The sequence below is a fragment of the Thunnus albacares genome, chromosome 1, assembly GCF_914725855.1.
Source record: "Thunnus albacares chromosome 1, fThuAlb1.1, whole genome shotgun sequence".
Classification (NCBI taxonomy): Eukaryota; Metazoa; Chordata; class Actinopteri; order Scombriformes; family Scombridae; genus Thunnus; species Thunnus albacares.
In genome coordinates, this window is record NC_058106.1 from 7492958 (window position 1) to 7637136 (window position 144179).

Sequence of the window (144179 nt, forward strand, 5' to 3'; positions counted from 1 at the left end):
TTTGTGACCAGAGGGAAACTAGAGTAGTTTCAATCTTTTGACCACCTGGGAATCCAAGGGGGAGGAAGTGAATGAACATTGGTCCTAATGTTCCAGCTTTACTTTATAGCTGCTTTTTTTAACAATGAAAATGTAACTACGATCATCCCCTAACCTTAACCCTGTGGTTATTATTGTAGCAATGACAATGAAGGTTGTCTAACTTTAAGGACATAGTGACTTTAACACACACCACATGTTTCTCTAACCTTAACAAAGTGATCATTTTAACTCAAACCATGATCTTTCCCTAAAACTAACCAAACCTTAACCACAGCCTTGTCACATCATAAAACATTATAATTTTTTTTAACAGGGATTTGTAACAGCTTTGGAAAGCCACATGATGTTCTGCCAATTACTGGATGTATTTGGTCGTTTAATTTGAAGGACTTGTTGGACAAAATATGTCTCGTTTGTGAATGCTTTCCAAAGTGACAGATAACTGTTACAAAAATAGCGAATATGAGGGATTACCATCTGACACCTCTGTGATTTAAAGTTTGGTTGGTAAAATTCTGCCAACTAAAACTACTTGGTTGCTGTTAGAGAAATATTATGGACATGGTTAAAAGAAAGCAGCATTGACTGTTGGGAGATGGGATGCAAACTATGGTCTCTGGTGTTGATATGATTATAGGAGTAGTTTGACAGTTTGGGAAATACCCTTATTCTCACTTTCCTGCTGATAGTTAAATGAGAACACTGATACCACTTTCATATTATTACTGAGAGACTGGAAACAGTGGAAACATCTAGTCTGGCTGTGTCCAACGGTAACAGAATCAGTTTATCTCTGAAGCTCATTAATTAACATGTTATGTCTTTTTAGTTTAATCTGTAAAAATGGCTCATTTTACAGTGGTTATGTGGGACTATTTCCTATTTTCCTGCCATAATTTCTTGAAGTCTTATCATCACTGTGACAACAACCAGCCGCCAATTGGATGTTTGGACAGAGCCAGGCTGTTGCCCCCTGTTTCCAATCTTTGTGCTTAGCTAAGCTAATTGGCTGCTAGTTCGAGCTTCATATTTACTGTGGTGGTATTAGTGTCATTAACACTTAAGAGTTAATAGAAAGTGAATAAATGTATAAGTGTGTTTTATCAAAATGTCAAACTATTCTTGAGGTATTGTGGGATTATAGGAATGTCATGCTACTTCTTTGCTTCTGAGAGATAAGTAACTTAATTAAACTTTGTTTATATAGCACTTTCAAAACCAGGGATACAATGTACTTCATGGTTACAAAGTGAAAATAATATTTTGAATAAATTTGAATAAACATTTAAATCAAAGACAAGTAATAGCTGAAATGAAAAAGACCAAACAGGGAAAGAAAGCGTCAGTAAAATGTCTTTGAGAATGAACGGGTTTTGGGATGAGATTTAAAACACTCAACAGGGTTTTCTGATGTGAATTAGAAGGATTTTGAATTAAATCAAAATTTGACAGGAAGCCAGTTACATACGATATGGTTACACTGTGGAGTCTTACTTAGTAATCGTGCAGCAGAATTGGGAACTCATTGTAACAGTGCCACAGTGTCGTGGCTTTAACAAGAATACAGGGCATTACAACAGTCAATACGTGAGGAGACAAAACAGTGGATGATTTTGATTTTGAGCTGCTGAAAAGATAAGAGGAGGCGTAGCTTAGCAATATTTCTTAACTGAATAACTAAGACTAAAATTGACTCCATGGTTTCTGAGAGCAGTCATTATTTGCAGATTGCTTGTCAGTAAAATGTAATCATACTGTCTTTCCTTTTGTTAAAGGCATATTTTCAGAGAGGTAAATATTTTGCAGAGGAATAATGTACCATATGCCATGGATGAGCTTGGCCAGTTGTGAGCTGATTGTAGCTGTCAAGATGAGGCTAGTGGTCACACAGTGGGTGGGGGAGGGGGTGGGAGGTGAGGGTTGCTTGCCAGCAATAACAGCAATAAAGTAGAAGTATCAACATCAAGCTTTACGCTTGCTGATTATCTCAACCTCAGGCTGGCTGCTGTTTCAAGGGAGACTGCTCATCAAGATGAGTGATAGGTGTTGAGTCAGTAACTTGGCCAAATTATGGTGCGGAGGTGGTAGGGTTGTTGCAAAAATCTATCTTTGAGGAGAACATACACCTGCTGTAACAGGCTTATACACTTGCTACAGATAATACCCCAGTGTGAATAACCAGGGTGGGCAAGCTTATGCTTAAACTGATTGGCCAGAGGACAAAAAAAACATACAAGATAATCTAAATCAAGTGAAAAATTCTCAGAGAATAACAGGCCAGTGGTGGCTACTTGTTGTGCGGAGTTTCAGATGTGGAAGTGTGTGGCGCACACTGCAACAGCTCTGTGATTAATACCTCTGACAAAGCAGTAACTAATGATCGATTGAGGATGCTCAGGTTCTAAAGACCATTTCCCCTTCACTTACTTTGCCTTTTTCAAAGCCATCTGATATTTTGATCACTGGCAGGGGCCATGTCACTGGAATTAATCACTAATTTAAAGCTGGAACCTTCTCATTTGCACAAAACTGCACTCAAGGAAGGAGATTTTGAATGATTAGTTCGACTCAGATTCACCTGATGTCAATGGAGCTTTTACCGTACCTTTAAAAGAACGTGCCGTGAATAACATTAATGTTTTTATGTATATTCTTGTATTAAGCATGAATTAACTGTGTTGTGTTAGGCAGTGCATTTGTGTGTGACACACACACACACACACACACACAGAGAGAGAGAGAGAGAGAGAAGGGAAGATTAGACTGCATGTGAAAAATAATTACAGCATGCCAACAGGTTCAGTTACTGTCATATGCTTATGTCTTATGCTCATATGGCTGTTGATTTACTTCAGCACTTAAAGTGATTTTAAATGAACAGCAGTCCTTTTTATACATTTAACTCTATCCACACGTATCAAATAGACTCTGAGTGTCCGTCAATGAAATCTTCATTCAGACTGAGCAAGAGGAACATGGCTCAACATTTACAGCCTAATGTATTATGCAGCAGAAGCTTTTAAAAAAGATGATTGGAGAATTCCCATCTGAAATGCAGCTGCAACATCAAAGCGTGAGTGGGAGGGAAATTAAATGGTACAGAAATAAATAATGGTGGACTTGATGTCTTTGCTAATTGGAAACTCTGGCACTCGGGTCAAAAGGCCTCCTCCAGACAAAGAATAAGACAAACAGCACTATTGTGTCGAGGTGCTATGACACAATAATGTGCTCACAGACGAACTCTCTAACTCATTGACACTTTAACACTTATTATGATTGAACATGCATGCGCTGCTTATGCACTTCAGGGCTGGGTTGAGATGTTGGATTGTGACTTTATCATTGGAACAAAGGGATGTCAAGGTAGTGTTTGATACTCTGTGGACTGAGATGAGTTTAATAAAGGAATTCTCACAGATGAAAAAAAAAAAAAAAAAAAGTCATGTGTGTCAGACAGTATACTGACCATCCTCTCCTGCTGTACTAATAAAGGCTGCTTCCCCAAGGCCTGCCTGGCTGCTGCCAAGTAGCTGCACAAACACTAGAGGGCTCTCTCCATGGACAGCAGCATGGGCCCGCTCTGCTGTCACTCATGCACTCTATTGCACAGGCAGGTCTACATACACACACAAGCACACACACACACACAGACATATTTATCTTGGTCAATTTTGGGAAATTTACATAGTCTTGCATTCATTTTCTGGAGACTTACCCTAACCTTAACCACTGACCCATGAAGCTTTTTTTTTTTTTACCAATTGGGGACACAGCTTTTGTCCCCAATTGCACAAGCCGTCAACTGATCTTAAGTCTAGTGTGTGTCCCTGAAAGTAAGCTTAACGCCCCCACTCACACATACACTCACATTCCGCTATGCAATGATGGGCATGACCTTTTCCACTAACTGTCTTAATAAGACCCGTGTAACACTTTCCCTGCTCCTTGTCTTTTAATAGTCTGGGCTTTAGTTTTTTTTTTTTTTTTTTATGCACATGATTTCCTCACAGAATACAAATATACTGAACCCAGAGAAGTGTCAGTGTAATGACTGGGAAATGCAGTAAGCCTGAGTGACTAGTTTTACTTCCCATTGTGCCAAAAGGGCTACAGTGTGTGTGTCCATCTGTTCATTCTTTAACCCTATCAAATGACAGTGTAAATGAGCAGCCTCGGCTTCGTTTCACTGATCGCCTGGCCTACTTCTTTTCACTAATAACCCAGAGAAGTGTGGGCCAAATCATGCGTCGCTACATCAACGAAGATGAGAGTTAGAATAAAGAGAAAAAAAAAACAAAAAACTAATGAGTGAATTTTACCTCCACATCCCTGTGTAATATCTACAACTGCAGTTATCGCAAATTTGAGACGATAACCTTTGCGCGTCTGTGCCGCTGCAGAGCGGCATGCATTCATTTGTGCGCCTGTTGACCCGGCTCCTCATCAACCCAATGAGCGCCGTGAAGGGGAGGCTCTCTTCGCCACCGTGCATCTCTCCTCCATCTCCTCCTCACTTTTCTAGTCGGCCAGCAAGCCTGTCGGAGCTCTTAACTACAACCTCAACACTGTCACTCCGCCTTGACAAACTGCAGGAAGGATTTCTAGCCTCTCGACTCTCCGCGTTTCGTTCATTTTCCCACCGCCTCGAATGAAACGCATTCGACTTTTTTTGCGTATTTTGAAGGAGAAAAAAAAACGGTAAAATGATGCAGCAGTGGAAAAGGATGCAAGTCTCACTAGTAAGTATAGCTCGCCACCATGATATATATAATTCTAACAGGTATTACTGTTACATTGGTGTCTTGTGGATGACTTCTCATAGCTCTTTCTCCATCGCCGGGCTACAGTACATTTTCCCGGCACATTCTCAGGAGCGACATGGCACGGAGCGACAGAGCAAGTCTACAGAAAGGTCTGCAACTTAGGCTGTCTTCCTTATTCACATTTTACTTGCCGCTATCGCGGTTTAAGTCGCACATATACTCACTGTAAAGAGGTTATTTTCCCGTAAATTGGAAATGCGCTCCGGTGTCACATTTGATGCACCGATATGGACTGATTGGAAACATTGTCTCCTGAAAGGGTAAAACTTCAGAGAGAGGGTGAATTTGGGTAATCGGGGTGGGCTATGTGCTGCAGACTACTGTTATAGAGACAGAAAGGGCAAATAGCAGCTTCAAACTTCGTGGTTTTATTTCTTAATCGGGTTACTAGAAATTGAAAAATGAATTGCTCCTTTCTGGGGACTACCTTGGACAGCTCCTCCGCTGCCGGCGCACGGTTTTCGGCTGAGCTGTGTGGACCGGCTGCTTTCTGGCGGGGAGCTGTCCTACCCCGTGGTGCTGAAACCTCCTGCTTAGTCACGCACCACAGTCACTTAAAATGCACAAAAAATAGGAAAAATAACAAATGCATTTCAGTTATTTATATAAACATTTTATATGGGCTATAATTTTGGGAGAAGAAGCTTTAAAATTTCCTCTTCTCCTTTTTTTTCCTATATTTTTTTTTCCATTAACCTGGTCCCGCATCCTTCAGTCTCCAGGTCGGAGCCTTTAGTTGCAGAATGTCACTCTAACTCGGATCACTCCACACTTTATGATATTGCAGTTGGCTGGAGGTGGAATACGTTACAGCTTATTGTCCTTGGAATTGCCTTGCTGGACCCGTGTGTTACTCCACACAGCATATGACCACAGTGACACAATGTGTGTAGTAAAAGTTACCAGAACTAACACTGACACCGTGCTGAAAGCAAGCCATTCGGTGCTGTGATAGCATGTCCACCTGCATCAGTTTAAGCTGAGCTTGGTGTGTGTGCTTTTTTCCCCCTCTGGTTTTGGCATTGCGCTGAACAATGCACACCAGTGTGTTGTACAGTGAAGTAACTGAGCTGGTGAAATGGATGTTGAGTTAAAAGTGTTTTTGATTAAAGGGGAAAAAATTCATTAGTTTGCCTCATTTCTGTTTTATGGTACAGTACTGTCACTTTGTAATATAAAATTTAGTTTTTGTGTGATTATAGTGTGTGTGTGTGTGTGTGTGTGTGTTAAAAAAAGTTTATATCCATGCTTATCATAAAACAGCAGTTCCGATGTAACATTACAAATTTGATTCAATGATTAAATGTGCATCTACATGTCTTTACATTTATCTCATCTGGATTACTATGATATCAGTGAGCTACAGCGCTGTTGACATTGGACAGCTCACCTGCGGCCAGCCTCTCTATCTAAAGCTGACACTATTCCACGCATGCATGCATGCACGGGTGTCTAAGGAATATGATTGTAGCCTATAACAATATTTTACCAGGAATGTATTGTCAAAACATTAATCATAAAGAACATGTAATTGCTCAAAATCTTTCCAGGATAATCCCCAGAACAACAGATTAAAGCAGGGCAATCTGATGTTGTGGGCTGAATAGCCTCAGAGTACAGACATATCCATTTGTTGTTCAACTGTAGCAGCATAATATGAAAACAAGATTGGAATAAAGGGGCTGTTACAGATAAATCATTTGTAATGATGAAGTGACATCTTGACGTCTTATCCCTAAAATGAGATTTTTCTTCCTGTTTTTAAATCCCTTTTAAAAAGAAAAAAAAAATAATAGAAGCAGATTTATCTTCTCTGTCTCATCTGATTTGTCCAAATGTTTATTTGACTCTACTTTCTTGTTCCTGCCTGCCTCTTTCTTCCCCACCTCCTGACAACTCCTCACAAGATTAAAAGACAACTAACAAACTGTGATTGCTCCCTTATAGGTCTCCCCCTCGGAATAACGCCAAATGGATGCTGTGCTGAGCGCCTCACCCCCTCACCAACTGCTATGGAGGCATGCCAAGCCATGCAAGTGACCTTTATCGCACCATGAATGCAAGCTCTGCTGTTCAAAGAGGACACAAGTAACCTTTTCTTGTTATCTAAGAAGGAGCTGTTGATCTGAAGAGAGAGAGAGAGAGAGAGGGGGGAGAGGACCGAGAGACACAGAGAGAAGATTCTCGTAAAACAAACAAACAAACAAACAAACAAAACAAAACACAGAACGACAGGATGCCAAAGCGGTCTGAGGAGATGCTCATGGATCTGTGGATGTCCTTGCTGCTGGTGTGGATTACTTGTGTTCCCTGCGTGTCCATGACTCCTATCATAGGCCAGTCCAAAAGTACACAAACTGGTGGGTCCGCAGCAGTGGCGAGCGGTCTTGGCGAAGGACAAAGATTATTGAGCCGCGCCAAAAGAGGATGGGTTTGGAATCAAATGTTTGTGCTGGAGGAATTTTCTGGACCTGATCCAATTCTAGTTGGCAGGGTGAGTGCTGTGATTGTCAGCATTATATTAAGCTCGCTTATCATGTGGAAACATTAATTCGGCCATTTGAATGCTCCGTCCATTTTTTTTTTCTTCCCATGGGCAGTGGGAGGGTTTTGGTTGTCAGGGGGAAGCAGAGATATGGGGACAAGAGAGAGGGAGGTGAGGGGGTGGGGTGGGTGTGGGGGGAGTAATGGAATGCTTTTGGAAATAATTAAACTCCCATCAAATAATGGTGGCAACATATTTTTGCTTTGTTGGATGTCCTTGAAATCCAAGATATTGTGTAACTCAGTCGCAGCAAGACATAGATTGTTATGTTACTTTTCACCACAGTTACACTCTTCACCACAAATTACAGATGAACGAGAGAGGATGTCTCCCTTTCCCTTTTTTTTAAAAAATTTAATCCTGTATGTTTTTGAACCAATTCACCCATACTCATTTCTCCTTGCAATGGCATACTTTACGATTTGCGCATGAATAAAATAAGCTATTTTAGTCATGGTTAGTTTTTCCATTGCGACTCCGTAATGAATAGAACTGCGGGCTAATCCTGCGGCTAAGGGCCACCTGCTCCCTGGCCTGTGTGGAAGTGTCAGGCAGGTTTCAGAGGAGGGGAAGGCTGCTGGCCAGCCCGGCCAAAGCAGCTTGTTCACAGCTCATTGCTGGGACTCACCTGGGGAGAGTCAGCCTGGCAGCCACGCTGGCCTCCCTCCCCCGGAATATCACCCAGCCACTCTGGCATGGGCAGGAATGTTGGCCATCAAGCATAATATTTGATCTTGTTCAGTAATAGCTTTTGCAAACGGTGTATGAGTGCCTAATATTTGATAATTGGTGGGAATGCTTTTCATGTTCATGACATATTACCATTGTAGTGCACTGAAATTTTTTTTTCAACCCCTCAGACATAGTACCTGACAGCCCTGAAGCAAAAAACTGGGTATATTTTTGTTGCACAAGAAAATAAGCCACTTGTGGTCCAAGTAAATACTTTGAATTTCACCCCCTCCTCCTTGTTTTTTTTTTTTCTTCTATCCCGAGCATTGTCATATGGCTGCATCAATTAAACATTTGCCACCATGCGGGATTTGCACCTGTGTTTTCTAAATACCATACGAACACAAAAATGCTGTTAAGTGATGCATTAATTTTTCAGGCGAGTCAATTAGGCAGTCTCTACTAGATTCGACAATGGCTGTTTATCAGAATGCTGAAACAAACAGACAATGACCATACGTAAGCTTGGAACGTAAACGTTAGATCGCAGCTGTTAGTTACTGAATATCAAAGATTTGGATGGCAAACTGTTATGTACTTTATATATTTGTGATTTTTCTAAAGAACAAGTTCAGCTTAAGGCAAAAAAAGGAACAAGAACATGTGGATAACAGAGTTTCAATTCATAATTCCAAGCTCACACACGCTCTTGCTTTGAATACTGTGCTGTGTGCCTCTGGCTCGAGTGTGAAATACTCTGCAGATTGTCAACAGAGGATTGGTGGCACAAAATCAAGTTGCATTCCCTGCCATGAAGGATGCTTTCTCTCAAGGCCTCGGTTAATGCTTTGCAACAAACTTGAGTGGAGGATAGGTTAGTCTTAGGTATAAGCGTCTTCCTGTTGAAAGACAGTGCAAGGAATGGGCGCCGGGTAAGGGAGGGGATGCAGCTCTGGGCGAAAAAGAACGCGGCTCGCCTTTTGCAAGGCGATGATGATGGGTTGCGTTCACTGCAAGGTTAAGTGCTCATGAGTATGCCTGGCAGAGCTAAGATAAGTCCTATGTTAAAACTAAGATGGCACTGTATTGGTTTAAGACCATAAATCTCTCTACCTCTCAGTCCCCCTGTCTCCTTTTCTTCCCCTTTCTCTGTGTTTCTCACGCTTAATTAAAAAATTAATCAAATGGGTGGGAGGTGTGATTCAAATGGTTCATACAGTTCAGTTCAGTGTGTATTTTTCATAATTTCCCTGAATGTGTGTGAGGCCGTCTGTGTTTGTGGGCCTATTATCAAGGAACTCCTGGCCAAGATTGGACTCTTTCCATCCCGTAGTTTTTTTTTATTACTGGTGCACTCCGAGGTTTAATTATATGTGCATCCCCAATCTTTGCCTGCGACCGGTCTCCCCTAAACTACACCAACCTGGGGAACGAGAGTGATAGTGTTTTGTGAGAGGGACAGAGTGAGATTATGCCATCGATTTTTAACGGTGTGTCATTCTCGGTGTTCTCTCTCAGCAGAGACTATTAGCATAAATGCAGGGAAGCGGAGGGTGGTGGGGGGAGGCGGAGGTGTAGAAGAGTGAGAAGGATGGCCATGAGGCGTGACAGCACCCTTCCCTTTTGCTGTTCTTCTTCAGCGCATCGTTTCTTGACATTGTGATTCACTGAGCGGCGTGTTCGTCAGCCCCCGTCAGTCCCGTTGGTGTCGGGGAGGCAGACATGCAGTACCTGTTAAAGTGAAGCAGGGGAGACAGCTGTGAAAGCTTGTTGCTCGGCTGTAGCTTAAAAACGAACATGGTGTTGGAAGGGATTTTAGGATTACTCATCATGAGCCAGGGACGGTTCAGAAATAACCTATCATTAAGAACAAAAATAGGCAAATGGAGTATGAAGGTAGATAGGCTTGAACGTATCACACACGCAGACTGAGCCAGGGGATGCTAGTTTGCTCATTGTTGACAACGAGTGGGAGATACCACTCCAGCGGGTAAAGACTCTCATGTAGACCACTGGAATGCAAGCAGAGCATAATTTTAGGCAAAGCAGCTCTTGATTTGCCATTGCACAGCCATGATGGAAAAATGTGCATGAAACAAGAGTTCTGAAGTGTTTAAGTTTGTTGTAATCTTGGTGAAGACTTGCTTCACTTTGGCGTGAGGCCTATTCAAAGCCTCTGCAATGTCAGCCATCTTTTCCCACCATTTCCCCTATTCAATCAAAGCTATTTCAATAATTCAAACATACAACTCATTTACATCAGGCCATTAAAGACAAAACATTCCTTAGAAAATAAGACAAACAGTGAGCAAATTGCTGTGTTTGCACCAAAGAGAAATCCAAATGTGTTTTCTTTGTAGCATGAGGCAGATTGATGGCAGTTAGCGCTGGAACATCTCGCAGCTCCAGACCTAACTTTTCTATACTCTTTTACTTCCCAGCAATCAATTAGCATATGGTGTGCGAGGATTGATAATGATGGATCCCAGTCTGCTGAAGTGTATGGTGCAGATGTGGTAAATTGACTGATCCCTCATCTGATTGTCCAACACTTTTATCTGCCACAGCATTGTATGTGTTTTTGCACAAAGAGAATTGATAATCAACCATTAATATTCATCAATTCAGGCTGAACTGCAAGATTGCAGGGACTGACAGCAATACAGAAAGAAAAAAGGCTTTGATTATTGATTCAGCAAAGAAAATAGATATGTCGGTAAGAAGAAGAAGAAAAAAAAGCTTTTTCTTTGTACGTGTATGTGCTGGGGGAGGGAAACACAAGCCTCATTCTTCCAAACAAGCTGTTTGACAGGATTCCCAACAAGTAAGGGCCACAGTAGTATCAGATTGGCAGTGTAATGTAAGTCTACCGGCTGTTTTGCTAGAATCAGAGGTGATATACTGTAGTATAAGTGATATTTGCTGTGTTCCCCCCAAAATTGAGGACCCTTTTCTAGTACTGACTTGTCTGAAATGGTTCAGTCCTTCTTTCTTGTTTTCTCCTTTGGAGGTACATTCAGGTGAGACTGATAAGCGATCACAGCTTTTGCTCAGATTCATTGCTTCAGTGTGTTCCACTGAAAAGTTAGATGCTGGATAGTCTAACAGATTTTTCTCTTTATAATAAAATTTGATTTTAACGGCTTGCCATGATAGAAGTTAACATTTGAGTTTTTGTTTTTTTTTTATCTGTTTGCTACCACAATCTGGACCTCAGTACACTATCTATATCTGTGATAGTTTCAGGATTCAATTCAGACCTTTTTGTTGCTTTTGTTGCTTTCTGCACTTTGGATTGCTAGTACAAGATGTGGGACATCAGTCTATAAATACTGATGCAAGCTACTTCTGCTCGACTGGATTGCCTCTTTCTGTCTCTGTCCCCCACCTCTACCTCTGCCTCTCTCTCTCTCTCTCTGTGATAGAGTGATTATGGAGAGAGTGACTCTTGAGCCCAAGTAAGCTTGCCTCCAGGGCCGATGGGGTGTGGTACAATGACATTGTTAAAATTTCTCCAAGTGTTTGGCATTGGTGATGCGAGGCAGCGAGGCACAGCTAAAGCGAGATTGAGTCCTGAAAGCAGCTGCCAGAGCAGCCTGAGACTCCCTGGTCCTGCCAGAGGCCTTGCTGTTGCTAGTTTACAGCAGATCAAAGGTTGATCCCCGTTCGTGACAGAGTCGTGCCGACGTGGGCGTTGATTAGTGAGGATCCCCCACCTTAATCTGCATTTACTCCGATCATCAACGATTTTAGCGGATATCTGGCTCTGCCTTTGATTGATGGATGAGGAGTGGGAGTTAACGAGAATATTAGCCGAATTATTGCCAGTGATTGATAGCCATTATGACACATAAATTATAAGCATTGGCTCAGATATAATAAATTCTGAAATATAGCCCAAATTAGACACAGGTTCTAGCGCTATAGTGAGAGGGTTGAATCAGAAGCTGTTATTGAATTCAGGAAAGGGAAGCCCATCAATGTTTGTTGGACTTCATTTCATTCCATTTGGTTTCTCACACCCACAACATCTCCTGGCATACAGCTCTGTAATCTCTCTTCAGGCAGCACCACAAAGATCTGTATTGAGCTGCAGTCTAGCAGCAGCTTCTCTGTCTCTCAGCCTTTAGATCTCCATTCCCTCCTCTTGTGTAATTTAGAAAAAAGAAAACATGCTAACATCCCTCTATCCTCCACTCTTTTTCCCCTGCTCCCCTGCTCTGTTACTGCGCTCCTCTCTTTCCCTGAGGCTCCCCTGTACAGTATATCACTAATGCCTGCAGGGTCATTATATCAATGGGCCATGGTCACAGTCTCCCTCTTCCTTTCCAATCTCTCCCTCTGTCTGTCCCTGCCGGTCTGTAATAAAACACTGGGCCCAGCGGTGGCTCTGATAGAGCTGTGGGATCACATTAGTGCTGCATATCGAAGAGCTTGACAGGTTGTCTATGGCTTTGTGTTGTTGTGCCTGGTTCCCATTAACAAGCTGCGTATGTGCATTTGCGTGTGTGTGTGTGCGTTGTCCATTCGGTAAGGGTTATGGACTGAAATGAGATGAGGGGACTCAGGCTCGGATGGATTATATTTAGACATGAGGGTTATGCGTGCAACAGTAAATACAGTGTGTCCACTAAGTTTTATAGCTGGTGTATCTTTGCAAACATTTGGTTGGATGTCGGTGCAGTCACATTTATGAAAGATTTCTCTCTAAACTGCTTTATATCTGTTTGGAACAGAAAATGCTGCGTGAAATCTGTGGTATTTCAAATTTACAGGTGACCTCATCCTCACTGGCATTATTACTTCTCCGGCAAATGCACTGATATTGCTTGTAACTTAAATGTTATTGCCGAGCGATTTTGTTTTTACTAGCCTGTCAGTGATCATTTAACACAAGCGCTGTAGTGTACACTCACATTTTACCATTGCCAGATGTGTAATTTTTGAAATATCACTCATTCTGTTTCCCTTTTTATGTCTCTCTAAACACACCCACACGTATAAGCACGGGGTATGCACAGCTCACAATGTCCTGTCTTTTCCCTCACATGTACCTAGCAACCGCCGTGCATTAAATTACATACTGTATTTTCTCCCTGTTTATTTTCACCAGGGAACTGAAATCATGTTTCACTGTAGTGTATCGCGAGGAGGCACATGACGCGTCTCGACCGCGATCCGTGGAAGCTCCCTTGTGTGCATGCATCAGCTGCAATAATAATTTAACAGGAAAGCACATCCATTCACACGGCTTCAGAGTCCCTGAACAAAATAACAAGCTTGCTGCTATCACTCACATCTGTGGCTCAGCGTGATTAAATCCATGTTGTACAGTGAGTAGCACACGCGGGGGCCACTTTCCAGAGCTTCTACATCAGTGCTAATTCCTAGCAAATGGCCCTTTATGATTTCACCTTGGACTGCATCTCCATGATTAGCCCTCTCCCATGTCAGTGTTTGCCAGTCAACGATGTCAAACTCTTCCAGTGTAAATCCAGAAAAGCCCCCTCCTCTCATTAAGTCTACCTCTATCAGCCCCCTCTTTTTTTTTTAACTGTGCTCCCTCCCCTTCTTTCTCCTCTCCACTCATCTCCTCCTGCCTCCCTCACACTCCCTGGCTCATCGGGCTTGGCCTGGGCTGGCTGTGCGGAGGTGGAGTGCTTAGCAGGCTAAATCATCTGGCGCTCTGCCTTGAACTTTGCTCTAACTAATTTATAGGAATTAAAGTGGTTCACCTCAAATGCTCAGCTCGTGCATCGCTTTGCCTAAATTAGTCTTGTTTCTTTCGAAATAGGGGATTTTGCTTTGTTTGGATTATATCTTCTTTTTTTTTTCAAAGCATCAAGAGAAGCATTTGCATTTTAACTGGCTTAAGCCTCTTGGCCTTTGTCTCGCGCTGACATTTAAACGATTGTTGATTTCTTAGACAAAACACTAGGCCCTGTGTATAATCATATTTTAAACAGGCAGCAATAGACGACTAAATTGAGGGAACATTAAAGAGCCTGATGTTGGACATTCTGCTTACTTATGAATCTGGACCGTGTTTTGCAGTCAAAACACTGGCCAAGCATCAGCAGCAGTAAATGAGGTTACAATTATTCAAATCTGATTATTCAAATCAAAAGATTATGATTATCTGAAACCTGCTAATTGGCCCTTGCCTCTGACATAGTGGTTGTGGGCATAAGCAGCGGCGGCAGTAGCAGCTAAACATTCCTGCTCCCTGTGCCAGTGTGCTCTTGCGGGCTCGATGTTTAGCTCAACTCCCCGGGCAGCTTCTCTCCTATGGATAGCACCCAGCGTATGTGAAATGCTGCAGGCGGCTGCAGGCGGCTTATCCCTGCGCCTCTGCTCCCATACACGTCCCATCAGCCAAACTGGGACTGCCGGAGTAATCTTGTTAAGAATGGATGTTGTTATTGTGCGACTGGATGTGCATTTGGCTTCACGGTTAGCTGGGAGCACACGTGGGCTGCAGCGGGAGAGACAATGGGGAGGGAGTTTTATTTGGCGGGGAGTGAGTGCCTATTTCTGGCACTTAAAAGATGACAGTCCTCAACCCTCTTCCTCCGCCTCTTTACTTTCCCCCCTCATTCCTTCGCCTAGCTCCTCCCAACCTCAAGCGACAGGCGTAATAACAACAAAGCGGCCTCAGTAAACAGTGTTTGTGACATTTACTTGAAGATCTCTGTCTTCACCTATAACAGGTATTAAAGATGATGATTATCATTACTGCGGAAAGGAAGGCAGAGGGTTGCTCACCTCAACCACTGACTTGACAATAAACGAAAAAAAAAAAAACACACACACACACACACACACACACCGTCTGCTCCGTCCTTTGCTCTCTTCTCTCTTTCAGTGCAACCACTCCTAACTATGGTATCTGGGTGCCAACAGACTGTGGCTTTGACCTTTCTCACAAATGAATTATTTCGGTTTAATGATCCCTTCTGCAGAAAGAACAGAAAGATAGCTGAAATAATAGCCAACGGAGGGGGGCGGGGGTACGTAAAAGGGCAGCACACACCCCATACTTTATTCTCTCACCTTCCTACACTCTACCTGTGAAGACACCTGTATCCCTCTAATAATGCTTCTCCCTTGTGTTTGTGTCTCCAAGGTGCATGTGATACATCTAGCCTGAGCTTTACAAATGAACTGACTTCAAGAAAATACCCTGGATGTAAAAAGCAGGTGGTGATGATGGAAACACACGCTTCTTTTTGTGTGTGAAAGTGACACTTGTCCTCCTCCATTGTTTGATTAATTCTTCTTTTTTTCTGTTGGATCAGAAAGGGAGGGGGGGGTGATGTGGAAGGGAAGGGGGGGTAGGTGCATGAAAAATTCAAAACGTTATAATATAAAATCCAGATGAATCATGAATGCTTAATGGGAATCAGGGCCGAGCGTACAGGATGTTGAAATTGTTCTCAAAGAATCCTGGCGTATGTGCGTATGTCTGCCAGCGCCGCGTGCACAACGAGGGACATGGCATGTTACGTTGCCTCTCTCAGCTGCTCTCTCCTCTCACGATGGCAATGAAATGAAGTGTTGAGGGACACTGAATAGAGGATGCCAGAAACATGTGAAAAGCTTTTAGGGGGTAGAGGCCGTCTGTTATCGAAGTCTGGCTAATTGCCTTTATCCTATCCACAACTGCTTGTTGTTCTGCTTGTGGATTGGACATGCACCGATGGTGTATCTGATGAAATATTAACAAATCTATGCTAACACCCGGTCTTCTCTATTGTGTTTTAATGAAATGCAGAGTTCCAAGAAAAACTTCTGCTATTATGAATAATAGAACATCCAATTAGTGTAACATCGTAGCAGATGAGTTTGATGAAAGACTGGACTGGTGTAATATTGGAGGAATGTGAACATTTAGTTAAGTTATCAAAGTGTTTGAATGTAGTGGGGCTGTGTAGGATGATTACTTATGACTTGATGATGACATCATACACGATTAAACCCTGTGGATTTAATTGCAAACAAGGATCTGATCTTTAACAGGGCTTAAAGCTGCACTGAAATTTGGATTTTCCTCATTTTTTGTGTTGTAAAATATAAACTATTACTGATAAAGTAGCTAATTTTCAAAAGAACAGAGGAAGATAAAACAATTTTTGTATACATAGCCTTGATTATGTTCCTTCACATCATTTAAAATTTGGGGGGACCCATTGTACGGTATGTTTCCACTCGGAAAGGGGAAGCTAGCAAGCTAGGCTAACTAGCCTCCACTTGGAAAGTCGAAGCCCAGCTTGCTAACGTTTACACTAGTCACAACTGGACAGTAGTATTAGGTCCTGTTTTTGGACCTGCTGAGACACTGGCAGCTCATTATACAAAGGAACGAAGGGGGGCTTGCTAGTGTTAACTGTCATCCCTCATGGGTCCAGTTGTGGTGATGCAGAAATGACCAGACTGTCAGAACTCACAGCAGTGGGTAGTCCTGTAAACTTGAAACATGACACAGAATAATGTAGGTGGTGCTGAAGTCATAGATGAGACTATGGCTAACAACCTCCTCCAGCTGGTTAACTGCCTGTGTGGCCGTTGAAACTGAGTTGACAATTTTTAGGGCCACAGATATTATACCACACTACAAGATATTATACCACAACTACAACAACCAAAAAGAAAAAAAAGAACACTGTAAAAACACAGAGGATGTAGCCTATGTGCTGATTTCTTAACAAAAAACATATTTATATCTCAGTTTGATATTCAGTATTCTGAATAATTTCAATAATTATGTTTAAATGCATAAGTGACGTTGTCAAACCCTCGTAATTGTCAGCTAACCATTTTCTAAGCGTATCCTGATCAGGGTCATGGGGAGCTTGGAGCCTGTCCCAGCATGCAATGGGCATGAGGCGGGGTACACCCTCAAAGGCTGCCAATCTATCACATGGCTCACACACAATACAGACAGACAAACACATTCACACTTACATTCACACCTACAGGCAATTTAGGGTTTCCAGTTCACCTAACCGGCATGTCTGTGGGTGGAAACCAGCAGCAGGGAGATCATGCAAAGTCCATACATAACCACTGTGTGTCTGTCAATATGCTAAAAATAAAAAAGCTGCTTGAAGGAAAGTTAAAATCAATATAAAACCTCAATTTGTTGTTCAGTTTCGCAATTGGGAATGGCATTTGAGAAATGCGTTGAACTGAAAATCCAAAATTACAACATTGTCAACAATATTATCCTTTTAGGAAATTCTCTTTAAATACTCAGCAGTGAAAACAAGAAGATACTTTAAATTTCACAAAAACTGCTGTGTCTTGGAGGGAAACCCCCTCCGAGTCTCATGAGATGACTCTCCTCGCCTCTAAGAAGAGGAACACTCTGCCAAATGGCACAGTGCCCTTTTATGTTACTTTCTGTGCTTTATCTGCATCATGAAGCTGCGTTGCTGCTGTTAGCTGATGAAGACGAGGAGCAGCTGTGGTGAGGCAGCAATATTTTAATGGCTCCACAGATCTCTGAATGGTTTGTCATCGGGGGGAAACGACCTGGGCCAACCCCAAGGCCATTGTAGCCTCCATCTGGATGGAAGCAGTCATACAGGTCCTCGTTTCCCTCCATCTCAATCTGTGCAGCACTCCCAGTGTTTACAGAAGCCGGCGCCCGCTTGAATCACCACTTGCCAAGATGTGGCATGTTTATCAGTGTCTCTCTCTGCACACAACACGCCGGCACATAAACACAGATGCACATGCAAACACAAACACACATTGTCTATGTGTCTCATTGAGTGGCCAGATAAGAAAACATGACATTATCTTTTTGGTGTGTCTGTGCACAGTACCTATGCGTGCACACACACAAGTGTGTATTCTGTCAGTGTATGTGTGTGTGTGTGTGTGTGTGTTCACCCGTGTGTCCGCACGTTGTGCATGCAGTCAAAATGCTAATTTCATATCTGTCTTGATGACCTTTTCTTCTTTGTTGATGCCCGGTGTTTTTATAAATACCGTGCTGATATCCTGGGATATGTAATTACCGCACCGCAGCTACACGCTGCCTCTTTATTAGTTTTCTGACAATGGCCTTCCTCGTCACCACTGAGTGCTTTGTGTGTGTGTGTGTGTGTGTATGTGTGTGTGTTTTAGCGTGTGTGAGGCTCTTCTGTTGTCCACTTTACACAGCTGAATCCTCCAGCACACTTACAGTCCTCATACTGTCCTCATGCTCACATACATCTGATACAGACAATGGATTGAGTGTGTGATGTTGCTTCTATTTATGTCAGTTTAAATCAACAATAGTCATATTATCCATAATATCCCATTTCTTATACAGTTATTCATCTACAGAAGCTTCTTAGAAATGATCTCAAGGGATTCATAAATGGATCACATCCAGTTCAACATGTAGATGAAAATAGGATGGAGGGATTTAACTGAGCAGATACCTGAGTGCACTGTATTACTTCAACAAATACCGCATCAGATCAAAGTAGAACTCAGATCAGGTGCCTCGAGTAGGATTTCTGCACACAATATATGTGTTAACATTTACAAAAAAATAGGAACGGGATTCCTGCCTTTGTTGCATCACTGGTGCGGAGGGAAAAATGCATGTCAAAAAGGTCTCTGTGCATACGTAATGGGATCCTGCTCTGCACCGGCTCCGCGTTTGTCGATAAGGATCACACTCCCCAGGTTCGACTCCGGGGATTAGGGCAGAGGCCGTTTGATCTCAGAGGTTTTGCATAAAATCACAAGTCTCCTGAATCCTGCAGCAAAGGAGCTGAGTTAGCTAATTGGGAGGTATTGCCGCATGCTGGGATGGACTTACACCGGGGCCTCATGTAGTGTCCTCAAGATGCCTTTGACAACACTGCAATTACAGTAAAGTCAGAGTGCTGTGTTAATGATGCTTTCAGAGTGGAAGAGAATAGCGGACTGTTCTGAGTCATACAGCAAGTGATGCACTATAACCACGCTTTCAAATACAGCAAACACACACACACACTCAATACTCTGTACATGTGAGCTCAAATAGCAACACATCCCAATCACAACAGGCAATCAGACAGGAAACTAAACTTATCCATTATCAAATAAGAGCCGTGGTCAGCCTTGATGAATGAACGTGTATCCTGAAACGCTCTGGAGCGGCGATCAGGGTCCCCTGCGTCCACATCGGATCCACATGCAGCCAACGCAGCAAAAGCAGAGAGGGGTGTGCCAGTTACGGAGCATAATTGCTACTAATGACCATTAGGAGTTTGGTTTTCATCCTCCAGGGGCCATACAAAAAGGCCTTTCGTCTTATCAGTTGATTAGAGGCAAATAGACGGGGCCGGATCCTGCATATTAAGTAAACAGGGGGCTAAAATGGTGTTACTCTATCAGGGGAAAGCCTAATGGAGTGGCGGGTAGCTCATCCTCTGCTAATGCCTGAGCTGCAACAAATGGACAACTGTTCACAAACCCCAGCTCCACTTGTCAAATATTGGTAACATTTTTTCTCCTGCCAGTTGAAATTGTATCTGAAAAAAAAAAAAAACTAAACAAAAAACAACCAAAAATCGCTCCATCAGCTTGGGGCTTGTACTCAGTTTACTTTCTGCTCCTAACAGCAAAATGCTGAAGACCTTTGTGCTGCTCTGTAGTAAAGGCACTTATGCTTTTCCAGCAGCAGCGCTGGTATCCAACTGTCAGTGATGGCAGCAAAGTTGTTTTTTTCCTCTCTGTGGATTCATTTGCATTATGCAAATGAACAATTGATATGGATCTTCTCCCCTCCGATGAACATTTTGCACAGCAATTTGCCAAGCAAGTAATTACTTATTGACAGAATGATATTACACAGGAAATTGTTGTATAAAATGGCAAACCCATCTCATTGAAATGCTCGCAAAAATAATAAGAATAACAATAGCAAAATTAAAGCTGCAAGCACCTTCGTGCACATCGGGGCGCGCTGCAGTCAAAATGCTGTTATTGCGAGGCAACATGATTTTGAACCTTCGTAATTGCCCGTAGGCAATACTACATAAGTGAAATATTAACGCAGCTATACATTTACCAGAGAGCAATTGACATGGATATACATTTTCATGAACATTAGACATTGCATGTAGAAGATAACTGTCACTTCCTGTGTCCACTGTGTGGTGCTAGAAAGCATGTACTAAATGTGCATTATGTTGCTGCATATCAAATGTAGACCACACAGTTTAAATTTCATGTAAATCAAAGGAGCTTTGTCACATAAGGCTGACTTCCTGTTGTCAGGCAGTGGCACTATGACTATGACTCAAAATTGGCTTGTAGATGTCTTCAGGCCTGGACTCATATCAAACGTGAAATTTAAGAAAAATCTGACAATAAAGAGTCAAGTTACAACAGCCTCCTCTTTCATAATGTACATGCAAATTCGCCACATTGCCATAACAACTCTGTTTGATGAAAATTCAAAAGCTTCACTATTTAGCATTATCAAGGTCTTTCAAGTTAGCTTACAAAATTTTAGGTGGATCTAGTTAACCTGCTATGAGTAGTTTGTAAAAGTATAGAAACTCTAACTTCCTGTTGCCAGTAGGTGGTACTATGGTTATGATTCAACACTAGCCTGTACATGTCTTCAGACCAGGATGTGAAATTGTGAAATTAGGGAAAGATCTGTTGATGTGTAGTCGAGTTACAACAGTTTCTTTTTTCGTGTTGAAACATAGAAATTTGCTGCGTTGCCACGGCGATGCTGTTCAGTTAAAACTCACACGCTTCACAATATAACATCATCAAGGTCTTAAGGCTTTTCTGATCAAATTTGAGGTGGATCTTGTCAACCTGCTGGGCAGAGGTCGTAAAAGTACAGTGCCTGTAACTTGCTCTTGCCAGTAAGTGGCACTATGACTATGACTCGTAGATGTGTTCAGAGACTCTTCTCAAGCATCAGAAATTTGGGGCAGATTGGACAACAACTTCCTGTTTCATGGTGAAACATGCAAATTGACCAGCGCACCACATCAAGGATGATCCATGAAAACTCAAAAGCTTTGCAATTTAGCATCACAAAGGTCTTTAAATGCTACTGTGGTCTCTCTGGTTAATTCTGTAAGAGGAGTTTGTTAAAATACAATATCTGTAAAAAAAAAAAAAAAAAAAAAAAAAAAAACTGCGCAAAGAATGCACAGTAAATTCAGAATGGCTGACTTCCTGTTGGGCTTAGGATATGGCTTCAAGAGGCTTTTTTTTAAGTCTGGGAATGATACATGTGCCTACCAAATTTGGTAGATCTAGGTGAAACCTAAATGTGGGGGCTTCAACTTTGAAATTTTGTAGGGGTGCTATCGAGCCACAACCAAGCCCAAGACCCATAAAACTAATTTTCACCACTTTTGATATATGTGCAAAGTTTTGTGAGTTTTCAAGTACTTTTAGCCCCTCAAAAATGTGATTCATTTGGACAAAAAATAATAATAATTTCTTGTATTACAGTAGGGCCTTGGCACCACTCTGGGCTCAGGCCCTAATTAGAAATCATCAGTGAAATGGACATGAGTTATGGAGGCTTGCACTCATCATGGCTGCTCTCACTGCTCGCTGCTCTCTTCACCGCCACCTGTGGTTGCACTCAGGGCTCGTGGCTTTGCATTTTAATTAATTCCAAACATTATTAAGGATACAAATTCACTGTCTCACTTCACTGCACTGCGCAGTGTAGTTGAGCTGGAGGAATATCAGCAATTATCCATATTGTGATGGAATATTTATGCTGTGTTTGTGTAACCTGCATGTCACATCGTGTCGTGACGAGTGATAAAGCTTTTTCTCAGCTTTTAACATGATGAAACTCAAGAGTTTTTGAAAATAGGTTTTTCAAATAGCTTCTTCAAAATTTACAGTAGATGATAAATCACATCAAAACAACATCAATGGCTGGATTTGCAGAATATGTAGAAGTGACTACTCAAGATTTATTTCGATGGACATCGCGTTTCAAGTTACGCCTCTGTTCAGTTTGTTCTAGCACGAGATTCCCTCTGTTGAATTATAAATCAAAGGCTGGATTCAAACAGTGTAAATTGATTTAATTTTTTTTACAAATATTTTGAAGGCCAGTTTTCAGCACAGTGCTTTCTCAACTCTGAGGCAACATCAAAGTAACCAAAAAACATGCAGCATTTCAACAATGTGACCTCCAGTAACCTTGAGAGAAAAAAATACGAATAAGCCAAGTCAATAAAACAATTCATATCACTTCAGCAGCTTCTGTTGTCAGATTAGATTAGATACATTACATAATGATCTATCTCACAGTTATATTTCTTTTTGTCTGTTTTCACCTTAATTGCAAAAAACAAATTATTTCCCAATGCGTTGACGCTGGTGTGTTTGCGTCAGCGCCCTTCCAGCTCTAATATCGAGCATCCCGAGAGATTGGCACCTGGAGGAAAACAGCAAAGGAAAAAGAAAAAAGGGCCAGTGTGCAGCTGCATTTTCTTCCTCAGTAATCGAATCCCTCAAAAGGGGTCCATTTTTCTTCATCTCCCCAGGTCCACAGGACCTTTAAACAGAGTAAGGCACCAAAAGAAGGCGCCATAGAACACAATTATAATTCCAATATAGTCTTGTAAAGAAAATGTAAACAGATAGCCAGACTGCAAAGCTGCCCCCATTTTCCCAGAAGACTGGTAATAAAGTAGAAAAGATGTAATACTGGAAGAGGCTTTTTACACCCTGTCCTTTTCTCACTCCAGAAATTGAAAAGTGTGGCTCTCTGTGATGATGCTGCTGGAAGAAGGGATGCTCTGAGATTTATGAGAGATTTAAAGGGGAGACAGAGGAGGGTAGATTTTTACCAGAGGCGTTAATGCGGTTTTGCAAATGAACTCTAATGCATGAGTATTGATAAGAATAAATGGTGCTCTGTGGTGCTGGCAGGCCCCTCTTTCCAGTACAGTAGCTGTGCATGTTTGGTCACAGGCTTAATTTCAGAACCCTCCAGACTCTGACAGGGGACACAAACAAGCCACTGTCCCCTCCAGAAATCTGAACAAGAGCAAATTGGTGGCAAATTTTGATTTGTAAGAGCGTGCTGCTTTCATATTGGCAAATCTTGAATCCTCCGCGGGCGAGACATTTTTATCCCTTTCCATAGTTTTCTTTTCCTCTCTTGAATATTCTGTTTGTTGTGCGCTGTCTTGGGGGTAGCATTTGTTTTAAGCCCGATTTTGTTTTTTCTCCAGTTCGTTCTCCAATCACTCGAAAGCAGAGAAAACAGCAGTAGGCTGCTTATGATAATTTTCTGGCAGTAGTTGCAACTGTCCTAATAATAATTACTGGTAGTGAGGGCTGCACGGGCATGCAGCTCAAGGGTGTGTGTGCAAACAGGACTGGATGTCTTTTTGTCTTTAGTCAGTCATGTATCATTTAGTCATGTGAGGTCCAGAGTGTGAATGTTTTATAAAACGTTAGTTACGTCTGTCCTCCTCCACTCCAAAGTGTATTTTGCGTATTGTTACTTGGGTGTTTGAGCCTCACTTTTCACACAGAGTTTGAAACTAGAAGGTTGTTTTCACATCAATCTACTGAAGGAGGAGTTTCTCTGTGAGCTCCTTAAATCTGAATTTATGATTTATAATTATGACCGTGATTTGTGACATCACAACTACTTTGGAGTCAGTCACAGCTGTGAAGTGGAAACTTGAAGCCTCCGATGCACAAACACTGAGAATGGACTTCACAGTGAAGTAGGAGACATCTTGTGTCCAGCAGTTAAACTGTTAAAAATGAATATTGAATGAATGAATGAATATTTACATATTCTGGAATTTTCACTGAAGGAGAAGGAACATAATTTCTAATGAGGTAATTTTGTTAAAACTGTTTTGTGGAAGAAAAAAACAACAACAAAAAAAAACATATCAGACACAAAGAGAGTATTTTTATATCCCTTTAAACAGGGATGTTTAATCCAAAAAGTTTACAATACGATGATGACAACCAAAGTCTGCTGTTATTTTTGATCCATATGCACTGTGTGGTAAGATCTAGTAGCGTGACCTTTAGTATTACAGTGTGAATCCAATCTGCTTGACTTACTCACATAGCCTGGAAGAAGAGGCTCCTGGAGTCGGTTAGTGGGATGACAGTGACTGGCTGCGCAGTTTCCCACTGAGTGTAAATCACAGAAAAGAAAGAGAGATGTTTGTACTTGTGTGAGCGTGCATTTGTATGACTATGTGTGTGCCCTCCTTGTTGCCTGTGTGTGTGAATCTCAGTCCGGGCCAAGAAGCAGTAAGGCCCGGCAGGCCGGGAAGGCGTGGAGGAGGGGGGTGTGACAGTTTAGTGTGAGAAGGGGAAATGGCATGGTGCTGCTGAAGCTAGTCATCCGTCTGCTGTGACACCCAGCGTGCATGGAAGATGTCCCCGGGACTCGGCAAGGCAGAGAGGAAGTGTGGTTGTGCAGAGGAGTGGGAGGCAGAGTGGAAGTGTCATCCTCTCTGTAAGTGTCACTCTTTCTCTGGTACCCTGTCTGTTTGTCGCACATGGACGGTGCATCACACTTGCTGATGCTTTCCAAACATTTGACCACACAAATGCGCAAACATTTTTTTAACCCTGTGAACCCTGGGCTTCTTTTCACTCTCGTTATTTACAGGCCTGTGGCATTGACCACATGCTACTCATGCGTTATATTGCGATTTTCAGGATAAGTTAGGCTAATCAGAAATATTGTTTTTTGGGGGTTTTTTTGCCTTCATGTCCACACAACAACTATCTTTACGTGAATGGATACAGAGTGCCATTGTACCAGGGATATAAGAACAATGTTGAAAAAGCATTCTGAACCTTAGTACTCTCAAAACAAAAGCAAACAAACAAATCATTATGTCACTCCTAAGGTTTTGCCTTTTCTCATTTCCATTTGTAAAAAATCTATTTTTGAAGATTTTGCAACCAGGAATCAGTGAGTTAGCTGTGGTGTCCCCACAACTGATAAAATTCACGCCACATTAGTTACTTGCAGCCCCTGTTTGCACTGTGGACGCACAGACAACAAACACCTGGGTTGCTTTTGATACTGGAGGAAACACCTGATTCAGGTAATTATGAGACAAGCTATGAAATACTAAAAATAAAAGTCCTGCATTCAAAATAACTTTAGATACAAAAAAAGGTAAAAGTACAGAAGTGCTAGCAGTAAAATGTACTTAGAATTATTCCAAACACAAAAGTAAAAGTAGTCTATGTGCAGAATGAGTGTTATGTTACTATATTGGAAAATTAATATAGATGCATTAATGTGTTAGTAGCATTTTAATGTTGTAGCAGGTTGAGGTGGAGCTTATTTGATACTATTTAAGCTCTAAAAATGCACCACATTTAAACGGATCCGCGTTTTAGATGAAAATGATTAATTTGTAAAATAAATAGCTGCTGTCGAATATATGTGGTTGAGTGAAAAATACAATATTTTCATCTGAACTGTAGAGAAGAGGAGCAGAGGTATAAAATGGCCTTAATTATAAATATTCAAGTAAGTAAATAAAGTCAGCTGATTCCCTCAGAATGTGTCATGACTGATCAGTCAAATATAGATTATCGTTTCTTTCTGCAGAACTCTACTTATTCCGTTACATTTCTTGCTCTCCCCTCAACTCCCCACCCCCCCACCCCCACCCCCCTACATTACAAGCATTAATTATTAGTGCTGTTACCTTCACTATCAAATCTCTTGCAGTTGGTGACCCAGTTGGGAGAAGGAGAAAGACAAAGAGAGACTGAGGGGGGAGCCAGAGTTGCTGGGATTTTAATGGCTCCTGCTTGCTAAGTGTGGTCATGAGCCTCCAGTGCACAGACGGGGCCTAATCAAAAGCCCCACACCGTGTGAGTGACAGCATCAAAGTGCATCTGCATACTGAGATGAATTCTCCCAACTTTCTGATTTCTTCACAATTAAAGTGGGTGCGGGAATGGAAACACACGCTGTGATGATTTTTTCCTCTCTCTTTTTTTTTTTTCTTTCTCTCTCTCTCTCCTTTTCCTCCCGTAAACAACATGAGCGCTTCTCCCGTTCGCCTGTTATGTTTGTGTACATTATTTCCCAACCCTCAGGAGGCCCGGAGGAGGAGAGGGAGAATTAAAAAGGGAGAGAAAGAGCTGAGGGGCGAAGATGTAGACGAGACGCTAAGAGAAATGCTGCTGAGAGGAAGACAGAGAGAGGCAGACAGAGCAGGGAGCGTGTGAGAGAGAGATGTATTTTCACACCATTACTGTTTGTAAAGCATTTTAGCACCCTGAGTAACTACGCTATGTCAAAAAAAAAAAAAAAAAAAAAAAAAAAAAGATGAAAACATCTTTCTGGAATATGGCAGTATGACCTACAGCAACAGTAGCTGACCAGCAAACTATAAACACAACTTGAATGATTCTTCATGCTCAAAGACATTACACATCAGCCTCTTTGCTCAGCGGCATCAAGGTTCTCACTTTCCTCTTTCTGTCTTCCCACTATTTCTTATTTCAAATACCACAAAAAAAAAAAAGAAGGGGTGGGAGTAGGATGCAAAAACTCTACCAGGATAAAAATTTATTTGTCAGGTTTATATCTCCATATCCCTCCCGCCCATTAGTGGATTGGCTACTCAAGTACTGCTTCCTGTCAAGGGAACTACAAAACTCTGCACAAGCCAGAATGATGGAAATTACTTTTCTTGCTGTGTGGCACTAGTGTGAGGCCAGGAGTGTGTTTCAAATGTAATTAAGTTTGGTGCATTCAAAATGGCAAAAGTGATGTGTTTGTGAACAAAATGATGCATGTTTTTTTTTTTTTTTCCTTTATTACATGCAGCCAAACTTTTAGTGCAGCTCCATTCACCTTGCTCCAAAATTCTGGAAGTGCTCAGCATGTGTCATGTGATTGCTTATGTTTTATACGCGTGTCCTTTTAGACCTTGCGTTTCCAGTTTCCCACTCTACTCCCAAAGTGACTCCTCCATTCGGCTTGATGTTATTAAATGAAAGACCCCAGGTTGCAGAGAGTGTACTGGCACTTGCTCACAGCATCATACTCGACAGCAGCCTTTTGGGCAGCAACCAAATTCAATTTCTTTTACTGCCAGACTAATGATGGTGACGACCTTGCAGAGCAAATGCAAAGTTGAACTTTTTATTTGTCACAAGCTTTTAGAGATTATTCTTGATCCTGTGACGTCCTTTGTTTTGTCATCCACCCATGCAGACAGCGCAGGTCAATAGGTTTGGCCTCCCCGTTTCTGTGTATGTAAGCGTTTTTGCCAGCATCTGGAGCGACTAAATGGATATTGGAAGCTGTTGCCGGAGCCGAAAGAATGTTGGACAATGGTTGAGATTGATGAGTGTTTGGGCGCTTTCCCCGTGACCCCTCCGCATCTGGCAGGAACAAAGTCAGGCAGGTGTGACAGCCAGCATCCATCTACTAGTCAGCTGTAATAGGGAGGGGGCATTTGTACAGGGACGCACACACACACACACACACACACACACACACACACACACAGGCACACACACACACACACACACAAGCCTGTTTTCCACACATGTTAGCAAGCAAGGATGCACACACATATCTGTGACACACAAGCGAGGCAAGTATGCACACATTCATTCAGGCACACACAAACACACACACACACACACACACACTGACTGAGGGAAAAAAAAGCCTTCCTGGCAAGCTTCAGCGTGTGTCTTTCCAGGAAGGAGTCGTTTTGCGATGCTGACTTCTTTCAAATGTCTGCAAGCTCTCATGTCTTATTATGGGAGACAAATGGCATGTCGTACCAACGCCATGTCCCGACTCGTTAGCTCCGGACATGACAACCATCACAACACGTTTCACTTAACTGTGCCCTCTTCTGTTGCTTGAACGTGTGAAACACTCATACAGCATACATCTTAGGATTGAATATTTAATCATAGTAATATCAGGCTGATTTGGGGCTTCAGTTTAAAGATAAATATTAGCCTGCCAGCGTCATTTGTGGCATGACATCAGAAAAAAAATCCACATTTTTATCATTCATTTATTATTTGAATAATGTTTTTTGGAAATTAACAATAATAGACCATATTTATCCTAAAGTTCTTAGTGGTTTTGGATATTTTTGGATTGATGTGCCCAGGCTTTGAGGTAATTGTCCCTGAGAATTCACAAAAAAAAAAGAAAAAGAATTCCACTTGTGAATCTTGTGCACAAATTTCAAAGCAACATCTTTATGCAACTCCTGCTATTGTGGATAATCCACAGAAGAGGCTGTCAACAGTTTTCAGAGAATCTACTTTCTAGCAAACTGTAGACAGCGTGTTCTGTGGATTATTCAAAGTCACAGGGAGATTGTTTCTGGAAAGAGGCGTTAATGTTGAATTTTGGAAACGTAATTTTTAAATAAAATTATTATCACAAACAAAATTCTGTTCACTTCCATCGTATCGGCACAGAGGCAGTAATCTTAGAGATGGATTTCTAAAATCCAAAAGCAAATAAAACCAGAACTATCTGCACAGCTAGATATGATAACAGGAAGAAAATATGCTTCTTTTTCCGCATCTCTTTACTGGGATTTGGATATTTAACAACCAAAATGTGTCCATTCAGTCCAAAATACAGAACATTTTCACCAATACACAAAAAAACACAGCAGGTATGTTAACAAACTTAGAACCAGTTCAGAAGCTGCCATATCTTGATGAATGCCTTGACATTTTCATGTAGGGTATAGATCAATTTCTCCAAAGGCATTCTCAACACATCCTCATACCAACCATCCACTCATGCTGCATCTTTAGAAATCCAAAATTTAAGGATAAAATATTGTTTTCTCACTGTGTATTCCATTAGTTTTGCATTATGGTTATTTTTTACAGTGTCCACTTTACTGCTAATAAGAGATGGTCACTCTTCATCACTTCCATTTCATCACTTCTTTTGAAAATGTCTGCATGCTTGTACAATTGCAGTATAAAGTATCTATCAGTTTAATACAATGAGGAAAGCCCAGCTTGCCTCTCAATAACGATGTATAATGCAGCCTATTTAATATTTTAAATTGTGTCTCTCTGTCAGTATTACAGCTAAGAAAAGTGAACATGTTCCCTATATTTGATTTCATGTATACGATCTATGTTTTTGTTTTTTTGTTTTTTTCGATAATCAGGATTTTTTTTTCTTTTTAAATCTGTGTGAACAAATGTTAAGGAGCCACAAAAAAGCCCTAATTTTTGATGTTACACAATGGTCTAAATGCCTAATTCAGAGCTGTTTTTTACCAAATCAAAAAAAATATTAAAGAGACTGGTATGTCTTCCTTTATGTCTGGCTACTAAATTAAAGCCTTGAAAAACACTAGATACAGTTAAAAGTTAAATGCATGTTATACACACATGCAAAAATGTAGGCTTCCGTGCACAAATACATGTACTTCTATGATACAGAATAACTCAGTCAGACCTGTCTGCTGTGCAAGGAGGATGGTGACATTTAAGGAGCAGGGCCTGAACGCAGTCATGCAGGTTCTCTTTGCAGTAAAAGCATCTCTCAGTCGGGTGGTCTACGCCACCATTGTTAGAGTGCCTTACTGCGTCAAGCCCCAGGGTACTGGCTCCATCCTACACCCCCCCACCCCCGCCTACCACCTCCACCACCACTGTCATCACCCCCCCCTCCCCTCGCCCCTTTCCCTTGGCATGGAAAATCCCCCATGAGCCTCTTCTCTGATGTAAATCACAGGTAGGGGAAATGTGAGCCCGGCTGATACACCGGCACTGTGCCGTGAAATCTCTGTTGACATTACCGACGGGCGATTCCAGAAAAAGACACAGAGCGAGAGCAGGAGAGGAGGAACAGAGTGATAAAGAGGGAAAGGGAGCAAAATAGAGAGGAATGGAAGGGGGAGTGAGCATTACAGGCAGTCACTTTTGACTTTGTGTACTTTTTTGACACACTGTCTTGTCTTCGTGTGCTGTATGACGGACTGAACTCATTGGGCTGCATGCTTTCCCCACAACTCTCATTGATATAAGGCATGTTTAAGGTTTTTTTTTTCATTCTCTTTTATGAGCTGACACAGAAAAACTACCTGTTTTTACTGATCTTAAAAAAAGCACGTTTAATTCAGCTGCTGGATCTTACAGCCATAATACCCTCTGGGCCTAACCTGTTTTCTTACTCTTCTTTAGGTAACCTTTTAACTGACAAAGATTGTTTTTTTTTTTTTTCTCCAGCTCTGGTAGCTTTGTTATGTGTCTACTTATGTGATAATAAAAAGTGAAAAGATGAAAATAACTTGGAAATGAAGTAAAGGTAACAAGGGAATCAGGAAAATGGATTATGAGAGGCCATTTCCATGCCCACTCCCCCTTTCCAAGCACCGAAGGGAAATGACTTTTACTTTAGTGTATGAAAATATTTAGTTGTACTTCAACTCAAGTGCAGCATTCCAGGAGGGCTTTGGTATCATTTCTCTTGCTGCTTCTCAGTTTTGTGCTTTTGGAGTGGTGCAACAGGATGTACAAGTTGGCCCATTGAGCCAAGGGATGTGATTATGTAAGTGAGAGAGGCCTTAGATATTTGTGTAGTGTGGCGGAGGAAGGCTGAGGGATTTTGTCTCAGAGCGAAGTGGTAATGCACTCAATGGTTGCCCGCGTGGGGTGAGGGAAGGGATAAAAGGAACATGTCATCGCTGTCCGCAGCATACGACAACACAGATGACTCTGTCTCCTCTCTCTTGTCTACTTTTTCTTTGCTCCTTGTTCCTTTGTTCTCCCTCCCTATCCCTTCGTCTGCGGGTCTGTGCTCCAGACAGAGTGTGAAACACGTATAGTGGCATCATGACACACAGAGGGAGTGCTTGTTCTTGTAGCTGCCGTCCACTCCAAGGTGATCTGACATCTTAAAGCGATGCTCTGCGCAATTGCACATTCACTCAGACAAGCGTGTTGACGATGCTGCCTAGCCAAAGGACCCCTCCTGTCCCCCTTACCAGTCTGAAGCTTGCTGCCAAGTGCTTCCGCGAAGAGGATGGCTTAATTGTTTCTGCCACAGCCATGCCTCTTCTTCATTTTTCTCTCTTTCCTTCCTAATCCCAGGGACGGGAAAATGGAGCTGTTATTTGCATGTCTAATGATACTCGATATCACAGGCCTCTCAAAGGAGAAGGCACAGATGATTATTAATATAGCCAATGAAGCCCTCATTTATACTGCCTTTTGTTCTTAGGCCTGAGCAAATACTGCTTTCCAGTACCTGCCTATTAAAAGCTGTATTCCACGGAGAGATATGTTGGCTTTGAATGTGGAAAAACTGCAGCGGATACATGCAAAGCCTTTGTATTTCTTTGGACACTGGCATAAGCTACTGATGTACATAAAAGATACTTAGTCAAAATAATGTAGCCTGGATAGTGATCACACTGGAGATGAGATCAGTACGCCTATTCTTAGATGTTTTACACATACAGGTCATGATCCTTTTTTTTTTTCTTTTTTTGGGCAGCAGTTGGTCTCAGTCCATAACTTACTCATAAATCTGAAATCTGTCCCTACATGATGGAGCGATACTAGCATTCAAAGTTACAAAGATGAGACCGATCACCTGCATTTATTGCACATTAACTATTGATATCATAACGCTATAGCCTGCAGCGCTGTACCAGGAAAGGGCCTACAGTGGAGACTTGCGATAAGACAAACAAAAGTACTTAGTCAAAGCTGTCGGAGCCCATTATTCAAGTCCCCATACTGAAAACGTAGTGTATACCTGCAGGAATTTCAACTCCGCAGCAATGCATGCTGTATCCAGCAGTGGCAGTTGGCACTGAAACTGGCTAATTTGCAAGGCTTCTCAGGTTGAGAACAATGACTCTGACAGCCCGAACAGACACAGTGGAGCACATCTGCATTTTTCCGCAGGAATAAGCCCCACTGCATGTCTTGCTATTATGGAAATCTGCGCACATATATATATATATATATATATATATATATATATATATATATATATATATATATATATATATATATATATATACACACACACTCACCAGCCACTTTATTAGGAACACCTGTGTAATGTAATGCAAACCAAAACAACAGCTCTGCTATAAATTCTATATTTGTGTTCCTCATGTATGTTAATGGGGTAGACAAAATATTACGATTCAACACCATTCAATATAATGTACTCCAGTACACCACCAGCATCCACTATGACCTCAATAATAAACATAAAGTAGAATTATCACCTTTCTGACAATGTCAACAAAAACTGAAAATGTATAAGCTTTGTAAAAGTAGAATTTATGGCAGAGCTGCACAGGTGTTCCTAACAAAGTGGCTGTGTATTTTAAGTGAGTGTGTATTTTAATATATATATATATATATACACACTGTAAAAATGTATTCTGAAATACATATGAAACACCTGATTGAAATGCAAAGGCAATCAGGATCATGACTCTTGTCCCCTGCAGGTTTGTTTGCTATTTTTAAAATGTTTTTTCAATCCTTAGTCTCACATGTGGTACATGTGTTGTGTTCTCACACTTTGGCAAGGCCAGTTTTCAGTGGTGAAAAGTAACTAAGTGCATTTACTCAGATACTGTATGTAGGTACAGTTTTGAGGTACTTGTACATTAGTTGAGTATTATCATTTTATGCCACTCTGTACTTTCTACTCAACTTCAATTAATATTGTACATTTTACTCTACCACATTCATTTGTATTGCAGTGAAATTTTGTTACTACTTTGCAGTTTACATGATCAGCTTAATATGATGTATTACTATAAATTAAACCACCCAACAGTATATAAAATAGTTAAAATTGGTTCTACATATGTGTATCAGTGTTAATGACCATTAATATAAAAGTATATTTAGTAATGTAACATTCTAAAAGGAGTAACCTTTTACTTTGGATACTTGAAGTACATCTTAGTGATAATACTTCTGTATTTTTACTTGAAATACGGGACTTTTACTTGTAAGTGAGTATTTTTATAGTGTGGGACATGAATACTTCTCCCATTAATGCCAATTTTAAATATTGTACACTATCAGTCTATACCAGCTACTGTTCTGCTTTACTTTCCTGAACATGAGTTACAACAGCTCAACTATGAAACTCACAAGTCAGCATGTGTTGTGTGTGACATATAACAAGATCACAGGATCCCATGTTTGACAGATGAGTTTGTGATAGTCATCCACATCAACACTCATTTACTCAGCGGTTAAACTATGAGCAAAAAGAAAAAAGAAAAAAAAAAAAAAAGGCCTGTGAACGAGCCTGTGAGAGTGAAAGAAAGAAGGCGGGAGAGAAAGGTGGGAGAGGGGGGAGTAAAATGTTGAAATATGAATTACAAACCCGAGCAGCACCATCTGGACCGAGAAAACACACATCATACTGGAGAGCCGGCACATTGAATTAGACTTGCTACGGGATCCATCTGCACCTCGTGAAATCAATCTCATTCCTTGATTTGATTAGGTCAGCCGCACAGAAGAAAGAGAAAACTGTTGTGCTCCTTGATTAAGCTTGTTTTGGTTTACACCCCTCCGCACACACCCACCTTCAGCATGCTGTGTATACCAATGAGTTCTGGGCCCACAGGTAGGGTAATGACAGTAGTCGAGGTTAATACTAAAAAATCTCCCTCTATTTAACACGCAGCATGTGCGCCACAGCCCCCGTAGCCAAGCTCATTTACACTTTTTCATGGCTCTGTCTCTTTATTGTTTAGAACACTTCTTTCTTTTTTTTTTATTTGTTTGTTTTGCTCAAATCACAGGCTTTTCTTGCAAAGGCTTAATTCTGGTTGCAGAGCTCTTCATAGAACACATGTGGAGCTGCCATGAAATGGACAAAGCTGTTACCAGAAGTCATGTTTTCTTTTACCTTTGTTTTCTGGCATTGACAGTTGCATCGGGCACACACCCATGAAGAGACTGATTGTCTAATGCTCTCTTGTTCTAACAACAGGATGTAATGAGCAAGCGGCAAAAATCCATACTGAAGATTGGTTGCATACAATAGGTCATTCTCGAAGTGAGAGCTGATGTAGCCGACAGCAGGGACGCATTATGCAGAATTGTTTTATTTTCCTATTTCCCATTCTCTCCCAGTGGTGACACTGTACCCTACTATGATTAAAATGCATCCTCCCATGCATCCACACTCACAAACAAAAGGCTTTTCATGGGTGGCTAAATCTAATTGTGTTGCCCTCTTGTACTAAAGGTAGTCGCTTTGACGTTGACTTATTCTACAGAAGCAATAATGCGCCAGTGGCACTGAATGCAACACATGTGCCATTGCTCAAAGTGCAGGGATGGACACAGAACACATTAGCCCTGATTGACCTTGGTACAAACTGCACACAAATCTAGAACAAATTGCCTCATTTTTTTTTCTTTGTCTCATTAATTCACAATTGTCCAAGAGGAAAATAAAACAGAATGGAAGTGGAAAAGCTTGCTGATGAATCAACTCAGTTCTCCATCCAATAAAAGAAAAAACAGAAAAAAAGTGTGTGGAGCAGGTATAACATTGGAAGTCTCTGTGCTGATTGTAAATACTACACTCTGAGTATAGCTGGCTCCAATTACAAACCGTCACCTCTGCTTGTATGTGGGTCATGACACCATCTCTTTCCCATTGTCTCAATAAAGGAAGCGTGGCTGCAGTGATAATAAATGAACAGGAAAACATGCAAAGCATTCTTTCCCCTCTTTGGCCTCTATGAATAGTGTGTTTAACCTCTCAGAGGAGCAATATTGATTATTGTACTATTCAACAGATGCCCACAAATCCTCATGGATTTAATTCCTTTGTGGCAGGTGCAAGACAGATGAGAATGGTCTTTCTCGCAAAGTAATTGCTCACCACAAAAGTAAAAGTTAATGAAGCTGATTGCCATTTCACTGTGATTACTTACCACTTTTATATTTAGCCTCGTTTGTGTTTTGAAAAATGGAAGAACCTGCAACACCTCAGGCTAGAATGTGCAGCATGTTTCTGAATTAAACTCTTCATGTCCAATGTGGCTTCCCAGCACCACCAATGTTCACTATATGGTTTCATCCGATGAAGTCTGTTGTGGTTCACACCAGAAGGGAACTTTCCTGTCCAATTTGATAAAACGCTACGTGCCACGAGACAGACTGGAGGGAAAATGTTCCCAAGAATAGCTAAGTGTATCATATATCATGCATCGCGCCATCTGTTCCGTACATTCAAAATGTTATTGCAATATTTAGAATTACAGATTATTCATGTAGGTGTAATTAACAGAGTCAAAATCCAACAAATGGGAGGAAGCTACAATTAATTTCCAGACATGTTTGAGCAGAATCTATCTGGAGTAACTATTTAGGCTACAGTTGCCTAAGGGTGTACAGATGGAAAAAAATGATAGCTCTAATTTTACCAGTTTTGGCAATGAATTACCCCCTGTTGATCCCTCACTGCAGTATGAAGCCCTCTTGATTGAATTCTTTGGATTTGTTCTGTGAGACTGGGTCACATTGAATTGATGAGGAAAACTGGGCCATAATAACTGACTGAACTGAATAGAAAAAGGTCAACATCTGGCTGTTACAAAAGGTGCTATGTAAACTAGTCCGTACAGTGCATGGCCTTGGGGTTCCCATTCATTTTACATAACAACATGCAATCTACTGAATATTTAATGGTTAACATGACATTTCCCCCCTGGTATCATCGCTGGGTCTGGTCATGCAACCTTAGTAAAACAAGCGCATCATCTTCACCACATCAGGATCGCACCAAACATGACATTTAGAGTCAACACAGCAATACATTATACAGAACATCTTCATGCTGCTCTTTGGCTTTGCCAGTTTGCATTATTTGCTACATTAAATGTCATCAAATCTAAGACAACCTACCTCCCTTTCCCAACACCTGTGACTGGAAAAAGAACACTTTATCTGACAAGTCCTTTCCCTGAAATACTATTCATCCCAAGAGAAGGTTAGAGTTTTTCCAGGTATGTTTTCGAGTGCTGTTGACTCTTTATCTTCATACTCTCACTTGTGGAAGCAGCTGGAATAATTTATTCTGACTGTTTTCTGATTTTTTGTTTAATTATTTCTCTTTTTAACTCTTCGTCATGACACAATGGTGTTGTGATATCAGTATCTGTAGTAAAGAGGTTCGGGAGATGCTTATGACGCCTTTTCATTAAAACACGTCACGAGTCATCAGACACTCCCAGAAACTTGACAAACCAAACACGTTTAGGGGAAGCTTTAAAAGACTCACTTTAAATGGAAGTGAAGAAACTCACTAGCCTAGCAACAGTAAGGCTAAACATAACCCATAATGCAACACTCTCTTTGTATAAAGTAACCAAGGGACCAGTAATTGCTTCAGTCAAACAGAGCAATTGCTGCTGTGAATACTTAAATGTCTAGTCCTCGAAAATAATACGACTCCCACTTTTCAAACATATTTGAAGAAAACATTCTCTTGCATTTAGGCAAAAATTATACAAATAATGTACAAATATGTGTGTAACTGCATTTTCTCAGTTTAAATCCAGCAAAAGAAGAAGTATCTGACCCGTACCAAGGACTAACTGAGGTAGGATTTGGAGAAGGCAGTCCAATGTTCTGTGTGCCGTCTGTTCTAGCAGACAGTAGCTGACAACTCACATCACAGTGACAGCATCTCCTCCCTCTTGCTCCTCACTTCAGTCTCCCTCTCCTTCTCCAGTCTTACTGGTACATACATAGGAGGAGCACATGTCCTATCTACCATTTGCCTTGACAAGGAGCAGAATCATTAGTTCCCTCTGTAGGGCTACACTTAAGTACGTGGAACTCGGGCTCGAGGCGGGGGCGGGAGGGCAGGTGGGTGGTGGTGGGGTAGAATCTGTAGAATCTTCCTCATTAGGACACAGTGATTGTTCAAGTGATTGCCGTGAAAGCTCATCTTCAGCAGGGACTGACATATTTCCTCCTCCGCTGACAGGATAAGCAGTCCCGTGCAGCCCTGAGTAGGAGTTGTGGTTGGCAAATGGAGGTGTGTGCATGTGTGTGTGTGTGTGTGTACACGTACAACAGTACTGGTAGGAAGCAGAGAGCACTATAAAGTACTGCCACGGTATAATTCCTTCAGTCAACCGAGGCTTCCTTCATTGTTCTGAATCACAGCTTCAAAATACATATGGATGGCTGTCTTTTCAGCAGCTAAGGCAAGACTTGTAATAACTTCTCAAGCCTATATACACACACTGCACTCATTGACGGTCTTATTTCCTCTTTATGATAGATACTCTTTACATTTATGCAATCATGCAGGCACTGTGTTTACTTTGGTTACAAGTAGAATGAAACTATACATGTTGGCTGATGTTCATTTCAATATTTCAGTATTTCAATATTATTCAAGGTGTTTTATTCAACATTGTTACCACTCAAATATAAAATAAGCATAGGCATCACGACAATGGTGTATGTGTCTAAACAACCTTATCCATTTGCCCAGAATAAAGTATTGCTGTTTTGCAACTCCAGTCAGTATTATAGTCTGCTTGTTTCCTGAATGCCACAGTCAATGCCACTGATTGTTGGTGCTGTTTTAGTTGCCCTGGCAACTCCTTTAATGACATGGTCCTGTGATGGACTTTTCTTCCCCTTCAGTAATTGTATTCTCAACCTGGTCTCACAATCTGTATACAAATAACACAACTTAACACTTTCAAATTGCGTGCAGTGCATACGACAAAGTCCATTTTTAACCTTTCCATTCTCATTTAACACTCCTAATAACCCAAAAATCACCCTATAAAATAAAAGAAAGTTGCATCACAGTATATTGACATCACTACCCTGGGAGGGACTGGCGTATGCACTGCATGCAATTTGAAAGTGTAAAGTCGTGTAATTTGTACGTACATTGAAGGGACCACACTGGTACTCTTTGATGACCGTTTGTGCATTCGAGTGTGAAGGCTGTGGGTGCTGCTCAAGTTTCAGGGAATGTGGAGTTAAACTAGCAGTTTCTAGCAGGGATGATTGAATGCATGACTTTATTTCCACCCAAAAGAAAGTACACAATGTGCCAAAGTTGATTTATTCATCCTATAATTTTAGTTAACTTATCAGCTATAATGCACAGTGGCTTGTGCTACCTAGACAGCTACACGATGTAGTAACTTAATTGTAATGTTAAATGTTACAAGACTGTTGTGCAGTCGATACACGTTGGTTTTGTTTTTAATCATGTAGCCATGATAATAGCAACTTTCTAACTTTTGGTACTTTAATGAAGCAGCATGTCTGGATGTTTTGGAGAATCCAATCCCTTCTTGTGGAAATTATTAACCAAAACTTGTTTTTAGGAGCATCTGCTTTGTGTGTCATCACTGTCAGATCCAAGCTTCTGACAGTTGTTTTTCCATTTCAGTTAAATGATACTATTTTGCCACTGATTTCATGACTATTTTACGCTCTAACTTTGCACAGATGTAGCACTCTAAAATTGATGATCCTCACTCAGTTCGGGCACAGATACTTGACCACACTCTTGATTTTGTAGTTGCCCTGGAAAGGTGTGTGGATATCAGGAGTAATGACATTACTATTTTATAAAGCACTACATGGTCCTGCCCATCTGACTGACATACTTTCAATGTATGAATTTGAAAGAACCCTCAGATCCTGCAAGTCTGTTAGCTTTTAAATTGCAGGGCAAAAATGCTTAGTTTTTATGCACCAAGCTGCTGCCTGAGGATCTGAGAGCAGCTGAAAGTGTTGATATCTTTAAATGTCAACTTAAGACCTACGTCTTTAGCCTGGCTTTCGATTGGAGTGTTTTATGACCATTATTTAAATTTTAGTTTTTATTATTGTATTCTTGCTTTTAAGTGTTATTATTGCCTTTAATCCACTAGTTTTATTACTTCACTTACTATCTTTTCTTTTTTGTGTGTGCATTGTTCTCCAATCATATTTATATTTGTAGTCTTACTTTGAACTAACCTGTATGAAAGGTGCTATATAAATAAAGTCTGATTGATTGGCAGAAGGTGAAAAAGAAGGCAAACTGAGGTCCAATCTAGTTATAGTGAAACCAAATTAATATTCTAATTCATACTATTACACTAACACCTATAAACAGTTGAGTTTTTCGAGTGTCAGCGGAACTGTGGAATTGCATGACTGACTTACAATTTCAGAGTTTATTTAGTTGATTCTTGACTGTTGAAAAAGTCAAGAATAAACACATATTCAGACATATACAAGACTTTGGCATAATAGGGCATACATTTGTATACAAGTGATCCCACTTGACGGTATCAGTGCCAGGTGAGGAAGAAGAAAGTCAGCCCTAAAACACACCAGGATTAAATCCTTGACGCGTTGCTTAAAACATGCACGATATATGGCATAACCAAAACCAATATGCAAGCTAAAATAGTCAATTTGCCCCCCAATGAGGGAAACATAGACACATGCAGTCATGTATGCCCAGCTGCAGGCATACCGATACGCACAGAAAGTCACACGTAGGATAAAAAAAATAATGACAGACCATCATTAATTTGAGCTCATTTAAAGAGTTTCTCAGTGCGCAGGATGTTGCGAGGCATTTGTGTTAATGAGCTACATCATTCATGTGAAATGATGGCACAATTAGGAAAACAAAAGTGCAAGGTGTGACAATTTAAGTGAATGTGCTTTGTCAGTGTCTGCAAACAACACCTCTGAGACAGTATATGCATAAAAGCTGGTTTATAAAAACATTGCGGGGGGTTTAGAGGTCAGGATTTTCACCTACAGATTTTTACCTTGCTGTTCTGCACCCTGGCCACGCTCCCACAGGCACCTCTATTGAAACACTGTGGCAGGAAATGAAATTAAAGCTGCTGAATACAGATGTTTTGATGCATGCCTGTGCTGCTTGGCTGTGTGTGTACGTGTGTATGCGGCTGTGTGTGTTTTTGAGGGGAATGTATATTAACAAAAATACAAACTGAAAGAAGAGGGCTGCCAACTGTGTCACAGCTACACTGAACATAGCTGGATTTGTAAATGTTCTACTCGCTGCCTCTTTCCTCCCTTCTGAAAGTCACTCACCTTGGGGATCAAGAGGCTTATATGTAAGGTGACTTACAGTAAAAGAAGTACATTCTCTGTTTATGTGAATAAAACCAAAGTAAGTTTTCTGCTTCCCTCATGGTGTTTCTCATTTGCTTTGGCCTCCTTTTTTCCACTCCGTTGTACCTCCTGCCCTTCCAAATTACCTTTTTAACTTGAAACAGCGGCGGCTTTTGCCTGTTCTTCTGTCCACAGATGTTTCAGCTGCCTTATGTAGCATTGTCAGGCTCATTAGTTATACTCTGCCCATGCGGCAAGTGGGAGCCAACCACTCAGCCTTGCACGTAATGCAGCTTTAGTGAACTAATGAAACTGTAATTACAAAAATAATGAGGAACATGCAGTATCATCCAGTAACTTTGGGGCTAGTTATTTGTGAGCATGAATCATTGTGTGCAGCGATTCCTCTTTAATTTTTCATGGATTCTGATACTTTTCTGTTGATACCGTACTATGGAATGCACATTCAAAGCACTTCTAGTCTCTTCAGTTTGTGAATTCCAGACTGTAGGGAGCAATATCTCCCACAATGTGTGTTTGTGTGATGTATTTGCGATATATAACGAGGAACAATGTAGGCTAAGGTCCATTTCCTGTGCTACTTATAAAGTTATTGTCCCCTGTGGGCCTCATTTAGCAAAGTGTAGGCTATGTTGAGCCACATTTAGTGTCCGGGCTACACCAGTTGCTGTACAGCACTGCAGCAAAAAACACATTACAGTCACACTGTACACTTACCTGCATTTACAAGGAAAGAACTTCTAGAATCTGCTGAGCATATCAACTTGCGTTCATTACAGCCCCTCGTCTCTGTTTACACAGTGACATCAAATTGAGAACTCTGCTGCACCTTTTAACTTTTGTCTGTTCTTTTCTTTTCCTTTTTCATTCCAGCTACACACAGACTTGGATGTGGGAAGCAAGAACATTAAGTATGTCCTAGCAGGTGAGGGGGCAGGCACTATCTTCGCCATCAATGAGCTAACAGGAGACATCCATGCCATGAAGAGGCTGGACCGTGAGGAGAAGGCTGAGTACACACTAACAGCCCAGGTCATTAATGCTGATACAGACGAACCCTTGGAGCCGCCGTCCGAGTTCATCATCAAAGTCCAGGACATAAACGACAATCCGCCGCAGTTCATTGAAGGCCCATACCGAGCCTCTGTTCCAGAAATGTCTGCTGTCGGTGAGTCACAATAGACAGACCTCATTTCTGGTCTCTGCCGCACAGCAGTCTAATCAGTGTGTGAGATTTCGGAGACGGCTGATCTCTAATGGGCTATTGCATAAAAATAATGAGTGAATAAGAACAAGAGGAAATGAGTATTCCTATTTACATGCTTGCCTGCTATGAGTATCACGGCAAATGAAAATACAAGAATGATAAATCAAATCAAATCACTAGAACTTGCATAGCTCAATGCTGCAACTGAACAACTGGCGTCAGTGTCAAGACACACTTAGCAGGGCCGCCTAATGCTTATTTTACATCCTCAACAAAACAGCCCACTCACAAAGAAGAAAAAGTCCAGCTAAAAATATGCAAAACCTGAGCCAAACAATCTTCCAGTGTACTAGAAATGAAACTCACCACATTGGGACATTTGAATCTGAAACTGAAAAAGCACCATTAGCACATTTCAGACATGCTACAGCAACATCAGCATATGTAGATACAGCACTCACCCTTCTGGAAAGCATAAAAAATTGCTATTCTCCGCTTTGTGGGGCCACGATTTCTTAAGATGTGGACCATTTGGGAATATGTGGAATTTTTATTGCATTCTTTTAACATTTTCATGTGTACAGTCAGTTATGTGATATAAGCTGGTGATCGCTATGATCAAATATTTATGGAAAGATTAGAAAGCTCAGAGTATAATTCTTTATAGATGACAAAAACTGTGGGAAAGGGACTACTGTGTGGTACTTTATTTCCTAAAAGGCATTTAAAATTGGTCATTTGAGCTTTTTTTCTTTGTAACACAGCAGATGAGACTTGGCAAACATCACAGTAGAAATGTCAAGTCAAGTCAATTTTATTTATATAGCACCAAATCATAACAGAAGTTATCTCAGGACACTTTTCATACAGAGCAGGTACCCAACATCCCCCCATGAGCTAATACTTGGCAAAATGTCTGCTCATGGATATTTTTGAATTCAAGATTCAGATGTTTTAGAATTATCATAGAGGCAACAGAGGAAGCCAAATGAAAGACATCCACACATAGAGAGTTTGCATGTGCACTCACAAACTGTTAGCTGTCACTTATGCTGACAACACTGACTGATGCTAATTGCCACAAGCTACCGTTCTTCAAGCCCCCACAAACTGGTACACAAACCACTGCAAACACTTTACTTTTCACTGTATGCAAATATATTCATATATTCACATTCTTATTCCATCCATGCATTTAAATGACCACAGTGAGATGATCACATAATTCAAATGTAAAGCTCTTCTAGGATTGGCAGGAGCCTATAAGTAGATCAGTACACTGCATTTTTTTTTTTTTTTTTTTTTATTTCCAGGAAGTCTCGCCACTGACCCCAGAGCAGCAGGGGTCTTGTAGAAAATGTTTCCATCAGTAGCAAAAAGGAGATCAGAGTGTGTCTTTATGCCATTTTGACATTGGAGGAGTTCAGCGAGGGGTGCTGAGGTCTGTTGTTGGGCGGTATGTGCTTGTTATTCTGTTTCCTCATCGAGCTTCCTCTTGTTACCTGTCACAAAGCTGACATAACATGCTAGGGCAGATGGTGTTAGGTATGTAACAGAATATGCTTGGTAAATCCCATCTGTAGGTTGCAGCCTTTGCGTCAGTTCTTTGAGGTAACGGTGATTTAGCTGCAGTTCCTCATGATCATTGCACCTGATTCTTATTATCTGCTGCTGCTGCTGCTGCGGTGGAAGCAAAAAGGAACAAAACACAATGCAAAAGCATTCCATGTAAACACAGTGAACTCTGTTGTCTGAACTCTGTAACTTGATCCCTGCTGCTCATTGTTTTGGATCTCAGTTGAAATGTACTGTAGCTCTCTGAGGGTTTTGTCAGTGCAGGGACAGCCATAGTGATGGGGTAGAGAGCAAAGTGGTAGTTGACAGCACTCTGTGATTTGCCAGTGTGAATAATGCATAAGAAATGGAAATCGGCGTCTCTTTGTTGATTGTTGTTCCCTTTTGTCACTACCGATTAATTAAACATTCACGAATGCTCAGTTGTTTGCTTGAAAGGCTTTTCTTTCAGTGACTAGTTTTCCTCCTGTTAAGTTTTCATGTGCTGTGGCATTATAGGAAGATTCAGATGTTCTGGACAAACAAACAATAAGTCATTCATCTCTCTTGCCTCATATTCATAAATCACCGGTTTCTTTACAGTGGTGTTTCATCTTTATCGCAATGAAATGAGAATTTGTGCAGGACTCAGTGGATTACTGGAAGTGTGCTGAGCAGTGGATAACTAATAAAGCCCACAGGAAAGGGAGCAGAAAATAAACGGATGTTGGTGGGGTCTGCTGCATATGAGCAAATCTCTGCAGCGACGTGAAACTGGGAGGCATTAAAATGTAATTATGGAACATGTTAAAAGATGCAGCATTACGTCTGCTATTGAGTTCACACAATGCTGAGTGTGCTGATGTATTTCTGCTCCGCGTGAACCTACCTGTGTGGAATAATCAAAAATCTAATCCAGACTGTAACAGACTGGTTCTCCTGACGATGTTATCCACTTACAGAGCTTGTCAGTTCCACTCCAGACTTCATCAATGTCTTACCAGCTCCTCGGTTATCAAGAGTGTATCCATGCGGTATCAGTGAGACCAGGGACAAATATCAACACCCACCTTTTATCTGTCAAGGACTACAGCTAGATAGAAAAGCCCCTCATTGAATGTCACCATCCCCCATAGGAAGTGGTCCCCACAGCCGGATGAGATATGTGACATGGGCCAGCGAGGTCACCATGTTTCCTGTGTGCGGAGGAGCATAGAGGTTAATGGGAAATGAAGGAGAAAGACCTTTTGTTCCTCCTTTAAAAGGGCCAGTCGGATAAGACGTGTGGCTTTCTGTGACTTCTCTCTGACTTTCATTTTCCTGAATGACTGAGAAAGGAGGTGACTACCATTTTAATTGTTTAGTGGATCGTCCCTCAGAGTACAGTGCGACAATGGGAGGAAGTAGAGAGCAAAGGTGGTGTCTGTGCAGGAGGAGCGGATACCAGTCAGAGTGAAGTTTGATCTCATTAGCAGTATTAGTCTGTTGTCAATAGAATTTTTTTGACTGCTTTGTTTATGAATGGGTAATAATGTACAGTGTTGTTGAAGGGAGAAGATGCATCTCCAAATTGTCAACTTTTTAGGAAATAGGAAAAACATCAAGAAAAACATTAAAGCTGCATTAGTTCTTTTTTGGCCACTTGGTTACAGAAAAATATGCAACACATGATCAACCCTTAAAGTATTCATGGTGTATGTGTTAGCAAAGAGTTGCCTATTTATACATCCAGCAGCCATGGAGAAACACTAGTGTTCAGTTCGAGTCATGTTTCAGGCCACCTGACAAATGCAAATCCAAGAATTCTCATTTCAGCTCTGTTTTGGTCTCCACCAACTCCTGAGAAGAATATCTGGGTCTTTAGCTGCTAAATGCGCCACTATGTTGACTAGCAAGTGGCTGCCTTTGTCTGTCTGGCTGGAAATGAGTTTGTGGGCTAGAAATACAAAACAAGCTACATGTAGCGTTAGCCATTTATCAAGGTGTTTATCAGTTTTATCAGAAACTTCTATTGTGTTTGTACTTTTGAGCATTTTCTCTCTGAATGCAACTGGTTGAGGTGTTTTCTTCATTTTTGTTTGTTTGGTCCATTTTCTTTAGTTGCAGTGTGTTCAGCCAACTTGGGCACTGTATCACAGACTCTGTGGAACTGAGGGGTTTGTCACTATTAGCACCCCCTTACACATTATTCAATTCAGTGTTACTATAAAAAATAATTACTGCAGCTTTAGCCAAAAACCATATATATATTTTAATTTTATTTAACTGATTTTGTTTCTTGTGTGTCACAACTCCAAAGTTGTGAAATTCCCTCTGCTTCTAGTCTTCAGGAAAGTAATGGACCACATCATTCTTGTTTTAATTGAAGAATAATTATTTCAAATAATTAACAATTCATGTAATCAAATTAAAAGTTGATATTCTACATCTCTCACATATCTGCCGTATTCTTAGATCTACAAGTTTATTCATTAAACAATTATGTTTCACTGTTCAATTAAAACTGTGTTTATTGTTTATTTGTGCAAGCCGGGCCATGCTTAGAATTATAATTCATTTGCACGGATTGCACAGATCTCACAGGATTAGTAGATCCTGTTTTCCTGTTAATGGGGTCTTCGACTTTAAGGCCAGTACAAGCTGACAAATTCTCCTCCATATGCCTGTCGACCATATGTTGGAATTATGAGGCTCTGCTACCCTTCTGCAGCTAACAAGGGGGTTGTAATGTAGTTGGAAATTACAAAGTCTGCTTGAAGTGACGCTTCAGGTAATTAGGAGGAGGTCGCTAGACCCTCCTCCCTGCACTAAGGGGGGTGCGAATGACAATAATTGCTACACTGCGAAACAAACTTGCTGAAAGTTGTTTTGCCGGATGGAACTCATGCGAGAGATGCCCCAGGAGTGTGCTTCATTATCAGGGCGATTAATAAACGGGCGTGTAGACAGATGGCCCGTCTCCTCTTCGCACGGGCCATGCTCTCTGAAACCCCAGCAAAATGAATACCTGTATGCAAGCACGGATCCTCGCCAAATGTGTCAAGATCTGCTAAATTGGAGCGCAGACATAAAATTGAAGTGACATTAATAGATTACCTTGAGTTGATTTGCATTTTCAGAGTTATTATGGGTGTGGGTAACAGGACTAACAGGCACAGCCGTCTATGTAGGACCTTAATGATGTTTCTGATTACGCTCTCATCACCACCGGCAGCTGGGAAAATAAGTAAAGGCTTGTCATCACAGATTTGGACGATAAATGAGCAGACTTGATCAAGGGGAGATGTATGGAAATGAGCAAGATGCAGACCTTTATCAGAGTTGATCATCTCACGCTTCCAACATACAGCAGAAACCTCACTGTGATCACAGATGATTTAATACCCATGCAGGTTTATAAGTGATACACTGATACATAATCCTGCATGAAGGATAACATCGTTAAATACTGCTGTATGTTTCATCAAAGCATGTGTCTATGAGTGTGTGTGAAAAGTAAGGTATACAATCAGTCAATCAATCAAACTTTATTTATATAGCACAAGTCATACATCAAATGCAACTCCAAGTGCTGAACATAAAAAGTGGAAATAAGAGTAAGTTAAAAAGAACATGAGTTTAAATTAGAAAAACATGAAAATTAAAAATAAAATATAGTATAATAAAACTAAAATAAAATAAGAAATAACAGTTAAAGTGCAAGGTGAAATAAACACTCATTACATAAAAGCCAGGCTAAAAAGATATGTTTTTCTTTTAAAGATCCACACTCTCTGACATCCTCAGGTCCTCTGGCAGGATGCTCCAAAGGCTGGGGCTGTGGGTCTTAGACCGGACCCTAGGAACAACCAAGAGAACACTACCAGAGGACCTGAGGGATCTAGTGGGTACATATCTTAAAACCATGTCAGACATGTAGTCAGGAGCAAGACCATTCAGTGATTTGTAGACCAATAAAAGAATCTTAAAATCAATTCTAAAACTAACAGCTAGTCAGTGCATTGATTTTAAAACAGGTGTAATGTGCGCTCTCCTGCTTGTCCTGGTCAGCACACGAGCAGCTGAATTTTGTATAAGTTGGACTTGATCTATTTTTTTTTTTTTTTGGTACACCAGAATGGAGAGCATTACAATAGTTCAGCCTACTAGTGATAAAAGCGTGCACTAGTCTTTCAGTATTGGCCTGGGAAAGAAACGGACACACTCTGCAATATTTTTTAAGTGATAACAGGCAGATTTGGTCACAGTCTGGATGTGGGCATCAAAAATTAAATTAGAATCCACGATGATATCATTTTAGCCTGATACCTGGGATTGAGTGCTGCTGACTTCAATTTAGAGGTCAGTTTCTCTCTCTGTGTCTCTGTGTCTCGTGTTGAGAAGAAGATTGTTGGATTGTTCTGATTATCACTGATCAGTTTGGAGAATAAGCTGTTTAGCTTGTCTAGCATTTTTGATTGACTTAGTGTACACACCAAGATGCTCCCACAAAATGCCATGGTGGACATATGATTTAGACTTTCTCCATTTTCATTCTGCTACACATGACAATTTCTCTTTAATTTAGTAATTTAGTAATTTTTCCAGGGGGCACTCTGTTTGAGGTTGGTCTTTTTTATTTGACAGGGGCAACAGTGCCAATAGTTGTCCAGTTTTAATTAGGTGATTTACCAGATCGTCACATGAGGAGGGTAGAATAAGTGCTGGTATACTTTCTAAACAGGTCATGAAATTTGCAGCAACCTCAGGTGTAAGACAGTTTTTGATAAGGCACTCTGTATTTTTCTGTACTGTTCAGGCTATAACTGAATACACAATAATGATTAGACATAGCCATATCAACAATGGAGATCTAAGGTCATCAGATCTAAGGTGTGGCCGTGGCTATGGGTAGGTCCAGTGACATGCTGAGTAAAGTCTATATAATTCAGAATACTTATAAATTCCATGGTTTTGGAATCTGTCTTATTATCCACATATAGGCTAAAATCATCTATGATTATGCTTTTACCATGATTACTGTGGAGATAGGAATTCTGCAAAGTCGGCTAGAAAGAGGGGGCGTTGCTTGGGGGGCCTGTATAAAGTTACTGCCAACACAGGAGGCTGACACCTGAGTAAAATGGCATGATGCTCAAATGAATAAAAGCCTCCCAAAGATATATCCCTGCCGCCAAGAGCAGCTGAGAGTATAGTTGTGGTCCCACCGCCCTTTTTCCTTTGTCTACAGGAGCGGGAGGAACTACAGTACAGGCCTCAATAAGAGTGGCTGGTTCATCAGTACTGAGCCAGGTTCCGGTTAAAAAACATACAATCCAGTTTGTGCTCCATAATAAGGTCATTAATAAGAAATGTCTTCTCAGAAAATGAATGTTGAACATTATAAAAGTGCCATACTCAATGTCTCTGGGCTATTACTTTGAATCAGTTTACTTTTCAGAGAGACTGATATTAAATTGTTCCTATTAACTCATAGATGTGGTCTATTGCTGTCCATTGTATTATTATAATAGCAGATGATAGTACCAATAGAATAAACAGTAGGAGACAGTAGTCCAGAGGAATTATTTCCTACCATATAAAAACATCAATATCTGAGGCAGGTATTTATGTTTAACTGGGCCCCCATCCTTGGTTGCCCAGTATATGTTATGTGGTAGTAAATATCTTTATAAATGTCCCTCCATACATACATCCTAAAATCTATGTCAAAATCTAAATCTAAGTCAAAATCTATCTGTCTATCTATCTATCTGTCTATTTATCTACACATTGCCGTCTTTCAGATCAATACAGGAAAAGCTGAGCTATTTTGAGAGCATTTCATGCTCTACTTGGGCCAGATGTTCTATAAAAACCCTGTTCTTTGATATACCTAAAAAAAAATATTATTGTACTATGCTGATCTAGCAGTAAATCTTGAACATATTTCAGTCTTGGAAAGTCTGAGTCGCAATTTATGAAATGCAGTTTAACTCGAATAAACCTTAGCAGTATTTCAGGGTCATATCAACCCACATAAGTAAAAGAAGCACATTTATAGTGCATCTTTTATCTGGCATTTCTCTGTTGAGCTTTGAGTGGAGAGCTAAGAGCGAGGGTGTCTGGTGTTTGTGTCTCTCTCTTCTCTGATCCTAGACTCTGGTCTGCAGCTTGGCAGATGGACTGAGTGGCAGGGGGCCCCTGGCCCTTTAACATAGTGGGCAGCTGGGCCAGAGCTGGGCCAGTGCTGGGCCGGGGCACATCTGACGAGCAGGCTCCTGGGTTGGGCAGGGACGTGGCAGACCGGGGCTCTGGTGATGGTGGTGGGCGGCTCACAGGCTGAGCTGGGGTGAAAGGGGGTCAGAGCAGTGAACCTGGCCAAGGCTCTGACTCTCTCAGGCTCGTCTAACTGCCAGGCAGCGTGTGTGCCAGCCTGCCATTTTCTGTGGCCTTGCTAAATGGGGATAGGACAGGCCTCCGAGGCAGAAAGGATTTAACTGACATGCTGGAGTTTCTCTGTAAATAACCTGCTACTCCTATCAATCGCACCTCATTTGGCAACAGCATCTGCACTTGCAGAGCTGTCTGTATGTGCATGTGTCTGTGTATGTTGTAGGCTTGCTTAATTCACCTCTGTGTCTGTGATACTTGTCACCTGTCAGTAACATTTTCATTTTTTCTTTGTGTAAATCCATTCTTCTTCACTGCTCTTGCCTGTAGCTACACACAGCAGCAGATAAAGTGTCATAACTAATTCTGCATGTCTTTGTTTCAAATTAAAGTCATTACATAGGCCTTCTCTAGCCTATGTAAGAAAAAAAAAGATCAAGTCAATATTCCCCTAGTTAAACCATATGTTCAGAAAAAGAAAGAAATGAAAAAAAAACATACATACATGCAGAGTCACAGCTGCTCAATATCACGTATAAATGCATATTACTAATTCATCAAATGTTATTTATTATCCAATATACCTCTGAATTATGTATGTAACATCATCAGTCATTGGTCCAGATACAGTAATATAAGCCCTTTAGAGCCTCCTGGGGCATTCATTTTTTTCTAGAGCACGCGGGCAGGCATACATGCACATACTACACACTTGCATGCATGTATATCTCATGCACACACGCAAATCCCACACGCACAGGTGCATAAACACTGCGCTCTAAAACACATACCTTCCCTCTTTGTTAGCATAAAGCCACCGTGCAGTCGTAAAGATGCTGTTGTTCAGGTGTAATTTGTCCCTGCTTCCCTGTGTAGCCCGCAGAGACACACTCTCTTTGTAACTCACCCTCTTGCTCTTGGATCCCTCTCTCTCTCTCTCTCTCTCTCTCTCTCTCTCTCTCTATCTCTCCCTCTCTCATGCACACACTTTTTTCTCCCTCTCTGTACTTCTCCCTCCCTCGCTCTCCCTCCCGTTTGCTCGCCATCGCTCTCTTTCGCCAAGCTAATGCTCTCTCTCACTCTTCCCTTGAGGGAGAACAAAAAGTAGCTGGCTTCTAGGTAATGAAGCCCTTCAATGTGATCTGCATAAGATTGCCTCCCTTGCTGGCCTGGCTGCCTTGCCCCAATGAATAGCAAAAGACTCTCAATGAGACTAAGGACAAAAAGCAGCCTTCTTCTTAGCCACAGTGTCGATCCTCAAACAAAGTCACCCCCTCTCTTTTTCTTTCTTTTTTTTTTTGCCATGCCCATGAAGTAGAAAGCGAAGAAAAATGAAAAGGAAGGAGGTAAATAACAAACAAAGTTCATGAAAGGGAAGGTAAATGAGAGGAAAAGTGTGTGTGTGTTTGCGTGTTAGAGCGTGTGTGCAAGCTGTTGTGTGCCTGGTTTTGTAATGATGAGTAGAAGGATGCGAATAGCTGAAGCTGTCACAAATGCCACCCTCTGTGTTGTCGCACTGAGTGGATGTGATTAAATGGATTTCATGCAACAGGCTCAACAGTGGTACAATTGGATGTGAAAGAAGCAAAGGTTAAAAGCAAAATTTATTTGGCTGATTGCAGGTTTTTTTTTTTTAAATATTTATAAGGCTGCAGTGTTTGAATTGATACATGAAAAGACCTTTTTTTCCAAAAGCATAAAACCCATCACATCCCAGGTTACTGTCCTTTTTTAATTAAGCGTTGGTAATGAAAGTTTTTGCCTTGAAATGCATGTAAGACTCATCTTTCGCTGTCATGCTGTCACACACTGCTGATCACTGTATCACGGTCAGTTAGTCAGTCTGAGAGTCAAAACAAGGACACAGCATCCTCTTTTCAGCAGTAATGCATAGAAGGAGAGGGACTGATCCTGGTTCAGCGTGTCACCTGACGACTCTGCAGTGCCTTCTAATTTCCACTGCTGTGAGTGAAAGAATGAATGAATGAAATCTGCAAACAAATTAAAATGTAACAAGTCACTTCCAGCAGTGGGACTGTTTGGCAGTGTCTCTGGATGTAAGACAGCGTCATTTTAACAACCATCATTGGTTTTCTGTTTTGGGCCAAATTGGGATGCAAAGACAAATGTTTTACTCTGCTTCATTTATCTGACAGCTGAAACATCTGGCAGCCCTATAAGATAAAACTTCAGATGAGCCAGTAGTATACGGTAAACTATGCAGTAGCCATACGATATTATACCCTATATAGGTGAAGGTCATGACCACATAATATGTCATCAGCAGCACTGGTAACAGAGACAATTTGTGCGTAATGAAAAAAGAATTTCACAATGGATGGGTAACATTTATTTTTCATTTTAAAAGACAACTCCAGCGATTTACTGCAGTACTGCACTTCCATAAACCTTTGAGAAACAGATTATAAAAAATAGTTACAGGGAGCATTTTTACATACTCTATGTTCACCTCAAGTTTTGGACACAACAGTATAAAGATAAAATCACAAAAAGCATAATATGTGCCCTTTAAGAGAAGCTGAACATATTTTACAAAATTACAAAACCGTTGTTGACATGCCTTTGATGATGTCATTTTTTGACATGTAGAAAAAGTCAAAAAAACATGTTGGCTCAACAGGAGTTCTTGCAACAGGTATGTAGCTGACAGCAATAGAAGCCATGTGTCATTATAGCGTGGCACTGCAACCTCACCTGTGTCTGAAACCTGTGAAGTTTGCTGCAAAAGCCAGCAGCTACACTCATTAGGCTGGATACATATCACATCTTACTAGAGATAGATCTAGTGTAGCTTGGCTGAAATAGTCATTTTCTCAGTCAGTCAGTCAGTCATTCACTTACTCACTAATTGCCTATCGCCCCCCTATTCTACAGATGACACACTGAGCTGGGATCATTCACCCACTTTCTCTCTGCAATACTGCTCAACTGTACCACATAGTCTTGTTTACAATGCTCAAATAATGATTTTTTTTTTTCTTTTTTTGATGTTTCTTCATTTATTCATGTGCACACAACAACGCTCGCTCTGTAATTTTGGAGCATTAGCTTAGGGTAGATTAAAAAAAATCTCTTTTTGGCAGTCAAGCTATATGGAACCAAACAAATCAACATCTTCCAAACTTCCTATTTGCTAATGCAGTCACCATATATCTGTGTATTGGTGCAGAGATGCGTATGTGATGCGTAGCTTGAGAAGTTGCATTTAAATGTTTGTAGAAGTGATGGAACTTTCCCGGGTGCGAGACTATGTGTGTGTGTGTGTGTGTGTTTGTGTCCTCATCAGCTGTGTTACATATCAGCCAAAAGTGACAAAGGACTGTTTGAAGTCATGCTGGTGAGTGGGAGGTCCTCCCTGCATAATCGCAATAGCAGGCAAAATGAGGAGGGCTCCAGTTCGCACCTCAGACTTGGCAAATGCTTACTCATATCTGCTAAGATGCCAGGATGCTTTCTCATACACATTTTTCAGTGCTCAGCCGTGGCTCACCTATTAATTATTCACGAAGAAGAGTTGTGGATATTTAATGTTGTGTTGTAGGGCCTTTTTTCAGAGCACTTTTCCAGATCTGCATTCATCCCTCTTTGCTCCTTTGGGTCTCCTTCCTACTGTTTCTTGTATTGTGCTGTACGTTGTTCCCACTTACTCTTTGCTTTTTTCAAAAAGCAAGAATTTTTGCTCTGTGGCTCTGCAGCCAAAAGATAATGTGTATGTATGTGTGCACCCTTGTCATGCTTCAGGTGATTTTACAGTGTGGAGCAGCAAGAACAGGATCCCCTGTACTCTCATCCCTCCATGTCTGCATTATTAATTGTCTGAAGTACCAACCACAGCTATTTGGGCCCTGCAGGCACCCAGAACTCAGCACCTAAAATTAAAAGCAGCGATTGCATCCCATTGAAAGACATAATAACACTCTTTAAAGTTACATTTTGCTCCCAAAAAAGACTTAATTTAACTGCAACAGAAACAAAATGAAGACAGCATGAGGGGAGACAATAAAGTGGCATAATAAATATATTAGCTGTTTTTTTTTTTTTTTTTTTTTTTTTTTTTATGTGTTCGTGTGTGTGCTCAAAGTGGATACAGCGAAGATTCATGTGGCATAGCTGGTGGTGGAGGGGGATTGGTCAATGCAACATAAATGGAGGTGGAACACATTCATCAAGGTGGCAGAGATTTGAGACTAGAGAGGCCAATCCAATCACCGGCAGAGAATAAAGGGGAGAGGCATAAAAGTCCATACAGCAAGGTCATTTGAAAAAGAAGCTGATAAGACGAAAGGATCAAATCTCCAGTACAAGCGAGGCCCTCCTCTTGATGTCTGTCCCCATTAGCTAAAGCCCTTGCCTGGCTCGTACAGTCACTGCCACGCCTCAGCTGTCTGATACGAGGGAAGTTACTGAAAGGAAGTTTTAAAAAAAAAAAAGCCTGCTGCCATGGTTTTACTGCTTTTGTCATCAAAATTTATTGCCATACTTGTTTGTTTTTTTTATTCCTTTTCTCAAGCTTTTTTTTCCTATTACATGTTCTGATATGTTCTGTTATTTGAGTCTGGGCTGGTTACTGTGTGTTTTACCCTCCTGTCTCACTGACATGCAGCCAGCTGATTTGTGGCATCACACAGCCTTCTTCTGCTCTGGCTGTTTGTGTATTGGAGCATTGGCAGCTGTATTGCTCTCAACACTGCAGTATGGATTTAGTCAGTTTGTGGTTTTACCACAGTCACAGTCTGGTGTCCATACACACACACACACATACATACACACACACACACACACACACACAGTCACACGCACAAACACACACATAATCAATCCTACAGCAGGTTTACTATGTCACACTGGGGGCTGCTGTGTAATTGGGTGAATCTGCTCTCCAGCACGCTATAGAGATAGCCCTTTAAAATTTCACTTCACTTCTGGGAGTGTAAACAAACCTTGGGATTACTAGGGGTGTAAATTCACATTCCACCATTTCTGTCACTCTTCTCCTCAGTCATTTTTTACCCTTTTTTTCTGTTGGCCACCAACTTGAGAGTTTAGGGGTGTTTTAGGTGTTCGTTCAGCATTTGCAGTGTGTTTGTGCATCTGTCTGTCTTTGTGTGTTTCATGACTCTCAGCATGTTAACAAGCTAGTGCATGAATGTGTGTCCCTCTCCATCAAGGGTATGTGTGCATGTGTGTGCCAGCGTATGTCGGTAAGGTGCGCAAGGTAGGCGTGTATTTTAGCATGTTTGTGGTGCGGACACTTTATGTGGCGGCATGCAGCTTTCTGTCTGTGTGTTCCCTGTGATGGATTGCTTGTCAGATGGCAGCATAGCACTGCTCTCACCGGCTGACGGAGACATTAAGTCACCAGTCACGTAGACGTAGTATGTTTCAACATTCCTCTGGGAAAACGCTTTAACCCTTCTCGCTCCAGGACGGCAGTCAGATGACAGAGTGTATTACTTAGAAGGTGTTCACCACTAAAACCTGCAGTATAGCAGGATTCAGGGGAGTTCAGTGTCTTAATGCTGTTGTGTGGGTGGTGGAGGACCTCTGTCACATGTCGCTTTTAGATGGGCCAATTGCCAGGGTTATGGGCTATGGAATGTGTGCTACCACTGTCATTGAGAGACTGGAGATTTTTTTTTTCTTTTACTTTTTATTTTACCTCTGCAGGATGTACTGTAAGAATAGAAAATATATAATTGACTGAGGACATTTCTTGCACAGCCAGGGGGAGAAGATGCTGAGAGAGGGATGGAAACGCTTCTCTCCAACTCTGTCCTTTGTTTTCAATGCAACGTCATACTTGGTGCTGCTGCTGCCTCCAGAATATGAAAATAACACACTCTGAAATACTGGGAATGTTCACACTATTGACTGAAGGCTATATATTTGGACATGACCATGGATCATTATAGTTTATTTTAACAGAGATTTTCCTTTCGAGCCAAGTTATTATTGTAATGCATTAGTGCAAGTTTAAATTTACTTAACTTGACAATTACAGGTTTTTTTAAATTTTAGTTAAAAGTTTGTCAAAATTAGAGTCCCCTAAAATTAGATGTAAAAGTTTTTTCTCAATTGCATGAGATATTCATGTCTTCATTCTAATTGAAATACTGCTATATTCTAAATGGTGCATGGAAGTATGTGACATCACCTTTTTCTAACATAGCCCCGCTTCAAACCAGTGAGAACAGGACAAAAACACAAATACAGAAATCTATACTATGAAATCACCAAAACTGTTCTAACTTTGGAAGATTTTTTTGTGTTAATCAACGACCTCATAATTTACAGTAAGAAGCTGATTGAGAAAATGTGTTCTCTATCATGTTGAGAACGTCTATCCACTAGGGATGTGCAGAGAGCCCAGTATTTGTATTTGTATCTGTATTTGTTGAGGCAGCAAAATCATTTGTATTTGTATTTGAATAAAAGTGGAAAGAGGATTAAAAATCCTGTTATTGTTTTTATTACACTTTTAATTTTAGAAAATTAAAGTGTTACAATAAGTGTTCATGAATAAACAACCTAACGAAGGAGTTCCCCACACCAGGTCTCCAACTTGAGTCTCCAAGATTATAGACGACTGCGCTGACTACTGAGCTAAAACTTTACTCATTGCCTCATTGCAGACAGACCTCTACCTATTTATACAGCCATAACACAGAGACAGCACACCGTGTAACATGTAGGGAAGAACTTCAAAGGTGATTATTGCTTAGCACTTTTCATTTATTGCCTATTTTTTACAACCTAACTTTATGGAAAGGAGAAGGGGAACAAGGGGTTATGGAGAGTCCCTTGCGAGCACTTCGCGTGTGTCAGTAGCTCAGCTTTATCTCTGGGGAACACCCCCAACTCCGGGAGTGATGTCCAAATTAAGAAATGTGCGTCATGTAGCAGGTGGATATGACTCCCCTTGTTGAGACCTGCTGATAGACGTAACAGGGGAGCAGAGAAGAGAGACTGAGATAACGATGTAACCAACCTGTGTGCTGGTATTTGACATGTTTTTTTTTTTCTTCCCGAACACAAATAATTTTTAAAATATTTGTATGAAACAAATATTCATAAAAAAATACAATTTGTGCTTTGTCAAATAACGTGTTTGTATTTGGAAACACCCCTACTACCCACCCTACATATTCCATATGTGGACGGGACTGACTGACTCTTTAAGACACATCACTTGTGGTGGACACGGACTGATTAGCAACATGTGGTTATGTAAGCATGCATGCATGGCCTCTCTGATTCCTTGACTTCCACGATCAAGCAGTCAGGCATGTGTGTATCTTGACTTTTGAGTTGTGCATGTTTTAGAATGTGTTTTGACATCAGTGTTGTCTGCTTACCTAGTGAGTAGGAGAGCTGGTCTACGAGCCCCTCTCTGGATTGCTACATTGCCTTTTCTACGCAGGCTGGTGGAAGCGTTGCAGCATCGGCTTTTTCAGTCTGCTTGCACAGCCATCGTCTCACATGAAATCTGATCTCATCGTAGGAAGCAGCGGATGTGCTTCCCAGCTGATCGCTACACCACAGTGGCCAAGTATGGCTTGTGTGTATCGGCGACAGCGCTGTCTAACACCCACAGGCATAGTCCCTCATGGAATCCAGTCTGATCGGAGGATGCGAGGGGGCATACTTTAGCCACACGTATTTCCAAAGAGAAAGAAAAAAAAGCAAACAGGAATTAGCCGGGTAACTAGCATGCCTCTGCGGTCCACTTGGGCGTCCGTGTCAGTGTGTGAATGAATGAGGGGTGAATAGCACCACCACTGTGGGCATACTTTCCTTTTCAGTTCACAAGCATATACATAGTTTTTGTTGCGCAGAGAAAATGGCAAGCCCTGTAGGCCAAATCTGTTTGGGCTGTGGGATAAGGATGCCAATGGAGGATGGTCATAATCAATGTGTGCATTGTTCAGGAGTGGACCGTTCACACATGACTAGCCAGGAACCGGCCTCCTGCATGAATTGTTTATCCTGCCAGTTAGAGTGAGGGAGACTCTAACATTGTTTCGCAAATATCCAGCCACTCTCATTGGGCAGATGCAGCAAGCCAAGTAGCGAAGAGTGGTGGTTTGGAATGACCAAGTGAGGGTGGAGTCTGAATCACTTCATACCCTGGCTGGGGCTGTCAGGAAGGTGTTGGCAATACCCTCACCTGCAGCTACAGGGACAGCCCCATCTACTACTCAGCACTCCACTTCCACTCTAGTAGGGTAGGAGGAACTGGATCTGAAATCGAAAAGCCAGCAGAACAAGGCCAGAAGACCTCCCATTTTGATGACGAAGAGGTGGGTCAGCCACGCCCCTTTTCCTGCTTCCTGATTTACATGAGCTGGTACTCAGACAGTTTGCTAAACCATCTGAAGCCCATTATTGGTCTGGTCTATGTAGTAGGCTAGCATGTGTACAAGAACAAGCAGTGACAACTGAGGCCATGGCCTCCCTCTGGATGGTAAGGCACCACCTCTAGCTGTCTCAGTTACAGCTGCAAGGGGAAGACTTGGTCAGTCTGCTTAGGCTGCTTGTGGTGCCATCTGCCATGTTTGGGCCAGATGCAAATAAAACGCTCCAGCAAGCCCAAGATGCCTGCCAGTGTGCTCGGGAGATGCCGTGAACGGTGTGCCTTAACAGCCACACAGGCTGGGCCACCTCAGCCAGCTTCTGTGGCTCCAGGTGACCTAAGGGTCTGTTTGGAGGCCAACTGGTGGGGTAGAGCTAAACACAGTCAGCAGCCAGGGCCCCCTCCCCCCTAAGCCCACATCTCATTCCTGATGGTGCTTAGAACCCAGCCCCCTCTTGTCACCTCTCAGGACAGCACTTGTCCTGGGAGACCCATGGGGTGGACCCCTGGGTGGTTTCCACCATGACTCAGGGCTGTCATTTGCAGTTTCTGTACCCACCCCCGTTGACAAGGTCAGCCACCCTTACAGTGGTGGCAGACTATCAGCACAGGGGGGTTCTGGCTGCAGAGATCTACACTCTACTGGCAAAGAAGGCCATCAGGGAGGTGAAGCAAAATGATCAGCAGGCTGGGTTATATTCACATTACTTCTTCAATCCTAAAAAAGATGGGAGACTCAGACGGATTTTGGCTCAACAAGTTTTTGAGATCCCTATGATGCAAGATGTTGACTGTGCCGAGGATTCAACAGGCCATCCCCCAAGGTGATTGGTTTGCTACGATCAACCTAAAGAATACATATTTTCAGATCCTAATATGGGAGGGGCACAGATGATACCTCAGGTTCACCTTCGATGGCAGAACCTTCAAATTCTGTGTCCTCCATTCAGCATATCGCTAGTCTTCCACACATCCACAAGGTGCATGGACACTGTCCTGGGACCCTAGCTTCAGGAAGGTCCTCAATTACCTGGATGTTTCCCCAACTCCTGGAAGACAGGTCACCCTCAGGGCTGGCTTGTCTCAGTCCTGTTTGGGGGCCAGGGTAACCTGGAGATTGTGTTTCCACCCCTTAGGGTTGATGGCAGTCACAGTGCACATCATGTCCCTAGCTCTTCTGAACATGCGCCCAATGGAGTGCTGCCTCCAGAGCATTGGACTTTTCCCACAGAGAAATCTGAAAGCCAGAGTGTTAGTGACACACAGACTGCACATGTATCTCCGTTGGTGGGAGCAGCCAGCCAGCTTAACATGGTTCAATCCACTGGGGCGGCTGTTGCATCACCAGGTGGTGTCATCCAACACCTCCCTGGTAGACTGGAGAGCTGTCCACGAGGGCATCAGCAGCCAGTGGCACAGACCCTGGTTAGCACAGCACATCAATCTTCTGGAACTGCAGGCTATCAATCTAGCTCCTCTGCATTTCCTGCCAGAGCTGAGGAACCACCATGTACTGGTGAGAAGAGATGGTACAGTGGTGGTGGCATATAAACAGGCCTCCCCTCGCTTTTGCAGATTGGCTTGGCTAATATGGGAGTGGACACGTTCACAGTTCAAGTCCCTGAATGCAATGCATGTGCCGGGTCAGGTGAACCTGGCGATGGATCAGCTCTCTGGGGTAGGGGGACCCCTCCCTGAATGGAGGCTGCATCCAGAGGTTGTAAGCAAGATCTGGGACTGCTTTGGTACAGCCATAGCCGATCTCTTTGCCTCCATGGAGGCTGCTCACTGTCCCCTTTTTTTCTCCATAGGGAGAGACAATCCTACCTTGGGCACAGATGCGATGGCACATCAGTGGCCATAGGGCCTCCTGTATGCCTTCCCTCCCTTCATCCTCCTGCACCCACTCCTACAGAGTCAAGGTGGAAGAGGTGAGCCTCATCCTGGTGGCCCCACTCCAGAAGATCTGGCTCTCGATAATTGCACCCTTCCTTCGCGGTGTGTCCTAAAGAGTCCCTGTACATATGGAATATGTAGGACGGAAAGATAGTCTCGACACAAATGGAAGGTCACATTGTAACCCAGGTTCTCTGAGTGGAGAGACTATCTCTTCAGCTAAAAGCCACTCTGAAACACATTCCAATCAATGTTAACCAGAGAGGTTACACACACGGTGCGTGGCCACCACAGGTCTTCTGTCTTAAAGAGTGTCTGTGTCAGCTGTCCCTGTGGGGGTTAGTCTCCCATACATATGGAATATGTAGGGTGGAGAGATAGTCTATTCATTCAGAAAACCTGGATTACAATGTAACCTTCCGTTTTCAGAGCCTTTAAAAATAATCTCACTCAACTCTACGATCGCAAATTAACTGACTTAACTCACTGTGGCAAAAATACCACTCCTATTAAGTGGTAGTATTCTTCTCCCGTGTTTAAACAGTATGGCGACTTCCCTCTCTGCACAATGCTGTCTTTTCTTTTTTTTTTGATTTGGGTTTCAAATTAAGTTCACTCAAATATCTTTTGTTCTTTTTCTTCCTAGTGGTGTGGCTTAATGGTTGGCAGGAGGATTTGATACTGAGGACATTTGCTGTCAGTCTGCTGTAAGGAACTTGAACTTTATTGACCAGAAGGCAAACTACTCAGTTTGTGGTTAAACAAGAATCTTCAAGGAGGACTTTTAAGTGGGAAAGACGTGTTATTCTTGAATATCAGCTCAGTCAGACAAGTAACAAATCCATTCATCCTGTATTTTTGTCTATCAGGGGTATTTTATTAGTATTTTAGTCTACTGCTGTTTTTCCATGGTGAAATGTTGAAATGTTGAAATAATTTTATCCCACTACACTACATTTTTGTTTATGTCATGTAACTGTAACAAACATGTATTATCATGATTTTTCATTAAAATGTGACCCTGGAAAAACAAGGCAATAGTGAATATAATTGAATATATAATTATATTGTATGTTTCCTCTAAAATCTTGGCATGATCATAATACTATATTGCTGCCAATAATATTGCCTACATATACTGTATATCATGTATAGTAACTCAGCATTCACACAAACATATGCAAAAATGTATAAATATACATTGGAAGTTGTCTACTGTTCGCCAATGAGCAGCTCAGCTGGAACAGTATTGGGCTACATGCCTCGTTAAGGGCATTTTGGCAACAGTGTATACATAAGTAATTAATTTCTGGTATTAAGTAATAACTTTGATCTCTGGTTTCCACTCTCAGGAGCTAGTGCTGATGTAGTGCGGCAAAATATTAACCGCAAGTTCATTTCCCACCACAGTTTTGCATTATGCTGAAACTTGTTTTTTTCTTCTTTTCCTTCTTTTTTTTGAGGAAGCATAATTCACATTAAACACCCTTGCCCCTGTGGCAGAGTTCTCAAATTAAGCAACATTTTGTTCATTTACCCATGATAAAGCTGTTCATTAGACAATATACTTTGCCTTATTCTTTGTTATTACCTTGCCATTGTAAATGCCTTGGGAGCAATTAAACATGTGAAGTGCCCAATATTCCGTCCTCGACTTCCAGTCCTGAACTCTATCTGCATGTTGCACACATTTCCTATGAACTAATTAAAGTGAATCAATGACACAACCCTTTAAAATGGCGGCATATGTCACGGCCATCAGTGAGTAACAAAGGACCCTCTTAATTATTTTGTTCCTGCCGCTCCTGTAAACGGCTTGTCAAGGCAGCAGACTCAGTAGCCGACTCCTTGAAAAAGGGATGTCATGTACACACACAGACACGTATTGTACACACATGCATAGACAAGCATACAAACACATACACACACGGCCCCAAGTTTCTCTGTGATAGCTCCCTCTCTGTGTTATAAAAGACTAGTAATTGTACTACAACAATGACAATGTAAGTGCTTAAGTGTGACGGTCCCCTTACTCTTCAAAAGTGCAGCGTCCCTTATCCATCATTGGCTCTGGGGAACAATTTCTTGGATGCTGACAACCATATCTTATCTTCAATATATTTTTTTTCCTGTTGTAGGCCCTCCTCTGGCACATGTTGTATTTGGCCGAGTCTCATTTTGAAAAGTGTGTTATGGCCTGATATGAACACATATATCCTGATCTTTTTAGTCTCTGCAGGGTGTTCCTCATTCATTTGCTGCGTTCCTCAGCTGTGTTCTGTGGCCCTGCTGAAACACGCATTTTAGCATGAATATGCATTAGTCGTGTTATGAAGACTTATGGGCCGAGGGAGAGTATGTTTTTTCCTGCCTTACAATTATTTACTGTGCCTCCCTGTAATCTGAAATACTTACATCCTCCAGATAGAAATATAAAGCATCATGGTAGAGGAGAGCCACCTCTTTCAGTCACAGCCTGGGCTGTAGATCATATGAATGTTTGGTGAAAGTGGTGACAAATGAAGGGGTGGGAGGTTTGAGGCTGCATTGGCAAATGACAAAAAGTTCATGCATGCCAGTTGTTTATGAGCATGCTTATTTGTTTAAGGGTTTCCCTAATGCCCATCTGCAGTGTTGCCATAAATGCCCATCTGCAGCCCAGGAATCTAAAACTGGCTTTGACTACTGTAGGAAAATCAACTGGCGGTGCTCCAAGTATGTCATCTTCCCCTCTGAGAGAATAGACGGACGGGGATGGATGGATGGATGAAAGGATGCCTCGACACGCTTGTTTTCTCCACCTCGTTACAACCGTTTCTGTGTTATCAAGAGCTTTGGCCTGCCACACTACAGCACAGCTCTACACTTTGTATTTGACAATACTCTGCCTCACAGTGCTAATCGCCTCTTAATTCTTGCGTTATTCCCCATCCGTGTAGATGCATTTCAACCAAATAGGTGGCACTGTCCAAAAATAGTGCTGCCGGCAATGCCTGGAGAGATAGGCTGTCAGTCTCCCTGTCTGATCATGAGCTATTATCCTCTCTGCCCACAGACCAGAGAGAGAGCTACACCAGTGTCTATGTGATCATGATCAATACATAATCACTTTCCTGTCACCGCAATGGTGCTGTCAGGGGACTGTCCAGCCCCACAGACCAGCCATTTTAGTATAAGAGTTTGGCATGCCATCTTTCTGACCTAGAAAAGCGGGGATGGGGATGGGGGGAGCAGTGGCTATTTAAACAGTCATTGCCATGGGATGCATTATTACATTTTCACTGTGCTTGGGTTCATTACATTAGTTTGCAATGTGCCTTTGTAAGAAAAGTGACAGTTACGAGGGGTGAAGGATATTTACTCACTAAAAGACTGTTGCCTGTCTAATATACTGCTAAATGACAGAGGAGCAGCTACAGTGGGCATACAATTAACATTATTTCTTACTTTGTTGAACAATTGTCGAATGGGCCAACATATGCATTCAGAGGAGTGCCATTTCTGAATAATAGATCACATTTTCACATTTAAACATGTTACTCCACAGTGAAAGAGTCTGTTTTTGTTGATGTAATCACATTATTGCTGGCAGCAAGTGTAAAAAAAAATATTGCTGACAATTACAACAGAACTTTCGGCTATTGACTGAAGTTACAGTGAAGATTTTTCCACAACAATGTCAAATTTACCTGAGCACAGGAAACACTGTAATTCCAGTCAGAGGCTCAGCAGTCTTTCTGCATTTCAGAAAGCTTAACAAATTTTGAATTATTGAGTTTATAGGGCAAAAACAGGCATTTAGAAAACCACATTAGAGTATGTGAGGAAAAAGATATGTAAGCAATACCATTAACACTGCAGCATGAACACCACAATTGACACAGCTATGGCACATCATAATTGCATGGTCTTCAGAACTTACATGCTGAACAGGTCCATAAAGATCTCATGCTTGTTTGCTTGGAGGTAGTTTGTCCACTGTCATGGTAATGATACCAGACCATGTCATGACCTTTATGAACAAATGGATAGAAAATGTTTTGTGAATGACAGTTGCTGCTTTGTGAATGTCAATTTGTACACTGTTTATAACACGCCTGGAATGTTTAAAAATGACCTTCCTAGTGCACTTGATTGTGAGTTTGTAACTTTATTAATGGATGTTGTGTGTTTTCTCTTTAAACCTGGATTAACTTGGGGGCAACACAACAAGCTAAACATAGATATTTTATATATTATCACCTTATAAAGTTGATAATATAGAGTTGTTTTTTTCTAGCAAAGTCTATATTTCCTCTTCTTCTTAGCTCTGCTTTGGTCTCCACCAACTTCTGAAAGAAATATATGGTACTTTAATGCTAAATGCTCTGCTGTTTTCACCAGCTAAACCAGCCAGCTTTGTCTGTCTTCTGTTTGGTACTTGCCAGGTAGTGTAGCCTACAGTAGATTTAGCATAACCATTTCACTGAAAACAGCTGCCTTCTATGTCTGGAAACTATGCTAATGAGAGAGGTGATAGTGACCCCTAAAAGTGATCTTCGTGGAGCTGAGGGAGACTGCAGACTTCGGTGAAAACAGAAACTGGATAGTTGGGTTTGTCAATAGAAGCAACTCTTTTCACATTACACATAGTCATATGACCAACTGTTAAGATAAGAATATTGATTAGAGCAGCTTGAACTATAAAACTACAAACTAAGTTCTTCTAACACAGGTGCAAATTATTGATTTAGCTGCTTACAGCCAGTGTTGACTTCCAAAATGGCTTCCAGGGGGTGTGTTACCTGAAACCCCCACCCCCCTTTTTTTTGATTATTAAAGAAAACTTTCTAATATCAAATGTTTGCTTTGTGCATACCTTATATCCCACCTAGACTTTGGTGCTGTTATGCACACTGCTACCCCTCTGCCCCTTTTTATTTATCCCTGCGTTTCTCCCTCTGTCTTTCGACCCCTGCAGTGTAGGCCTAAAGCCAGTCAGACATAAACAGTATTGTTTTACCCGGGTAGGGCTCACAGCAGGGCACTGTTAGCCCCACGCCTCATGCAGTCCACAGCACTCCCCATGCCTCAGTGATATCCCTTCTCTATGGCTCAGTGCCTGCATACATATGAATGCCCCCTGTCTTCTACCCTTCACGCTTCTGAGCTGGTCCAAGCTGAGGAGAGCTGAGATGTTACACGGTTGCCATGCTTGTTGGATGGAGGGATATGGAGGATAAGTCTAGCATTCTAGCAATATTACTGTAAATGAACTGTTATGACACATTCTTTTGAGTGATTATAGGTATGATGGCACTTGAGCTGAGAGTGCTTCCCTGTGGTGCGGTTTCCTGAATTGTACTAAGCATGCTGAGGGTGAATTCTGAGCAGTGGGGGAAAAAGCGGCTCATGTTCTTGTCACATCAACTGGAAAATAGAACCTTTGTGCATACAAACATATTATAATGAAGGTTTTGTAGTAGTTTTGTGCACTGCAGTGTTTTGTACTATGTAGAATATCTCAAACAATGAGCTTTATCTTTGCAGATGTTTTTGGAATTTGATGTTTTATTTCATCATTTCATTTATTTCATTTTCGTACTTTTTGTGTGTCAACTGGCATTTTGGTATTTTTATGAAAAAGATATACTCTTGACAAGTCCAAACAAATATCACACTGTGCAGAAACCCTATTTATGGACAAAGCTGTAGTCTAGTGTTTAATTTTCAAATTCAGTCCCTCTCTCTGCCACCCTGCAGTGTACAGTAAGTGTCTGCAAATGAGCATCTCGTGATGGCTCAAAGCTACATCATGACCGTCCACTGTTTGATTATCTTTGCAATGCTTCTAAGAAAATAAGCAGACTATACAGATGAAGCTGTGTCGCGGGATAATGTGTTAGAGAAATAAGCTGCAATGTCCTTCCATGGCGGTTGTGTGTCACATCGGACTGCATCCCCCAATTTATCCCCTCTCTGGTTCAAGGAAGATTTCTATTGATTTTCTATCACTGAGCCGGTGTACGGAGTAAATAGGAAGTGTGTGCCCTATTATTTCTGTCGGTTGATAAAACAGAAGGCTAGCCCCCCATGTCTTTATTCTGGGGCCCCTTCAGGAACAGCAAGCCCTTAAACCAAAAAACAGCAGCTGTAAATCTGATCTAAATGCATCATATACAGTAATGGCATCCTTTGAAAATGATGTGTGTTTAATTTATTGGTGTGGTATTAAATCCTGTGGACCTCATAATATGATTAATGAGATTACACTTAGTGTGGGAAAACAACCATAAATGCAGGCTGTATTTTCATACATGCTTAATGTGTGTCACCCTGAGGGCTACTGCCCAAACCAACAGAAGAAGATTTGCTTTCCCAGGAGAAGGTTATATGCAATGATTCAGTGTCTGGGTATCTCTGAGACAGCGGGAGAAAAGTGAGACACATCCACTTAGACAGGAAATAGCATGATTGCACTGTACTGACCTACAAAACTCTAACAGGTTTGACTAAGAATTGTGTGTCCTTTTAGGTAGAAAAGTTGCCAGGGCTGTAGAATGCACAGAACATTAGCTGCAGTCTGAGCATATTTCATTTTCTATTGTAAGCTTTTTACATACCTAATTCCACTCTGCATGGCTTTTGTTTTCAGCAGCCATTCAGCTTTTTCATCCCTGGAAGTTTATAGGTGTTGTGTTGCTATTATTGTGATTGCCACAATGCTACAGGCTTCAAATAAAAGCCAGAGACAATATTCCTCCTACAATTGAGTTTCTGTGCCCACTGCCTGGCCTACAGCTGCATCCATTTCTGCAGTGTCCCTGAAATTTCTGTGCATTATCAAGGGGAAGGACGAGCTAATCTGCACTGATTTGAAACAGGACCAAAACACTGGCTTTCCTAATCCCTCATTTTTTATCAGGGGTAGTGAGGAGCATTTTACCCCTGTGGGAGGGAAAGAAAGAGGGAGCTATTTCATGCTTCACCGGTTCCACTGTTTTTATGAAGATTTTTTCCTACCCTCTACTTCCCCCACTTCAATCCATAGTGTAACCAAATTTATAAAGCCTGTTTGCAATAGTCAGACACCTTTAAGAAGTACGAAGGTACTTTTCATAATTAGGGATGTGTAGATGGCTGCCTTCTCTCTCTGTACTAGTAGTAATTTAACTTTAAGGAAGATAAGGCTTTGTATCTCAGGAAAAAAGGAGGTGCAATTTCCTTAGCTGTCTTTCATTTTATTCATTTGACAATTGGCAAACACCTATGGCACACAGGATATAATTTGCTTCCCCGCAGTACTGCATGAGCGCACCAATTTTGATTATTGCATACATCTGTGGGATATAATTCATATAATTACATTTCCTTACATTCTGTCAACCAATTTGTTTGATATTTTATTTACTTATCAAACAAGTTCATGTGAAATTTCCACATAATGCCAGGTTTTTAGGCAAAGCTGTGAATAGCAGACATGGATAACCTCATACTGAGGTGTTATTCTTTATATGTATTGAAGTAGAGGAAAAACTATCAGCCGCTGTCTTCAAGTTAACACATTATTATTTTATTTTTGCTGATGGTATCACAGCAAAGTGAAACACAGAAAGAAAGAGAGCTCATTGATCTGCTGTGATCTAGACACTGCAAAAGGCACGGGGTGTAACAGGCAGTATGGAATTTACAAGGTAAGCTTTGGCAACACAACAGCATGGGTCATCATAAGACTATGAATTACTAGAACACGTGTCTCAGAGGACCACTTGAGGCTCTCTCACTGTGAAATAATTGGGTTGCAACAGTGAAACTGCTACTCCAGTTAGAGTGTAAAGGTGGCTCTTGCTTTGTTTTGCTGTTACAAGACCACAGACACAGCGGTGACTATTAATCAATTGTTGACATGTGTAGCTGACGGCATAAAGAGGAAGATAAGTTCAAAAACTGTACCATATGGATGTGAAAAACATCTTTGCAGTAGTGTTATTGTGAAAAGCCCTTTCTGTTTTGCACTTATACTGTGCTGGAATGCTTTGGTTTGCATTTAAAATATTTATTCCCAGAGTTTGTTTTGAACTTCTTGTACTGTAGGTTAGATGGATTTTAAGTCATATTCAATGAGAAAAAACATCTTTTTTTGTCACTATGTCAGCAGGTCAGTTGGGGGTTGTTCTAGCGCTGTAGAAGCAGCAAACGACAACGTGCCAGCAGAATACAGATGTCTGATTTGTTGGTTGCACATTGTAAACTTTACAGGGACAGTGTTTCCATCACAGCTGGCACAGCATTTTTTTTTTTATTTTCATATTTTAATTTATGACCGGAACCTCTGAATCATAATGTCAGAGCCAAAACTGGCACTTGGCGCAGGTCTTTACTACAAGCCTTTTCGTCTGCAGTGGACAGACTGAGGTGCCCGTGGCAGGACCTGTGCCGTCTGTGACGAGGGACATCTCCCTTTTGTTGTCAGAACACCTCTAAACATCTTTCACAGAAACAATTACCATACCATCTGTAGCTTCTTGCCAGTGTGTTGCTCACTGTCAGCATGTCAGCTTCTTTTCTCTCCTTTTTTCTCTCGTCCTCGCTCTCACTGAGAGTGATGAGGAGCTAGGTCACTGTGAATTAAAATGCGTGAGTTTAATTGTGTTAATAGTCTCTTTATATTCAGCTTTTCAGTGTATTTTTTCCTGATACCTTCTAATGGAGCAGTGAATGGCGGATTGAATTGTCACTAATCTTTTTTGTGATTTGCCTTGAGCGTTTGGCACATTTGATATATTGATGAAGGTCCCGGCGTACGTTTTCTTCAAACCTCACAGAGCTGGTTTAATAAAGAACCTCATTTCTGCTACATTGAGTATTGTTGGTGTGAAGGTAATGGCTAATTGCACTATTATGTAAAGGAACAGTGATATCGGAGCAGCATTTTAAGAATACATGTGCCAACAGTTACACTAATGTAGCCAAACTTTTAATTAGTCTAACTCTTCACAGATGTGTTTTCTTTGTATGTTAAGGTTTGATGTTTGCTTAAAGTGATAAGGCATACTTTTAAATATCGTGTAACCCCCAAACAAAGTGCTTTTAGATGATATAACACACATTTTGGTGTGTGTATTACTGTAGAGATCTGCAGCTCTTGAAGATCTGAGCTGTGAAAAGCACTTCAAAGTGTGGCCATCAGTAGATATGGTTACTTTCGCTGCTGTGTAATAATAATAAGTATGTGACACACCCATCACTGTCATGTTGATTTGCACGCTAGCTAACATATCTAGCAGAAGCTAACATTACAAGAGGCTACACAACTAATCAACACTGACATGACCGGTTTGCCCAGTTAGGCTAAACACCCATTATAAGATATTTCATCTGTAGCCATTTCACATTTGTCGAATGTAATTGACACTTTGATGCCAGAACCACACACACACACACACACACACACACACACACACACACACACACACAAGTGGAATATGAGATAAAGGCACAGGGTAACACATAGCCAAATACAGTGTGTTTGTGGGTACACATACTTGTTCAAATATGTATTTTTTAGTTCAGATTAAAAAAGACAGAAATATTGATTCTTATTTCATTGTAGTTACTGACTAAAGTAAATACTGTATATGCAGACTAAACTCTAAAACACTGAGTACAATATGCTGCTAAATTGTCAGAGTAACAAAACTGGCAATGCACTGTAAATATTGCATGTTTGATACAGAAAGGACCTGATTTTTAAACAAATCAACCCCATATACAGTTAAATAATCTGATCCTTGCTGGCTCAGCATGTATGAGCGTGTGGAGATGAGTGCCAGCAGAGTTCATAACCGTCTGTCTTTCTTCCTCTAGGTACCCCAGTAACACGGGTAACAGCCACAGATGCTGATGACCCAGTGTACGGGAACAGTGCTAAACTGGTCTACAGCATTCTGGAGGGACAACCATATTTCTCCGTAGACCCAAACTCAGGTAAGTGCAGTTCTGTCCTTGTTGGTGTTTTAGAAATTTAAGATTAGTCTTTAGCTGAGGGTGCTATATGTGTGAGGATTGTGTTCCTTCACCTTCAATCGAATTAGATGACAAAGCAGCACACACTGGAGGCCATTTTGGAGTATGCTTGACAGTGTAGGTTTAATAGACACCTATGCAGTAGAGCCAAGTCGCTTACTGCAACAAACAGAGATTTCTGATACAGATAGCATGCTAAATGTTACACATGCAATAAGACAGAAGTCTAGTCCGACCATTGTGTTGACTCTAAAAAGGGAGACACAAAAGGAGGACACCTTTGTGAGGCAGGCAAAGGGGCTAACCAGTGGAGCTCTTTGTGCTGTTATTCATTGTTTGCCTGACAAAGCCTGACGAAGATCTCTGTGAGACCGAAACATTGCTTCATTAAATTTAATGGGAGCTATTAATACAGTGTGCAAATTCTTTGTCTCTTTCTAACCAATGGAGAGCATAATGTATTACAAAATGTAATGAATGAATGACACGCCCATAATGAGAGAAAAAAGAAAGAAATTGGCTTTACTGTTAGACAGTGATTACATCTAAGGATTATTTCAATAGTCTTTTTCTTCTAGACCGTGCCAAGCACATCAGGCCGGAACCTTTTCGTATTTAAACCTTTTTCATTACCTGCTTCGACTTAGATAAATGAGCTTACAAGGTCACCTTAGGTCAAGTAGTGGGCTGTCACTATTTGACCGAGTGTCTAGGTAAGTATGTCCAACTGACTGTTAGGAATATCTTAGCCTTAAGAGGGGTCTAACTGACTGTATATACTTTAGATGCAAATATGAATTGCAATGCCCACCTCAACTGTGAGGCCCAGTTTGAGTTCAGGACCGACAATGTATCAAGCCACCAACAAACAACTGAATGTTTAGACTTTGTTTAGCAAGCAAAGTACAGTGAAAAAGTATTTATTACTAAAATTAAATATTGAAATGGTAACTTGAACAAATTAGCTCACAATATAACCATATAACAGTACTATTATTGGAGCTGTCACTGTCACCTGAGAGCGACAAGGTTTTGTAAAAATCCCCTGCACTTAGCTGTATTACAACACATAAATATTACACTGATGACAAAAAAGTAAAAGCTGCTCTTTGCTTTGATGGGTAACCTATGTGAAGCAGTTTCCAGTCATTTTGTATACCATACTGAATATAAATGAAAATCTATGGCTGCCTGGACTGTATGAAAATACTCATTCATCAATCTAAAAACCTATGCTTCTGCCTTGGATAATTATTGCCATGGGTTAGAGTTAGGTTAGACTTTAAATGTCCAACATGCATACAACCTTTAGACCTTAGAAAGACACAATATAAAGAATGGATGAAAACATTGCTGCCTATCACTGTCACAAGATAATAAGTAATCTGAGCAAATCTTATCATTCACGACATGACTGGTCATTTTAAGCATATATCATTTATTCTGTAAAGGAAGATGAACAATAAGATTTATTTAATTTCGTACATTTATGTGGGAAGCATATAGCAGAGTGAAAATATTTGAACATTTAAATCTATGAAGAAATCTGTTTGTTTTTTTTGAATGTGAAATCTGGACTGCTTGGTGAATACATCTAAACCTGTGATGAAACACCAACAAAACAGCCATGTACATCCATATGTCTGCTGCACATTCTGCTGTAGATGAGCAGAAGTGTTTCTAACCTGGCTTTTAGGTGGACAGTCATAAGTATAGGCCATAATGGTTTTAACCATTCAATTTGTTTTCACTAAATGATCATATTATCATTAATAAAAGAATTTATTTCATATTCATTTATAATGATGCCTGAGTTTTGGCAGCATAGTTCTCTGTGCTGCCAATACTATGGATTCAAATAAAAGAATGAAAGAGAGAGACAGATGACAGCAGTGAAAGAGGTGCTGCTTTTTAATGCACATGTGCGCTGTCCACAGCTGCTACAGGTTGTACACGTTCCAGCAGGTGGAGATGCAACAGCTTCCCCACCTGCTGGCCCACCTGAGATAATCCCTTTGCTCTATTGCTGTGGATCAGGCAAAAACTGCATACTGCCAACTCTGAAAGGACAAAAAAGTGATTTTTAGTTCAACAAGAAGACCACATGGCGACTATATTAAAGAGCGTGGTGTTAACCATTACGTATATTCTTACACTGTGATGTAACCATACCTCTCTTCAGCAAGCCTATAAGGGACATTATGAAATATATGCTAAAAGGGAGCTGATAATGTTGGTTATAAGTTAAAAAGTTGTGTAACAACAACAGGACTGCAGGTAACTCAGCCCATCTGTTCTATGAAATGCTTGTAGTTTATTGCTGCATGAGGCTGCTGTTAACTCCAGCTCCCAGGCTTGTTCCTTTCCCACTACAGCTGCACACTTATGTTTCAAAACATAAACAGTACGCTGAGGCCAGAATGTGTATTACTGGGGACATTATAAGTACAGTACACTGAGGAGTGTAAAGCATTAATTTAAATGTGAGAAAAATGTAAATTATGTTAAACAAGAAAAAAAAAAACACCCACACAACTGATATGTTGGATGTAAACAAAATGAGATCCATTGGCTGTATCGGTGGCTCTCAATAAATTTAATAAAGCAACATTATGATCCCACTGAGATCTTTGTCAGGCTTTTCCAGACAAAAGCTAATGACATCACAAATGGAAAGTATTATATACACACAATATTACACATAGGTGATTGCAATCTGCATAATGGCCCTCATACGGAGCCAGCCAGGACTGTGCTGAATAAGACTGCCTTTCACAACAGGAAGTATAGGCTATGCCTGTAGGTGGCTGAGAGCAAAGGTGTGCCTCTATTGCTGGGATACATCAAGAACAATACAATGGTTTCTCCGCTCTGTTTGCCCTGGTTTAACTAGGTCATCTGTGATATACTGCATGGTTCAACAATGAGCTGCATGAAACTAATTATTAAAACTGCTAAATTGTAAGACTCGTGAGCAGAGCTCTGAGTTGTGCCCATCAGCTGATTGGCTGTCCTAAATGGTAAATGGGCCAGTGCTCATATGCTGCTGTGTAACATCATTGCATTATGAATTCTAAATAATAATAATAATTACTTCTTCCTTTCACACGGCAAACTCCTCAGCAGCGTCATCATGCATAAAGTTATCTCAAAACAGATTCCAGATTGGATCTTTAATTGCTTTTTCAGCTGACTTTTTAACATGTGTCTGTAAGCAATATGATTAAATAATGGTGAAATTACATTAATAAGAAATGAGATGGAAATCGTCTGCTCACAATTTGGAAAACAGCACACAATAAACAAGCTTCAAGAAAGGGAGTCTCAAAATTTATGTACATAATTAGCATGAGCAGTCAGTTCAACACACAGAAATTGGGCTTGTCCTCGCTGCTATAGGCATCACCATCTCGGAGCATCTGCACGCGGGACGTGGCTATAGAAAATGCACTGAATGGACAATTTAAGGATTAGCATTCATGCTTTGTGTGATTGTGGAGCACACGCAGATGGCTCATTCAAGTGAGCCAGATGTTTTAATGAATGTTAATGAAAAATAAAAGGTAAGGGGAAAACAACTATTAGAATGCGTTTGACACTTACAACGCCACGTTGGAAATGAAAAGCATTCAATAAATAAATAAACATCATGCCCCAATTCATCACTTGGTTAATGGTCAGTGAAAAAAAAAAATTGAGGCAAATATCTATGGAAATGAGTGTTTGTCAATCCTCCCTTTTCAGTGATTAGGAATTAATTTGAATAATTAACGATGATCAACAGAGATGAGAGTGTTGCTTCTAGCAGGAGGGCTGAAGTATGTTTGTGTGTGTATGTGTGTGTGTGTGTGTGTGTGTGTGTGTGTGTGTGGAAGAGGGAGCATGGGTGACTTGTTTGTGTTACTCTTTTTATGTCTGTATTAATTTGTTTCCATGACTAGAGGAGAGGTAGGCCTACCTTGTTGATGTCAGACAGAGCTCGCACTATAATCAGACCAATGACATAATATTTAGGGTGTTCTATGTTGCTTATGCATGAAAAGGATACATGTGACATCTAGCAGAACTGACTTGGCAGAAATGGAATATAATATTCATAAGTATGATTTAATTAGTGTATAATCCCATGAAAATAAGAATCATTGTGTTTTCGTTACCTTAGAATGAGCTCTTTATATCTACAAAGGGAGCAGGTTAGGGATGTGCAGAGAGTTCAGTGTTTGTATCTATATTTGTTGAGGCAGCAAAATTATTTATATTTGTATTTATATTCTAATAAAAGTGGACATAGGTGTAAAAATGCAGTTTTTACTTTTATTACACTTTCAGTTTTAAGATATTAAAGTGTTAAAATGTGTTTATGAATAAAATATCTTACAAAGCAGATGACTGCGCTGACCACTGAGCTGAACTGAATGCATCACCAATGTGCAGACAGACTTCTACTTATTTATACACCCATAACACAGACACAGCACAGCGTGTAATGTGTATAAAAGAACTTCAAAGGTGATTATTGTTTTGTGCTTTTCATTTACCTCCTGTTTTTTACAACCTAACTTTGTGGAAAGGAGAAGGGGAACAACAGGTTATGGAGAGTCCCTTGGGAGAACTTTGCTTGTGTCAGTAGCCCAGCTTTATCTCTGGGGAACACTCCCAACTCTGAGAGTGATGTCCAAATAAGGAAATGTGCGTCATGTAGCAGGCTGATGTGAGTCCCCTCATTGAGACCTGCTGATAGACATAACAGCAGAGCAGAGGAGGTATTTGACTTTTTTTTTCTTCTTAAATCTGAAATCTTTAAAACTCTTTACTAATAGGCCTGAATAAATACAGTCTTAATTTACCTTTTCTACTTCCTCTGCCTAAGAGTGCTTAAAGAACTTTTCTATTCCCAGATTTTTCATATTTCAAGGAAATAAAACTGGAATAAAACCTGCTTTTCTACATATTGGGTTTAATACATAGAGAAGAAAAGATCATAAGTATTTAAAGTAAGATAATAAATCAAGATTGAAATAAATCAAGAAGTCACACTTGTTGGACAGAAAAGTTGATAAAGTACAAGGTTGAGCAACAATATGTTAAAGTAAACTAATGATCTGCTTTGGGACTGGTGGTCTATGCCATTAATGTGCCCAACTAATTTGTTTAATTATACTGTGTAGACCTAAATCATTTATTGAACTAAGGGAATGATGCAATAGCAATATCTAACGTTTGAAGAGGAGGGAAAAATCATATAGCTACACCACATAAGTGAATTCTCAATACAAGTGACAAAATAGCAACAAAGATCATTGCATGTCATAAGATACTTATCTATTCAGTTTTCCACAAAATTTACACACTGTTCATATTCTGACCCTTCACAGTATGGAGCGGGTCATTTTTGACCCGGCTCAAGTATCCCTTTATAATTAGTCTCTACACCAAATTTTGAACCACAAATGTATTTTGCATCTATATATATTTCATCAGTCATTAATAAATGGATGGTTAATCCTTCATTAATGTTTCAGGGAAAAAGAGAGTTTAATTTATGTCTGACACAATTCGTTTATAGAGAAAATACTTTCACAATCACACTATATTATGATCTCATGTTACCTAAAACAGGAGAACATTACAGCCATAATTATTTCTATGAATTATTTTGAAAGTGAAGGATGCAACATGTTTGGATGGTAGTTTTCATTATAATATTAAAACCATCAATCAACACTGCCTGTAAACCACATGTCCTCCTTTTCTGTCAGTTGTACACAATCAACTTTGCATTGAGTGTATTAGTCATAAAACAAAACAACAAACTGGTTTGCAAATTTCAAACAAAAGAACTGCAAAAAACATCACTCTTGCAGTCCTTTTTTGGTGCGCAGAAGTTCTCCTTCTTTTTTGTCCCCTTGTGACAAGTGACTGTGGGACTGCAGACTGATCAGGGCTCTGGCTGCTGTCGCTGGCGTGTGGGGAAGGTGGTGTCGCCTTTGCATGAGAGAAGTCACAAGGACCTTTCCTTCATATTGTACTCCTCTCCTTATACTTTCTCTTGAACTTGCGGTCTCCTTTTTCATCTTGGAATAATAGATCCACCGAATCACTTCTTTCACTCTGCCAGATCAGTGAAATAGGGGCTCAGGTACTTTTATAGTCCTATGACAGCTGCCCGCCTCCACTACAGGGAGGACTATGTTGGGCAACCACTATGTTGGTTTCCTGGGAATTGATGGGTTTGATTTGTTACTTTGTATAGGCCTGCTTGCAGATGCAGATGCTGCAACAGTGTCAAGGCACCTTGTGACCGTGTGTTTCTACTGTATGTACACCAAATATGATGATCCCTATGCACAATTTTACTGTTTCACTATTTCAAGATTCCCCCATAACACCTCAAAGGTCTACAGGAGCCCAACTGGTGGAAACCTGGGCAAATATAGCAATATGGTGGGAACACGAGCAGTTCTCATGACAGTGTCAAGATCCCCCATAAACTCTGTCCCCACTGTCCTGATAACAAAACTACATACACATGCCGATCTGTAGTTCTATTGTTTCAACATTCCCCACAACCAATTTGACCCCCTCTACTGACTTTAAAATCCCTTTGAATAAATATGGGTTAAAATTGACCCGGAACACCCTCTATGTGGAAAAATGTATACCAGCTGCACAATAATAAATAGTTTTGAAATATTTCCATTTTTGTATATTCTGGGCCACTGCAGGAAAAGTCATAAAATTCCAGACTTAAATAATGTAATTTAGAGTGTTTTCATCACTATCAAATGGAAAAATGGGTCAAATTTGACCCAAACTGTGTATAAGGGTTTCCAACTCCTGCATATTCTCTAATTGTTTAGATAATCAGTGCTGCATGTGACCTCCAAAAGCAAAACTGACCCCAGAATTGTGCTACATCTCAAAGGAAAATCTATTTCAAGAATAGAAAATGCAGGCACAGACAACATCCTAACCCCTCCCATGTTTTTCATCACAGCCAAGCATATTCTCATTGTCTGAGGCAGCTCAGGACTAAGGCAGGGTGTCATGCCAAAGCCTGGCTTTTATGAGGGGTTTTATATTCATTTGATGATCCTGCGGGCCTCTGTTTCCTGAGTGGATTATCCATATATGCCGGTGCTGAACCCTTTTTATATTCAGCGCCGTGGCAGAGTCAATAAGGTCCATTCTGCATACAATATTCAAGATTATACAAGACAGACAGCATAATTCACACTCAATCAGAATACAAATGACTGCAGACAGCAGAACAACACATTTGAAAACAAACACAGCTGATTTTCAGTGCTGAAACTGGCCCAGTCATGGCCACCTTGCTACACTCACACAGACTCCTTTTTCCCAGAAAATATACCTGCAGCGAATTCCTTACCTCTGGTTGGAATGGAGTCCTTGATCTTTAAAGTTATGGACTAAAATAAGGCATGTTATAAACCAGAGAGTACAGTGGGCCTGAAGGTTACTGTGTGCCTATGCTTGCTTGTACATACTCGCATGTGCATCATTAAAACGTTGTGCAGAGTATATCAGTCATGTTTATAATTGCATTAATGTGTTATGAACTGTTTCCACCTCCAGCGACCATAAAAATTGCTCTCCATGGGATGGATCGGGAAATGAGAGAAGAGTACTTGGTGGTCATTCAGGCCAAGGACATGGGAGGTCACATGGGTGGCTTGTCTGGGACTACGACTGTCACCGTCACACTAACGGACATCAATGACAATCCACCAAAGTTTTCTAAAAGTAAGCCAATACTTCCTGACCTTAAACACCCCAAATTGAACTGAATTAAACAAATTAATGCTCCTCTAAATGAGTATTTCTCTGATTGGTCATAATTGGGAAAAATAAATGTTATGTTGCAAATTTCATCAAACAGGCTCCTCAGAAACTAATTCCTCTAACTGCTGTAATGTCTAATGATGATGCAGCACTGTAATATGCTGCCATAATTTTGTTTAATTTGATCAACATTTCATGACACCAAAGAGCTATGTCTGTTTCTCCCCCAGGTTTGTATGACTTTGTGATTCCCGAAGACCTACCGATAGGAAAAATGGGCGGCAAGGTGAAAGCAAATGATAGAGACATTGGCGAGAATGCCAAGTCAACATACAGCGTCATTGAGGGAGACGACCAAGGCATGTTTGAGATTATTACAGACACGCAGACTCAAGAGGGGATTCTCCGACTCAAAAAGGTAAGACCTGGAAATGGCTTAAGTCACCTGTTCAAACTCTTTCTGTCTCTGTAAATCAGTGACTGACAGGCACTCACAACAGCAACAGGGCCATAGTAACTGTAATGTCCCCTGCAGGCGCTACAAGGTGCACTCGTTAATGTTAGTTGAAAAGCTAGCTATTTAGCTAGAACAGCTACATCAACCTGCATATAAATGTATGTTTTTAATTTTGAATGATGTGCTAACATTAGGCCAGAATACTCTGCCTCTTCAGTACCACTTCGAGTGAAATTCTGTGCTTTTCAGTGAAGGCTTCACTCAAAAGTATAACATATATTTAATAAATATTAAAAAAGAAAACTGGAGCCTGCCTATGACTAACATAAAGGAGCTTTTTTTCTTTTTCTGTATATATTGCTAAAACCTGTTTTTCTGCCATTAAGAAAGCTATGAAAAAATATTATCAATAAACTCAAATACCACTGTAACATGGCGTTTTTGAAAAAACATGTAAGCTTTTTGGCCGGGCTTTCTGTGTGTGGACATTCAGGCACATATGGTAGAACTGTGGAAACTAAGAAATCTAAGTTGTAAGTTTGTGTCACAACCTTGCTCTGAAATGCACTCTGACAAGATGATCTTGTTTTCATATTACCATGAGTGGTCTTAGCTCAAGGCAAAGGGTTGCATATTGTAAAGTGGTTCAGCTCTCATTACAACTTTGGTTAAATTCAGTTTTGCTGACACCCACATTCACATCGCCATAAGAACAGATGGACTTTGCCTAAAGTTGCCTGTTGTTCTTTGCAATGCTAACACATCCACATCTGAGAGTTGCAGTATTGTAACCGCTGGCTCTGAAGCTACTTCACTGGAGCAGTTGCTAGTTAATTGCCTTGCTCAAGGGTACATTGGCAGTGGTCGCTCAGAGAGAGAGGAAAATGCTCATTAAATTTGTTCCCAGGTGTACGGTCCTGAGGAAACGAGCTAGCGACATTCCTGTCATAAAACCTGGATCTGTAACCTTGAGGCAAACACATTAGTGCATAATGGCATGGTACAATGTGATGTTAGTGAGGCAAGTGTACAAATCAATGGCATTGTATTTATCAGATGATTTCAAAAGTATGGCAGTGGCTAAGACGCATACTTTGTTGCTGATAGTATCCCAGAATCTCTGTGATTTTCATACAGTGTAATAAGTTTCTAGATATGCAGTATAACTGCAGTATGAATATTTCCTCCAGGATAAAAGCTGTAGAGGTTTGGGCCTGGATATCATTGCTTGCCTGCAGACATTTATAGCACCCAATCCCTTATTTTGCTCAATAGAGAAGTGTGTGAAATTTACATTTAAAAACTGCAATGCATTTTAATAACGCTGTGACCTGTAAGCAAGTTTAGACACAGCTGTATCTCAAGGACATCTGTAGAAAATCAGACTGAGATTTGAACGCATGGTATCAAAGATACCAAAGAACATGCTGTTTATATATGTATGTATTCTATATCCTAAGTTTATAGATGTCCTGCTTGGTACAATGTTTGCATATATTGAATCATACACATGATTGATGGATGAGTGCTCTTAAGTCTTGAGTCATACTTCGTTCAGTGTCTGGAGAGAAAAGCTATACATCACTCAAATGTGGAATGCTATTGTGTCGTGATGTAAAATGACATTACCCCAAGGACATGTGGTGTGACTTTGTCAAAGTGTGAACAATGAACTGTGTGGAGGTGGAATGTATAAGAGCTATGGCAATCTGCAGGGACTACAATTCACCGTCACTAAAGAAAACATCAGTGCAGGAGAGCAAACTCGACACAAAGTCATAAAATCTCTCACTGTTGACAAAGCAAATGTCAGATGTGTTGGTCTTTTAGGCAACCTCCACTTCCGTATCCCGTGGAGAGCCCCACTCTTCCCATGTCTGTTCGGCTTTCTCTCTGTGGCCCTGAGTTGGTTGCCTACATCACTAAAGCAAGACAGATGATAATGTGTTGGGAAAGTAGCAAGACATTTCCACACTTAACTGTTTTTGCATCCCTCTATACGCCAGTGTCTCAAGTTGAGCTGAGTTAAAAGAAGCATTTGTTATGCTTTTGCTCTTTTGTTCTGTGCTATCCTCCAACCAGGGTGACAGAAGAAAGGCGTCAGTGCGACTCTTTCCCCAAACACCCTGTCCCCATCAACAGTTGTGCGGGTCTATAAACTGCCATCTAACACAGAATTCAAATTATTTAAGATCCTTTGCGGCAAGGTTAAAACATATTGATCTAACCAAGGCTGGAGAGGCACAAACCAGGGGAGAGATTCTTTGCTGTTTGGGTTTTAAGCTTTTTATCTGCCAGCCCCCAGGCCTGTCGAGGGATGTTAGTGGGATGCTGAGCTTTCACCCCTGCAGCCAACGCTGAACTTTGAAGTCTCTAAATGGCCCATGTGTACATACTGATTTGACGCTAACGCTTGAGAGAGACTGGAGAATGACACAGCAGGGCTGTTGGGTGGGACAGGACAATGAGGGGGTGTTAACACAGGAGAAATGAGAATGTGTCTTTTTTTGCTGAGTGTAAGTCTGCTGTCCCCGTGTGAAGAAATTTGGCCTAATTTATGTTGTATATGACAATGTAAACTGGCTATGGAACCTTGACTCTGAAAGGTCTGGTACATAGCTCTACCTTTTTCCTTTTGCACTCACAAATCTCTTAATAATCAACAGTAGCTGCACAACCGTAGCACCATGCATACTAATAAAAATCAAAGTGTCTCTCCCTGGATTACTCAGTCTAAGCGCTGTGTGCGTTTATTGAATTAATAATTTGAATGGGTCAAAATATGACTTGTATTCTGATTCCATAGTTATGATATTAAATGCTTAAAAAGAGCAGCTTGCATAGATGCTTTTTTTGATTTTGTAATTGATATTGAAAGTGATTGTAATCAAACTTAACTAGGCTAATCAGAGAAGCTGTTTACACCATCTTTTCCTTAAACCATTCAAGTGGATTTGGTGTAATTAAATATGCCAGCATAAGTGAAAGCCCCCCTCTCTCCTTTCCCCTCTCTGTTAGGACACTGGAAACAAATATAATGAGTTGTTTCTGCATGCTCTCAAGTGGGAGTAATACTGAAATATTTAGATAAGGGAGAGGCACAACTATTGTATTTGAAGCAGTTTTAATGGTTGGATTTACTGTGAGTACTTTTTTATAGCAGTGCTCAAGTAAATGTGAAAAGCAGCCCACGAAAATCATCTAGTACAATTAAAGCTGCACTAATCAAAATTTTTATATCAACAATGGATGAAATGACTATGTGTAACCTGAAAGTGGTCACTCGTAGAGATAAAGCCACAGAGAATTATCACTCGACTCTGCTGTTCAGTTACTTGAATTTTGTACATAATCCACTACACCATGCCCATTGTTGGTTCATATCAATAAGGAAACAAAAGGACTAAAATTGCAATATTCACATGTAACTGTGAGCATTAGTTTGAAAATGTAGTTGTGTGAGCATACATTTTGAAAATAATAACATTTTGATTTGCTCATAGAAGTTAACAGTTTTGCAAAACGCTTACAATCTGTGAAAGTGGTTTAAGTCATGTCACTCTGAAAGTTACCTTCAGCTCTGCTGGGCACCATCCAGTTGAACCAGTGTTTGTACCAGTGAATGACTTTCAAATAATAATTCATATTCAAACTTAGGCCTTGCCCTTCTCTCCATTTCCATATAATCATTCTGACTATCCAGCCACAACCTCATACAGGCTCTTACTCTCCACTACCCTCTGAATTAAAGTGCAATCCATTGGCTTGAGGTTCAGCCACACTCTGTACTTTCTCAGCACAGACGGCAGGATCAGAGAGAGAGAAAGGGAAGGGACGGAACGGGGGTTGGGTGTCAGGAGTGAGGATGGAAGAGGAGGGGGAGGAGAAGTAGGGGAAGTTAATAATGAAAGTGTTCCAAATAGCTTCTCCAACCGTGGAGGAGTGGGGCTTGGAGAGGCTTCAGGGGCTTCGGCCTGTCTACTAGTGCCCTGATGCCAGGAGTGTAGGAGTGCAGAAGTCAAAGCCCTGGGTCGCCTCCCCTTTCTCTCCGGCTGCTGCTACTGTCTCACAGCTGGACCCCCAGACACCCCTATACTCACCTGCCCCTGGAGCTCTCAGTACTGGCCCTGTCTGACCTCAGGGACAAATCCTCTCGCTCTCTTCCTCTTGCTCGGACTGAATACATTTCTCGTTTTGTTCATCACCCTCTTCTTAGTCCTTCTCTCTCCCCAAGCCAGTTCCTATCCCCTCAAGCAGCAAGGCCCAGTTTTGATTTCCCTATAAATCCTGGTTATGGAGCGTGGAAGTGACTTGATCCCATTATTCTAGTAGTATGAGAGCGACCAGAGGTGATTCAAAATGAAATTGTGACAGTCTGGGATGTCCTCGGAGATGCCAAAAGAGTAAAACTGCGACTCTCCTCTTTCTTTTAAATATTAATGATGAGCCATCTGTAAAGGAAACACAGTATAGCAATTGGAAACAGTGATGTTAGTCACATAATGACATGTCCTGTACAAAATGTTTGTGTTTCTCTTTGGAAAATTACACCTTTTGAAGTGTAATTTGAAGTGAATAAGCAACTGCTTTTATTTACTGTGTTTCAAGTGAGCTGGTTGTGATAGCAGTATAAAAGCTGGAATAATCTGCTGTCAGTGTGCGCATTAGCAGGAAGATTTGTGTTCTTTCATGCCAATAAAAGTTGGAAAATATTTTCAGGTTGTACAAGTGAAAATTTGTGACTGATTGGTTTAAATCAAAATGTGTTGCTGATGGTGATCAAATAAATTCAGTTTGCTGCGTCAGACAGATACCAGTTTTTTTATGATAATGGCATCTTTTAAATAATTCGGATGGCATAATTCTTTGTTAGAATTCTTGTCAGAGTCCCTAGATTAGATCCATTGGTGGAGGGGTGAACAGTATGCACTGCTGTCTACCTCAGTGTCTTATTGGACACAACCACTGGAGGCCGCCAAATTCGCAAATTTTAAAAATTACACATGGGGGCTTTAAGTTGGAGTCATAGTCATAATTCACATTGCTCAAAATGCTAATTTCTCAGTGTGACAACTGTGTGAAAGTGCATATTCCCAATATGACATGGTTCATGATGTATGCATTATCAGAGAAATTTTGATTTTAAGTGAAAGAAACACTCACATACTTGAAAAAAAAATCTAAAATCTAAAAAAAAAAAACTTGGTTTACAGGTAAAAGTAATGCAGTCAAGATTCTACTTTATTCAAGTACAGGAGTATTAGCAAAATATACCTAAATTATGAGTAAATCTGTAAGTAATTAAGTACTCATTATGCACAATGGTTAAACTATCACAAATATTATTTCTGTTTTTCTTTAGTTTTTTATAGTGGATAATAGAGTGACATAAATGACACATACAACAAGCGTCCCTCGTCAGACTTGAACCAGGGATGCTGTGAAAACTTGGATGCCACAATACTGATGCATGAATATGTAAGCAGTATTTTAATAGCTGGTTGAAGGGGCACCCCTGCAATTTTGCATTGCAATGCCATTGAGCTGATTGACTTGTGAGAGACAGATTTTTTAAAAAAAAAACATTGAACTGTATATTTCCCATTAAGACCTGGTAAATGGCCACACCTTTCAATCTATATGAGATTATAACACAGGCTTGTTAAAAATTGGCAGTCTCCAATAATCAAATAAAGGATGGTACCTCAGAACACAGTACTTAAGTAAACGTAGTCTATTACTTCCCAACACTAGATTGCACATGTTTGATTTGGACAGGTAAGTGAGCAGGATTAACATCTTTTGACCTCATTTCCCTTTGTCCCTCTACAGCCTTTGGACTTTGAAACTAAGAAAGCTTACACGCTGAAAGTGGAAGCCACCAACATCCGCTCTGAGCCCAGCAGCGGCGGGCCCTTCAAAGATACAGCCACAGTGAAGGTTGTGGTAGAAGACTCCGATGAGCCTCCTGTTTTCTCCAAACCCATGTACTTACTGGAAGTGAATGAGAACGCCCCCATCAACACAGTGATAGGAACAGTCACCGCCAGAGATCCAGACTTTAGTGGGAGCCTTGTCAGGTAAGAGAGTGAACGCAGTTAACAGTCAATTGCTGAAAAACCTTAACCTGTCCTGCTCAACCGTTTGCTATTAACTGACCAAAGCAATATGGTAACAAAACTGTCTCTGGAGTTGATGGTGTACTTAAAAAGGAAATAGCTCTTTAGTGTAACTTCAAGAAGTGATGAGAGAATAGGTTAACAAACCAGTCTTTTCAGGCTATAATGAGTTGTTTTAATAAAAGGGTTGACACTGAGGCATGCAATTGAATCTCGCCTGTGACCTTTTGAGACTGTGGTAGTGTCTTTGCCAGTGAAGAAGCGACTCAATGATTGCTCTCATTTCCACAGATATAAAAATAAAATGTGAGTTGAAGGCAGCACAACTTTCTCTTCTCTTCAATGTATGACCAGCCGTGCTATATTCTCCTCTTGTGTGACTTATTCTTGGAAATACCACAAGGGCACCTTGAGGATAGGTTATACAGGCAATTTCTCTCCCTCCATCTTGGCATTTCATTAATTCTCCAGCGACTTGCTGACCGCATTCCCGGGACAACACTCAACAGGTTGCGTGTAATTGCATGGCGAGCAGAGAGCAGCCTGGGTTTCATAGATTGGCTGAGGCTACAGAGCGGGCTGGTTCATTCTACTTTTTTCTTTTTTTTTTTTTCTTCTTTTCTGGTGGCATCCTCATGTTTAGTGATGAGATTGCCAGGAGGAATTGAGCCCTGAGGTTGCACGATGTCCCTCCCCTGGTAAAAAGAGAGGTATTTCATGTATTTCATGTATAATGGCATCCTTTGCTTCTCTCTGTCCTTATTTTGTGTCATGGAGCTAAAGTATTTGTTGATGCAAATCTGTGCTTCTAGAGGGAGAAGTTAGACCAGTTTAGTAAATCAGCTTTTTGTTTGACGTCCTAAGTGTATAAAATACAGTGTATCACTAAATTTAACATAATCAGTTGCTCCAAAAAAATATTTCCTTCAGAATTATGTGCAGTATTAATAGCTTGTTATGTTTGCCTAGTTTAGTTTATTCGCCTCATTCAGTGCTTCATTATTGAAAAAAGTGGCTAAATAATGAATGAGTGTGCATGTAGATGGCAGCACCCTGCTGATATGATCTCTTCACATGTTTGCTGCTATGAAACTGCCCAGAGATCAACATCCTGTCTTGGCACTTGTTAAATGTTTGGAGCATGATAGAGTGAGAGCTGACTCACAGGCTGCCGCCTTTATGCACCAGGTCATTTACCTTCACGCAGGTTGTTTTTCTTTCTTTTTTTAAAATTTGTCCTGAGGTCATTCACTAACACTCATAGTGTTCATTATGCTTTTAATCACCAATTTTGAGGTTTTGTGGATAAGTTTTTTTTTTTTTTTTAGAATTGATTGCAGCTCAAGGGCTTTGTGTGACTGTCAGGCCAGAAAAATCCACTGCAGTCAGAGAAGCAGAATGGGATCTTTGTACATGTTCTCAAGAGCTGTTAGATTTTTTTTGTAAAGCTCACTCTCAACCGTTCAATTTTTTTCTCCAAGAGAAAGAAGCAGGAGTTGTAAGTGGCTAATAGAACACTGCATTAATCAACTCCTGTAAAGCCACTGATCATCCAGGAAAATAACTGCTCAAACATTACACAGACAGAAACACATTTTCTTGCCAGTTTGCATTTTGTCACAACAAATTGCTTCACCTCAATATGTGATTTTCTTTTAAGTCCAAACGTACATTTTAACCCCCCTGCAAATCTTCAAGATGAGTGTGATCTATCACAGATGTCGAGTGTTTTCTTTGTTGGGGGATGAGATGAAACACACTATTGTCATGGAGGGCTTAATATGATGCATTACTCTCACCAAAGACCATTTGATTTTACTTCCAGCCAGGGTTTGTATTAGTCTGTAACTCTGAGCTTTGGGCTGATAAAATGATTACATTCTGGAAGATTTTAATCCTTCCAGATATACTAGCTGTAGTCTCAATAATGCCTCTTACAAGATCAGAAGTATGTTCTAAATAATGGAGAATTTGAACAAAAGCCTCAGAGACAATAAGCCAAATATTTAGACCTTTTGTAGAGTATATAAGGCTGCAACAAACAGTTCTTTTCATTATCGTTTGATATGTATCTGAGTGCATGATGGCATCTTCAAATGTCTTTTTTTGTCTACTCAACAGTCTAAACCCAAAGATGCTGAGTTTACAATGATACAGAAAAAACAGCGAATCCTCTCATTGGAGAAGCTGCAACCAGAGAATAATTGGAGATTTTGCTTGAAAAATGACTTAAAGGGGACATATTATCCACATTTATAGGTCTATATTATTAATCTGGGGCTCTACTGGAATATCTTTGCATGATTTATAGCTCCAAAAACTCCTGTATTTTTAAGTCCCCCTCCTGATGAGTCCGTTCTATTCTGATTGGCCAACTCTTGGAAGCTGCATCACAGGAGACTTCCCCTGGCTCCGGAGGCTATGTCAATAAACTATAGTGATAGGATTTCCCTACTTTTTCTAGTTTTTTATTCGAAATGTTCAAATATCCAATCCAAAATAGGAGCGCGGACAACACATGCGCCCAAGCCGACATCAGCTTGTTGGCAAAGTAGAAAAATCACAAAGCGTTCAGGGCAGGTTGAGGTCTGGGTGTTGTCTTGCAGGGAGCATTTCTACCTGTTAACCTCAAGTTTTGGAACTTTGATCATGCTTAACATAGATATATCTGACATCTTGACAGTATATAAATAATAGAAAATCACAAGGAGCATAATATGTCTCCTTTAAACGATCAGTGGTCAAAATAGTTGCAAATTATTTTTCTGACAATTGACTATTCGAATAACCAATTGATCATTGCAGCTCTAAATGCAAATGACCTTTCAGTCTTTATCCATTTGAAGTAACAAATAATGTTAAAGGAAACATTGCTGGAGAGAGCTGTTACTGTACAAAAACTTTATTTTTCTACTTTATTTAATATACACAAACAGTTACTTCCTTACTCTTAACCCTTTATATATGTTTTAAGATTTATCCTGTAAACTGAAATAAGTTGAGAAACCAAGTATTCTTATGAAAATAATAGTGAATTTATCAGTTGTAACACATGCAGTGTTAGTCTTTACACTTGAATTACTTGTGAATGACACTTGATCAGCCTACAGTTTTCCTCCTCGCTCCCTTCTGTCTCTTCTTCTCTCCCTATTTTTCTCTAACTTTCTGTTTTCTCAAATTGGTAAGAGAAGAGGCTTACACCAAGAAAGCTGCAGTAGGTGAAGGTGGAATAGTGGAGGAGGGCAGCAGTAATGGCAGCATTAGTGTGGACATTCTCCTGACCACAATCTGAACGAGCTCTTGAGTCGACACCTCTGATAAGAATCGCTCTCCGTCTCAATCCCCCCCCCCCCCCCCCCCCCCCCGGCTGGACCAGACCAAACCAGTCTGAGTGTAAACCACTCGGGGCGAGTGCTCTGGTGGGCTGCCATGTCCTCCACACTCAGGAGACAAACAACCCCTTAGCTGTACTTAATGCATCCAACCAACAGCATTTCAGGTGCACTCCATGAAATACTCCCTCAGTATTGCTTCTCTCTGGAGCGTGTGCTATTGTTTTCTACCTGACTGATCACAAATAAAAAGCAATGTGACATCTGGCAGTCACTGAGGCTGCCTGACATGAACTGCTGGATTTCATACAAAGCTGTGAATTGTATTTTTTTTTCTTACAAAATATGGATACCAAAAAATCCTCTATGGATTTTAAACAAATTTGGTCTACATCTTTATCTTTATTCTCTTTTTTTGCTTTTCGCTTTTACTTATGTGGGGAATTGTAGAAACATAATTGAATTCTGCAGAGCTTGTTTCTTTCTCCAGGCTTTTCTATGTTGTTTTAACACAGCTGACAGGTGACATGCTTTGTATGGTAATACAAGCAGTCATACAAAGGAGACAGTTATGAAATTAATGGAAATTTAATGTCAAGAAGGCCTAGACCTTTATTTCTGCAGGAGGTTTTTTTTTTTCTTTTTGATATTTTTTTATTTATATATTAGTTGGAAGAATAAGGGAAATCACCTTCCATGTAAAAGAGCCTGGGATCCCACCTGAATAAAATGTAGTCTTAAAACACAACTGGTCAGCATTCAGGGGATGGCAAAATTAGTTCTATATCTGTGATCCTCCCGGTGGAATTACTGACCTAATAACAAGCAGGAATGTCACAGATGCATTTTGTTCTCTGCAGCAACAACAAAAAAAAAGCATTTGTTCTGAATCTTTTCTCCTCTTCTCCGTCCAACCTGTTAGGGGCACTCAGTTACTTAGATGCACACATTCACACACATTCACACTCTGATGGAGATAAAACTCAGCACACACAGGTGTGAAAAAGCACAAACACGTGCATACATGAAACCTTTTCCACGGCTTCTGAATCTTTAGGACTCTTATTTTGTGCCAACGCAAACCTTGCAGTAGAGCTAAGTAGAGCCTACATGGGCCTAGCTGACAGTGTATACAGTATGACAAAGATATTAGAATATATGTCTGCCAATAAGTAACAGGGGCAGAAATTACAAAGAAAGAAAGGTCATGTAGAAACAGTATTTCAGCAAGTTTTGAACAAATTTGTACCAACAAATTTTTTTGTCAATTTATCAATTCATACAAATTACTCTAAAGGCAACGTAACCTAATCCTTAAATTCCTCCACTGCCTGACTTGAGTTACCTGTATCCACGATTTCCCCATCCATGTAGTCTAATCAAAAATGCTCCCTCACATTATTTCTCAGATGGTTTGGTTATTATTATATGTACAGCATGGCTTTGTAGTTTTCTCAATTTTGCATTTCTAAAGAAAAATACCCTTGTTTAATAATAGGAAAAAAGGACAGGCAATTGTCAGATACACAGTGCATTTTAGGATTGCCCCCTGCTTTTTGAAAATTGAATTTGAAGAGATTATTACAATTTAAAAATTAAATGTTTTCTCACATTTGAAAGGTAAATGGACTGCTCTTATATAGTGCCTTTTCTAGTCTTCCGACCACTCAAAGCACTTTTTACACTATAAGCCACATTCCACCATTCACACACACACACCAATGGCAGCAAGCTATGCAGGGTGCTGGTGCCCAAAGACACTTCAACCTGTGGACAGGAGGAGCTGGGAATTGAACCACCAATCTTCCGATTAGTGGACAACCTGCTCTACCTCCTGAGCCACAGCTGCCCCTTATGGTAGCTCAAATTTTGAATCCATATTAGTCTCTTAAGTTGTCATTAATACATATAGAGAAAGATGAAATAGCATATTTTGCCAGAGGTCAATTCAGTGCTTTGCTATTGGATTGACAGACAGTTTACATCACAACATTATCTCATTGTGATACAGACTCCATACAGCCACATGCCCACTGCTCAAGGTCAAATGGAGGCTTTCAAGATCACTCAACAGCATGTTTTAATTCACATTATTTCATCTCTTCATTTCAATATGAAAGTTAAGATTAAAGACAATTTCGTAATAGTAAAAGTGAGGCAGCACAATGGCAGTTAAATTAGTGTTTACACTTACTGTTTGGTGTCTCCTACGCATTATGTGATGAAAACGAAAAATCAGTGTGTAGTGATAGTCACCGTGGCTAAAAAGACAAAAGATTACCACCCATAGAAATTCAAACAGAGAAGATGCCATGGCCACACAGTTTGATTGACAGATGATCTGTGAGAAGTGCAGTGAAAAGGACCATTAGGACTGTTACTTTTTAATTTGTACATGCTACCCCTGGGATGTGTCATCAGGAGGCACGCCATCTCTTTCAATGGCTATGTTGATGACACTCAACTCTATGTGGCAGTGTCTCCTGGTGACACTGGGACTTTTTAACTGTATTTTAGATGTAAAAGGCCTGGATGGCACAGAATTTTTTACAGCTCAACCAGGATAAAACAGAAGTACTGATCATTTGTTCAAAGGCAAGAAACTGGTCTCCAAACTAAATACACTAGGGCTCAACCTAAGCCAAGAAGCAAGTAATCTAGGAGTGATTTTTGATTCTGATTTTAATTTCAAGGCTCATGTGCGGGGTGTCACAAAAACAGCATTTCATCATTTGAAGAACATCTTCAAAGTGAGGCCATTTCTCTCTGTGAGCAACACAGAGAGACTGGTGCATGCTTTTATAGCAGGCTAGACTATTGTAACATTCTCCTTTCTGGTCTACCGAAGAATACATAAATTCTACAATTCATTCAAAATCCTGCTACATGAGTGCTGACTAAGACCAAAAGGAGAGCACACATTACGCCTATTTTAAAGTCTTTACATTGTATTGAATTTAAAATTCTTTTATTAGTTTATAAAGCACTACATGGCCTTGCACCAGACTACCTCTCAGAAATGCTATTGGTGTATGAACCAGGAAGGCCCCTCAGATCCTCTGGTTCTTCTCTTTTTGCTTTTCCACAAAGCAGAACAAGAACATTTGGTGCTGCTGCTTTCAGCCGTTACACTCCGAACTACTAGAGCAGCTTTCAGAGGATCTGAGAAAATATTGATATTTTTAAATGTAAACTAAAAATCCATCTATTTAGTCTGGATTTCATGTAGTGTTTTAAGATTTGATTGTTTTATTATTTATGCATATTTTATTTATGATCATCTTAATTCATTTTATTCTATTTTATTTTATCAACATTTTACTGTTTTACTATAATCTATTTATATTGTGTTGTATTTCACAATTTTATTTTATTGTCATTTTTATTGCCTGTATTATCTTTTATTATTCACAATTTATTATCTTAACTACCCATCTTTTATTGTTGTCTTACTCAGTTTACTCAGTTACTCACTTTTTTTTATATCCTACTTGTTTCAATTGCTTGCAAAGCACTTTGAATTGCATTTGATCTGTTTGAAAGGTGCTATATAAATAAAGATTGATTGATTGATTGATTGATTGATTGAGTGAGTGATTGAAGGGATGTTGCAGTGGTACACCTGAACACTGTAAATGAAGAAAAACAAGATCCATCTAACTGATGAAAGCTTATAGTTATCTTTTTTTTATGCACAGCTACTATCACACTAATGCATTTTGATCATCAAATGATCTTTGTTTTACATTGAGACTGAGTGTTTCTGGATGTCTGTTGCATCAGTTGTGAGAATGTGTCACTGCTGTAAAATATTTGGCATAAACAGCATCTACATGATGTTTAACTGTTATGCTGAGGTCAGCCCAATGCCGTTTAAGGGCTTGTGAAAAGTGAAGCAAAGCTGAAACGCAACAGTACACACATACACAAAGACATGCGTGTGCATTTGCGCACATGCTCACATCACACTCAGGGAAACCGCGCACGTATAACGCTGGATATCATTTTTTATTTGCTTTTAATTCTTTTCACATCACGTTGTCAGTTTGAGTGACAGGTGGCAGAACATTTCAGGGTCTGTCTCCTCGCTTCCACGTGAGGCTGTCAGAGTTTGACTGGGATCCACTCAGTCTGCAGGAGAGAGGCTGCTCCCAGGTGGTTTGCTGCTGTCTGCCTGTCTTGAAAGTGCTCTGCGTCTGCAGGGTAAGAGGGAAAGAGAGAGGGGGGTGGGGAGTCCTCGTGGACCTCTCCCAGCCCGGCGTCTAGAGGATTTTACACCATTTCATCTCAAAAATGGAAATGTCACGGCTCGGTACATCTCCCCAACAATTGGAATCTGGGCCAGTGGTTTATTTATTTCATTTTCCCACCATTCTTGTATAAGTGGCACCCTCCTTCATATAAATTGTTGTTGTTGTGACTTTGTCTTTGGCTTTTTCTGGTGCTCTTTCTCTATTCCTCCATTTCTATCTCTCTGTATCCATTTTTTCCTCCCTCTCTCTTCTCTTTCATATAAATACTGCAGGGTTCCTGCCAACAGGTCCGCACTGATAGGGATGAGCGGTTCCACTGCAAGATGGTACGACACCCAGGGTTAGGAGGGAAGGGAGACAGGGTGAGCAGGGCGCCTGGTGGCCGAGGGATGTCTATGTGGGGAAGGGGGACTGCAAAGAATTGAATAGGGGAATTGGATTAGGAATAGCTTGAGACCCAGCTGGATGGAATAGAAAAAAAAAAAAAAAAAAACTTTTTTAGTGAGTAAGAGGGGGAGAGATTTTGAGGGGGGATGTGAGAGTGAGACAGAGAGAGAAAGAAAGAAACAGGAGCAGTTTGTCCTGGAGGTATGGAAACACTAGCACGGTACACGGTGTAATTAGCTCACGTGAATCACTGCGGTCTTGTGTTTTGGGTGAGTAGGATGTTTATGACAGTCACACGTAATGGCAAATGAAATGTGTGAAACCAAAGATGACCCATAATGACAGATTCTTTTTTAGTCCGTTTTGTGTGGGCTTGTCCCAAGAATTGGCGCTGTGCGCGTTGCAACATGAAAGAGCGATTTCACAGCTTCAAGTGGCATCGGAAAATTCTCTTTTATGTGCATTCCAATTTCATACCCACTGCTGGAGCTTTTCTGGAGAGTTCTATGTATTGCCTGTTTTTTTAAGACAGTACAAGTCCCAAAAATTCAGTGTGTCACAGTGTGGGTCACAGAGAAACAGAATCAGGAAAAGGAAAGTTTTGCAAATGAATCTGATTAATTTTAAAGGCATGCTGCTTGAGAAGGATCCAAAACTGGGTCTGCAGGACTTGTGGTTCAAAAATAAAACAAAATCATTTTGCAGAAGATTAGACAAGGTCACACATAACAGGCCGGTCATTGGTTCATCGCCATTACATCCATTATTTCCTTTCTGGCCCCCCCCTTCTGTTGTTAGAGCTTGTGTGTGACACAATGCTGTCCTAACTCATTAATGCAAAGCCTTTGGGAGCCATTGAGTGTTGACATATCCCAAACAGGGTTAACAACACCCTATCTCTTACCCTGACACAACATGTACTAATGGTCTTTTTTGCAGGAGGGACGTGTCGCCATGTTCGGGGGACAGGGGACTTCACTGACCTTATTAGGCTTTAATGCCCCCTGCTGCTCATGTGAAGGCTGTAATTATTCCTCAGATGATAATTATTGATTTCCTGCTGTTTTTAAAGTGCATTAATCTACAGGTTTCTCTTGATGGATAAGGTCCCGTTAGCCACAACACCCCAAGGATTGTAAAAGATGCTTCAGTGATGCAGAGTTTTGGCTCAAATTTCTGATCACCAATTGTCTTTGCAGGTACTTCATTGATCGGCACACAGACCTGGAGAGGCAGTTCAACATCAACGTGGATGATGGGAAGATCACACTGGCCAAAACACTGGACCGGGAGACCGACATGTGGCACAACATCACAGTAACCGCCACAGAAGTCAGTAAGTACCCTCCCCTGACTCTGTCCACCCCGGCTGTGCACATTGCGCCTCATGAATTGTAATGCCCCATTTTCAAAATCAACATACCGTTAGACATTCATTGGCATGTAAGCTTTAAAAAATGGGAAGTGCAGGAGGACACGTACAATGCCTCCTTCTTCCGAGCAACTTCATGGATTGTCTCTGTCAAAGGAATCACTGACCTGCTACACACAATCCTCTGCTCAACAGTATAGCGCTTTGTAAACCAGCGCTTTTAATCACTCCGAGACTATGGCACAAACAATTAGCATTTGAGTCCACAGAGGCATTAAATACGTTAATTTGCTGAGTTTTGATTGAATTGAACAGCTCAGTAGTCAATTTGTGAAAGTGCAAGAACATTAAGACGTATCAAATAAACAGTTTTAAAGACATGCTCCAGAGTGGATTGCTCCAACGCCAGCATCCATTACAGATTAAAGAACATCTGCGAACCGCAAAACTCACTGACTACGTAGAAAATGTTGCCGGCAGAGCTACAAACAGCTCAAACCATATGTAAGGCTTTATTTGCATACAGATTGTTTCAGGGGGGCTGTATGTTGTGATAAAGCTTAATGTACCCCTTAAAGCTATTGGAATAGAAATTTACACAGCTTGTAACTTTTTTTTTTTCCCCCTGTCCTCTTCCGCTCTATTTCTCTCTCCTTCTCTCTCTGTCTCCTCCTCTATCTGTCCCTTTCTTTCCTTAATCAAAGGAAACACACATTAATTGTCAGAATAAATGAAAGCCCAAACACTGTCATAATGTTTTGGCCGTGCAGTACAGACAAATCCCACCATCGTAGCAGCCCATTGGAGGAATTGAATGTGTCTCATTTGATAAGCCGGTTTCCTTGTCATGTCTCGCACCCATACGTTTAAAGCGCGTTTTCATGCCTCTTGGCAAAGTAACTGTGGCTCGAGATAGTGGCATCTCTGAGAACACCTAATAGGAATTTGCCAAAATAAATATGGCAGTTTTGCTATTCTTCACGGATGGGGAGGGGAAGCCGGTGTCTTCTCTGGCGTGAAGAGGAATAGATGTGTTCCCAGTTCTATCCTGATGCCATTTGCCACCCAAACGGAGTCGCGTTCTGCCGCCTCGCACCAGTTGACATCTGACTAATCAGATTCTATTCCCTGTCTGCTGCTGGGAGAAAGTCACTTCTGGAGAGGGTGGAGGCTCCCTCTCTTTCCCTGTGCCCTAATCCATCTATCACTGTCTATCAGACTGTCAATTTCCACTCTCCTCACTGCTTACCTCTTTTTCAACTTGTCTCCTGGACCTTCTGATTCTGGGGTATCCTGTCCACTGCTCCATATGTAGCTTTTTTTTAAAAAGAAAATAAAAAAATATATTTGTCTATAAAAATAATAATCTCTGACTAATGCATGTAAATAGAATTATATTTAGTTACTCCAAAATTGTTCAATGTCATGATGGTGGGTAAAATGCAACCAGAACTTTTGAGGGAAAAAAATATTTCAAATAAGCAATAAAATGCGCCCTTGTTCATTTCATTATACTCATTTTCACTTGGTCTGGTATGATCAGTAGCTTATAGTGTCTAATCTTAGCTTATGTTAGCAAACCTTATACAGATGCTATCCAACTGACTGTTTTTTTTTTTTGTTTTTGTTTTTGGTTTTTTTCACATTTGACACCTTCTAGATTTAGGTGATTCAAGCCCTCTCAGATAAAAGATGAATTCTCACAAGTCCTCACTCGCTACTGTTAGCATTTAAGACAGCCTCAGTGCTCAAGAGATCTTAGGTCAATGTCCAAATTATCTAGACACTACAATTAGTTATTCTCATTATAAATATGATTTTTTTCTTGTAAGAAGTGTGGGGACAAGCTGCATTGCCCCATATAAATAAAATGAAACAATAAAAGTTAAAAATTAAAAAAACATGGGTGTCATTGGCCACAGTGACACAGCCCTCTTAGGGCCACATTAATAGATAATTGCTTTAAAAGTTGGCATTTGCACCACTGATTAATAAATACAACCGTTACAGGGACAGGGACTCTCGAAAGGGGCTGTCAATTACCAGTGATGAATAATTCCAATCAAAATCTAATCTAATTAAACTGCCTTTTATTGTCTTTTTAGACTTCAGTTACCAATGACTCATTAATATGCATGTTTTAACCCTCATGTTTTAAACATGACAGTGTACAGGGGATTTTCAAAAGCACTTTGAATGGGATTTTTTTTTTTACTCTTCTGTTGCCTAGAATCCTGTTTTGCATCATTGAAACCAGCTAAAATGTAGATTGATGTGGCTTATTGTCTGTCATCCCATCAGCTCAGGAAATGAAGGGAGAAATAAAGATGGAAAATAAAGGAAATTAAAACTAGGTCACTGAATTTACCTGGGATTTCATGTGTAACCTTGTTTTTATATTTCTCTCATTGTCTTTTCTTATTTGCCTTCTTGTCTCCCCCCTTTTGTCTTTTTTATCTTCTTGCTCTATCTATCTATCTATCTATCTATCTATCTATCTATCTATCTATCTATCTATCTATCTATCTATCAATCTATCTATCTATCTATCTCTTTTGTGTATTAGGAAACCACAGTCAGATATCTAGGGCAATCGTGGCCATCAGAGTAATGGACATTAACGACAATGCTCCTGAATTTGCCACTGAATACGAGGCCTATCTGTGTGAAAATGGAAAACCTGGACAGGTAAGAAAAGAAGTGCCTCATTCATCAAACTAGTGATCTATCACTTTCTCTCCCTCTCTCCTTTTCTTTCTCTCTCTTTCCTCCCCTGTAATGATTGGCCACAGTGAATTATAGCCTATTTATTTCACTGTGAAACTACAGAGGTGGGAGTACGGTCCTTTTTCCCTGCAACAGTCCTCCCTTGACACAGTGTGCGCGGAGCAAAGGGGAAATGAGAGCAGTCAGGATTGATCAGAGTGGATCATAATTCAAGACTGTCTTTCATGTCCTCCTCCAGATGGCACAATGCTTCCCCCAGCCAAAAATCCTGGACAAGTACTTAGCATTCTCCTTCTCATCAATCGACCTCATTCAGGGGACCTACGTACATACAATAGGGAGCTTTATTGAAAGGAGAGGGGGGAAAAAAAAAAAGAATTGAAAAAAAAGGAAACTGTCCTGCAGGGCCTGAATTCTAATTTCCAATCAATCATAAAGACATACAGCACGATAAGACCTGTGATGACAGATTAACAGATAGAGCCAGGAGCCTGAAAGTGTGCCAGACGAGACAGGACCTCATTGATAATAATCTCCAACTCCAGGAATGAATAGGGCATATATTTCATCAGGTGTGATCCAGCCAGTATTACACTGAGGCAATCTGTGGTGGCAAAAACAGAGTAATGAATAGGCTGCCTCCTCTAATGGCTTTGAGCCCTCCTCTGTATATCTTCTTGTCTCTCTGTTTTCAACACAGGTGATCCAGACTGTCAGCGCGGTGGACAAAGACGACCCAATTCAGGGCCACTATTTTGATTATCGTCTAGTCCCGGAGATGCTCAATAATCCCAATTTTACCATCAAAAACAACCAAGGTGAGAAACAAAAGAAAAAAAAAAGAGAAGTAACTCTTTTGTGACAGAATGACTGAAGTTTCTGTAAATTTCTCCAATGGCTTTCCAGTCTAATCTCTGACCCGCGGCGTGTTAGCCGTACTGGAGATGAAATCTGCTGGATCAGTGTAGCTCACAATTAGCAGATGTGAAATTGTCTGGACACCAGCTTCTTTTTCACTCCCCAGTGCGTTTTGAGGGAAACTAAATGAATGGGATCCAAATGGCTTTTCTTGGTAGTCTTGCAGCTCAATGTAGGGTGACTTCCTAGGAGCTGTTGCAGTGTGGCAGATGGTACTAAATTTATTTGCTAAATACTCTGATTGGTTATTTGCTGTTTTTTTTTTTTTCTTCTTTCTCTGTCTTTATTCCAATCTTCTTCTCCTGCCTCCCCTCCATAACTGGCTCTGAACAGGCTGTGTTCATGATGACGTTGTGTAATGTTTTCAGCTCGGGGCAAAAAATCTTCATATGGTACTAGCCTTCTGTTTCGATGCAGAGGCTGCAGGCTAACGTACTGTAGCCTCTCTCTGACAGAAGAAAGACTACCTAAAAATCAGGTCATGAAATGGACTAGCCATCTTTTGATAAATATAAAAACTTTTTACTTTGGAAACAGGTACATTAGCAGGCAGGAACATGAGACACCAGTGTAATAATCACAAGCAATGCAAAAATAGCCTCAGCTATGCATATTCATACATTTTCTGACACATAAAGTAGTAGCTAAAAAAACCCAAAAAACTACCACTTTTTTCCTTGTCACATACTGTATGTTCAAAAATCCAGTCAGAAAATTGAATATGATTTTATACAAAAATTAAGATCTAGTCAATTGGTGCAGACTTGCTGTCTCCACTGTGGATCAAACTCAGAGTATAAGTCATGCAGGTTCCTGAACAGTGTCCTTTTGTTAAGACATTTACTAGTTTCTTACAATGATGTAACAGATAAAACCTCCAGTAGAGATGTTTCACCAGTATAAGCACTGCTCTCTGTTAGTTAAGAGCCTGAATTTTTTCTCACTACACACACAATGTGCTTCGCCTGAAACTATAGTAAATATGTGTTGTGGCTCAGCTCTATATATTACATACCACACCAACCACTTGTCTATGGTATTGCTAATTCCAAACAGAGAAAAGAGGCCCAACTTAACATATCCCCCAGCACTTCAGCGACTATTTCTATCTGAATCGGCAGCTGTGGGAGACACTTCAGTGAAGAGCGTCAGGCTCCTGTGAGCCTCTGTGTGCTGCTTTTGTTTGCGATGATGAGTCTAATTGTAGGGATTGAACAGTGAAGAGGTTAGGGGTTGCCCACACTGGGGAAAATGGCTAAGGTTTTGACCAGCTGCATAGAAGATATCCAGCACTCTGACAACTCTGTGTTCGGGGGGATGGAGTTGCAATAAAGCAGAGCGGCCCATCCTCAGTAACTGAGACAACATACATTCACCATACTGCCAAAAATGAAATTCTGCTGATAGAAACTCTTTTCAGAATTCAACTCCAAATTTGTAAGAGGAAGATAATTTTATTTAAGTTGAATTTCTAAGCAATAAAATGGGTTTTGTGGATATAGCCTTGAGGCTGATTTATGGTAGGTCATTCCAAACTTTTGATAAGTGTTGCTCAACAGAAATTAAAGAGTCGCACAATGTTTTCAGTTTATGCTTTGGTGAAAGCTTTCAGTTGTCTCTATGGTAACCAAACGCTATCCTCAAGCCGGCTCGTTTAGTTACATTATATCATCCAGACTGGGACTTATTAAACAAGGATGTTACAAGTTATCTAAAGTTACAGACCAAAATATAAGTAAGAAAAAAAAACTGAAAACACTATGGCAATATTAGGAACACTACCCGATCACACTGCATGACAAAATTTGATGGTGTCTGTGACATAACAAAATTCTCCAAGTGCACGTCATGAAAGGAAAGTGTTAAATGACGCCTATCAAATGTGTCGAGTGACCTACCATAAATCAGCCTTTTCTTGGTCTGGTATGACCAGTAGCTTATGTTCACTGACTATGAATTTTCTCTATTTGTCCTACTTATAATTTATTATTTACAATTACTCTGAAATTGTCACTTGTGGCCACTGTTTAGTAAGTGTACCTAAAAGGGAGAAATGTATTTTGTATTTCCGAGTTTCATGGTGGCATCCCCTGTCTATATGTAGTGAATACCAGTCAGAAAGTTATAGTTTGTATGTATGAATATTTATAGTGAAATTATTTAATCTTTATCTTAATTGGCTAAAATAGAAAATATCAATCATGACAGCTATACAACAGCTGCAACACAAAAAAAGCCTCAGTTTTGAACCACAACAATCACCAATATCTTTTCACCTGCTCATCCTACAAGCATGGAGATGTGTGTTGGCTTGCTGAGAGAGCTAGCAGACAAATATCCATCAAGGGAGAAGTGCTTGCTGACATCATTTTTTTGGCTAATTAGCTAGTCAGTTGTGGCACTTTTAACAGCTTAAAAACCTATCAGCAAATGTCAACATCGGTCAGCTTACATATTAATTGGTGCAGTCCCTGTTCTTCAATACCACTGCTAACACAATGTGGTTTTCAGTTTGTAAGCTTCATTTACCGGCACACGTTTGCTTTTATTTTGTTGTGCCCCTGTTACCCAGCTGTCAATCAAACATGTACACCGGCCCTCACACTCAAAGACTTGGGTGCTACCAAAGCAGTTCTGATGTATCTCCACATATCTTTTTCCCTTTCAGTAATATAATAAAAAAATATATATAAAAAACAGTGAGTGGTTCTGTCTAAATGAAACCTGACCCACCGACTTTATAACTTTTTGCTTTTTCTATTGCTTTGATATTATGTCAGTGTAAAGTAGTTAAGTCCTGCTGGCTTGGCATTCATGAATGTGTCGTGTGCTCATCCTAGTAGACTTCAGAAGTTCAGAAAGTTTTCAGACTGTTAGTGTCACTTCTGCTGCCACCACTGTCATTTGGAGCCTCCCACATATTAAGTTATTTATAGTGACATTTTTTTTATTCAAATGAGTTGTTGCTTTTGTTATGATGACAATTAATATTTCAACGTACACAGTGTTTTCATCAAGATCCATCAGTCGGTAGATGAGCCACCGTTCATGTGGCCTAATATATAAAGATAAAAATAACGGCATTCTTGTAACTGCTGTGAGTTCATTCTGTTTGAAGGTTATCTGCACAGCTATCTTTCTCTTTGAATAGCAGCCCCCTTATGTTGATGAGCTGATGGGCATGAAATGTTTAATTCTATTTTTACCGTCAATAGTTGCAAAGAAAATAAAAATGCCCTGTATATGAGGACAAGCCCTGATGGTTTACTACAGTATAGTAGATATTTGCATCCTCACTATGCAGTCTTGAGTGATCCAAATGAAATAGGACACGTCGGTGCTCACAAAGCAGAGCGTGCTACTTTGTGGCAGCACTCATAAGAAAATAAATCTGAGCATATGTTCACATCAATTACATACTGTGCAAAGCAAATAATTCTATCATGAAGCATTCCATCTTTTGATTAAGTTTGCTCTGTCAACGAGGATGTTTCAACATGGCCCATCTCTCTATAGCGTGTATCACCAGTTCTATTTTCCCTTCTCTTGTCAGAGCACCCTCATGGAGAGAGGCAAAGGTTAGATTATCAGAAATCTTGTACGTTTTCCATAAGATCAGCAGGAGTAGATTCTTATGGGAATGCAAGTGTTTGATAATGTGAGCAGGGTAAGGAGAGCCAGCTAATGAGCAGACATCTTCACAGAAGTGTCATCAAAGAGCAGCTGGCACCTTTCTGGGTCGACATGTGCCATCCTCTAAGTCAGTGTCGCCTGCCGTGGTCCCTTCATTTCCTCAGCTTTCAAAGGGGGACAGCAAACTTAGGTTCGCCTTCCCTCAGAATTCCCAAATTGGACTGTCGAAAAAAAGGAAGGTGGCTGAAATCCATCCACAGTATTGGAATGTGAGAATGCTAAAAAGCCTAGTGACGATTGATGTGAAATTAGTTTACCCTCATGCTGCACTGATCTTCACACAATTTAATAATAGAACTTCAGTCTGTCGCCACTGTGAATAGTAATGGGTTTTTCACACATCCTTGCAAAAATTCATCTCTGGCTTTACCTCTCTCTGACAGACAATTCAATCAGCGTTCTAGCCAAGCATGATACCTTCCGACGACAGAAACAAGAGATGTACTTCCTGCCAATCATTGTGACAGACAACGGCAATCCACCCATGAGCAGCACCAACACCCTCACCATCCGAGTCTGTGGGTGCAGCAAGGACGGCATCGTCCAGTCCTGCAACGTGGAGGCCTACGTCTTACCTATTGGTCTTAGTATGGGGGCTCTTATCGCCATCCTGGCCTGCATTATATTGCTGTTAGGTGAGGTGTTTCTTTTTTTTTCTTTGTTGTAACATTATCACCATGAAGTGGTTTAACAGATGAAAGCTTGCATGATATGACCTTGTTGATATATCTACTTACACTGACAAAAAATCCACTTGTCAAAGCTTGACCTAGACTTCTTCTTTCTTTTTTTCTTTGTGCCATCCTCTCTGTCTGTCTTTCTTTCTGACAGTAATAGTAGTACTATTTGTGACCCTGAGGAGACACAAAAATGAGCCTCTGATTATCAAGGATGATGAAGATGTGAGGGAGAATATTATCCGTTACGATGACGAAGGAGGTGGCGAGGAGGACACAGAAGCTTTCGACATCGCCACGCTGCAGAACCCAGACGGCATCAATGGCTATCTGCCACGCAAGGACATCAAGCCCGATCTGCAGTTTATGCCCAGAGCAGGTCAGCACTCAGGCCCCAATGGTGTGGACGTGGATGAATTCATCAACGTCCGGCTCCACGAGGCAGACAATGATCCCACAGCACCGCCTTACGACTCCATCCAGATCTATGGATACGAGGGCCGGGGTTCCATTGCCGGCTCTCTCAGCTCACTGGAGACGGCGTCATCAGACTCGGACCAGAACTATGACTATCTCAGAGAGTGGGGCCCACGCTTCAGAAGACTTGGGGAGCTCTACTCTGTGGGCGAGAGCGACCGCGAGACCTGACCTTTGGTTTGTTAGAAAAAGACCTTTCAGATTTTTTTTTTTTTCTGTCCACATACTTGTGTATTAAATGCTAGGGGGTTTGCTGGCTTTTAGAAACAGGTGTTTAAAAAGAAAAAAAGTTAAGGGAGGCCACCTTTTTGTATTCTTCTTAGAGTGAGGTATAGCAGTCGTCATCCACTACGTCAAGCGCGTTGTAATTGTTGAGCCAAACCATGTCTTTATTAGGAGATCTATGATTCTTGTGGAGTGTAACTTAGATTCCGTTGTGGAGTGTCTAGCAGTATTTTGGGTGTTAGTCATTTGCTGTGACTGCCAGTAGCAGAAAAACCCTGGGATTGCTGGTAGTTGCTCAATGAAAGGAAATATGGATATTGTTGGGTTCTCTGAAGCTTGAGCGGACATCATACTCCATGCTCCATGGACAGCAAGCTGGACTACAGGAGCTGCAGAGGGAGTCTTGTTTCAAATCTCCCTAAGCCACCAAGCTGATCGGTGATCTGAAACAAAATGACAATGAAAAAGCAATATATGGTCTACATTACAATGATGAATGTATGTATGATTTGAAAAAAAAAAGCAAAAAGACAAACCAGTATTGGCTTTAAGGTGAATTTGTTATCATTTGATATGTTCTCTGGTGGCCACATTTATAAACTATCTAAAGCCCAGAAGGCTTGCTTTATACAACTCTTTGTATTTACACGCTACAGGTGTGGGTCGCAAGTGTTACTAGCCTATAAAAGACTGAAGTGAAGACAAAAAAGAGAAATGTAGAAACTCTGAGGCCTTCTTTTTACAGAAGCAACATTAAATACAATTGTAATCTAATGTTTTTTGACAAGAGACGTGTTGATTCATTATTGTTCTATGAGTTTTTATCTGCTCTTAAATCATATTTTTTTCTGTGCTGACAATTTGAAGTGAGTGTGTTTAGATTATTTCACATTCAGCTGTTTTTTCAACCACTTGAACACTATTTCATAACAGCCAAACCATAACATGAATTTATTGCAATTGACAATATAGACTAGATGTAAGCAGGCAAGCAAACAAGAGCTATAAGTTACTGTAACAATACAGATGATCTAATTAATTGGGACTGCAGGAATGGGACCTTTCTGACACATGCTAATTCTGTGTAAAATATATCTCATAACATATTCTGAGGTACAGCCAGTGACCGTCTGAGCACAATAGTCCAATTGATACCTAAGTATGTGACTCCCTCCAAACATCAAATTTCATTTAGGAAACACAGATTGCATTATTAGCCCAAGAAAATGAAGACATAAATCCAGACCATGTGCATATTGTGCTTACACTGTATGATATCAATAAAAAAGACTTGTACTGTACATAGAGTTACTGCTAACGTCATTAGCTTTCAATGAGGTGGTAGGTTTTGTCTCTGCACGTTAGCTCTTGCACATAATGAGAATTTCAATGGCACTAAAGCTGCGTGCATACTCAGTTTGTACTGATACAGTATTATGGCAGTTCTCGGTAGACTAAACAATATATATGGAATAGTCCTACATGCAGATCATATTTTCTACTGTGCTTTAATGCTTATAAATGTGTATGTTCAATTATTTACTCCCTGTACTGTAATCTAAGATACCCTGTATTGTTTCCTACTTTGTGAAATATATTTTTATAAATATTACTGAATATGTGTGGTTTTCTTATGCAGATGAGAGATTATGGACAATCAAAAATAGCAGATAGAACATTATTAAAGGGGCACTCCGCTGATTTTACTCATGAAGGTCAGTTTATTTGTTTATTTGTCTACTGAGCCTGTGAAAACAGTTGTACAATGTTGTCTGTGGCACTGGAGGGAACTTTTCAAAGTATGAAAAATAAGCCTGATGATGTCATAGTGATGTCATCACGGTAATCTAGGCTTAGGTTCAGATACTACACATTTATAGCAGGAAGTTTGCATTACAAACTTGAGCCATGGAGTTTCAAAGACATATGAGTTTACTAGTAATGGAGTGTCTGACAAAAGATGTTATGGAGTTGCATTGTGGGAAATGTAGGATTCAGTGCTTTTGGACTTTTAGGGGCTAAACATCAGGATATCTCTGCCTCTGCTGCTTTGATTTTGACCATTAATGTTTTGAAATCTGTCTCTTGTGAGTACTCTTTATGGATGCACAATACTGAATCGCTGGAGTACCTTTTATAAAGTTGTTATCAGTGCACCCTGTACCAAATTCATGGGTCTCATTGATGGTTGGTGTTCTGTTTCTTCTCATAGAAAATTACAACCTGAAGTACTGTAGAAGTGAAAGCAGTTTGACTGAAAGTGTACGTACCAAAAAAGCAAATTGCATTTTATCACAAAATAGCTCCTGGAAAGTATCAACCATCACAGAATGATATCCAACAAGAGAAGAGCAGGAATCACAACTGGAGCCATACTCAAAACAACAGGATGGCTGTGATGAATCTCTTAAAAAAAAAAGAAAAAAAAAAAAGAAGCTTCTGGCAGGTTTATGCGTCATCCAACAGCGTGATAAGGACAAAAGCAGCCCTGTAGCTTTTTATTTCCCAGGCTTTTCTTCACTTAGTCACCTAGTATATGCTTGCCCTGCACCCTTTGAATGCTATAAAAGTCAGTTTCACTGTCTTTCCTGATGCAAAAACGGACTTTTAACCCACTTGACTCAACATGCTATTATTACAGCTTTAGATTGAACCCGCACCCGAAAAATGGCAACAAGATGGGAAAAAACACATCAACAGGGGGAAAAAAATGTCAAACGCTTATCATTTCCCCTTCCAGCAGCTTTTCCTTGGCTTGAAAATGTCTCTGATGTTGAAGGCAACCTTTCATCCCTTAAAGTTGCCATTTTGCTTGTTCAGAAAATATACTGTCTTAAGGATGTGCTTTATCAGTTTAACATTATGAAGTTGGGACAATTCAACTTTTAGAAGAGTATTGCCTACAGTGCTTTGTAAATGACTGGACATTGCATGGCTCTGTCACACTGATTGGAACATAGCTATGGCTGTCCTTTAAAATATGGCCCCAATGAATCAGAGGTAATCAGGAATACAATAAACAAGCATTGTAGATGTGGTTTGTATTATTGTTAGCTAATGCAAGAGCATAACTCATCATGCAAGAAAATATATCATTCTAAATGTTTTTTGCAATTCAATGTAGCCTTTTTAGATTAATACAACCTAATCTGCTGTCTATCAATATCTATGTTTTATAAAGGGGGGTGGGGAGGTTGGGGGTTTGTTATTCCAATCTATCCAGGGAGATAAAAAAAAAAAAAAAAAAAAAAGTTTTGCATGAGAAAGGCCTTCAATATATTAATTAGTCTGGGATGTAAATTGTGGTGTTGTGTTGCAGGAATACTGATCTGACCCTGTTATTTATGCATTTATTTATTTTTTATGAGCAAAGGAGATTAGATATAATGCAATTTTCCATTTTTGGGGGTTTTATTTTTATGTCATTTCTTTCTCTAGTCATTTCTTTTTGAACATTGTCTCCTCTTTGTTAATCTTGTTGAAAGATTAGACTTTTGTTCAGCTTTATCTGATATTGAGGTTTCTCATAAATAACAAAAGCTTTTGATCGTATCAATTACTGACTGTGCCTGACTGAACTCAAAGGCACAAAATCACACAAATCCACTTGCACGTATGCCTATATAGAGAGCTCGTAGTATGCACATGCCCACACAGTAAAGACAAGGAACTGTTCTACTTGATACTGTAATGCCCTTGTAATGAAAACAATAATCACAACGATTAGATACATTTGATGTCAGAAATCTGAAACATCAGAAGTCTTATCTTCTGATTCCACATTGCAACATACAATACATCTACCTTTTCCAAACTTGCCAAAGTGATGTTGGTGTTTCAGATGCCTTTGCCCTCTGGGACTGGAAGTGATGTTAAACCTGGAGGCTGCTATCTTTATGCACCTGATCCATTAGTCAAAAATCAGCCATGGAACACATTTTACCGACTGCTATCTCCTGCTAAATGATAGCACAAATTGTTTTCCAGAATGTGCGACCCCGGCAGGTCAGCAGACTCATTTGTAGTCAATCTTCATGCACCCCAACTGCTGTGTATGGCTGCAGGTCTGACAGAGGTTGCCTAACTAAACAGTAAATCAAATTATCTTCTCACTTTTGTCACGTAATGGAAGTGTCCCTCGGGTGACAACCTTGCAATTGTTGTTCCCTGCTGATATGTGCCAGATTTTATAAGGCAGGCCTGTGGCTGTGGTTTGCGTGGTGTAGAAACTGTAATTACTGTTGCCCGGCAAAGATGCCCTCAATTACAAACAAACTTTGGTGCATATAAATTAAGAAAGTCACTTTCTGTTCTGGATTTTGAGATATGGATATCATGGGTTGCTATGTCCCACCCCATCTTTTTTTCAAAGTTATCACTGGACTGTTTTCATGACTGGTTTAAACCCTTTAAGGGGCCCTAGGGCAAAAAATAACCCACGAGTCCCCACTGACCTCCGTTCCTCCCATTCTGTGTGTTGCATATGTGCCCAGAGACCTTTAAGTGTGCATAAAGCACACACAGACTAGATATGGCAGATTAATTATATTTTACCTAAAGCTCCAGAAACCAACTAGACCTACTGTGCTGGAATTCTACCTGGCCCCAGGTTTGCTGTGTGTCTATTAGTTTTGTGGTAATTTGATTAAACACTAATTCATTTAGCAATATGAACCATGTACGCACAATATCAACAGATGTAATCAGGTTGTAAAACTAGATTTTTGCACAAGGGCCCTCTACAAGTAAGAGCCTTAAGTTTTGTTAATAATGTACTATTTCCCAACTTACCTGCAGTGCTATTTAGAAATTCCAGTTTTTGAGTTTATCTTTATTTTTTGCCACAGTGAATTTCTGGTCCAGAAACAATGTGGCAGTTAGTCACAATAATTCACAAACCTCCCTGTTAACTGTTTTATAAACCACAGTTGATAATAGTGTGATTGATTATGTATATGATAGGCTCATCTTTTGTTTTAAGTAGGGTAAGAGCTTTCTATGTGAAGTTCGATCCTTTGTTCTCTGATTAGCATTGTATTGTTGAAGCGCTGGACAGGATTGTTACCAAGCAGATACTTCAGCATCAGATCAGTTAAAACACACAGACACTGAAAAATGGGTGCAAACATGGACGTCACCTGGCCAATCAGAGAGGGTTTACAGGAAAATACATGGAAATACTTGTTGGCTTATTGGCTGACAGATCTCTGTTAATTCTTCAATTGATAGATAGATTCATAGTGCAACAAATTGGGAACCTAGAACCTTTGGCGCCCCTACAGGGGGTCCAGAACCCTTTTTGCAAAGTTGAAAATCCAGCATTACATATAAACATTAGCCCATACACACATATACCACTCTGCTGCTGTACGATTCAGATGTGGAACACAGTATATTGAAAGATGTCTGCAATCCAATCCCCATCTTTGTTCAAAAAGGCATCGTGTCAGATATAACTAGTTCATTAGCCTCTACAAACATACTGTACATATCACTGTATTAGAAAAGAGGCCCGGTGTAATTTCTCTTAGACAAATAGTTCTCTTACCTTTCCTCTCAACAACAAAGTCCCAGCAGAATTCACAAATAAACCCATTTCTTTGTTATATGAAATTATTCCCTCATTATGATTGAACTTATTCAGGCAGGATAACCTTAACTGTAACTTTTTAATTAAGTTCCATCAAACAGTGTTTACATGTCTAATTTAGTCCACTTTGATCTTCTGAGGTTGCTGAGAGAAATATTTCACAACATCACTACAAAAGAAAATCAAAGTAAACAGTGTGATCAGGTGCAGCTATATGTATTGGAATAAGTGGACTTGTCTAAAACAAAGGATAATGAAAATCATCAAAGATTAAAGGCAGACTGTCTCAAACTTTCTTGGGGCCCCATTAAGTGTTCTTTACTGGAAAAGAATCACACTAATGGTCTAACCAATCTTGTGTTTTCACCATTGGTCACTGAACCGCCAAACCACATAAACACCATATGGTCTCAGCTGCTGGTCTAATTCATCCTGCTAGCAGTTTTCAAAGTTTTGTTGACATGAATGACTAGGTGGCCAAAGCTAATTCAGCAAACTATGACATTCTGTTAAGCTAAACTTTTGCATCTGAAGTGTTCGCTTGATCTATGGTGACCTGTTATTAAGTTTTTGTAATATAGAGGAGAAAGCAAGCCAGCTACACTGGAAATGTCTGAAGAACAAAGCAAGGTTTGAAAGCACAAAATCAAATAATTGTTAAATTATTGGTTTTGAGTTACAACTCCTCCATTACCCTGGAGAAATATTATGGTAATTTTCTGCTGAGGGGAAGACAAAAATGCTACTTATTACACCTTTAATTCAACACCAATATGTTTTTGTGTTCTGGTTTCAGCAGAGGAGAGGATAGCTGTTGTTTTGATTCATTGGTTGCTTACACGGTGGTCCTAATCATGCACCATGGAGTGTATAATTGACCCCCTTTCGCAATTAGCATTAATTAGCACCTCTGTTGGTGGATAGCACAGCCAGCAGCATTGCACCATAACTGCCCTGCCGTTTCTGCGGTGCACTACTTCCTCTGCTTCAGCCAAATAACTGCTGGAACCAAAATAAATTCCTGAGCCGGGCCGGTCCACTCACAGCTGCTCATGGGATGAAGGAAGCTTGTCCCTGCTGGACTACAGAGCCAGTGTCATAAGCAGATGCATGGGCCTGTGTTTGGATTATCTTTGTTTGATACCCTGTTGGAAGTTATTATAGCTAATAGGTAACTTTTTTGTTTCATATTGTTGTCAGAGAAAAGAAGCCTTTATATTGTGTTCGTTTTTTTATTATTATTAGGTTACTATTTTTATTCCACCTGCTGCACTTTTGCTCACAAATCTTCAATACCCTGTAAATCAACAAAATTATTTTACATAAATAATATGTAAAATTATAATGCAATCTATTTCTTGATTTCTCTGTAACTGGGGTGGCTGTAGCTCAGGTTTATTTATTGGGGGTTGGTGGTTCAATCCTTAGTAGCTACTCACATGACACTGTCCTTGAGCAAAAAGCTAAATCTTATGAAGGAGGTCCCCACACCGGGTCTTGAACTTGAGTCATCACATCATGATGACACATAGATGACTGCACTGACTACTGAGCTAAAACCAAGTGCATCACAAATGTTCAGACAGACCTCTTTTTATTTATACAGCCATAACACAGAGAAGAGCTTCAAAGGCGATTGTTGCTTTGCACTTTTCATTTATTGCCTATTTTTTACAACCTAACTTTGTGGAAAGGAGAAAGGGAACAACATGTTATAGAGACTCCCTTGTAAGCATTTCACTTGTGTCAGTAGCTCAGCTTTATCTCTGGGGAACACCCCCAACTCCGAGAGTGTTGTCCAAATAGGGAAATGTGCATCATGTAGCAGGTGGATGTGACACCCCTTGTTGAGACCTGCTGATAGACGTAAACAGCGGAGCAGAAGAGAGAGACTGAGAATGTAACCGACTTGCATGCTGGTATTTGACATGTTTTGTTTTTTTTCTTCCCGAAAACAAATAATCAAAAAAATATATTTGTATGAAATAAATGTTTGTAAAAAAAAACACTATTTGTGCTATGTGATCAATGTCATTTATCATGCTATACTGATCGACATTACCTCTGACCAACAAAAAAAAAAAAAAAAATGTTGGTTGTCTTTGGTTGGTGCCCACATAATGGTCTGACCCTATATGGAGTAAATTCCTCCCACGCTGATTTGAGGAATTTTGAGTTCTAGTAGTTTCTGATCTTTCCCCTGTGAACCCCAGTATGCAACACTAAAGGAGCAGATTTGAATCTCTGAATGCAGTGTGTTGAATATGAAAATCTTATCTGTTCAGAAACTCTCAATTTAAAGGTTTGTCACCCTGCATGTATTTCACTCAGTCATCATCATCATCATCATCATTATAATCAGTTATTACAATAATTTAAATCTAACCTTTAAATTTTCAATTCCTTTTCTTCACTGTTTAATCCCTTGCTAAAGCCTTACTTTTAACTGTGTTCTTTCATGCCTTAGTTGTTTTGATTTCATGAAATGTGAATGCCATTTGTCCCTCTTAGCATAGCTGTAGTGACAGTAAACTGTGGAAATTAATGGGGTGAAAAGTGTACACTTTTTCAGTGCTTTCTTCACTGTGTGGAAGAAAAACAAGGTTAGTCTGTGTGCTTCCCAATTTAATGGGCTAAATTACAATTACCATACACAAATGTTTAACAGTTCCAATCATGTGATAATCACTCTTCATTTCCAGACTGCCTATAAGCCTCAACCAATACTTTGCTTTCTGATGGTTTTATTTGTCATTCTAACAAAGCTGAGACAAGGACCTCTCATTATATCATAATGAGCCATAATTGGATTTTAAAATGATAATCCAGAGTGTTTTCACAGAAACAAATATTTCCTACTCTTTAGCAATAACTGTAGAGATTCAGTAAGAGCATGGAGGTTTTACAGCGGCATCCAAACTCCTGGTGTCTGTTTGGTTGCTTAAGGAGCAACCCTGTGGTGCATGGTGAGTAATCAGGTTTTACATTTCTGTTTTGTTGGTAACACTTCACAATAAGGTAGTGAGTATGGGTGACGCTCTAAGGTATGGTAAGGTAATCATGAAGTAATGATAAACCACTTTCTTTGAGGGAACACAAAAAGAATAGCCAATCTGTGTGTAATAAAAGGGGTAATGATCAGTTATTGGTTGTGTGCCATTTAGCATCTGATTCAGAGGTAATCAGGAAGGATTCATCGAGGTAGTGGTCAGCATGCAGATTCAGATATCTAGGAACTAATCACTACACGCTGGTTCATTAACATTGTATTTAAGCGTTGAGAATTATTTAGTTATTGAAATTATTCAATTATTCATCTTTGATATCATAAAAATGTCGATATACAAACGTACTGTTTACTTTTGTTTTAGCCTAACTCTGAAGTTAAAAGAGACAAAACATGTATTCTAGGAGCCAGTTTGGTCAAGTCAAGGCCAAATTGACAGAGACTCATACTGATATCCAACTGCAATGTGCTGTGTTTAGAGTGTCTGTTTGTGCACATATCTTTGCCAGGAAACTATTTAGAACTGCCTTTTGCTTTTAGTTTAACTTATGTGACAGATGGATGCAGTTTGCTATGTGGAGTAACATCTCTAGAGCAAGAAAGTTTAGACAAATCAAAGGAAATCAAATCAAAAATGCCTTTTCTGCATGGCAATTTACTTGACACTGTCTGAATTTAAACAACAGTAACAGAACAGTAACACAAATAACCCTATTCAAGATTGAAGCGTACAATAAAGGATCATATTGGTTTTGTTGTTGGAAGTTACAGTATATTTTTTAGCTATGGCTCTAAGGATGACAATGATTAGCATTAAAATTTGTACCGATGTTCAAGCCCCCCAGAGGTTGAATCCTAATGATGTTCTTCACCAGTAGGTCAGTTTTCACTTATCCAGTGAAATATATCAAAATCGACTGGGTGGATTGGTACAACATTTTGTACAGTCCTACTGACTTTGTTGATTCGCTGACTCTTCCTGTAGTGCCACCATGAGGTGTTTTTTTAAGTGAAATTTCTCATCAAATGTTAGATGAATTGCAATGGCATTAGGTACAGAAATTTATCTCCTCCTAACAATGAATTGTTATAACTTTGGTGATCTCTGGCCGTTTCATCCAGCATCATCATCAGACCAAAGTTTTTGATGTATCCAATACTTTATAACCAAATAGGCTACATGCAAAACTAATAATGTTTCCATTAGCCTCAGCTTTGTGTCAACTGCTAATTAGCAAATGAAAGCATGCTAATGTGCTCGATGGTGAAGTACCTGCTGAACATGCTAGCTTTGTAATTGTGAGCATGTTAGCATGCTGACATTAGCATTTAGCTCAAAGCACTGCTGTGCCAAAGTACAGCCTTAAAGAGCTGCTGGCATGACTGTAGTCTCAGTAGTTCCTTCAAATTCATAGCGTAACTCTTGCCTTAATATTCTGCACAGGCATTAAATAAAAAACGATCATGAACTATCATGGTAAATCTTTCTCTACATTTCAGAACTTCCATACTATATACTAAATTGTATAAACTACCTTCACAGGCTTTCTGTATACGGCGTATTGATATTCCTTAGCTTGTAATCCTGTTGGTGTAAACCAAATATTCTTTCCTCCCCAAATGTATTATTCATCCTGTGAGATGTTTTGATGTGGGAAATGAAAGAGTTGGCAGGCTTTTCTGTCCAAAGCCTCAGGTAAAAAAGATGACTGCAACTAAACTGCAGCTGGGCTCTCTTATAAACGATCAATACTATTAAATTTAAATCAGAATCAAAGTATTTAAATCAATGTGTACAGGAAATAGATACATTGATTTTCTCTATCACGCTTTCAATCTTTCTGTCTAACACACACACACATACACTAACACAGTCATCCACTCAAATGGGTTATTTAAGTAATTTATTTGTAACATTGCAGCTTTGCTCAATGTGATCCACCGTCACTCACGATTTCAAGGAGCACATCAACTCCAGGTTGTGAGCTCTTGTAGAGATGCCGTCTCTCTTGCCATCACCTTTGATCGTGATATGCATATTTCATGAACAATGTAATGTCAATGAGTCCTAGACTAATCCACCTCAGAGCCAGGGGGAGCACACCCAATGATAAGGGTGAGTGAACTCAAACAGACTGAGATAAATATTGTATTTTACGAGAAGGAGAGAGAAGACACGACAGGGCCGAAGGGAGTCAGCAGGAGGTGAGATTGTGGTGAGGGATAGCCAGAAAGAAGTATTTGAAGATCGAGAGAATGAGGCAGACAAGGAGACGGAGAGATAGAGGGGAGAAAAAACGGAAGCGGGCTGAGGTTATTGCGGGCCAAATGTTGCCGTCCAGAGACACAGAATGCTGGTTGAGCTGAATTTCTTTCAAGTTTACACTTTGCTGTTATGTTGACCCTGACAGCATATGGTATTCAGGTCAACTCCAGCTTGCTTCATACACTCCATTGACTCATCTCAGATCCATGCATCATTAAAATCAATTCATTTCCTCAAACAACTTGAATTGATGAAACAGATTGAAAGTTCAAAATTTTAATTCGAATCTTTTATAAACACTGCATGTTTTAATCATTACAAATATGTTCTCACCCCAAGATCATTTATTTTCCAATATGGCCATTGGGAGAATGATCTAAAGACACCCCGGTGAGCTGGCAAATGGCTGATACCTACCATGCAACAGAACAGCAGGGGATCACAGGAACCGAACCGGGAGCCAGATATGAATCTCATTCATACTGTAAAACAGGAAGACAGAACATATGAAGCTTACTAATCTGCCAGACGTATAGGTTTCCTTTTTTTCCCCCTTCCTTTCTATTTCCATCTTTCCCTCCACCCCTCTCTTTCCCTCCTCTCTAATGGCTAGATCTCTGAGAGAGAGAGAGAGAGAGAGAAACAGCACCGGTTATGCATTCCCATGGAAATGCGTTTGATTCTTGGAAGCTTTTGACGCAGATGATTTTGCCTCAAAGCACCTTGTCCCAACCCTCTGCATAAGCTCTTTGGAAGTGATGTGACACCAGATAAATGATTACGGGGTCCTCCATCCCCCCCGGCAGTGAAGGGAAGAGGTTATGTGTTAATACAGGAAGAGAGGTTGTATTTTATGTCCAATGATTAGCCTTCTCAGACCTAATTATGTCCCTGGGGACAATGGCACTCCTCTACTTCTCTACGCTCAAAACCTTTTTTCCCTTTTCTCCTCTTTCCACTCATTTTTTTTTTCCTGCTCTGTTCATCCTCCTCTCTTACTCCACACCACCACTTCCCCTTTCTTTCTCTCTCTCAGGTAATAGACACTCCAGATTCCCTTTTCTTTCAACATGCACTCACAGACCCTTTTCCCCAAGCAACCCAAGTCAGCCTGAACCTTCTATGTCGAGTGTGTGTGTGTGTGTGTGTGTGAGAGAGAGAGAGAGAGAGACAGAAAGGTAAGGACGGGCACACAGGCAGGAGAAAAGTACATGAACATTGCTGATTTTTGGGAGCAACAGAGATGAAGAAAAGAAAAAAAAGAGAGGGAAAGAGAGACAGAAAGAGAGAGAGAAATTATTTCCACTACACTGAAAACCTCTTCCCTTGATTGTGCATCAATCCCTGGCTATCTCTCAGCTGCAGATGGAAGTGAAGGGAACCCGATTCCACCTCACTCTGAAATCTGAATAAAACATGGCCTCTGCTTTACAGTTCAAGGCTGCAATAAGGCGTACAGGCCCCTCTAAACTTCTAGGAGTGGGGCTCCCACTCAACAGTTGCCAATTTGACATGCTGTTATGTGTAATAGCAGTGTGATGATGATCATCCGGTATGAACGTGACACCTTTGGGGTGATAAACTGTTATTTGAAGTGCACCTGTGTTGCAGTTTTCCTTTTCTGAAAGTTGAAAGGACCCAATTCCAGTTTGTTGAAGTCAGGTATAAAAAGTGTCACAGAAGCTTCTATTTTAAAATTTGGAAATAACAAAATATTGGTTTGTTTTGTGACAATAGGATGGCACCCACTTCCAGCCACTTTACCTGAGCATCTTGGAAATAATGTGAAAACAATCTAATCATTAACATTATACACACTGCTAACATGCAACTGTTTATGCCAGAAAACTTTTGTTCTCTAAAAATCATATTCACATCTATTCTGCATCAGGGATTATGTTTTGGATGGACTGTCAGCCAGAACATTCAGTCCCATGCAGGAATTAGTGTATGATGAATGATAGATGAATGTACAATATAAGTCCTGTATTTACTGTAGTCTATAGGCCTTTTCATTCAGCACCATGTTAATTTCCCTATTATACTATTGGTCGAAAAAAAAAAAAAGATCATATCATACACTAACCTTAACAAAGTGGTTGTTGTTTCCTTACCTAAACCATACTTAAGCTTACCGTAACTGATTTTTTTTGGCCACATGAGGGCAGCAGAAACAAGTTGTGAATACAATATTGACTTTTAAGTTGATATGTTAAACTTGTTAGTAAATAGTTTACTTTACATACTTTAATTTACATATCCAGCAGATACAAAGCAACATCATCATTCACTTTTAGTTGTGTTTCTGTCCACCTGGTGAATGTAAGTCCAATATTCACTCTCATTTAGCTCTGTTAATGCATTCAGTAGTTGTACTGAGGGAAATAGATGTCTCTTTAACTGCTAAATGCTCATGCACTGCTGAGAGTGAACCAAAACAACAAAGTTGCAGCGGGACAGCTAAACAATGAGCTGGACCTCATTACTTCGTGAAGCCTAGGGGAGCTGCAGAGCCCGGTTGTAATTCTCATCACTATGAGCAACACTTCTGTCATTTAATACATTGTTATTATAAATATTGATGATAGCCTCTTTAAAGTTACGATACTCATAATTTACATTATATAAAACCTAATTTTTAATACTATTTAAAGCCAGCATTTTTTCAGCAGTAGCCATTCAATGTATTGGTACTGTTGAAGTGCTGCTCTATACAGTACTTTTTGTTGTTACTGGCAGAGTCCACCCTTTCATCTGCAGGATTCAAAGTGTGTAGAGGAGATGTATGCATATGCATATGTGATTCAGGAAAAACAGCTAGTGAATGCACTTATTCTCATAATGCAGAAGCATTTGATACTAAAACAACATGTTAAAACAATGCAACATTATGAATCCTCTCAGACTGCAGTTTGTTTGAGAGTAGCTGCTCTAGGCATGTTTGCCGTCCCACAGTTGCTACATGTGTCATCTCAAATGAAATCTGGGACTTGCATAAATAACATGAGCTTGAAAATTAAATCAATCAGGACAGACAGCTTCAGAAGTAGAACTTTAACCATTAAACCCTTAGTTTATCTAGGTATAGTGTGGATATTGTAGAAGTAACTAAATTAAAAGGAACACAGTAAATGTGAATATTGACAGACACCAATTTTGCTGATAAACAATGATATCATAGAACCTGTTTGTGTTTCTCTACTGCAGACACATCAGCTTATTGCTGCAACCCACGGTTACATTCCTCCAGTCAAGACCAAAACATACAGAATAAGAGACTGGCCAACAAAAATCCCACACAGTGTGTGTGGACAGAGGAAATAAATAAATGTCATCTTAAGTGGGACGAAACAATTAAATGCCATGTAGGAATTACTTGGTGCTTTTTTAAATCTAAATGCATGCGTGGTACATGCTGTTTGGTGTAACTGCAGCTGATGGAAATGCTCACTATTTTGCATTTTCTTTAGCTGATATTTTGGATATGTGCTTCAATGTTTGGGTGAAAGAAAATCATGGATACATGTGTTTGTGTGTTTGTTTCTATGTGGATTTCCTGATCCATCAGAAGTTCATATTGCCACCCTTTCATGATTTTACATGTATTCAGTTCAAAATGAAGTGAATATATGATTGAGTGGGAAAAACATCTTAGTTTGTGGATTTTGAAAGAAATTCTCATCTTCATTGGCTGAATAGAAAGTGGAAGGGAAATGTATAACACTCCCCTGACATAAATAACATGACATGAAGCTGTGATAATTGCAGTTTGATTGCTTTTCTAGAGGAAATCTGATGAATCCAGTGGTTTGTCCAAAGCTAAAAAAAAAAAAAAAAAAAAAAGAAAATAACTCCAGCAAAAGCTGATTTCAGACTGAATTACAACCTTCATCACTGTGATCATTGCACAAGGGTAAGTGACGCAAAAGAAAGCACAGAGTGTTTAGTTTCACATTTAAATTTTAATTGTGTTCTTCTTAGTCTAAATGGCACACTCTTTCTAAATGCAGCTCTGGGAGTGTGTGGAGGGTGGAAGTACTAACTGATTACTTAGATGACTGCAGAATGTGCCATGAATTGGTGCGCCAGGCGGCAGAGCAGAACTGAAGTGAGCGTCCACTGATTGGCTAAGTATGCAAAGTGCTTCTATGTGTGCAGTGCACTGTACCTGGTACACACCGCTTTTCAGAACAGAATCAGTTTTGGTGTTGTGGAGCATCCATCAGTGTGTGTCTGTATGTGTATTTAAAAGATCTACTATGATTTGCATGCTAGGAGCGATTATTAAAATTATCAGAGAGTGATCATTTGCAGCAATGTTTCTGATGAGCTTGCATTTGCAGTGGTGCTTACCCCAAGTGACCACAGAAAAATGTATAATTCTCACTTTCCTCTCTTTCTAAGATATTATTTTGACTTAGAGATTACTGGGATGGAGAGGGGATCTAAACATTATGTTTGACTTTTTAAAAAGCAAGGCCCTCCCCAGGGCTATTAATATTCACTTTGGACCCTACTCTTGATTAAGAAAAACTGCAACTACCCAATATCTTAGTTCAATCCAGTGTTTAGGTTTAAAGGATTTGGCTGCCTTCTTACAAGTATTGTGTGTGTATCCAAAGTCTGATATATTGTATTCCACTGCTGTAGACCTCCATTGTTGTCCAAAAACCATTAAAAACACATCAATGAGCCACACCATTGCACTGGGTGACATGTTCCTTCGTCCTTGAAGACAGTGGTTACTGTAGCTTGTTTAGAAACGGCTCCAAAGAGCATGCTGCATGTTTTAAATAGTTTTCGGTCTTTGGCACAGAGGAATACAATATATCAGACTTTGGATACACACACAATACTTGTAAGTAGGATGAGTTCATTGGTTTGGCTCTGCATATAAGATTTGTTGACTATATGAAAATTATAGAAAAACGCCAGCTAAATCCTAGCCTAGCAAATAAAAGGATTACAGTGTGAAAGATTATTATTGTGTATATTAATATATTTCAAAAAAATACATGTCATAATGCTTAGTCATAATATTTATCAGAATTAACTAATCGCAGTAATGATGGATTAAATTGTTTAATTATTTGACCAAATCGTGGAAATACATGTAGGTATTCAAACAGGTGGCCAACAACGGATCAGACACAGATCAACTTTCCTGCTGCATCAATACATGATGACATGAGGAACATATGAGGAAATACATGAGGTGAAAACACTGATTAAACTAAAGAAGGAAATAAATCTGGACAGCTTCTAGTTGTGATCAGGTTTCCATACTTTCAGCAATTAAAACCCTGCTGATTTGACCTGTTACTCCATGACTGAACAAAACGATTTTAAAGAAACCAAAGCTGTAATTAAATAAATAAACCTTTTCAAAAACCAAATGAAGATAAATTTGCAACAAATTAATGAGCAGGACCTTAAACTGGTGGTCTGTGGCTGACCACGGGAGGGTTCAGGAGCAGCAGTGTGCTGGTTATGGATCGTGCGCTTTCCCTTTGCGCACGAGCAGATCCGTTCTCTGTTCCTTCTTACTACTTGGCAAATGCGCCGTCATAATAGCAATCCGCCAAGGCGCAAGCGCACCTGGCTCTTAAAGGGAATGGGAGATGACACTGTGATTGGTTTATTGCATGTTATGCCAAAAACACACCCATGATTAATTAGGAGACTATGAACAACCCCTTTGAACCATGCGCCTGGTGCAGCGACCATTTTTCCACCGTTAAAATAGCAAAAATGGATTTGGACACACCCTCAATGCAATTGCGCCATGCGCTTCAGACCATGTGCTTTAGATCATTAGAATAGGGCCCATAGAATTCAATCAGGACTAAGTGTTAAAATCCACGTCTACTTTTTGTCAAAACTGAAATGATTGTTCTACGAGCTACATTGAACACAAGATGATTGTTGTCCTCTGCATAAAGTAAAACACTCTCTTGCACACAGAGGCATTTTTTTGGATGTTCCTATTTTGACATACGTATTTACTTTTTTTTTTTCCAGCAAATGTAGCGAGTAAAATCTTTAGAAAGGAAATGATATAAAACCCTTCCTTGCTTTCACAAAATAATAAAACCAAACCCAAAAACAAAAAACTAAAACAAAACAAAAATAAAAAGCGCATAACCCACTACTTCTTCTGACCCCACCTCCCCCTAAACATTTTTGTACAGTCCCTTAGTAAATTCTGCACTGAAAGAAAAACACTAAAAACCTAATTCACAGTAAATTAAATCTGATAAATATGTATAGATATAAAGAATACTGGTGGAAAAAAAACAAAAAAACAGTTGCATTAACCCTGAATTATCCTTGGATGATCAATATGTCAAAGCGTTGGCCTTGGTTTTAATGATTAGACTGTGCTAGTATATGAGCTTGATGCATTATAAATCCAATAGTTTTGTTCTGCAGTGTGTGTTTGCCCCAACATAAATGATGATGACATAATAGAGATCAAGCAGAGTATTTAGTCTTAATTTTCCACAGCATTGTTAAAAAAAAAGAGTGATTATTAATATTCCTCTGTAAGCACACTCTAAATGTCTTTATGCTTTCACTCTCTTTCTGTCCTCTGCTGTCTCTAATTAAATGGGGGTGAAACAGCCTTGTGTTTCGCTTTTATGTGTTTCAATTTTGTCAGCAAGTTTCCCACAATGCACCCATCTGAATTTCAAATGATAAATGAAAATCCTGCTCTTAGTGAAGTAATTCCATTAAAGGTCCACATTATGGAAATAAAGACAAAAACCTACAGTATGTAATTCAATTTTCTGCGTTTGGTTTCTCATAGGGACCACACTGGATGAGACCATCTATCGAATTTACTAATATTTAAGTGCCTCGTCTTCCCTGAAAACCACATTACTCTGTGCATAAATGAAACATTTACATTGAGCCATTCCTCTAAAATGTATTTTGTTTTTACTTTACTTAGCCTGTATGAATTAGATATTTGGAATAATTTCCACAATAACCAAATCTCTACTGGAACACATGTTCTCTCTCCCCAAAGTTGAAAAGTGCTTAACGGGTTTGATGAAGTCAAGTTTTTGGAGTTTCAAACAACAAATAACCTCTCCATCACTCCAAGATTGATGAAGCCCACAGACCATGTTTGAATAATGTGTAAGACATGACAGAGGCCACAGCAAGGCGTTATTTTCTTGCTCCTGGCATGTTTTTGGCTGCAATGGTGGCAGCCTTAACAGGGATATGGATCCCGGCCTGGGGAGAAGTCTCAGTCTTGCTGTGGGATCATTATTCCGATGGACAAAGCCTCAGTTATAAATAGGTTCACGGAGTCCTTGGGTGGCACACTCTTTGTTTTCAGACCATCCCTATTTGTCTTATTGATCTGAATATGTGTGGCCACAGCTGCTGTTGGGAGGAACATGGAAAAGATGGTTTAGTGGTGTTTCTACTTCCAGCCTGATTTGGAAACATGTATTTGCTGTATGTCAAAGTCATTTTAATTATCATATTCTTATTTAAATATAATTTTAAATTTTCATTATCTTTAAGCTGCGCTAATCAATATCTTCTTTTAAAGGGGACATATCATGCTTTACATGTTTTTCAGTTAGTTATTTATTTACTGTGGTGTGATCAAAGTTCCAAAACCTGAGGTTAACATATGTAGAAATGCTCCCTGCGAACGTTTTTTTCTACCTTACCAATGAGCTGACATCAATACATGCTCATAAACAGCAGTCTGTTCCATAGGTTGCTAAGGTTGTTGCTAAGGCCTTTCCATATGTTATTTGTGTTGTCCACTCTCATATTTCAGCTCGGATTTCAGGTTGAACATGTATGGATGTATATGAGAAGTTGACTTTTCGAGTAAAGAACAAGAAAAAGTAGCGAAATCCTACTGCTGTAGTTTGCAGGAGATTCCCATGGGGCGGCTTCCAAGAGATGGCCAATCAGGACAGAGTGGACTCATTGGGAGGGAGGCCTTGAAGAGACATGAGCTAAAACAGCCTGTTTCAGACAGAGGCTGAACTGAGAGGCTGTATACAGGGTCAGTATAAGAATAATAAGGAGTTTTATGAGCTGTAAGTCATGCAAAGACATTCCAGTAAAGCCCCAGAATATAAAAATAGATCTGGAAATGTGCATTATATGTCCCCTTTAAGTAACATTGATGAATGATAAGTAACAAATCCACAGTGAGTTTACACCGAACATTGTATTGCATTGTAGCTTCTTTTAGCTTCATGTAAACTTTACTGCTTAGCTCACTCTCACTATTTTCATTAACTTTATTTCCAGTCACAGCAGGCAGCTCTGCCAATAAACTCTGCTAATATTTTTAGCTGGTGAACATGCTGGTGGGTCTGGTCAAACAGACTCTATATAAATGCTATTGTTGCTCCATATCTGCAAAATGTGTAAATAGGCAATACTTTGTTAACACGTTCACCATAAAAGCTTTATAAGGGAATAATATGTAAGTGTTTTCAGCATCTTCTGATGCACCAAAGTGGTCAAATAATATGGCTTTATAGACTGTTACTATCATGGTTTTATGCTTAAAGGTACCCTGTGGAGTTTTCTTGTAAACAAACAAGAGTTACGTTAACATTCAGTGTGTATCCTTGAGGCCATAATTTCTAAATTTTTAAAATCATGAGTTGTTTATGTCCATGTTTTTTAGCTAGCAGTTTTCTTCTTCACTGCCTTTTGCGGGAGCATGGCTACACTTCTTCGTACATTAGATACCAACAGAAATCAGCGGAATAGCATAACAATGGTGGTAGGAATGAGTGTGTGTGTCCTTGCTCATGCACAGTACAAAACAAAACAGGCACTCACTCACAAAAACATTGCTCCATAGTGCTACTAGTGGTCAAAAAGTCCACAGGATACCTTTAAGTGAGGAAATTGGAGTTTAAAGGAAATTTAGTTTTTCCAACCTTTGCTTGTCATTCCTATAACGTGTGTATGATACCATTTTACTTGGATGTTACTCACCAATTTCACTGCTAGGTTATGAGGATGCTGCAACACTGGCAGACATAATTTTGTATCAACCAGCATCCAAATCACTAAACTGTTTGTTATAAATTTATGTTTGATCTTGCATTTCTGACCTACTGTACTGTAGCTGTGTGCACGTTTTCTGTTTTCTGTTGAGAGGAAGGATGAGACCAACATTGGCTATGCTCACTTTTGGTTCCCAAAACCAGAATTTTCATGTAATAACAGGAGATGTTTAATGTGAAATCAGTAAAATACACAAGCACACTCATATTTATCTCCCCAGCTTTCAACATCATTTTAAAAGATAAAGTTACAGTCAGAAACTAGTTTTCATTGTGGGTCAAAACTAATGCAAGGGTATAAACTTGAATTGTTTATATTATTCTGTTTTTTTTTTAATCAAAAATGTCTGACAATGCCCTTGCTAATATGTAATTGCAAACATATTATGTTGTTTATCTTAATAAAAAATATCAAATTTCATTTTTAGAACATACAACAACATACACTTTTCAGACCTATGTAGACAAACCCATTAACACTTTGCATTTCCTTAAATTCCTGCTTCGAATCATATTGAGTGATTCACAGTTAAATATATTATATATTATAATTATAGCAAACGAAATGCTCATTGTTAGAGGGATGAAAGGGGGGGATGCCTTTTATTTTTTTACAGCAATATATTAATGCAGCTTTAAGGATCAATAATAAAGGTGGCAACTGTATAAAATGGACTTCTTATTCTAGCCTCACCAGTGTGTACAAGAGTAGGTTAATTTCTGCTGCGCTGCATGGTCTCAGTGAGGGCTGAAATCACAGATGTGCTCAACAGGGCTCCACATTGTTACACCAGCGTCAGCAACTTTCACTACCACCTAGCATATGTGGAAACTCAGCCTGGAATGCATCCATGAGAAAGAGAGCAAAGGAAGCTTTGCTGACCCCAGACAAAATCAAATGGAGGGAGGTGAGGGATGAAGAGAGGGATGGAGGGTGGAGAGCACTGTGTGTGTGTGTGTGTGTGTGTGTGTGTGTACAGAGAGGGGTGAGGGCATCCATTTTGAGAGGATTAAAATGTGGCTGTAAAACATTAATGATTCCCTGTCTATTGACAAAATGACCACGTTACTGTCTACTACTTATCCACTCTCCACATATCACACACAGTCGAGTTGCATATTGTGCAGCAGTCCAGTTAAAGAGAAAATTATATTAACCACCAATACTTCATGGGAAACTTCTTTGTGTTGTATTTGCAAATTGAACATGATGCGTAATGGTCATATAAATGAATGAATGATATAATGAATGAAAAGCATTGAAACCTTGAAAGAGTCCAACTGATCTGCATATAAGTATATGAATTAACCTGGAGGATATTTTGAACTGTTGTTATTAACAGTCTTGACTGTCTCATCACAAATGTGTACATCTGTACTCTTTCTACAATCAGACATTACTGCACTAATTCAAACACCACCCAAACAAAGACATCAATCTGTCCAATGCCATGGGATATGCCATGTATAGTAGCAATTTATCCATAAAAATCTCCAAGTTGAGATTTATGTACAAGGCTGAATGTCTGCCAAGTGCTCATTTTGCTTCTCTGTAGCTGTTAAATAGCTGTTAAAAAGACACATGTACAGCAAGGAGTTTACTTAAGAAAGAGTTTAATTAAAAAAGGAGAGCTCCCCAACACATCAGGAGTTCTGGCCTGCGGTACATGTCCTTTTATAATTCTCTGCTCTGGAGAAAAGCTAACATCAGCCACTGACTGTAGTGTTGTATACAACTGTGTGCAACAAAAAGTGACAGCCTAAACAGCTAATACATTGAGACTAATCAAATACAGTACAGTATATTAAGTCTAATATATTAAGCTTCCTACACTTGTGTAGACCTTCATAATTTGAGAAAAAAAAAATCTGCCATCACTGCACTTAAAGTACAGCTGCCTCATTTGTTATTTGGCTTGTACTCAACACTGATTAAGAAGGAATATTTTGGTATCATTTAGCCTTATATCACAATCAGTGCAGGCACACATTAGAATAATTTCTGAATTACAGAACTGCATTTTTAATAAAAACACATTTTTGGCTATTATGTGATTAATGAGAATGAGAATGAAAAATGTAATGTTGCAAATACACATAGTAGTAATTGATATGTGGCAGAGTTATAGTCTACACATATTTTCAGAAAACAGAATATTAATAACAGTAAACATCATGTTCAAATGTAAAAAAAATGGTACATTTTCAGTTTTATTTGATACTCATTCTCTCAAAAAAACAATTCAAGCATTGTAAGGGTCCAGTTAACGTAGAGTGTGTCAAATTTGCTATATATGTAGCCACATTGATTAACTAATGACATTAAAACATCTTTAATCAATATTTTTATAGTATCAATGTATAGTAAATGACAATGTGTAAAGTGAGGTGTCACTCATAGTGATGAAATAATCACCAGACTTTGCAGCTCCCCTCATTTTTACAGAGCTTTATAGCAAGTTTTAGCTTAATGTTTAACAACTTCACTATTTTGGTTCACTGTCAGCTCTCTCATACCATCGTTTTCAGCTGCAGCAGTGCAGCTGTTTTCACAAGCTCAAAAAACTCACTTTACACTACCTGCTCAGCACCAAACGGCAAACAGACACAGTTAGTGAGTAGCTGGTGAACATAGTCACGCATTTAGCAGCTAAAGAGTCAGATATTTCCCTCAGGAGTTGATAGAGACCAAAAAAACAGAACTAAAAGAGAGTGAATATTGGACTTCACCAGTTGGCTAGAAACACAACTCCAAATGAATAACAATGTTGCTCCATAACTATTAATAAGCAACTGATTTGCTAATGAGTACGTCATATCATAAAAGGAAAAGATATGTCAGTGTTGTCAGCAGTGGCTCCATTACATTTGGGTGACCGGTAAAGTCAGTGAGCCAATATGCACAGCACCAGCTGACTGTTACACCAGCTATATGCAAGCTCAAACATATCTCTTAGTTTGAACGTAGTGTGGAAGTTACTGTAGAATTTAATAAAAACATGTTGCACCGTACAAGTTTGTTACTGTGCAATGGAGAGTTAAGATATGACTTAAGAAGTCACTTGTTAACTGTTGTTATAGTGTTGTGTTTTGTTAGTTTGTTGTGATTTGATATTTGCACTACAAGCACATTTTCAGTGACTACATACCATCACATTTATGATTATTTGGAATAGTTGAGGGCACAAGTGTGATTTATTCACTTGCAATAGGATTTACCACTGACACCACGTGGTTACTTGGTAGGTGTTGACTTTGACTTTGTCTTTTAGACTATATGGAAGTTTTGCAATGACTTTTGTTGATGCTGTTGTGTTTTAAGACAATATTAATATATATTAATAGCATAAGTAAAGGTGGTGAAAGTGAGTTTATTGTTATACTAAGTATAACAGCAATTTCCTTTACACTCAAAGTCACTGTCAAACTTGTAACAGTTAGCAGCCAAATGTTTTCTTTTCTTTTCAAAAAAGAGTAAATACACTGATTAAATGTATACTGAAGACTTTTAGCAACCATTTCACTGTAGCTTGTTCTTCCAATATTAAGAACTTGTCGTTGTTTCCACCTGTCAGAATCAATTCACCAGTAAGATCAAGCAGCTCCACCAATTAGAGGTAACGTAATGGTACAGAAACGCCTACATCTTGGTAATTTGAGCCTATATTTGCATTACCTTCTGCTCGCTGTGCCTTCCACTGAAACCTTCCCACTGTGATGAAATGTGGCTTTTAAGATTACTTTCTGCCCCCCGCCCACCCCCCCACCTCCTGCATTAAGGAGATATGTGTCTCACCAGTCACAACCTCAGATATTGCCCTTAAGCTCACATCTTTTACAGCAGCCAATCAGAGTCATTTTCATTTTCATTTCATGTCCATGACTGGACTCCATGCAGGAAATTGTCTTGTGCTCTAATGATGCTCCGAAATGAAACTGTGCAATGAAGTTTAACACACATGGTAATGGAAATGAAAAGAGAGGAATTAATAAAAGTGTACACAGATACTAAAGCACGGGTCCCTGTGTTTGTCTGTAGTCTCATACTGCATGCCTCTGAGTGAGTATTTGCCTTTGCGCTGCATCTACATGTAGTGAATGTTTGTGAGTGTTTCTGTGTGAGTGTGCACGCTGCTTTCTGTGTATGAATATAAGGGAGCAGTGGGGAGACTGGCTGACCTTTCAGGGGACCTCGCTCACTGAAGCTGTCCTGTAGTGGTATTTACATTACCATTTCAATACACTGTCAGGCCTGGCTGGCAATAAAATATTCAGCTGACCTTTAAGGCAAAAAAGACTTAGTTAGAGACTGTCATATCATTTAACCTTAAGACTGTACAGTGTGCGAGCTGTGTCGCTGTGTGCCCCTCATTACCGGCCACACTCTGACAGAGTGGTCTCTTTAACTGAAAGCAAGCCTGTGGCAAAGGGACTAACCTACCGTTCCCACTGAGAGCCATTTATTCCATCCCTGCCTCTGAACATCCAGTGGCCAAATTGAGGACTCAACCTTATGTCTTATTTGTCATTCATCTGAACCATGTCTTTTAAGTATGCATGAGCACTACAGAGCACATCCAGCACTTGTATGCCCTCACAGTGAAGTGTTTTTCTTTCTTCTTTTGTATTTATTTTGAATAAACAGAGGAATAAATGGTTGATAAAAATGAACAACAACAGTCAATGTGGTTGCCACCCACAGAAACTCAGCAGAGAATCGAGGAAATAAGACATCACACTCAACCGTTTGATTGACGGGTGATCTTTGGGAAATACAGTGTAAAAAAAAAAAAGCTACAGCAATGATGGCAGGCTTAGAATTAACAAGAGAGAAATGGATAGAGCAGCTATACAGATGAAGATAAATAATAATGGTTTGACTAATTCAGTCGATAATCAGTTTGTTGTACAGCTGTTACAGTCTAACACCCAGGACAGATCTCTCTAGAACTCATGTAACAGCAGGCAAATAACGTGTGAAAGTAAGCACTAAAAGTAAGTTAAGTTCTTTTAGTTGCACGGTATTTATTTAAGTAAGGAAGTTGGATGGAACACATCATTCCAGGGGCCAGATGCTTAAAACTCTAAACTCACAACAAAAGTATGCATACACACTAAGGATGTGCCCGGATACAAATATGTTATTCTGCAAAGCACAAATAGTGGGGTTTTTTTTACAAATATTTGTGTCATACAAATATTTTAAAAATTATTTGTTTCACCACCTTTACTTAATTATTTGTTCTCAGTCTCTCTCCTCTGCTCTGCTGTTACGTCTGTCAGCAGGTCTCAAAGAGGGGAGTCAAATCCAGCTGCTACATGATGCACATTTGCTTATTTGGAGTTGGGGTTGTTCCCCTGGATATGGATAACACTCCTGGAGTTGGGGGTGTTCCCCACCAATAAAGCTGAGCTACTATCACACACGAAGTGCTAACAAGGGACTCTCCATAACCAGTTGTTCCCCTTCTCCTTTCCACAAAGTTAGGTTGTAGAAAATAGGAAATAAATGAAAAATGCAAAGCAATAATCACCTTTGAAGTTCTTCCCTACACGTTACACGGTGTGCTGTCTCTGTGTTATTAGTGTATAAATAGGTAGAGGTCTGTCTGCAATGAGGCGATGAATGAAGTTTTACCTCAGTAGTCAGCGCAGTCATCTATGATCTGGGAGACTCCAGTTCAAGACCCGCTGTGGGGACCTCCTTCATAAGGTAGTTTATTCATGAACGCTTATACTTTAATTTTTCTCTCTTTCCAGCCTCTTTCCACTTTTATTCAAATACAAAATTAAACAATTTTGCTGCCTCAACAAATACAGATACAAATACAAATACTGAGCCCTCTGCACATCCCTAATACACACTATTTTCATCAGATCTATAACACTGTTCAAACACACGGGTGAAATCATACTGAAATTATAATATTTTGTCCCTTACATATGTTTTATTTCCACTTCACTATATTACACTAGTCTGTTTATACATCTAGCCCCTAATGTAGCAAAACGTAAAGTAAATCTAGCATTCTTATTTAGTACAGCCAGTTTTCAAAAGTATTTTTCATTTTAAGGATTTACTTCCAAACCCAACCCCTGTATTTCAGTGCTTTTACACAGTCATTTGCAGTTACCTCCAAGTCGCCAGTTCAGTCAAGGCTGTCAGCATTGTTCAAATAACAAATAATCACAAAAATATGTAGCTGAGGCAACATGGAAGCTCCACAAACAAACAGGTGACATTCAATGGAAATGTCCTACAAAAAAATGAAAATAAGATGGTTAATGGCTTGAGCAATGAGGCTTCAGTCTACAGTCTCATCAAATGTAAGTGTCATTGCCATTTGTAGAGACAAAGACCACAGCAAGGTTTATTAAGACAAAGACATGTCAATAAAAAAACATTCCCACAAACCTCTAAATTTGTTAATAAAAACAGAAAATGTTAAAGTCCTCCTCCACTCAAAAATGCGTTTTGCTTTTTGTTACTACACTTTGATATTTGAACTTCATTGTGCAGAATAATGTATGTGCAGAGTTTGACCCTAGAAGACTGTTTTCTCTTTCATCTGTCGAAAGTGGAACGTTTCTCTGTTGTCACTGAAAGTCTGAGTTTAAGGTGTGTACCTATGAGAGGGATTTGTGACATCACAACTAGTTTACAGTCTCCAGTGCATATACGCTGAGAATGGACTTTCCAGTGAAGTAGGAGAAATTTAAAAAAAAAAAAAATTACATATTCATAGAATCTGGATTTAATGAGGGAAAATGAATAGATACCATTTTAAGGATTTTAACAAGATAATTGAACTTTTTGTGTGGAAAAATCACAGACATAGATGATTATTCAAAGCAGAGTATTTTATTTACATCCTAAAATATGTCTGGAGGAGATCTTTAAGAAAATTTGATTGTGGATCATCAACTAAGATATGCTTAAAGACAATCATGCTGATTCAAACTTTTTAGTTAGTCATACTGATTACCACTTAGTCATTGCCATTTAAAGTAATGATGTTGCTGATGAGCCAGCTTTAGCTATCACTAAAACTGGGAGCCAGTGGTGAAGAATATAAGAAACAATATCTTTCTAGCTCCATCCAAATATATTCTGTACCAAATTTGATTGAATAGTAGAGTGTATTTAATTCTTTGATCACAGGCCTTCATTATTGTGATCTCATCCTTAACAAAAGGTATGATGTCAGCTGGATTTAGATATTATGGATATTACACCTGAACAATGCAAAACAGTTTCCCTTCAGTGAATCTTATCTTTGTGAAGTTAATAATGTTCAAATTTTGACTGTGTCAACTCAGTAATAACTTTCTGAGGCCATATTGGGTGTTTGTATTGGCTTGTACCCTGTCAGGTAGTTACAATCTTCCTGTGTCTTTAAATCCTAGCCATGCACCTGCTGAAAACATCACATCCATCATAACATATTGTTCAGATCCTCCTCAGTCTTGAGTGCAGCATCACTCTTTTTGCATCATGTAAATGGATCCACACATACAAACATATGCAGATGTGGAGACCATTAATCTAAACTTGCACTCTTTGGTATACAGAGACACACGCTAATGTGTGCACACCATAAACACACATGTGTATTAATAAAATCACATATCAACATGGAACTATCACTGTTACACACAAACACACACAGACACCTACAAAGAAAGAAAGAGAGAGAACCCATCTGCTTGGAACCAACAAAATGGATGCATGCCCTTTGGGAGTCCTGCCAAATGAATACTGTTGACAGAACAATTAGCATCTTAGAGACAGGATAACCTTTACTACAATACATCATCTTTATTATTCTCGACCTTCATTCGCACTCAGTTCTATAGTAGCCCTACGTTGTGTGTGTGTGTGTGTTTACGGATGCGTGCTTGTGTATTGGCGTATGTGTTCGTGGGCATTTTGTTTTTTCCTAGACTGTGTGTATGATTGCAAAGAACAGTGTGGAGCTGGGACCCCGAGGAACATGTGAAGTGTTTAATGTGGTGAAACAGGTGCAGCGAGACAGAAAGGGCAGCCCAGCCAGAGCTAGTAGGTTAGTCACACTCTGACCCTCACATCACAGAGCTGGCAGCGCTGTGGGCGGAGATGTACAAATTGCTCTTTCCTTCTCCTTTTCCCCTTCCATTCTCTCACTCTGTCTCTCTTCCTTTCACTCTCTCTCACTCACTCATACATACACACACACATATGGATTACTTCACATTTTCTCTGAGAGTCATTTTTCTCTCAATATTAGTGTGCTCATGATGTCCAGCAAGTGAGTTTGTTTTTATTGTTATTGTTGTGGGAGGATTAGGTGGATTTTACTTAACAGCTTTATGAGTATAGGTCTGCCTCAAAGGGCACCTTCCAATTTATGAAGAGTTTGTCTCATTGATCTTTATACTGAAATGTGGAAAGGATTGGCCCCAACATCTTCACTGTATCTCCAGTAAATACTACTCTGTGCGCATACAGTGCAGTGTACAGACACTGTGAAACATGAGGATGTGAGAAACAGTGACTTTGTGTCTAGTAATGTTTCTGGAATAAGAGAGAAAAACTGCAACAGCACAAATGCATGTAATCATTTAAAAGGCAGAAGATCTCTCTTTTGCCTGCACTTTTGGACAACTAGTTGTCTTTGCTGAGAAAAGCCATCCAATAAGTTTTTCGTTATTGATGCAATGTTGAGATTTTGTCTACTCCACAGTATGAGCTTAGGATTACCATCTCTGATGTTTCTTCATGCTCTTAATATTATCACAAATGATTATTTAACATACCACGTCCCAAAGTTTTAGCATGTACAATGGGCAGAAATGACAGGGTGATGGTTTGGAAGACAAAACATCAAAACACAGGTAGTTAAAACAGTTGGTATTTGCTCAGTATACAAATGAACTTAAAGGAAAACAACAGCTTAACAACATATTTTCACAGAGTTGGTTGTATACATTATGATAACTTACTCACCAAATTAATTGCTGTGACATGGGAACATGGTGACATCATTAAAAATAGGTCCATATGGGGCAACAAACGAGCAATCAGACCCACAGGTTACCAATCAGATCTACAATTGATATCAATCAATATCCAAATTTTTTTTATGAATTCAGTGTATAATAAATGATCAAAGAGTACTGCAGTAAGAAGAGTGCTCATGTGCCCAGAGATTCATATGAAGTAAGACAGATCTAATTATTATTTATTGTTTTGATATTGATCTTTCTGATGTTAATATCAATACCAACCAAGGGGAATGGTAAAATTATTACCCAAACTGTCTGCTGTAAACACCCATGACAGTTTACAGCTTGACCTCCTGGTTAAGCTGTAGATCCGGTGACTGTGAAGGCCATGACATATGATTCACATCATTTTCACACTTGAACTATTCATTGACCCCTTGTGCCCTCTATGGAAGCATCTGCATAAGTAAGTTATGTTTCTCCTCTCTTACTGCTGCTTTTATTTATCACCCATCTGTATGTAGTAGTAGAAGTAGTAGTTTATACACAGCATATTAACATATACATTTATACAGAGGTAACTCATCTTGGCATGCCCGGTTGTTGGGTTTGCTCAGATGCTGTGGTATTATTTGTGGCAAGTTACTTTTTATAATTAAGTTGTTTGAAATTGATATTCAAACAGCTATTGTATGCAGTAATAGGAAGTTTGTAGCTGAATAAATTCATTGCATCAGATCCTCTGCTCACCACCCTATGAAGAAGTACATTATGCTATAAAGGCGAGCATGTTAGGAAGTACACAAAATGATTGAATTGATGGCTCCATTAGGGAGTTATTCTACATTAGTCTCAGTTTGATTAGTTCTTCCTTTTATTCAGACTGATCAATCAAGTGAATTGTATATTCACAGTACTACATGGGGCTCCCGGAGGAAATTGGGCCTATAATCACTGTTTATTGCACAGCATTAATCTAGGAAGTGCAGATGTATGATTTTGAAATTTAGTTTTGTTGGAGAGGAGATACATAGCTGCCAATGAAATACTTATTGAGCCGTCTCCTTGTTTGCCTCTCCTTCAGTGTCACTTATTCTATTTTTCATGGGGCTTTTTTGCTTGTTTGTCCTTTAAGGTTTTGTCCTACCAAGAACGACTTTAGGAGATGGAAATGGACATATCTTAAAAGCATTCTTTCAACCTTTGGACACCATTCCATTGGCAGAAAAAGGCTGAGAGACTTGTAAAGTGGAAGATTCTTCAGAGTGTATTGATTTTATCCAACACTCCAGGCAACTGTTTGAGTTACTTGTTAAGGCTTGCCTAGCACCATGTGCCATTTATGCAGTGTTTGACTACTTGTATTCATTGCAGCCAGTGATTTACATTTCCTCATGTTGAACCACCCACAGGATGACTTCAGCGTATGAGGGTTGAAAATCGGGTGCCAGTTACACTCGAGATGTTGAATTGGCTATGAAAGCTCAAAGGCATTGTTAAAAACATGAAAAACACACCCCCAGAAGGTTCAACCGATGAGTGCTCTCTCCACCTCATATAGGAAATGGAGCTTATGAAAATAGTTGGACTGGTTAAAGTTCAAGGCAGTTTGATTGTAGTTGGCAATGTCTCAGGGCAGAACGAGGCAATCCAGACTCGGAAATGTGACTAACTCACAAAATGGATTGGAAACCAGGAGAAGTTGGCATGTAAGTGGCTCGACTTGTGATGCATTTGGGGGGACTGCAAGCTCCCCTGAAAACTTTGTGCTCAGGCTGTGATGGGATTTAAATACAGTGCAACCAACCTGTTTATCACCTACAACTTATCATTGATCTAAAAATGTATTTTAAGGGGATTTGTGGCTTGTTTCGATCACAACCTTCCCTCAGCCTGTTGATAGAGTGGTATATCACTGCCAATAGAGAACTACTTACACCATATCTCCTTCCTAGCTGCCTCCACACAGAAATGTGGAACCACCCAGACATGAAATGTCATAAATTCATTTGTGATATTTCTCTCACTTAAATTGAACATGCAATAAAATACGTAAGTAAATATGGTCCTATGGTCTCGTAAATATGTTTTTTGTGTATTTAATTTCACACACATTTGCACAGGGAAATTACATTTTACTTATCTTATATAGTCGAGGGCGACAGGTAAATACCATATTCCTGGATTTTCTCTCGGATATCGAAACATGAACATGACCTAGGACATTTTCTGCCTCTATCCTTTTCACAGGTCCATTGCTCACAGAGACACGAACAGTATTTTAGTTAAAGAGAGAAACAAAACAAAACTAGCCCCTTTATTACATTCATATACAACCTACTGCATTGGCCAAATACTTTTTTGGAGGAATTGTTACGTTGCCTTGAATATGTTTTTCTTCAGCACACCACACAGAGTGATGATATTTAATGCATTCTGCCAATGTTCAATAGGATATTCTTCTCTTGAACAAGCCCTCCAACTTCAAGAACAAAATATAGTAGGTCACTTGTCATTACCCTCAAAAAGAGTCCAAATGACTGTTTCCTGATCTGACACCTCTATACTTAAAGTTGCTATATAAATATTTTTATATAAACATTAGATAACAGGAATATGTGCAATGTGAAAGGGTTAGTGATGAATCCACAGAAAATTATCATCAAATTATTCTATTCTCCTCAGCTTAAAAGAGCTTTATAGTGACTCTCAGCTCATTGTTTTGGTTTTACGGCCCACAACTTTACTGTTTTCATTCACTGTCACCACTCTCATTAGTGTTGCTGTGTGTTTTTGGAGAACAGGTTCTGATAAACTGACTGAACGTTAATTGCCCAGCACCAAACAGCAGACAGAAAAGGTCAGCGACTAACTAGCGAATATATAACATGGTGGAGCATTTAGCAGGTAAGGGGACAGATATTTCCCTTAGGAGTTGGTGGAGACCAAAAACATATCTAAACATAGAATGAATATTGGACTTACATTTGTCAGGTGGTTTGAAACATACTGTAACACCAAATGCTAAATGCTAATGTTGCTCCATGTCAATGTTGTGTTTACAGATGATTTCTGCTGCCCCCAAGTTAAGGCAACTAAAACTATTGTCATAGTTAAAAGAAGCCAGTATTTACTGCAGGAGACTGGATATTAATGGTGGACTCTTGTGTCTCTCTCTCCCCTCTCACCCTCTCTCTTTCTCTCTCAACCCAACCAGTCGAGGCAGATGGCAGCCCCCTAGAGCTTGGTTCTGTTTGAGGTTTCTTACCGTTAAAGGTGAGTTTTTCCTTGTAGCTGTCGCCAAGTGTTTGTTCATGGTGGTATGTTGGGTCTAAATTAAATAAATTAAAGAGTATGGTCTAGACCTGCTCTATGTGAAAAGTGCCCTGAGATAAGTTCTGTTTTGATTTGGCACTATATAAATAAAATTGACTTGACTTCACTTGACACCTCACTAAGAAGCAATGCTACTTCCACCTTTGTTTCTGACCGACATCATTCACACAACCAAGAGGATGTTTTTGTATTCTAAAAGCTAAATGCAAGTAGTTATAAAATATGTAAACATGTTTTGGGGAGGCAGGGTTGCCTATCACAACCCTGACCTCCACACATTGAACTACTGAACGCTGCCACTGAGCATACATAATACCTTCATATGAAAATGTTTAGTAGATGCTTGGTGTTTTGGTTTTTAAAGGTTTGAAAAAGTTATTCCATTGTGTTGTTCTCAAAGCAGAGATTTCCTTAAAAAGTGACAAGATTTTCTTTAACCACTCTTCACACCTCTTTTAATGCCGTTGTTCATACTGTAAAAGCATGACAACTGGTTGGAGTAGAATCTTCTCTTTTGATATCCACTGGGACCTTTGTGAGGCCTGCCCTAATAACACCAGACCACTTATTCAGGGGCTAAAATATGAAATTGCTTCTTGATGACAAGGCATTTATATGTGAGAACACAACACAGACCGTAGTCAAAACCTTTGTCATGGTGTAGCAGTCCACCGTAAACAAGGCAGGAGGCACGACAAACATAGTGAATATCATCCACCATATGTACTGTAGGAACTGAGCCTAACAACAGATGCAGGCCGACAGCAGAATATATGCATACCAACTACTGCATTAATGATGTATGATAATTGCTGTAGTGGTAAGAACAGTAAAACTGTGTTGATCATCATTGTGAATAAAATTCAATTACATAAAAGCTTTACCTGATGCTTCCCCCCTAAAGTCACAGAGAGTGAATTTGAAGGACAGCAGTGGTGTAATCCATCTCTCTCTCTCTTCCCCCACCTCCAACCAATAGTAGTTAGAGTGCAGACTGACTGACAGCTTGTGGTGAAGCCGTCTCTCTCCAGAGTTTTTGTCAGATGCCCGAGCCACAAAATTTACCTTGAGACCAGTCAATAGCACTGAGGTTTTCATGCTTTGACTCATTCATCTGTTCACCCATTGTAGAGATTACTTTTGCTAAATTCAAACTAAACGTCAACTTATAACAGTATTAATTTTGACAGCAAATTTTGATTTGGTTTTAGTCATAGAATTTTGACTTCAAAATGCCATTTAGTTTTAGTCATATTTCAGTCATCTGAATTGCTTTAGTTTTAGACTAGTTTTAGCTGACTAAATATCATGAGATATCTAACAGGTTTAGTGAAAGTGTAATGTGTAATTTAAATGTTTCTCTAGAATTTCCAATTAATTTTCTGTTTATACACAGATTGCTCTACAAACTCATTAAGACTCCTGAAGGAAATGTATTAAGGTTTGAACGTGGAATACAGACACAGATTTAACTGTGTAAGATAAATGTCTATTTATCTTAAAATTAGGCCCACTCACCCCTTTATTTGCACGCAGTGGCCCATCCTTGTCATTGGAGTCAAGTTCATTATATTTTTACTGGTGATTATTGCTCCATGTAGTTTACAAAGGGTCTTGTTTTATTTTAACATCAAATCTAAAATGTATCCATATGTCTGATCTCTACCCAACTCATCTCTCCCTAACATCTTCATCTTGTTATTCGTTGATAAAAGTATCAATAGACTTTTTCATAGTTTTTGTCATCATAAATTAGTTTTTATTTAGTTATGGTCTTGTTTTCATCAGTGAAAAAATGACATTGAAGAAAACTGACGAAAATTATTCGTCAATGGAATTAACACTGACTCATAAAACCTACCTTCAGAGGCTTAGAAATACTTGTTCCAGCATCAGTTTGATACTGTTACATTTGTTACTGACTCAAATCTGGTCTTTCTCTGTCTGACTGAAACATGGTTGAAACAAACAACTCTTGCGAGTGTGTTCACGGTGCCCGGATACCAATGTTTCAGAAGAGACAGACCTGATGGAAGAGGAGGAGGGGTGCTTTTTTATGTGAGAGACAACATCAAATGTGAACGTGTGCTTTATAATGCGGGTAACACGTTAGAATATGTGGGGATAAAAATAATGTTATCCCAGCAAATGTCTTTAAACATCATAGGCCCCCTTCTGTAGATGACGCTTTCTATGATCAACTCACAGAAGTCTTGAAAGAGTGCAATCTTAACAAAGAATTATTACTTATGGGTGATTTTAATGTGAACTGGGAGGATAAAACTAGGAGGAAAAAACTAAAAATGATCACAGAGAAATTCCAACTAGAACAACCAGTAAAAGGCCCAACTAGGACTGCAAAATACTCCAGTACACAATTTGATATGATATTTACTAACAAACCAGAAAGAAAAACTAAAAGTTATAATTTAATCACTGGATTATCAGATCATAACTTAACCCTATGTTCAAGAATATATGTTCCCATATGTCTTATTGCATCACATGTTGGGGGCAGGCTGGAGAAACAGCCATAAAACCTCTAGAGTCCTTATACAAACAAACTCTAAACTCTGGACAAAAAGCCAATGCATTTCCATCACTGTAGGGAACTGGAGAAATACAATTTACTGAGCTTTGACAATTTTAGATTATTCTCAAATTTATGCCTAGTTTATAAAATTTTGATGGTTTGGCCCCTCGTCCACTATGTGACTTTGTGTACACTCGCCCAGTACGTTCTATTAGATCCTCCAGAATATCCTCTATAGATTGTACCATACCTTTTCGTTGCACTGCATTTGGGAAGTCAGCTTTCTATGTGAAAGCCACAACTCAGTGGAATGCCCCACCTGATGATATGAGGAACTGTAGTTATATCAATACATTCAAGGCCAAACTAAAAAATCAACTAAAGACCAATCAGCTGTGTGACCACTGAGTCTAATTTACATTATTAATTTCTACTTGACATTGTGGGTGTATGTGATGTGTTGTTGTGTGTAGCTTTGCATTTTGTATTTTGTATGGTGTGTTCTGTGTGTTTTTGTTTTGTTTTGTTTTGTGTTTTTTTGTTTGTTTTTTTGTTTTTTGTTTTGTTTTGTTTTTCTGCTTTGTACTGTTTGTTGTGCTGTTGTATGTTTTGATTGTGGGGGACTACAGATGCAAATTAGCTTTGAGCTAACTCCAGTGCAGTGCATCTTTAATGTACTTAATTTAAAACTGCACACTGTCCCAATCAATAAATCAAGTCAAATTGTAGCACTGTGGTTTGTTTGTTTGTTTATACTAATTATTAGATTAAAATGTACCCTTACACTTATTGTTACTAATTAGGCATTTTATATTTGCTCCTGATTTTACATTTGCTCCCCATTAAATATTTAATTGCAGTCTACTGGAGCCGATAACAAAGCATTTCACTGTACATTAAACTGTAAATTGAATAAAACTTGAATTTCAATTTGATATTGGGTCTGCATGTATAAATGTGTAATTTCAAGTGGACCCAGACTGACTTGTTTTCAGCTCTGTTCAGATGGTAGTTTTCAGGAAATGGAGTGTGAACAGTGGCGTTGAGGGAAAACTGTATCTGTTTTGCTTCTCTTTTTGAACACAGCAGCTCATTACTTTGTGGCACATTATGCTGCAGCCAGTGTTGATGTTTGTGGCTGCAACTAACAATTATTTCGATTATCAATTAATTTGCCAAATATTTTCTCGATTAATTATTTAGTTCTCTCAAAAAAGAGAAAACTTGCAAATCTTAATATTGGAGAAGATAGAATGTCTGCTTTAAAAATTATTTAAACATTTAGTTTTAAAATATTTAGTATCAAAATAGTTGAAATTTCTCTGTCGGTTGAGCAATCAATTAATCACTTTAGCTCTATCTGATTTAACAGTCTTGGGTCATATTACTATGATGGGTCTAACTGTCCTTGGCTCCCTTTTGGGTTCTCTGAAAATGTATGCACATCAGGTTCAGGTATGTTTTTCACAGGTCAATTTTGGATCCAAATAAGACTTCTACTGCAACACTGTGCTAAAATATCTTAAACTTGGAATATGGTTCTAATGTGTTTTATTTAATATTTAGTTAGTTATCCACATGCTGTATTCATGCTTGCTTGTTACTGCTAGGAACATTATATTTTTGGAAACTGTACTAAAGAGAAAGATAAAAAGACAAAGAAAGTTATTCTGAAAGATGACACTGCAGCACAGCCCTCAGGGGTTTTTTCACAACCTGTTGTAAAGGTTTTTAACAAGTTAAACAAAATAAACTCTTATAATATACGCGTTCCCCACTGAGTAAGCAGAAGAAATAAGAACCCTTCTACATTTTAATGGAATACACTAAAAGAGTTACTACAATAAACTTTACTTTTTGTACTATAGAATTCATTGTTAACATAGTAGAGTTGTATGAGAGTAGAGTACAACTCAGCCAACAGTCTAAATGTCTAAACTGTCTCAGTGGGACTCAGAGACAACTGGAGCAACAGCAGTTTGATTTGTGACAAAGTGATCACCATTTTTAACAAGCGCTGATGCTGGTGTTCCGGTTGCTCATTGGCCATATGAAAAATGCAAGGATTGCCTACCCGACGTGCACATGTTGCATGTTGTAAGGAGTCTTTTCTGCAACTGATCTCGGTGAGCAGGAGGGAAAAGAACAGAAGAGGATTGGAAAAAAGCCACAGGAGGTCCCGCCCTTCCCTGCCGAGAATGTTATGAACTTGTCTAGGAGACGGAGATGAAGGTCCCAAGGCTGATACAATATTTATTATTCTCGTTGTACCAGCTGTAGACACAAACAATGTATAATGGATCAAATATCTTTGCTAAACAGCACTCATAACCTTCACTTTGAGGGTGCACACTATCTGTTCCCTTTCAAGCACTTGCTTAATTACATGTGCATGTCGCCAGGCAGCAGGTTGGGGATCAAACTGGTCAAAGGTCTTGGTTATCACTTTGCTGAGAGTGTGTGTGTGTAAATGTGTGTGCACGTCCGACAGCATACACATCTCCTTTTCCAAACCCACTTTTGCCTGGAGTAAGTGCACATCTTCAAAGGCATGGAGAACTTGTTTTGAACTACAAGCAGGTTTGCTTTCTCCCATCCTTTGTTCTACTAATCATCCCATGGGCACGCACCGTCCATAACAAAGGATGGAACAACAAGCCGTTATCTTGTGAGAAAACAGGAAAGTAGATATCCCCATTGTGCATAATTTAGTGCTGCTCCCATTTCTATTCATCAGTCGTCAGAGGGAATCAGTCTGTACATTGTGAGGGAGGGGGAGGGAGAGACAGGGGGTTTGGAGGGTGGAGGTGTGTAGAACATTGCCAATTTTTTGTACATATCCATTGTATAGCATGATAGATAAGCCAGTTCTGGTGGTATGTTCGCTGTGCCATAGCCTCAAGCTTCATGTCATCATCGGTTACTCAAAACTGAAGCTGCTGGGCTGAAGTCAGGATGCTGCAAGATTAACAGGGCAAATACAAAACACATCAAGAGATTTCATACTGTAGGCGCAGATTTTGCATCCCGAAATCCATGGAGATTCATTAGGCATGTCTTGGTGTTTTTAGGAGGCTGGCATGCTTCAGATAAGGTTGTTCTAACATGTTATGTGTGTGCATGTGTGTGTGTGTGTGAGAAAGAGATTAAGAGTGAGAAAAGGAGTCAGTACTAGTGCAAGTGAAAGAGATTGAGTCAGATTTGGCTTACCTATGGCAGATCACCGCACATTGACTTACTGGAACGGTAAAGCAGCAACGTTCAGCCACTAAGCCAGACACCACCTACCTCACACACACACACACACACACACACACACACACACGCCACCACCAACTCATTCCACAAACCCCCCACACCAAGGACAGCTTTGTGCTTTGCCAAGAATCCCAAGGAGTTGAGGGAGAGAGTGCTGAGAAGTAACACTGGATAAAGTTTCAAACAAGGCACCGCATACAAGCATATACGCCTGCATAAGGTGCACATACTGTACAGATATGCATGTACATGCACACATATAAATAACCTGTGTGCTACCTCCCTACAGCACAAAAGTCTGTGTACAGTATGTCTTTCAAACTTCCTCTGTCCTTCCTTTTCATACTGAATCATTCACTGAAAAGATGATGTCTTAAATTCTATATACTCCCCTTACCCACAGGGTCAAACAGAACTCACCCTCGCCACACCCACAGCCTTTCACTCAACAAGCTGGGGAATAACTGTGATTTTCTCCTCATTGTGCAGAGACTAATATTAACTCAGTGTAGACCGCTTTTTACAACAAAAGACATGATAATTGTTTTTTGCTAACAGATGTGTAATGTTGCATCGCTGCCACCTTTCACATATCCTGCAGAGGCTTTTCTTTTCTTAAGCATAAACACACACATTCCTTCCTCACTGTGTGTGTGTGTTCTTTACTATGCTTTAAACTATAAATTATTTATGAAGACTTAATTCAATCTGTATACGGCTGCGTAAATGTTGGGTCAAAAAAGATCCAAAGACAAATTCTGTAAAAGTCTAAGAACTGATGATGATGCTTCACCTTCCCTTATGGTGCAGTCAAAGCCATCAAATGTCACGCTGAAAAGAAAATCTGCTTTTAAACTCATGAACAAGTATATTTTTACCCTTATGAATACATGAAAGGTTGAATTAAAGGTATAAAATTGCAAAAAAAAAAAGTTGTATATTTCTATTGACCTTAACCATAATCTATAAAAGGACAGGATGAATCGTAAGGAACAGTACTCCCTAAAAGAAAGAACAGGTGGCATCATTTTTATTATCTTAAATAAAACACTCCTCCTCAAATTCTAACATATTTGTAATGGTGTCAAGTAAAAGTAAAGGTAGAACTAAAATATATATGTTGCTTGGTTATCTATATGACGGTATCAGTTCCAGTTTTGGTGCAGATTTTAGCTTCCTTTATCTCTAAATGTCATTGCTGTTTGTTTGTGATGGCAGATGATTCAACTCAGTTCCACGTCCTTGATTGAATTTCAAATAAGAGAAGGCCAAAATGAAAGTATCCACAATGCAAAATATTTTTCTTTCACAAATCTATAATACAACAGCTTATGTTGTGGTAAATAATAGCAATTGTTACTGTACACTTTGAGTTTAAGTCAGTTGGCTCAAAAGCAGCAGGTTAACAAAGTCTGCAGCTGAAATTCGCCTTTGAATGTCAATTTGATACCTCACTTTCAATTGAACTCTCAATGTCAAGGCACTGCCGTTTTGGGTTGTAAATAGTGACAGGATTCTAATAAACAATCTGCCACGCTTCACCCTGTGTTAATAACCAACTTTCATCTGGTGTCAATCTTAATACAAAACTCCAATTATCTAAGTCTTTACTGGAGTGGAAAGAATTGGTTCCTCCATCCTCACTGGATAAGTAGAACAACACCAATCTACATTCACACTGAGTTGAAATCGTTTGTCTGCTCTCTACCTGCTACACTGAAATTGGTCTTCTTTGCTACAGCAGCAGCCTTTTGTATGAAATTGTCATATACTATATCCCTTAATCTGACCAGATTAATGCTGATTTCTGAAATTGTTATTAGTGGAGAATACAGCTCAAATTTGGTGCGGTGCAAAAATAGTTTTGGACAGTGTGAGTCCAAATCCATCTACTTCCCTCATCCATGGAAGATGGTGTCTCCTTGCCTCAGGAATGATCAGTTGGCGCTTGTCAAATTCATTTTGGCAGTGGGACTGTTAGACTCTGGAAAGATTTGTGTGTGTGTTCCTCTTTTCTTTCTCTCTTTAATCATGTGTACCCTGAGCTGCAGACATACAACACTGCAAAGGTCTGATTACGACTGTGATGGTTAACATTATCGTAATTATTGAAATCACAACAAAAATCACTGTACATGATGATAATAACTGTATTTATCTCATTTTCTATGTAAATGGAAGTAATCATGTTAGGAGTTTGCATCATGATATTGGGTGTTCTTGGACATTACTCAATACACTATTCAGAAGAAAACTTAACGTGGAAAACTTAAGAAAATTCTGCATTACGCATGAGATTGCAGTGGAGTATTCTCTCTTGAAAGGTTTGATCTGATACCCTCAGCCTCTTCAAGAAGACATGAGATGTAGTGAAACTGAGTGTAGTGAATAATGACCTTCGTGTCTTCAAAGGAGGCCATTATTACCAATAAGTAGCCATTCATGATAATTTTATTTTAGCCATGGCCACATTGATGGCTACATAAGCCATGAGTGGCTTATATAGCCTTGACATTAATACAAGGAATGCTGCTTTCCTTTTGGTGTGGCAAATTCTATCATTCAGGGCTCAGGATATGAATGATATACTTCATTGAAGTATGTGAAGAGAGCAGAATTGTAAGTTCTCTCAAGTGAACATTGCCAAACGGCAAAAGCCTCTCCTTGGAATAAACAGCAAGCAATCAGATTGGAATATCAAGGCTTTCTTCATTTCCCTACCTCAGTCTAATGGCAGGTAACAAAGATTACATTGAGCTTACAAGGTTCAATGAGCTTCAATGCCACAAGAGTCTTACCAGCCAATGGTATCATGAGGGGTCAAAATCAATAAAAAAGCCTCTGAGAGACAGATGCTTGGTTTTCCATGATTTTAAAATAATATATGTACATGGCAAATTGTTTTGCAGACACAAACATCCATTTTTTCAGACAATAATAAAAAGCAATAAATGGCAGAAAAAATGGAGAAGTAGGAAAACAGTTTTTGTTTCCAAGAGATACAGGATTCAAATAAACATTCGCCTGTCTTTTGTTACTTTACTGATGTGTGACCTTGCAGAATGTTATATAAAAAAAATGAGAGAAAAATAAAGAAACCTCCTCCCTTGTCCCAAGTGTGGGAGTATAAGGCTTTGGGCTGTTTTCTGGCTTCCTGCCGTTGCCATTGCAATGGCGCAGCTGCCACCTGAGATATTCCACACATGACATTTATTCAGGGGAGGGCATTGACAGATGCTTCAAAGCAGCTTTGTGGCACAGCCAAGAAAGACCCCTCGTCACATTAGATAAGGCAGGGGACTATCATATTAACCTGCGTGTGGCACTGCCATGTTGAAAAGCACATAGGACCAGCTCCTGCACGCCTGCCTTGCCTGCAGCAAGCCGCCTCACGGCACACGGCGCTGTGACAAGGCAGCAAAAGAATAAACAGCTTGACAAAATGCTCATTGCCACATGCATTCATGTGTTTACATGGACAGGTTGGCTGTTACTGTCCCACTAACGTGTGTGCTACAGGCTGTCAGGCTGCAGTCTCTGAGGTGTGGATGAAGTGTATAAGCCTGATGATGCATGTTCTCCTTCCAGTGTTTACAGTACAGCTGCGCCCTTTTGTATGCCTTCTCATTTGCAGTTAGGAGCTGTTTGTCTGAGATACAAACCAAACCCAATCCAAGGTTGTACTGTAGCCATAGAGGAATGCTAGTTCAATCACTGGTTTCCATATATTTTGGCACTATATGAAAATCAGTTAGCCAACTCTGACTAACTAAGGAGACTTTTAGGTAGTACAGTGTCTACTGTTGTTATGACTAGTTTCATTTGTAGTGATGTGTAGTGATATTCTGGGTGATAGATAACAGAACTAACAACTTACACAGGAGTCTGTTAACTGATTTTCATACAATATGGAAATGAATGAAGGCCAGTAGCTGCCTGGAACGGTAGGAAAACTAAAACAATTAGCTGTGATGTGAAGACTCTTCAAAGCGAGACAACGTATACTCATGAACCATGTCACCGGTTGTTATATGTAT

General features: G+C 39.9%; 1 protein-coding gene across 3 annotated transcripts; it reads left to right on the top strand.

Annotated features, from left to right (window-relative positions):
• Positions 1–4435: 4435 nt before the first annotated feature.
• cdh8 (cadherin 8) lies at positions 4436–103666 on the top strand. Of its 3 annotated transcripts, none has more exons than XM_044364935.1 (12): positions 4436–4784; positions 6816–7362; positions 41125–41419; positions 69501–69620; positions 77259–77426; positions 77696–77883; positions 83755–84002; positions 93213–93349; positions 95952–96073; positions 96813–96930; positions 101107–101358; positions 101555–103666. In XM_044364935.1, exons 2-12 carry the CDS (start codon positions 7105–7107, stop codon positions 102046–102048), a joined length of 2400 nt encoding a protein of 799 aa, XP_044220870.1. In that variant the 5' UTR covers positions 4436–4784; positions 6816–7104; the 3' UTR covers positions 102049–103666. The 3 variants fall into 3 exon arrangements, with proteins under 3 accessions (XP_044220870.1, XP_044221045.1, XP_044220958.1); XM_044365110.1 differs by having other exon boundaries at positions 101561–103666; XM_044365023.1 differs by lacking the exon at positions 4436–4784 and adding an exon at positions 4909–4957.
• Positions 103667–144179: the final 40513 nt, after the last annotated feature.

Excerpts from the sequence above, each read along its gene's own strand:
- cdh8 (XM_044364935.1), top strand. The coding sequence starts at position 7,105 with ATGCCAAAGCGGTCTGAGGAGATGCTCATGGATCTGTGGATGTCCTTG. Across the intron at positions 41,420-69,500 it reads TCCAGAAATGTCTGCTGTCG|GTACCCCAGTAACACGGGTA; the intron begins GTGAGTCACAAT and ends TTCTTCCTCTAG. Across the intron at positions 84,003-93,212 it reads TTTAGTGGGAGCCTTGTCAG|GTACTTCATTGATCGGCACA; the intron begins GTAAGAGAGTGA and ends TTGTCTTTGCAG.